The sequence below is a fragment of the Puma concolor genome, chromosome C2, assembly GCF_028749965.1.
Source record: "Puma concolor isolate L17-30 chromosome C2, mPumCon1.1.hap2, whole genome shotgun sequence".
Classification (NCBI taxonomy): domain Eukaryota; kingdom Metazoa; phylum Chordata; class Mammalia; order Carnivora; family Felidae; genus Puma; species Puma concolor.
The window spans coordinates 157,251,466-157,390,998 of record NC_141675.1 but is presented as its reverse complement, the minus strand read 5'-3'; the positions used below and the strand labels follow the sequence as shown (position 1 = coordinate 157,390,998).

Here is a 139,533-nt window from a genome sequence, read left to right as displayed (position 1 = left end):
TAGACTGAATGTTCGTGTCTCCCCCCCACCCCTGTCCCCCAAAAACCGTGTACGTTGAAGACCTGAACCCCACCGCGAGGGTATTAGGAGGTGACGGGACGCGTGCCCTCAGAAGAAGAGACACAAAACAGCGTGTTCCCTACCCGCCCCCCACCATGTGCAGGAAAAGAACTCCCACCAGGCCTGGGCCTTATCTTGGGCCTCCGGCCTCCAGAACTATGAGACGTAAATGCGTGTGGTTTGAGCCAGGGCCCCCTTCTTAAAGGAAACGACTTTTCTGACACTGGATCAAATGGGAAGAAAGGTTTCTTGTTTTTAATATTCAGTAATCTCTATGCCGAACATGGGGCTTGAACTCCCACTCGCCAGACCCCAAGATCAAGAGTCACTCTACCGACTGAGCCAGCCAGATGCCCTGGTAAGGAGGACTGTTCCTTCCAGACTCTTGCAGTGGGCATATTTCAGTAAGGAGAGAGTTGGGCCCGGTTGCAAATACAAGGACGGCTGGGGACTGACAGCCAGGGAACAGGGGGTGTCAGTGCTGGGGCATCAGGGCTGGGGAGATGCTTGCTGGAGGCAGACCAAGGACTTGCACGTGGGGGTCAGGGTGGGGGTGGCCGAGGCACCGGATCAAGTGCTGAGAGTGATTACCTGCGGGGAGGGGAGGTGTCTGTCTATAAACTGACTTAGCAGATTCCTGCTAAAACCTGCCTAGGCAGGCCCAAGCCAGGGGGCGGGGGGCTAGTGGAGAGGAGGCCCAGAGGAGCCTGACCAAAGGTTGGTCCCCCTAATGGCCTCATTTTTGCTTCGTCACCTTGTTAAAGACTACCTGCAAACACAGTTACGTTCTTAGGTATGGGGGTTGGGACCTCAGCAGAAGAATTTGGGGAGGGTACTGTTCAGCCTGCAAAAGGAGCCCCTGGAGAAATGTCCCATCCCAGGGCTGGGGCGAAGACTCATCATGGGCCCGAAACGCCTCGTGGGACAGAAAATAGAGGCGATGAAAGGCACAACGGGGAAACGACGAAAAGACACAGGGTCCAGCTTGATTCCTGATCTGGGGCCATTTCAGCATCAAAGCAATGATAGTGAAAGACGAATAGCTTGTGTGACAAGGCGAGGCTTCCCGAGTCCACCACCATTTCCTACCTCAGTAGCCACCCAGTCGGTGGCTCAACCTGGGGCTGCCAGGCGGGTGCCAGGGGAGCGGCAGCCAGGGAGGGGCACAGGGTCTCTCTGGAGTGACACAAATGTGAAAACTGAATTGTGGGGGCGGCTGTACGGCTCTGAACGCCAAATATTAGTGCTTGGGTACTAAAAACGATTGGCTGTGCACTTTCCGTGGTAGAATGGACGCTTAAAAAAAAAAAAAAGGGTCCGTGAATCCAAACTGGAACAAATACATGAACAGGCACATGATATGCCGTAGTGGAATGCCACACGACAGATGCAGGAAGAGTCAGGGGTTAGAATTGCCCCTTGGCAACCATTTTCATAGAAACCGATTCAGGCAGACTATGCAGGGAAGCTTAAATCGGAGAGTGCGAGTTTGAGAAGTTTACCGGGTGTTTCCAAAGTATCTACGCAGGGATTCTTACTAGTTGTGAAGGGGAAAAACCATTCGTTTAGAGTGGAGAATGCGAAGTGCATGTGGCCAGATGGGACACGCAGGCACCCACTCCGTCAGTCATGTCACTCACATCACTCGCTCTTGTCACTCCAGCGCCTTCCAGCAGGAGGCACCCCCCCCAACCCCACTGGGGCCAATCCTGAGGAAACAACGTCTCACGAACCAGGGACATTCTATAAAACGTCTGGCCTGCACACTTCAAAGACACCCACGTCTCAGTCCAACAAATGGCTGTAGGGCACGGCCACTGGGTGCGGCGAGGTCCGGGATTTTGCTGTGACAGGCAAACTGAGTGAGGTCTGTTGATCAGGTCATGGATTTGTATCAATGGTAAGTTTTTTTTTGGTTTTTGTTTTGTGGTTTTTGGTTGGTTGGTTGCTTTGGTTGTTTTTTAAAGACTTAATTTTTTTAGGGGTGCCTGGGTGGTTCAGTCGTCGGTTGAGCATCCAACTTCGGCTCAGGTCATGATCTTGCGGTTCGTGAGTTCAGGCCCCACCTCAGGCTTACTGCTGTCAGCACAGAGCCTGCTTCCTGCTTCCGATCCTCTGTCCCCCCCCCCCCCCGCCCCTCCCCTGCCTGCACTCTCTCTCTGAAAAATAAACATTTAAAAAAAACACTAACATTCTAAAAAGACAATTTTTTTAAAGCAGTTTTAGCTTAACGTCTTGATTTTGGCAGTTGTACTATGGTTATGGAAAACAGTTTTGTTTTTCAGAAATAGACACTGAAGTCGCCAGGGGTAACGGGAAACTGTCTGCAGCTTAATCGTAACCATTCAGAAAAACCAGACAGTTAGATGATAGATAAGTGGCACAGACTTAGATTCATATTAGAGAGAGACAGGGACAGAGACAGAAGTATGAAGAAAATACAATAAAAGTTTAATATTTGGGGGCACCCGACTGGCTCAGTTGGTAGAGCGGGCAACTCTTTTTTTTTTTTTTGTTAAGTTTATTTATTGGCGGGGGAGGGGCAGAGAGAGAGGAAGAGAGAGAATCCCAAGCAGACTCCCTGCCGTCAGCGCAGAGCCCGATGTAGGGCTCCACCTCACGAACCATGAGATCATGACCTGAGCCAAAATCAAGCCAGACTCTTAACCAACTCTTAATCTTGGGGTCGTGAGTTCAAGCCCCATGTTGGGTGTAGAGATTATTTAAAAATAAATTTTTTTTTAAAAAGTTAAAATTTTGAAAATCTGAATGAAGGGCATCTGGGAATATTCTTGCCACTTTTCTGACAGTCTAAAATTATGTTAAAATTAAAAAAATGTTTTCAATTAACTCTTTTTAATGTTTATTCTTTGAGAGAGAGAAAGAGAGAGAATGAGCAGGGAAGGGGCAGAGGGAGGGAGACATAGAATCCAAAGCAGGCTCCAGGCTCCAATCTGTCAGCACAGAGCCCGTCGCGGGGCTCAAACCCACGAAATGCAAGATCATGACCTGAGCTGAAGTCGGACTCTCAACCGACTGAGCCACCCAGAGGCCCAACCCCCAAAATTTTTAGTACTTGGACCTCATAGCAAATTACCACAAACTCAGATGGCTTAAAACAGCACAAATTTCTTGTCTCTCACTCCTGGAGGCTAGAAGTCTGAAATCAAGGTGCCCGAAAGCCCACGCTCTCTCTGCAGGCTCTGGGGGAGGGTCCTTCCTGCGGCCTTCAGCTCCTGGGGGCTGCGCAGTCCCTCATCTTGTGCCAGAATGACTTTAATCTCTGCCTCTGTCTTCACAGAGCCTTCTGTCTGTGAATGTGCCCAAATTTCTCTCCTTACAAGGACACGGGTCATATTGGATTTAGCACGGCCCCTTCTCCTTATCCAGTACAACCTCTTAAGTTGGTTATATACTCAGAGAGCCTATTTCCAAATAAGATCATAGTTACAGATTGCAGGCGTTAGTAAAAGTTGAATGTTTGGGAATCTGGGAATTCTTCTATTGTTGGCACTTTTATGACAGTCAGAAATTATGCCAAGATAAAATAATTCAGAGCATGATCAAAAACTCCCTAGTTTGAAACCTTCCGAGGGCCCTGCAGCACGAGGCAGTAAGTTCCAGCAGAAAGTTCCGTCCTGGCCGGCCTGCAAGCCCTGGGACTCCGCCTCCCCTTCCACCCTCTGGCCACTCCTGTCCCTCGCTCTGGCCACTGCCCTTTCCTCCAGTTTTTCTCACCCCTGACTTGTGCCTGCCCCAGGCATTTGCAGTGGTTGTTTTCAGCCCAGAACATTCCTCCTTGAGAATAAGATGTGGCTCCTCAGGTCAAATGTCACCTGTCCAGAGAGACTCGACCCCCTGACCTAATGCTAGCTCCTGTTCCCGTCTTTATCCGTCTTCACATTTGTTCTCACTAGTGGAAATCCTATCACAAAATGATGTCTCGTTGAGCCCCCTCCCCTAGAATAGAAACCCTCCAGGGACAGAGGCCCTACTGGAGTTTCCGGTTTTTTCCAGAGCCTGGCACGAAGGCCCGCCTGTGGCCGGGGACGGCCAAATCATTGCTGGATGAAGCGAACCCGCAAGGTGCTGGGCAGAGCCACTGATGGTTCCACATCTGTCCACACCTGGTAACACGGTTGCGACCTGTCAGTCACAGTCACTACAGGCGGGGAGAAGCACAAGGGTCTGCCCCAGGGTCCTCTAGGCTCTTTAAAAGCCAGGAGCACGCAAGTTTGAAATACTGATGACTGTGGCCCTCCCGGTGGCCCCAGGGTGCCCTGCTGGCCAGCAGCCTCCAGCTTCTGGATTTGGGGAGTGGGGGGAGTGGCCTGTGCAACACCTGTGTTTCTAAGCGGCTTTCGTGACTTCTGACCGAGTGTCAGGTCTCAGGCGAGCTGTGGTTCTTTCCCAGTCTTGTGGGAGCCGTGGCCAGGCTCCGCAGAGGGGGTCTGGGAAGGTGAGCACTGTGTCTAGGGGGCACCTGCACAATGGGGGGCAGGAAGTAAATCCCGGGAAACCCCGCCGTAGGGAACCCAGAGCCAGGGTACTGGGTGCATGCTAGGTCCCCTGACCTGAGGCGGTGGGGACCAGGGCTGGCATGGAGGTGGGGGTGGGGGAAGGCTGGCAGGTGGGATATTTGTGGAGGGTCATCGTCACTGTCCTACAAGCCCTTCCCCGCTCCAGAGGGCACACTGTACAAGTCATCAACAAATATTCACTACACTCCCGCAGGGCTAGCAGTTAACCAAGTAAAACAGAATCGGGACATCAAGCACAGCGCTTCCGCACCCCTGTAGTCCGCGATCCTGGTGGGGGGACCTTGGGGGGCAGGGGGAGAGGAGGGCAGAGGGCCAGCGGATGCATCAAAGGGGAGTGGGAGCTGGTCCCGGGCCCGCGCGGTAGGGCAGTGGGGGCCAGGAGTTGGGGGACACGGGAACCCAGACCTGAGGCCGGGGAGTTGGACGGAGTTGGGTGGGGAGTGGGGAGTGGGGGTGGGGGAGTTCGGGTGGGCGGGATCCGGGCGGGGCGTGGCGGGGTGCGGGGGAGGGGGGGGGGAGGGGGGAGGCCCTGACCTGAAGCCAGGCAGTGAGCGAGGAGTTGGGCGGTGAGTGGAGGTGGGGGTGGGGAGGATGGGGGGCGGGCAGCACGGGAGGTGCGGGGTCCCCAGCCCGCGCACGCCGGGACAGCTAGCGCGGGGTGGGGGTGGGGGGTGGAGTGGGGTGGACGGTGGAGTTGGGTGGGATGGGGGAGGGGCAGCGCGGCAGGTCCGGGGTCCCCAGCCCAAGCCAAGACAGCTAGCGCGGGGGTGGAGGGTGGAGGGTGGAGTGGGGGAGGGGCAGCGCGGGAGGTCCGGGGTCCACAGCCCAAGCCAAGACAGCTAGCGCGGGGGTGGAGGAGGGTGGAGGGTGGAGTGGGGGAGGGGCAGCGCGGGAGGAGGGCGTCCCCAGCCCGCGCCAGGGCAGCGAGCACGGAGGTGGGGACGGGTGGGATGGGGGCGGGGACAAGCGCGGCGGCGGGCGGCACTCGGGATTGGCCGGGCGCCGGCCCCCCGCCCCCGCCTCTCGGCCAATCGCCTGCGCGCACTGTCGGCCGCCGGGTCCCGCAGGCCCCGCAGCTCCAGGGTTGCGGCTCCGAGGAGCAGCTGTTGGGGTCGCAGGTCGCGGCGCCCGGACGCGCGCAGCCCGCCGCTCTTTCCCGCGTCTCCGTCCAGGTGAGCGCCCGCCGGGCCGGGAACCGCCCCACCCCTGGGCGGCGGGGTCGGGCTGTGGTCGACCGCCTCCGGCGGGCCCCGGGTCGCCCCCACCCCTCCGCCGGAGTTGCATCATCTGCACCTGCGCGCGGCGGAGCAGGGCCGGCGTCTCGCGCCCCCGGCGCGTCCAGAAGGTTTTGAGGCCGGGGATTCAGCGCCCACGTGGCCCCGGGCCTCCCCCCGCAGCCCCCGCGGCTGTGGAGCGGAGGGGGTGGGGGGGGGCGGGAGCCGGGGTGCGATCGTTGATTTTTCGCTGTATTTTGGAGGGGAAACGGCTGTTTCGCAGATTGCTCTTTTCCGTCAACTATATGAGGTGGGAGTAAATATTCATGTAGTTGCGCGGACGGCACGTGAGGTGGGTGCCCGTGGGGGGAGGGGCGCAGAGCACAGGGGGGTCGTGTCCTGGGCACATACTCGGATGCCCGGCGACCCCCACTTCCCCGGACCCTAGGGGAAGCGGATGGTTGAGCTGAGGGGTGCGGCGGGGGGGGGGAGGGTGGAGGGGCGGGAACGCAAAAGTTTTAGCTTCGCCAGGATTACTTGGGGGTGTTTGTCCCGAACTGCGCCTCCCGGCCGGCCTCCAAATCTACTGTAGAATCTCGATATGCCACCTGAAAACTCACACTTTAAAACAGGAGTTTACTACCATTCGCACCCTTGACCCTGACCATCCCCGCCCCCCACACTGGGGCCAACTGGGGCGTGTGTCTGCAGGGTGCACGATGCCCCTGGGGGCGTCGTGACCCCAGGAGGGTCTTGCGCTTTAAGATGGGGTTTCAGGCGGAGCGGGAACCGGCAGGGCGGCGCCAGGTGAGCCCGCCTGCCCGGGACGCACGTGCTTGGCCCGCGGGGCGCGAGCTGAGTCTCGCGAGTGGGAACCCGCGGGTTCGGACCGGTTGCCAAGCGAGCGCCTGGCCCAGTGCTTTTGGGGTCCGCGGAGACTCGGTCGGCTTCGATCTTTGTACCCAGCGGCTCCTTACCTCGCCGGAGGCTATGCCAGGCTAGGCAAGTCGCAGAGAAGGAGGCGCGGGGCTGCCCGCGTCCTTAGAGGCCGCTTCCGCGAACGGTCAGCGATTCTGGCCGGTCCTGCGGCGGGCGGCGTGCCTGCCCGGCCAGAGCGCTGCGGGGCTGCCTGCCTCCGATGGGGAGGAGGGTCTGTGACCCGGGCAGGGGGGGCGGTTCTTGCACGGTGGAAGAATTACCGCCTGAGCGAGAAAAGGTGCTGGTCTCCTTAGGGCCGGGGGCGGGGTGGGGGGGTTCCTAAAGTTAGAGAAGGGGAGGGGGGCATCCTCCAGTGGCCTCAGGGAAGACCTGAAGCTTCCAAAAGAAGCCGGTGATCCCAAGGCTCGAAAGAACCACCGCTCTAAGGCCGTTGGGCGGGACAGCTGGGAGGCTGGCTTCTCTGGAATGGGGCCAGCCCCACCGGCCTGGTGAATATCCAAAGGATGTGACTTGCAGAGTGTCCCCAGGTTTCTAACTCCCTGTTCGCAGGCTCCGGCCTGGGCGAATGTGGCCAGCCGCTGGGCACTGGGCTGCATCGGGCCACCTGCACTGGGGGAAATGGACCCAGCTGGGGCTGCCTCTGCCTTTGCTGATAACCAGCCTGGTTCTGCGTGCCCTGGAGGAGAAGGTCAGCAAGGGAACGCCCCGAAACTCTGGATTTACACCTCCGTGTGAGGAGCCCTTTACACCTTCGGCCCAGTCTGCTCGGCCACTCACCTTTTCACAGCAAAACTGCCTCAGGAAGGTCTTGGGGAGCACAGATATCTGTGGGCTCGATCCCACGACCCTGGGATTATGACCTAGACCGAAATCAGTCAGACGCTCAACTGACCGAGCCACCCAGGTGCCCCAGAGCACCCCCCCCCCTTTTTTTTTAAGAACTGTTTTAGTTTTAGGAAAAATTGGGAAGACAAGTTCCGTATGCCTGCTTCCTAACACTTTCCCTGAGTAGCCGAGCCTGTTGCATTAGTAGGTCTTTGTTACCGTTAGTGAACGCAGCTGTTAACTGAAGTCTCTGCTGAACTCAGGTTCCCTCAGTTTCCCCTAACCCCCTTGAGCTCTTCCGGGATTCCTTGGAGGATATGCCTCGTTTGTGCAATTGTACTGTCTCTTGTGGGCACTTGTTGGTCGTCAGTCTGTGGAGGGGTGGCCGTGTTGGAGGAGCCGGGCTCTGTCGTCCCGGTCGCTGTGGAGACGGGAGAAGGGGGCAGAAGACAGGCTGAGTTCAGTCCCAGTCTTTCCGAAGATGAGGGTGGTGCCTGTTGGTTGTCACCCCAAAGGGGCGAGGCAGGCGTACAGCTCAGTGAGGCCTCACCTCTGATTGAGCCGGTCCCCGTCTGTCCATCTGTCCTTCCTTCCGTCAACTTGTCTTAATCTGTTTTAAGGTTATGTGTGATTTATTTATTTTTTTAAACTTTTTAATTTTTAAGTTCATTTATTTATTTTGAGAGTGAGAGTGAGCACAAGCAGGGGAGGGGCAGAGAGAGAGAGAGAGAGAGAGAGAGAGAGAGAGAATCCCAAGCAGGCTCCACATTGTCAGCACAGAGCCCGAGGCTCGAACTCACAAACAGCGTGATCATGACCTGAGGCCAAGTCGGATACGTAACCCACTGAGCCACCGAGGTGCTTAAATTCATGATAAGGTTTTTGTGACATCCTCTTTATGGTTCTACACACTCACAAGGGCACAATTCCGTAGCATTAAGTACATTCACAGGTTGTGCAACCATCACCAGGATCTGTATGCAAAACGTTCATCAGGTCAAACCAAAACTCCTCCCCATTCACCAGCGACGCCTCATAACCTCTGTCCTACCTGATGAGTTTCCTCTGTGAATCTGCGGATCGTAGGCTCCTCTTTCCCACAGGTGTAGCCGTACGGGGTTTTCCCTTCGTGTGGTTTGTTCACAAAGCGCAGTGTGTCCGAGGCCCCCTCACCTCGTAGCATGTATCAAAACATCATTCCTTTTTTTTTTTTTTTTAAATTTTTTTTTTTCAACGTTTGTTTATTTTTGGGACAGAGAGAGACAGAGCATGAACGGGGGAGGGGCAGAGAGAGAGGGAGACACAGAATCAGAAACAGGCTCCAGGCTCCGAGCCATCAGCCCAGAGCCTGACATGGGGCTCGAACTCACGGAGCGCGAGATCGTGACCTGGCTGAAGTCGGACGCTTAACCGACTGCGCCACCCAGGCGCCCCATCATTCCTTTTTTTTTAGGGTAAATACATCATTATCTCCATTTCTGATATCCATCATATAAACGTAGTCTTTTCAAAACAACTTTGAGGTAACAAAAACCATATGTATAGTCGACCCTCGAGCAGTGTGGGGGTTAGGGGTGCCGACCCCACGCAGTCAAAAATCCATATGTCACTTTTGACTCCCCCCAAATTTAATAGCTCACTATTGCCCGGAAGCCTTACTGATAACGTAAATAAATGGTCAGTTAACACTTGTTTTGTATATAGCATGTATTTATGCTGTACTTTCACAATAAGCTGGAGAAAAGTGTGTTAGGAAAATCGTAAGGGAGAGAAAATCCATTTACAATACTGTGTTGTATTTGTCAGAAAAATTTTTATATAAAAAAAAATTTTTAACGTTTATTTATTATTGAGAAGTAGAGACAGAGCATGAGTGTGGGAGGGGCAGAGAGAGAGGGAGACACAGAATCCCAAGCAGGCTCCAGGCTCCGAGCTGTCGGCACAGAGCCCGACGCGGGGCTCGAACCCACGAACCATGAGATCATGAATGACCTGAGCCCTAGTCGGACGCTTAACCGACTGAGCCACCCAGGGGCCCCGTTTTTGTTTTTGTTTTTGTTTTTTAAATTTTTTTTTTCAACGTTTATTTATTTTTGGGACAGAGAGAGACAGAGCACGAACGGGGGAGGGGCAGAGAGAGAGGGAGACACAGAATCTGAAACAGGCTCCAGGCTCTGAGCCATCAGCCCAGAGCCTGACGCGGGGCTCGAACTCACGGACCGTGAGATCGCGACCTGGCTGAAGTCGGACGCCTAACCGACTGCGCCACCCAGGCGCCCCTTGTTTTTGTTTTTAATGGAGTTGTCCTTATGTGTGATACTCACAACAGAAGCCCTTTTTACACTTTGTTTTCATTTCACGTCTACGTCGTGCAAAGATTCCCCACTGTCAGATAAACAACATACCCGTCACCTCTGCGTGGGAACTTTTTTTTTTTGTACATGCTCACGTATTGAGAAAATTTGAAAACTTTATTACTTTTTTACGGCCAAGTAATATTCCGTCGTATGGCTGTGCTACGTTTTGTGTATCCCGCATCTGTGACAGGTGTCTGGTGTGTTTCCACGTTTTGCCTGTTGTGAGTCGTGTGGCTGTGAACGTGGTGCACAGATGTCTCCAACTCTTTGGATATATGCCTAGGAGTGCCATGCTGGCTCCCGTGGTGGTTCTGTTTAACCTTTTGAGGAACCGCCACACCGTGGCCACAGCAGCTGGCCCCGACATTTTTGTGCTTGCCCTTGTGCTGTTTGAATGTGTGGACGCCCCGCCCCCTGCCCTGCCGTGCCCCGCCCCTGCAGAGGGACCCTGTGAGCAGGATTGCCCAGGTCCCCAGCAGCAAAGCAGACTCCTGGGCAGGTGTTTAGAAATGGCCTGAACCAAGTCTCTCCCCCTCCCTTTGCCAGATCCCAGCATGCCTTCCGAGACACCCCAAGCAGAAACGGGGTCCGAAGGGTGCCCCCACCTCTCAGGGGCACACCTAGGGAAAGGGAGCCTGGAGAAGGGACCTCCGGGGGACAAGGAAGCCAAGGAGCGCCTGTGGATCCGTCCCGATGCCCCAAGCAAGTGTTCCTGGCAGCTGGGCAGGCCGGTCACTGACTCCCCTCATCACCACACTGTCTTGTGAGTGCCGGTTTATGATTTATTATTATTGTTATTATTATTATTATTATTATTATTATTTTAGGAGAGAGAGCATGTGTACAAGCTGGGGAGAGGGAGAAAGGGGCAGGGAGAGAGAGGGACGGAGAGAATCCCAAGCAGGTTTCTTGCTGTCAGCCTGGAGTCCGATGCGGGGCTCAATCCCACAAACCACGAGATCATGACCCGAGCCGCAATCAAGAGTCGGACGCTTAACCGGCTGAGCCACCCAGACACCCCTGATTATGGGATTTAAAATCAGAACTCAGGGGCGGTAGGGAGGTGCAGGCCTCACTGGGGCTGGCAGAAATGAAAAACTTACAAATCCAGAATCCCCAAGCATTAAATGTGTCTGAGCACCGAGAGCTCAGGAGGCGATGAGCCCTCACTGCCAAAACCCAGCCGAGCAGTGGGCGAAAAAAGGCCTGTGTGAGGCTGAGGCAGCCACGAGGGACCAGGTTCCTGCGGGCCCCTGAGCCCGTCACGCGGAAGGCCTGGGGCTTTTACCCCCCGCCAAGCTCTCCCTTCGCCCTGCCTGCTGTGAGCTGCCCCTGGCCTGGCTGGGGGCGTCCCTTCCGCTCCTTGGAAGGCTGCTGTTGGAGGCTGGATTCCAGCTTGTTCCAGCGGAGGCCTGTTTGGGCCCCCAGGGTGGACTGCAGCCTCCGGCCCCCCTGGGGAGCTGGGTGCGCTGGGCCTGAGGCCAGGAATCTGGTCTTGCCGGGTTCCTGGAGCAGAGGGCTCGCTAAAGTTTGGGAACCACGGAATGTAAATTAGAAATCCAAGGGTGTAGGGAGCTAAACCCAGGTCTGTGCTGCACACCCCCGGGCGGGTGTTTGGTGAGCACGTACTTGGCACGGACAGGAAGAAGGTATGCAGTTGGCATCGGGCCCTGAGGGTGAGGAGGGAACCGCCTGTGTCGTGGCTGACACACCATCAGGCTGTCCGCACCCGACTGTCACCTGTCACCAGGTCGGAGAACGGGGAGAGAAAGCCAGTCGCTAGAATGTGACGGGAGACAGCCAGTCGATGATGAGGAATCCCACACTGAGCCTGGACGTCCACCTGGGAGTTCATGGTGACCTTGACCCCAGGGGCACCGCTGACTCCCCAAGGTCTTTGTTTTGTTTCGAGTAGGGTGCTTCAGTCACCCGTGCCTGACATTTTCTGAGTGATGCCCGGTGGCCGGTGCACCCCTTGTGGCCGCTTTCCATCCCTGGTGGACAGCCAGGCAGCCTGAGGGGGCTCAGCTCTGGAGGAGCTTTTTTCATCAGGGAAAAGCTTTTTTCCTTTTTTCATCAAGGAAAAGAAAAGGACAAGGAATCCCAGGGGTCGGGTGCCGAGAGATGGAAGGAAGTGAAGGTCCGCAGAAAAGATTTTCTGAACGGATGCACCAGGCAGGAGCTGTTGTTGAAGTCGCGTTGTCTACTCCAGCTTCCGTACTTGGAAGTAATTTTTTTTTAACATTCACTCGTTTTTGAGAGAGAGAGCAAGCAGGGTAGGGCAGAGAGAGAGGGAGACACAGGATCCCAAGCAGGCTCCAGGCTCCAGGCTCCGAGCTGTCAGCCCAGAGCCCGACGCGGGGCTTGAACCCACGAACCGTGAGATCATGACCTGAGCCCAAGTCGGACGCTTAACTGAGCCACCCAGGCGCCCCTGTACTTGGAAATAATTTAACATAGAAAGTTGCAGAAATAATACAGAGGGGTCTCATGTCCCTTCCCCAAGCTGCCCTCTGACCCCGGCCCCTGTTGCCCAGGAAACGACCTTGATGCGGCTCACCGTTAGCTACACCACAGACGGGGTTTCTGCCATCGGCTCACCCACCGGTGTCCTCACGTGTCATGTGTGCACACGTGAGCAGGAATGTGCCTGTGGCCTTTTACCCTGCGAGTAGGTTTGTGTAATTAACCACTCGGATCCCTCACCCAAGCCAGTTCTTGGATTTGTTTCTTGGTTTATGTAAAACAGCGTGCTGGTCTGCCAAGTCTGAGTGATCGTGGACTTCCCTGTTTCAGGACCAAATCCCCCCAAATCTTGCCCGACATCCTGAAGAAAATCGGGGACACCCCCATGGTGAGAATCAATAAGATCGGAAAGAAATTTGGCCTCAAGTGCGAGCTCTGTGAGTACCTGGCCGCCTCCCTCTGTCCCGCGCCTGCCCCAGCAGCGGCTCGGTGGGCCTAGGGTTGTGGGCATAGACCCCTGGGGCCCTCTGGGGGGCAAGAGGGGCCAGGGAGTGAGCCGGCTAATGAATGTGCGGGACCCCATCGGGTAATAGCAGAAAGAAAGCACGGTAGGGGGACGTGCCGGGGTGGCGGGGCACAGCCGGCTGCTCTGGTCGGGGCCCGAATGAGGAGACAGAGTGTGGAGACCCGGGGAGCGTGTTCTGGGCCAACATGGAAGGCAGGACCCAACCAGGAAGGAGCTTGACCTTCCCCAGACCTGAGGAGGAGGAGACGTCACAACGGGGTCCGTCTTTGTGATGCGGGGTCTCGGGCGTGGGCTGGGCAGGAAGCGGTTGTCTCTGTGTTCAGCTGGTTCTGTGGGGATAGACCATCCGTTATGAGGCGGTGGGAATCGGGGGAGCCACGTCCGGCCTTGTCCTCGGTGAGCAGGGGGGCCACCCGCACGCAGAGCCCCGTGTCGCTGGGCGAGGGCCTCTCCCGGTGAGCAGGCTGATGGGAGGCAGGCGTGGAGCGCTGGGCAGGCCCCAGTTGGACGGGGCGGGCCGCCCTGCCTCACACCGGCCTCCTGCTGTGTGTCTGGCTCTTGGGCCCGTGCTGCCCCAAGGGGGGCTTTTCCTGGCCCACCCACCCAGCAGGGGGCTCCTCACTTCTCTCCTTCGCTCGGAGTTGCCACTCGGGCTGGACAGCAGGTGGCTGGGCAGGGGGGAGTTTCCCGGTGGGCGAGCACGCTGCTCCGGGCGCAGGTGGGGGCGAGAACAGAGGGGGGTGGTTTACGGTCCCCACGTTCTGGGCGTGTCGCATAATAGGAGGTCGTGGGGATCAGCCAGGGGGCGGGGGGGAGCCTCTTCCTGTCCTGATTCGTCCTTGGCTCCCAGTGGCCAAGTGTGAGTTCTTCAACGCGGGCGGGAGCGTGAAGGACCGTATCAGCCTGCGCATGATTGAGGACGCCGAGCGGGCCGGGACCCTGAAGCCCGGGGACACCATCATTGAGCCGACGTCCGGGAACACAGGTGGGTCCCGGGACGGGCCGGGAGGGTCCCCTGGCCTGTCCGGCTGGCCTCCTCCCTCGACTCGCTTGGGCAGCACGTAATGCGTGCATTTGGAGGGCGGTGCCCAGGGGAAGCCGGGGGCGCCGGGTTCCACGTTTTCCCGCCTGCGTTGCTTCTCAGGGGGTACATCCCCTTTGCATTTCTACCTCGGGCGTTCTCTGCCCCGACTCCCTCATTCGAGACAGAAGGGGGTGACCTCAGGCCTTTTTGGTATCTGAGTGCCCTCTCCCTGGGCCTTCCTGGCCGTGGGCACCCAGAGCGGGGTCTGTGGGGCGCCGGGGCCCCGTCTCACCCCGTGCACTGTCCCCAGGGATCGGGCTGGCCCTGGCTGCCGCCGTGAAGGGTTACCGCTGCGTCATCGTGATGCCGGAGAAGATGAGCACGGAGAAGGTGGGGGCAGGGGTTGTCCCGAGGGGCCCGGCCCCGTGCACCGGGCCCGGGGGTAGACGCGGGCCTCCGTGCTCCTCCATAGGTGGATGTGTTGCGGGCCCTGGGGGCCGAGATTGTGAGGACGCCCACCACGGCCAGATTTGACTCCCCGGAGTCCCACGTGGGGGTGGCCTGGAGGCTACGGAACGAGATCCCCAATTCTCACATCCTGGACCAGGTGAGGCCGGGGTCTGGGGGCGAGCGTGCGCTCGGGGGTGTGGACCCACATCGGGGGCGCCCTGGGGGGCGTCCGTCGGGGTCGGGGGCTGCAGAGGCGGCTGGCGCGCGGTCGCCGGCCTGCCCGGCTCTCCGGCAGGTGGCGGCCAGGTCCGCTGAGCCTTTGGCCACCCCCCCCCCCCCCCCCCCCCCGCCTCTGGAGGGCTGCGCTCAGCGCCTGGGCCGGAACGGTTTTGGCGGTGCACCCGGAAGCTGTTGTACAGGTGTAAAACACACGAAAACCTTTTCACCGGGGCTCTCGGCCTCCCCCGTCTCCCCTCTGGGTGAGTTCAGAAACCGCACCTCCCGGAGGGCTCGAGTCAACGTCTTGTGCTGGTCGAGCTTCCTAAAACCGCCCGTGCCGCCGGCCACTGGCTTGATCTGCCGGGATCCGCTCCGGCTCGCCCTGAGCCGTCGGCCTGACGCCCCGGGGCTTTGCCCGTTCGGCCTTCCTGACCCCACTCAGCCCCTCCGCCGTCTCTCCACACAGTACCGCAACGCCAGCAACCCCCTCGCTCACTACGACACCACCGCCGAGGAGATCCTGCAGCAGTGTGACGGTGAGTCCTTGCGTCCCGCCCCTCCGTCCGCCTTCGCTGCATCAATCCCTGCTTGCCTGGGAGTGCACGGGTCACTTACCCTCTCCTCGGTAAACTCCTGTCCGTCCTTCAAAACCCAGTCCAAGCGTCCCCTCTCCATGAAGTGCTTTCCAGCGCATTTCCCCAGAGGGGTGTCCTTTTTCGGGCTTTGCCTGTGCGTCGCCTGGAACACCAAACGTATCACGTGGTTCTGCTCGTGCGCCCAGCAGTAGGTCCTTCCAGACCTACTCCTGCGTGCGGGGAACGAAAGTGTGCCAGGCTGGTTGGTGCTGGAGCCCTCCCTGGGCTCCATGCCGTCGAAAGCCCTTGGCATCAGGCCCCGATCCGAGCGCTGAATCCAACACTTGGCTTTTCTCATCTCCTGAGCCGGATGGTGGTGCCGGGGGTTGGTTTACTTCCTGTACGGACATGAGTGTCCCTGGAGCCTTTGCACACGTTGAGAGCAAAGTCCGTGGGGGGGGGGGGGGGGGGTGTTTCCCTAAGAGGTTTCAGGGAGAAGGTGCCAGGCGATGGGCCTCGCCACTTGGAACCTGGTGCTGGCACCGGCCCACACGCGACCTCGTTCCAGGCCTAGGAGCCAGGCGGCAAGGGTCCAAGGGTGTGCTCACCCGGGTTTTACGTGTGAGAACTCTCTCCTTTGGCAAAAACAGCCCTCTGCCTCGGCACGGGTGTCCGCACTGACTTGTCTGCAGGATGCCTGGGCCGGCCATGCGGCAGGCGGAGAGCCCAGTGACTTTCGGGCCGAGCCTGAGGGATTTATTTATTTCCTTTATAATTCAGTTCACTTATTCCTACCTGAAGCTTGACACTGTAAGAGGGGCACGGCAAAGGGCCTCCCCGGGCCCCGTCCCTGCGGCAGCCACCGTGTGGCGGGTCCTGGCAGTGCATCCAGACGCCCTTCATGGCTTCGCACCAGATGGGGGCTGCAGTGGCCACGTGTCATCCAGCAAAGACTAAACAGAGCCCACTGGCTCGCTGTGGTTGCGGATGCTTCTTTAAAGCTCTAGAACTGTCATAAGAGGCTGTCGAAATGTGACAACAGCTTCCCTCTGAACTTCTTGAGAACCGGCCTGCGTTTTGGTTGCGTCTTTACTTACTGCTGAGCGTGGCGAGCCGGCTGAGCTGTGGCCGGAGGGTGGCCCCCTGACACAGCTTCTCCCATCAGGGAAGTTGGACATGTTGGTGGCTTCGGCGGGCACGGGTGGCACCATCACAGGCGTCGCCAGGAAGCTGAAGGAGAAATGCCCAGGGTGCAAAGTGAGTGAGCCAGGGGCTGCAGACGGGCGTCGGAGGCGGGTGGGCCCGGACGTGCGCGCCTCTCTCACCTGCGGCCCCATCTGCGGTTGGAGCGTGACCATTGAGCTTCTGGGCCCTGGGTCCCCAGGGTGGCCTCTGCTTTAGAGCTGCAAGTTCCCCGTCCTGACATTTCTGCTTATAGCTTGTCTTGTACCTTGTGTGTCTGCCTCTTCTTGGGAGTGATCCATGACCTAGGCGCCCCACTGCTCTGGGGGTGGGACAGTCGACTTGGATGGCCTCCAAGGATCGTTCCAGAAGCTCTAAGCTCTTAGGGTCATGTCCCGCATGTGCTGTGCTTGGCGGTGGGGGGGACATCTGGATTTGGAGTTAAGCGTGGACCTGGGGAGGGGCTTGTAGAAACTTCCAGCTGGGGGTCCCGAGCACTTTCCTCCTTCCGGCCATTTCTCTGCCATCCATCCCCAAAGGCTCCGGCTGCCCCCACAGGGGCAGTCAGGGCTTTCCTGGGGCGCCCTGCTCACCTGGTTCTCCCCTGGGAAGCTACCTTGTCCCCCCCGGCCACATGCTGTCCCCTTGGAGTACCCCAGGTGAATGTGTACCTTGTAATGTCCCCAGCACTTGGGGCCTGAGGCCTGGGGACACAGCCACACCCCAGGGCAGGTCTTCACCGGGTGCTTGCTAGGGTGGGATTGGCCACCCCCGTAAAAAGTCAGGCACGGCCAGATGAGACTGTTGCCCAACTCGGGCCCTCATGCCGCCCCCTCTAGATCATCGGGGTGGATCCCGAGGGTTCCATCCTCGCAGAGCCCGAGGAGCTGAACCAGTCGGAGCAGACGGTCTACGAGGTGGAAGGGATCGGCTACGACTTCATCCCCACGGTGCTGGACCGGACGGTAGGCAGGGCCAGGGCACTCCCAGGCACGGTTCCAGCCCTCTGGGTACGAACGCCCTTGACCTGTTTTCCGACGGAGGGGCCGCGGAATAGTGGGGGCTGCATGAGCAGGCGGGGAAAGCGTGGCCTCGCCGTCAAGGGTAGGTAACAGGTGGCACCGTATCGAGTGTGTGCCAGGGCCCTGGTGGGCGGAGACGCTGAGACGGCCGTGGGCACGGGCCCGGCCCCCGCAGAGGGAGAGGGCGCAGGTGCTGAGGGCAGGGAAGCAAAGTGAACGATAAGGACCCCAGCCAGACAGGGCTCTCTTTCGGGACCCTAGAGGGTAATTCTGTTGGTGGGGGGGGGGGGTTGTCTAGGGTGGACCTGTGGGGACAGAGCTGTGCGGCGGGGGCTGGCGGACAGTTTCGATGCCAGGGGCAGAATGTGTTGGACCAGGAGAGGTAGAAAGTTCTAGGGTTCTAGCCCTGAGAATCCGGTCGCAGATGTGGGGCCGGGCCACGTTCCAATGAGGGTCATGGCCTCTGGCGCACCTGTGAGGTTGCAGGCACGGGCTGTGGCCACACCCCCACCACGGAAGGGCCCGGGCCCCTCCAGAGCTTTCTGTGTGGGTCCTGTCTGCAGGTGGTGGACAAGTGGTTCAAGAGCAACGATGAGGAGGCCTTTGCCTTCGCCCGGATGCTGATTGCACAGGAGGGGCTGCTGTGCGGTGAGTGCCGGGCGGGCTCTGGGGTGCACTTGCCCCCTGCCCACCTCCAGGCCACGTGTAAAAGACACCTTCGTTCTGAAGCCGCGGGCCGCGCCTGTCAGGTGCCGTCCGTCCGTCTGCCCCTCGGCAGGGCCGTGCAGGGCCGTCATGCTCACAGCAGAGGTGCCCTTCCAGAACATGGCTGCAGCTCTGGGTCTGTGCTCCTGGGCCCCTGGGGTCCTTAGGCTTTGTCTCGCTGAGGACAGGCGTGGCCCGCAGATCCGAGAAGGGAAGGAGTGTGAGCTGTGAGGGGCCTGGGGACGTAGCAACTCCCCAGTAGCTCAACAGAGGAAGAAAACAGCCGCCATCTCTGCGCTCCCGGCGAAGTGGGCAGCGGGGTCCGGGTACGAGTGGGCGTCTGCCTCCTGCCGGCCCCACCTTGAGAGGCGTCCCGGTGATGCCGTCCGTGGTTTGGGGGTGAGGCCAAAGCTTTTAGGGCGCTTGGTTTTTTTTTGCTTTTTTCTTCTTTAATATTTATTTAAAAAAAAAATTTTTTTTTAACGTGTATTTATTTTTGAGACAGAGACAGAGCATGAACGGGGGAGGGGCAGAGAGAGGGAGACACAGAATCCGAAGCAGGCTCCAGGCTCTGAGCCGTCAGCCCAGAGCCCGACGCGGGGCTTGAACTCATGGACCGCGAGATCGTGACCTGAGCTGAAGTTGGACGCTCAACCGACTGAGCCACCCAGGCGCCCAAAATGTTCATTTATTTTTGAGTGCTAGACAGACAGAGCATGAGCAGGGGAGGGGCAGAGAGAGAGGGAGACACAGAATCGGAAGCAGGCTCCAGGCCCCGAGCTGTCAGCACACAGCCCGACATGGGGCTCAAACTCATGGACTGCGAGATCATGACCTGAGCCGAAGTCAGACACGCTTAACCGACTGAGCCACCCAGGCGCCCTGTGGACACTTGTTTTCAGCCAAGTCCAGCCCTCACCTGGGGTCTGGGGCTGGCACAGGGTGCCGGGAATGCCCTGGAGAGGCTGGGGGGCATGTGTGACACGGGCCTCCAGGGTCAGAAGGAGATGGGACCACGCTCCCCACCGGCTGTCTCCGCTCGGAGCCCCAAGGCCCCAGAGGGAAGCGCTGGATTTAGACCCCCAGGGACTGACGGCCGAGAGGACACGCGGCTCGCTGTGGGGTGTCTGTGCTTCCTCCGGGAGGGTTTGGTGACGAAGCCTGGGCGGACGTGGAGCTCGTGCTGCCAGAGCGGTGCGGGTGCAGTGAGAAGTGGTCCTCCCCCCAGAGCCAGGCCCTGCGGGTGGCTTCCCCGGCTCGCACGCAGGTGCTCACGCCACCCACCCCCCCCCCCCGTCCCCCAACAGGTGGCAGCGCCGGCAGCGCCATGTCGGTGGCCGTGAAGGCTGCCCGGGAGCTGCAGGAGGGCCAGCGCTGCGTGGTGATTCTGCCGGACTCGGTGCGCAACTACATGTAAGACGCGCCCTCCCCCGCCCGCGTCTCTGTCCTTCCGAGTCCCCCGCCCGCGTCTCTCTGTCCTTCTGAGCCCTGCACGCCCCGGGGGCTCTCGCTGACGGGCCGCCCCGGAGATCAGACAGCAAGGAGGAGGGAGGGTGGGGGTCTGCGGGACCCCTGTGAGCTCTGCCTGCGCCTGGCCCCGGGCTCCCCGTCGGGCTCCCCATTGTGTCTCAGCCTGTCTGGTCCCCGTCTTGGGGTCCTCTAGACACGCTTATGAGTCCGCGCACCTTCATGGCGGCCGGTGCGTCTGGCAGAGCGCCCCCTGGAGGGGGTTCCTTGCCCACTTCAGCCCCTCCTGCCCCCGTCGCCCCTCCCACGTGTCTCCTGTGAGCTGCCCTCCCCCACTCGGCCCCTTGCGGCCTCCACCCTCTGACTGAGGAGATCCCTGGCTGGGTTCAGACCGCCCTTCAGGACCTGCTGGGAAGTGTCTGGCCGGTGGCCCCCACGGCCCCTTCCGGCCCGATGGCACTGGGCGTTCGTGTGTGTTGTGGCCCAGCTCTGAGGGCCATAGGTCCAGCCGGTGGCCCCTGGGCCTACGGCTCTGCCTGTGCGCCAGGCTGCTCTGCAGCAGGCTTCTGAGGGACGGGGAGCTGAGGATCCCCCTGGCCCCTGCCCGCCAAATCCTCACGATTCCCTCCATTGCCTGGGTGCTGGGGGTGCCCCGAGTTGGCTTCCCAGGGGGCGCGGGGGTTCACAAGGGTTCTCACCGCCAAGTTGCCCTGAGTTGGGCTGCGTGCCTGCCCCAGTCAGTCAGGATGCCCGTCTCCCCGTGAGCTCTACAGGCCTGCTGTGTGGGCATGTGAGCGTGTGCACACTGGAGGGTGTGAGAAGCAGGGCGGGTCCGTGGGAGACGTGGCGGGTGGGTGAGGGAGACACGGAGCAGGGGTGCAGGTGAGAGGGCAGGTCCGCAGGGGGTAGAGAGGGTGGTGTGGTGGGGGGAGAGATGGGGTGGGGGAGGAGGGAAAGACAGGGCCAGTGGGGGGCGGGGGACAGGGTGGGGGTATGCGGGAGGTGGGGTGAACGGGAGGGAGACGGGGCGGGTGTTGGGGGGCAGAGAGATGAGGTAGCTGTGAGCGGTAGACGGAACCGGTCACGCGAAGGACCGAGCGTGTCCTCCCGCGTGTCTTGGTTACCGGGTGGCAGGTTGGGGCGGGTCCCAGACAGGCAGCCCCGAGCCGGGGCCAGTGTCCTCAGCCCCTGGGAGGGAGGCGCTCCCTCTGCTCCTCGGCCGGGAGGCCGCCCCGGAGCCGGGAGCGGGCTTGCCGGCTTGGGCTCCGGGACAGACGCTGTGCTCTGCGCCCCCCGCAGACGCAGGTCAGGCTCGTGGGTCGACCAGGTGCCCCCACGGCACTCCCTGCTGGGGTCTCCGAGGCCCGGCTCCCCGGCCTCACCCTGCAGTCCCCGCCGGCCGCTCGGGGTCTCGGCTGGAGCCACGGTGTCCCGCGAGTGGTGCTGGGCTCTCTCAGGACCGACCGGGCCCCAGTGGCTTCTTGATGCCCATAGGTCCAAATTCCTGAGTGACAAATGGATGATGCAGAAGGGCTTCCTGAAGGAGGACGACTTCACCGTGACAAAGCCGTGGTAAGGGTGTCTCTGAGCGGAGACCGTGCTCCCAAGTCCAGGCCCCTGTGCTCCGTCCCGCACCTGGCCGGCCATCATCCCTCTGCGCTGAGCAGTGAGTGTACTTGTCCTCCCCTCCCGCCGCCCGGTTCGTGGCCGGCCCGGCGCCCTCCCCCCAGGTGGTGGCACCTGCGAGTTCAGGAGCTGAGCCTGTCGGCCCCGCTGACGGTGCTGCCCACGGTCACCTGCGAGCACACCATCGAGATCCTCCGCGAGAAGGGCTTCGACCAGGTGCCCGTGGTCGACGAATCAGGGTCAGTGTCAGCCACCCCAACCCAGGGCTCTGCCCGGAGCCGCAGGGCCAGGGCCCCAAGCTCCCGGACAGGGCAGGGCAGCGGTCGGACGACTTGTCCGTGCACACCCGCCACGCTAGCTCTTACGGCCCAAGGGCCCCTCCTGCGACGTCCCTGCACTCTGGGCACGTGCGTGGGGGGCGGCGGGAGAGGACCGGCCGTGCCGTGGCTCGTGGCCAGCACTGGAAGGCCGTGGCCAGCCAGCAGTCTCCCGAGACCGTCCCAATTCTAGAACCGAGCCCACCACCTGGGACGCTGCCAGCTGTTTCCCCGCGATGCTGGTCAGAATGGAGGCGCCCGAGACTCGCTGGTTTGTGGTGTCCCTGCACTGGACAGGCAGCCCCCAGGGCCGGGTGTCGGTCACTCTATACCCACGCGTAGGCACCGCACTTCCTGGTTGAATTCTCAGATTCCACGTCTGGCCACGGAGCACAGCCTGAGCAGAGGGTGGCTGTGGGCGTGTTCTGTCCTTGAGAGGGAAGAGGGGTGCCCGCACTGACCCCTGACCCCTGTTTCCCAGGGTGATCCTGGGGATGGTGACCCTGGGGAACATGCTGTCGTCCCTGCTCGCTGGGAAGGTTCAGCCGTCAGACCAAGTTCGAAAAGTCCTCTATAAGCAGTTCAAACAGGTACGAGCTCTGTTTCGCTCGAGACCCGGGCCTGCCCTCGAAGGCGGGGCTCAGTGCTCCCGTGAGAGGGTGCCGGGGCCCCTGCTGCGCCCAAGCCCATAAACCCAAGGTTTTGCCCCTGTTCTGCAGGCGGCCCTCGCTGGTGGGGGCTCATCTGGGGGTCAGCATCCCGAGGCCGTCTCAGCCAAGCCGGGCGCCCGCCAGCACGGTCGTTCCGCAACGCTGGGCCTGTGCCTTCTCTGTGCACGTTTGTTAAGAATGCCCGGCAGGCCGAGAACATTCTGGGGAGTTGCCGGGGCTGGTTGGGGCCCGTGGGTGTCCTTACATGATCACGGCCCCTCGATGGGCCGGGCAGAGGCCCCAAGGTGGTGCGGTCGGGCGTCCCCTCTCCCTGGTCCCTGGCGCCGACTCCCCACCAGCTTGTCCTGCACTTGGTGAGGGAAGGCGGCCGCTGGCCGTGTTGGATTTGAGGGGCTGAGTCTAGAGCCGGGGAGGAATTTCCCACCACGCAGCTGACATGGCCCCAGAATCCGTGTTCCTTCCACTTTTGGCCATCACCTGTCTCATGGGCCCTGCAGGGCCCCTTCCGCTAGGCCCTCTGGGAGCCACTGCCCGGCCTGGACTGTCACCCCCTCCTCCTCGTCCCCTGTCCTTCCTCCAACCTCGACACTTCCCGCAGCTCGTGCCCCCGCCGCCCCCGCGCGATGCGCTCACCCTCTGTGCCCCAGGCCCTGTCACACCCCGGAGCACCGAGCGCACGAGCGTGTTTCTTGTGCGGAAGCTCCGTGAGGTGTCACTGAGCCCGGTGTCCCATGCAAGGGGCTGGCCAGCCGGGCCGAGCGTGGGCGCCCTTCCCGCCGGCTTCTCAGCTCTTCCCTCTACCGAGGCGTAACTGCCACACGGGGTCGTGTCCAACCTAGCCCATTCGATGGTTCTGACACGAATACGCACCCACGAAGCTGTCCCCGTGGTCACGAGCGCATGTATCCCTTACCCCGAAGGCTGCCCCCTCCCCTCTCGTTGCTGCAGGCGATATGTGCTCTGCAGACCCGTGCGCACAGCGTGTGCCACTCGTGTGCCTTTCCCACAGCGTAGTGTGGTGAGACCCATCCCCCGGGGCCGTGCACGCTGGTCCCTTCCCGCCCCGAGTGCCGCTGGCCTGCGCCGGGGCCTTCCACGAGCTGGCCTGGTCGGGGGAGCCTTCTCTCCGGTGGGGGCTCCGCTCCGTGGGTCTGTCTTCAAGCTGGCAGAGCCGGTGGCCGCCGCCTGGCGCCCGAGTCTGTATCTAGTTCCCTCCCTGAGAGGCCACGTCACACCTTCAGCCACGCCTCCGCCCCCAGAGTGCGGCCAGGCCCTCGGCCGGGACCCCTCTGGGTCTCAGCGCAGGGACTTCAGTTCCCGCCGCTGAGCTGCCGGGTGGGGCGGGAGGAGCCGACCACGTCGGGGGCCGCCGTGCACCTGCTCCCCTCTGCCCTGCGCTCCCAGGGGCGGGTGTGGGGGGAGGCAGGTGTCTTCCTTCAGCAGGGGCTCCAAGCCTCCGCGTTCCAGATCCTGTCTTGAGAGTGCAGGGGCCGCAGTAGACAGCCTGGGTGGGACCCGACATCTGGGCACAGCCGCCCTGCCGGGTGCTGGCCCTTCCTGCTGCCCCGTGGGGGCCTGGCCACCTGGGTGCACTGTGGCTCCCTTACCACCTGGTTCTTTGTGACCCCCCCCCGTGGTCTTTTGACCACATCCAGTGCGTGGCCTACAGAAAGTGTTTGGCGGAAGCTGGCTTCCGTGGACCGGCGCTGCTGTGAACACTTCATCGTGCACTGGCGCCCGGTGTGGACATGCTGGACCCCCCGGACCCACCCCCAGAGGCTCTTCCCCTGGTCTCCTGAGCCGTGAGCGCTGGTCTTTTCCCACGGAACCGCCCCCAGTACCAGAGTCCAAATAGGAAGGGCGCCGAGCTAGGTTCCGGTGTGGCTGACCAGGGCTTGTCCAGCTCACGTCTGATGAACACTCCCCTCACTGTGTCCCCAGAGAGGGTCAGCCAGCCCCTGTGATCCCTCCCGGGGCGCTGATGGCAGTGGAGGCCGGGGGGGGACAGAGGGCTCTCCGGGGTAGACTTTCCCGGGAGCGTAAAGAGATGGCCGAGTGCCGTGGCTTACACCAGGTGACCCCCGCGGCTGGGCTGCTGACGCCCCATCCGTAACTAAGCTGAGAACCTTGCGGTGTGAGTAGGTGGGAAGGAGGTCCCGAGGTAGAGCCCCAGCCCGTGTACATGCCGGCGGGGGCTGGGGGCTAGGCTCACTCCATTCTCCGAATGCCCCACCTCACCGTGTTCGCCTCTCCCTGCGGGTCATTTAAAACTAGGAAGATCTTTCAAATGGAAGTATGGCCTCGGGTGAGTTCAACTTGTAGAGACGTCACCTGCGTTTACCGCAAACTTGCGTTCCCAGTGCGGGGACGGGGGTCTGTTCTTGGGGAGTGCTAGGCATGAGGGTAACAGCTCCGAGGGCCGGGGAGGCTGAACTCATTGAACAGCATCCTCCGCTGATTTCCCAAAGAACATGGATACAAAGACAGGAGCCCTTTAGGCCTCTTGCTGACAGCAGACCTCTTCCCTCTGGACGTGTGGTCACCGTGACTTCCGGGTTCCAGGCGGTCAGCCAAGAGGGTGTTGGGGGTGTGCCCGAAGCCCATCTCCGGTCTTGGCTGAGATCCGAGCCGGGCGTTGGCGATGTTGGGGGCGAGGGAACATCTGGGCGCCGGGGCGGCGGGCGGCGAGCCACGGACTGAGCGGGGCGACAGGCCTGGTGGCCGGGGGGCCACCGGGGGCCAGCCTTGCTCCCGCACAAGGGCCAGGGTCTCTGATCATGACCGCTCCTCCAGCGCCCCCATCCTGATTTTCCCTCCTGGGTCTTCTGTCCATTTTGTGTCCCCCACACTCCCTTTCCCACCTGGTGGGAGCACACTTCTCGTGAGGCACAGGTGTCGATCCTCAGAAGGTGGACCCTGTTTTTACTGTAAGTTCTCACAGTTTGTCTTGAGCAGGTGGTGTGGGGCGAGCACCCCCGTCTGCCTTCTCCACACAGCTCGCCATTGTTAGCACGTCTTGCACTGGTGTTTGTTGGGGCAGGTGACCGATAAGTGCTAGTTTTCTCATAGGGGGTCTGTCTGTGCCTTCCACGGGCCCCGGGGTTGTGGCAAATGTAGCTGTTCCAGTATCCCACAGACTGGTACTGTGTGTAAACCCCTCTCCCCCTGTATCTCCCTGAGTTTTCTTTTTTTTTTTTTAATGTTTACCTTTGAGAGAGACATAGTGTGAGCGGGCGAGGGGCAGAGAGAGAGGGAGACAGAATCCGAAGCAGGCTCCAGGCTCTGAGCTGTCTGCACAGAGCCCGATGCGGGGCTCGAACTCATGAACTGCGAGATCATGACCTGAGCCGAAAGCCAAAGTTGGAGGCTTAACGGACTCAGCCACCCCGGCACCCCTCCCTGAGCTTCTCATTAGTTTTGCGTCTTCCAGAATGTCAGAGTTGGGGTCAGAGTGTGGGAAGCCTTTCTAAATGGCTGTGTCCTGTGTCTAAGGACTCATGGTTCATCTAAGCGTCTTATGTGCACTGTGTCGCCCTCTGCGTCCTGCATTCGGTTTCTGAATCGGCAAAAGACTAGAGGAGAATGTTCTGGAGCGATGCCCAGCCTTTGCTTTGCTCCTTTCACTGTCAGGCCTGGCAGGCAGTGGCCCTCAGGCTCCGCCAGCTTGAGGCCTGGCGGGACTGTCCTGGGAGCGCTGACCGACCGCACGTCCTCTTCCAGATCCGGCTGACGGACCCGCTGGGCAAGCTGTCGCACATCCTGGAAATGGACCACTTCGCCCTGGTGGTCCACGAGCAGATCCAGTGTGAGTGGGCCTGCTGTGGGCCGGGCTGGGCCGGGAGCTCCGCGGGGCAATGAGGCCCTCATCCCTCAGAGGGTGTCGGGGGGGGGGGGGGTAGGGGGTGCTGACCTCCAGCCCCCACCAGCCTGTGACTGTGGATCTCGGAGGGAGCCTTCTGTGGGCCCTGCCAGAGAGGCCACAGGGCTTTTGAACTGCCGCGCACAAAGCCCCTTCTGGGCCTCTTTGGCGGGTCCCCACAGGCCGGGGGATGCGTCCGGTCCTGGGCGGGGATGAGGGCTGGAGAAGCAAGGAGGATGGGAGGGGCCCAGAGTGCCCACCCTCCCGGCAGGGGCTGGTCTTGGGGCCCGGTCTGCCCCGACTCTAACGCCCGTCCCGTCCTTGGCTCCACAGCGCGGGACCTGGCCTTGACGGGCGTGGTGGGGGGGCCCTCAGGTATGTACGCCCCGCCGCCCTGCCGGAAATGGCTCTGTGGTCACAGTCGGAGCCTCCGAGGGCGGAGGAGGGCGGCTGGGGTCCTGGACCCCCAGGCTCGAGTGGGAGGGTTCTTCCTCCTAGGCTGTTGACTCACATTTGAACTTCTACCAGAAAAAGGCCAGAGTCCCAAGTTCAGAGTCCGCCTGGCAGCATTTCCCCCGGCCGCCTCCTGCGGTGCTGGCAGAGGCGAGCGGTCACGGCAGAGACCCCGTGGCCCTTTTTCCAGAAAGCCTGCACGCTGGGCTCTGGACGGGTTTCTCCTGGAGGGTCTGCAGGGCAGACTGGAGAGGCCGCTAGAGGCCGCCGTCCCCTGCGGAGGCGTGCGGCCGTCTGTCCGTCCTGGTACCTCTTCCTCTCCCGAGGTTCTCCGAGCATGCCAGCTGGGTCCCTGCCCCCCCCCCCCCCCCACTCGCCGGGACCTCTGCCCTCAAAGGCACGAGGGACAGCCAGCCATAGGTGTGGTGCTGGGAAAGGGGGGGCCTGGCCCTGTGTGCGTCCGTCACGGTTCTCGGGGGAAAGTGTCACCAGGATATGTGGATGTGGGGAAAGAGCTGTGGTATAAAGAGTTGGCTGACCAACCGGGTGACCAGGCCAGGTGACCAGGCCAGTGGGTCCCCTGCAGGGTGAGGGGGCAGTCTCAGGACCCAAGAGCCAGTGTTTCAGTCTGAATCCAAAGACAGGAACGATGTTCTCTCACTCAGAGTCAGCCTTTTTGTTCTCTTCGGGCCTTTGGCTGATTAGGTGAGGCCCACCACATTAGGGAGGATCCTCTCTCTCCTCCCTGTGCTCAAATATCACGTCTCACTCACAGACACCCAGAGTAATGTCTGACTAAATATCTGGGCACCCCGTGACTTTGTCAAGTGGACACATAAAATTAACCGTCTCAAAAACCCTCTCTGCGGTTTGCACAGCGCGGTGGGAAGGGGCTGGTGTTCATTTAGGCCTGAGAGAAAGGCAAGGGTTTGAAGACAGGCCGGGGGTGTAGTTCACGGGTGTGGGAGATGTTGGAACTTCTCGCCAAACTCAAGCATCGGGCGCCCAGGGGGACGCTCGGATTGCTTGCTTAGTGAAACCTGGGGCGTCCGGCCGGGCAGACACGGGGCGGAGAAGCCAGCTTCGCCCAGGCGTCTCGTGTCAGAAGACCGCACGTGGTGTTGGGCCCGCGTGGACCTCAGGCGGCTCCAGGGCAGGGCCTCCGGGGCGTGGCCGCCTCTCACGGACTCCGCGCGGAGACCCCTTTACACCTGCTGTCTTGTTCCTCCGCAGACCACAGCAACGGCAAGTCCAGTCAGAGGCAGACGGTGTTCGGGGTCGTCACTGCCATCGACTTGCTGAACTTCGTGGCCGCTCGGGAGCGCGACCGGAAGACCAAGTCAGGAAGCACCTCGGAGCCCAGACCTGCGGGGGCCACGGTACAGCTCTGACCGTGCCCACGCCTCGCCGGGGTCCGTGCTCTACCTTTTGTAAACACAGAATCCACACGCGTGATTTGTAACTGCCTGACGCTGGGCGTTGTTGTCAGGAGCGGGTAGCAAGCAGCGGGTGTAGGATGCTTAGCCCGGGGCCAGTGTGGACGCTAGCTTCCCTTTTACTAACACCTGGCCGCCTCGGTGAATCCGCTTACGGTTTATTGGAGTAGATGTGTGTTTCTTTCCCTTTCTTCTAAAACGGCTCAGCAAGAAAATCTTATCAAACAGGATACAGCCAGGTGGGTGAGCCCTCGTGGCAAATGACCAGAGCAGGGTGGATAAAAGTGGAGGAAAGTGCTCTTCTGGAGAAGAGCCTACGATGGGGAGCAGCAGAAAGGCGGCTAGGGAAGGATGGGCCTGTTTGGAGCCCTCACACGGAGGTGCTGTCTCCTGGGTACCGGGGCTGGTTACAGTGACTTCAGTGTTTGGGGGTTTCTTAATTGAGGTGAAATTCGCATAACCTTAAATGAACGATTTAAAAGTGTAAGTTTTTGGGGCGCCTGGGTGGCTCAGTCGGTTGAGCGTCCAACTTCGGCTCAGGTCACGATCTCACGGTTTGTGGGTTCGAGCCCCGCGTCGGGCTCTGTGCTGACAGCTCGGAGCCCGGAGCCTGCTTCGGATTCTGTGTCTCCCTCTCTCTCTCTGCCCCTCCCTTGCTTGTGCTCTCTCAAAAATAACATTAAAAAAAAAAACTTAAGTGTATGTTCTCAGTGTTGTGCAGCCACCGCCTCGTGTAGCCAAGTCCCATGCACTTCGCACCCCCCACATCTACCCCCTGGGTTTGTCTGTTGGGATGCGCCATATAAACAGAATCCTACAATCTGGCCTCTCGTCCGTCTGTGGCTTGTTTCGCTCAGCATCTGAAGTTCACCCACGCTGTAGCAGCTGTCAGTACATCATCCCTATTTATGACCAAATAACACCCCGTCGTGTGCACGGATCACGTTTTGTGTGTCCTTTCGACAGGTGGTGGACGTTTGGGTTGTTTCCACTTCTTAGCTGTTAGGAATTGTGCTGCCATGAACATGTGTGTCCAAGTATTTTGTTTAAAGGCCCGTTTTTAATTCTTTGGGTTATATGCACACGAGTGAAATTGCTGGGTCATGTGGTCATTCTGTTTCATTCTTTGAGGAGCCCCTAAACTGTTCCACAGCGGTTGTGCCGTTTCACATTCCCACCAGCTGTGCACAGAGACTCCGGTTTCTCCAGGTCCTTGTCCACACTGTTTTTCTCTGGGGCGGGGGGGGGGGGGGGGGGGGGGGAGGTGTGTGTGTGTGTGTGTCTGTTTTGCTTCATGATCATGGTGGGAGGAAGTGGTTTTGGTTTGCATTTCCCTGATGACAGTGATGTTGAGCATCTTTTTATGTGCTTTTTGGTCATTTGTGTGTCTTGTTTGGAGAAACGCCGATCCAAGTTCTTCGTCCATTTTTAAATTGGGTTGTCTTCTGTTGTCCAGTTGTAGGAGTTCTTCATATTTTCTAGATCCTTATCAGATACGTGATTTTTTTTCCCATTCTGTGGAGTATCTTTTCCCTTTCTTGCTAATGACTTTTAGTGCATATTTTAAGTTTTGATGAAGTTTATCTTTTTTTTTTTCTTTTCTTGTACCTTTGGTGGCACATAATAAGACCCCCATTACCAAATCCAAGATCATGAAGTTTTACCCCTATCTTTTCTCCTGAGACTTCTATTGGTTTTAGCTGTTATTCTGGTAAATGACATTCAATGATCCATTTGGAGTTTTCATACATGGTGTGAGGTAGGGATCCGGCGTCCTGTTTTTAAATGTGGATTGGATACCCCGTTTGTTGAAGAGACATGGTCTCCCATTGAATGGTCTTGGTGCTCTTGTTGAAGATCAGTTGTCCGTAGATGTAAGTATTCATTTCTGGACTCCGTATTACTGGTCTCTATATCTCTCCTTATGCCAGTACCACACTATTTTGATGATTATGGCTTTATAGTAAGTTTTGAAATCAGGAACTAACTGTGGAGCCCTCCAGCTTTGTTCTTTTTCAGTATTTTGGAAATCGTGGTATATCTTGATATAGTTTTCTTCATGGTTCTTGTGCTTGGAATTCATTGAGCTTCTTGGATTCCAGTATTTGATTAGAAATAGTTCCAGGGAACAGGGAAGGAAATCGCCAGTGAAACAATTCACAAAGCTGTCCCAGAACAAAAGGTTGAGAGGGTCCACCTGCAAGGGACAGGGAAAGACCCATACGGGACATCACTGTGCAATGCTAGATCACCAAGGAAAGGATCCAAAAGCAGCTTCGGGAGGTGGGTGGGGAAACCCAGGTTACCCAGAGCCTCGGGAATGAGAAAAGCGCCTGACTTGATCTCTAGCAGGTGGAGGCCGGGAGGCGAGGGGGCAGAGCCTGAAAACATCTGGAACGGGAAGGCAGGCAGGCCACGCTCTCCTGTAACAGCAAACTGGCCCCCTGGCCCCAGAAAGCACTAGAAGATGTGCTCCGCCCAACAGGATCCTGAAGGGCACCCCCAGAACGGTGGGAAGGCAGGTCCCTGGCAAAGGGCTGGGCAGCCATGGGATGCAGCAGGACAGAGGGCTCCCGGCGATGCTCAGAGGGGGAGGGGACGTCACAGGCCTATAAACACTCGAGTCCCAGGCCTGGTAGGTAGAAAGTGGGGTTACATTAGTACCTAGAAAACACCACAAAAAGACCGTGTGAACGAAGGCTGGACAGCTGACCCTTGAGCAGCACAGAGGTCAGGGATGCCAGCCCTTCTCCCCCTGCAGTAGAAATTCTGTCGCTTTTGTTCCTCAGAAACTTAACTGTGGGCAGCCTCCTACTGCCCAGTTGGTGCCCTCCTCCTGCATCACTTGCTGGTGATGCATTAAATACGCTGTATTCTTATGCATATTCTGTTGGGCACATAAATGCCATAAATACTGTATTCTTACAGCAGACTAAGCTAGAGGGAAGAAGACGCTGGAACAGCAGGAAGAGAAGATACATGTACGGTATTTACAGTACTAGACTGTGGAGAAACATCCACGCGTGAGTGGCTCTCCGCAGTTTAAGCCTGTGTCCACGGGTCGGCTGTGGAAGAAATTCAGTCACAGTGCAGGATGCAACTAAGCTAGGAGGGAAGGCGGCTTAATTAAGGTCATGAAAGCCTGAACATCAATCTGTCCAGAAGTTATAAACTACATAGGAAGGACAGTTGTACTGGGGGGCAGGGCACGTAAGCTTCACCTTCCGAGGTCACCAGTTAAATGAGCAGCACCATGAAGGCTTTGGAAATCCGTGGGCAGATCCCATGAGGAGCCGCTGGAGGCCCCGAACCTCTGGGTGGCCAGGCAGGCTCTGGGACCTGCTCTTTTCGTTCTAAGTCATCACCTAGAACTGTTTGACTCGTATCTGTGCATAACTGGTTAAAAAAAATAATCTTTTTACGCAAAGCTGGTAAATCCAGTTTCTGGACCAAAGGGAAAAATATCTTGGGCGTATTTCTGAAACTCAACAGTGGCCGTATTAGGCCTCTGTGGGCCAGTGAGCGGGAGAAGACAGCCCTGTCTGGTGGCCCGTTCTGAAGGATCACAAGATTCCCGGACGGGCCAGTTTACTTTCCCCCCAACAGTGCTGGTATTGAATGGTTTTTAACACAACCCTTTCACAGCCTGGTCCCCTACACCACGGAGTGGACCGTATGCCGATGCTCGGCGTGGAGCCCAGAGCCTCCCCTCCGCCGTCCGCCCCAGCCCGGGCCTGACTTGGGGTCTGCACCGGAAGGCTGGTGGGAATAAACGTCCCTGGGGGCCCCTCCACCTTGTCAGGAGCCCGCCCACCCCTGCTGCCTACTTGGTGGCAAAAGACTGTGGCCCCAAGGGGCCTGCTCCCTCCCTCCTTCCCAGCCCCAGGAGCAGACCCGGGGAGCAGTGCCCGTGGCCGCAGGCGGTGGTCTTGGGGTAACTTTATGAGCTTCCCAGCTGGGCGGGGCCGCGGTGTAAGCAGCAGGGGTGGGCTCAGGAGCTCCCGCCTGCATGTCCCTGGCCGTCCCCGCCGTCACCTTCAGATGCTGCTCCTCTGGGGCCGTCCCCCGTGGAGCAGCGGGCCTTCCACCACAAGCCTCCCGTTGGCTGGCATGCTTCCCCCCGCCCCCATCCCCACATCCTCTGGCACAGAGCAGCCCGGGTGCCGCTGGACACAGTTCCCTTGTCGTCCACACCTTGTCTCTAAGAGGAAGGCTCCTACCTGCAACCCTGGGCCTGGGCAGGGAGGGGCCATGCTCAGCGGGGCTGTGGCAGGAAGCCCCTCGCACCGGGCACGGCCGGCAGGGGTCAGCACAGGTGGCTGCCGTGCCGACTGGACCAGACTCGGGCACGGCCACGCCTAGCTGCAGGGAAGCTGGCGTATGGGGTCTGTAGTCGGCCTCGGGCCCAGCTTAAAATGGCAGTGGGGGCGGCTAGTCCTAAGGAGAAAGAAAAATCAAACATGAATGCTGACCGCCCCCCCGCCCCTCTTGAGGGCTCGCTTTCTGCTGGAACCCCCGAAGTGACAGACGTGCCTCGGACACTAGTGTCCCGGCGAGCGAGCCGATGGAGCTCCTCGGGCCCAAACCCGGAATCCGCCCCGCACGGCCAGCAGGCCCCTTCCTCCCACGGTCACTCCGGGCCGTGCCCAGCAGGCGTGGTTCGCCTGGTCTCTGGTGTCTCTCCCGGTGGGAGACAGAGGCCGCCTTCCGAGCTGCAGACCAGGAAGCACCGATCGCTCTCCTGTACCGCTTTGCAGCTACAGTGTGGGCACCTGACGAGCTTGGCGTCGGACGCACCACCCGGAGCCCCTGCAGGACCCGGGCCGGTGCGTGGGGTGGGGGCGGCCGAGTGCCTTCCGCCCCGTTCCTGGTGCGACCAGCTGTGGACTGGCAGCCAGCCTGAGCCGGGTCCTCTGGCTTCGGCACCGCCGGAGTCTGGGCTTCCTGGCAGTTTCCTTCTTGCCGAATGAGCCACGACTGCGTCTCTTCCAGCAAGAAGCCCGGAGAGGGGACGTTTCCCCCACGGCCGCCTGGGGGTGGCCGTATTCTCGGCCCTTCTGTCACAGCTGGGTGCACGCCGGATTCCCGGAGCCCAGCCTGTGGGAGGAGGGGCCGGCTGTCCTCCACGATGGCCCCGGCAGGTGCTGGAAGTAGCCTCTTCCTGGGTTTTGTCGCCTTGGCTTAAGATACCATCAGTGACACTTCACTCCCCGGGAGGCTGGCCTGACAGCTTGTTCTCAGGGACATAGGCCAAAAGCAAGCTTCTTCCTGATCTACTGGATTAGTGACGATCAGGGGGAGAAAAGGCCCACGGTGGGGAGTGCTGGCCACCGCTGACCCCTAAGTGGGCAGGTATCTCCCCCTGTCCCGGGCATGGGCCTCTGCCACTCCCGGCAGGGGGACATCGGAGCAGCCTTGGGGGGGGGGGAGGGGGCGGCCTGACAGCACAGAGACACTAACAGCTCGTTCTGCGCCCAGCAGACGTTACCAAGCACCCCTTCACACCAGACATGGCTCCAGGCCCTGGAATCACAAAGGCGTCCACACCGGACCGCCTGGTGGGTGGGATCAAGGACCGATTCCTGCCGAGAAATTGGCAGGTTAAACGAGTGCGGTCTATCCACGCGGCGGAATATTACCCAGCCTTAAGAGGGAAGGACCTTCTGACACACGACATGGGGACGAACCTTGAGGACACTGTGCTCCATGAAGTAAACCAGTCGCGGAAGTCACACTCACAGAGGCACCCAGAAGGGTCAGACCCATAAACACGAAAAGTAGAACGGGGGCCATCAGGGGCCAAGGGAGACGGATGGCGAGTGGGCGTATTTAATGGGGACTGAGTTTCAGTTTGGGAAAACGGAAAGTTCTGGAGATGGACGGTAGGGATGGGTTGCACGACAATGTGAACATACCTAATGCCACAGAACCGTATGCTTAAAAATTTAGTTAAGATGGTGTATTTACGTTATGTGTATTTTACTACAATGACAGAAAAGAAAAAGCAGGAAAAGGGTTGCAGAGAGCGGAGAAGCAGGTTGAGCTGATGCCCACCGAAAGGGGACATTTGAGACTAGAAAGTTGTATGAGGCTGCCTAGCAGCAGATGGCAAGTAAGAATCCTATTTAGGCTTCAGGCACGGCCAGTGCAAAGGCCCCAGGGCAGAAATGTGCCGACAAAGTCATGACAGGCCCGAGGGACCAGAATGAGCAGGGGAGAACGTTCCAGAGCCGAGCCAAGGAGCTGCCCCTCATTTTGGGCTTGGTGCCTGTCTGATGCAGGAGCGCTTTTGCCCGGTCACGGACAGACCGCCTCCCCAGAGCAGCGCCCTCACCAGAGGCCGGCTCTGGTTATTCGGGTCAGCTCGCTGGTCTGGAGGTCACGCGTGACAAGTCCCACCCACACACACGTGTGCGCTAATGCTCTGCACTGGGTGAGTCCCCGGCTTCCAAGGTCCCGGCGACCGTGTCCGGGCTGCTGGCTCTTACAGCAGAGGCCACGGGGTCAGGAGAACAGAGGAGCTTTACAAGCCAGCGGGCGCGGCCAGGGTGGCCTGCCGATCCCTCTTAACCCTTTACCGGAACCACCGGGAGAGTGGGGAGAGGAGGGAGGCCTGGCCCGCTGACCGGGCAGGGTGAGGCAGACGCCAGCAGGCGATGCCCCATCAGGGCGCCACCCACCCTGGCGCCCGCTGGGGTCCCCGAAAGCCGGCCTTAACGGCGGGAGGCCCGCTCTGGCTGCGCGGCGTGTCCCCCGGCTACCCGGGCAGGGTGCTCGTGGGCGCTCCGCCAGGGCACACGCTCACCGGTGAGCAGGGACCCTGCGTGCTGCCTGGTGGGCGAGCTCGGCGGGCAGTGTGTGTGCAAGCTGATGGCCTCAGGACCGTTTGAGCCGTCTAGATTTTTTAAATTTAAAATTAAGTGAGAGTTTAACGTACGGTAACAAATACATGCCAGGTATTTCTAATTTAGTGAATAAAATCAAAAGTTGCATTAAAAAATTTTTTTTAACATTTATTCATTTTTGAGAAAGAGACAGCATGAGTGGGGGAGGGGCAGAGAGAGAGGGAGACACAGAATCCGAAACCGGCTCCAGGCTCCGAGCTGTCAGCACAGAGCCCAACACCGGGCTCGAACCCACCATCAGTGAGATCCTGACCGGAGCCGAGGTCGGACACCTAACTGAGCCACCGAGGCGACCCAAAAGTTGCATTTTGAAACAGGTATTTACTCCACTAAAAGCTTACACCTTTAAGGAAAGGCAAAGGCAGATGAACCACGTGTGACGACCCTGAGAGACAGTCCAAGGCCACTGACAAGACGGGAGGACTGGGGGGCACAGGGACGGGAGGCTGCTGGAAACCGCGGAGGCCGCGGTCAGACACTCTGGGTGACCCAGTTCTGACGTCACGGCGGGAACAAGACCTGGCCCAGGCTCAGAAAGGTCTCACTCAACGGCCAAAGGCCCAGGAGAGCGCGCAGGGCTGGAAATACCGCCGAGGCCACTGGGGAAAACTAAGCAGCCACCAGGCCCTGACACTGCAGAAAACGAACACTCCCGGGCAAAGATTCAGGATCCAAACGGTTACAGGACGTCCACTCGACGGGCAGCGAACCGTGAGACAACCTCTGCAATCCCAAGTAAGGATGATTTGCAAGACGCGTTTTCCCCTTCCGGATCCCGGCGTTAACTGCTGGGCCTCCAGAGAGCTGGTGACGGACCGCACACGCGGGGTTTGGACAAGGTTTGGACAAGGCCCCGCGTCCCTGCGTCCCTCCACCCCGGGCACCCGGCTTGGGACGTCCGTGTCCTGACAGCCTGACAGAGCGGCGGGATGCACGGGCCTGCCTCTGCCTCCCTCCCCTCCCCTCCGACCTGTCTTCCAACCTCACTGTCCGTCCTGTTGCCACCCTGCTCCCACTCCAGGCGGAGAGGCCCCGAGAACGTCGGCCTGACAACACGGGCAGCGGGTAACCCAGTGCATCCTACGTCTCCTCGTGCTCAGAGCTGCGGCTGCGGGGCTACCCGGTGACTGGATCCAAAGAGGGACAAACCCCTTCGGGGCAGCCCCCCTTCAGCAGAGCACCGGGAGGGGAAAGACGACAGCCCGGACGTTAGGGGCCCTCCCGCCCCCCCCCCCCCCAAGAGGCCGTGTTCGCTCACAGGGGTGCTGGGGGGCAGGGCAGGGCCCGGGGAGACCCCCACCCGCCAGCCCGACCCTTCCCTCACAGGGAGCAAAGGCCCTAATCCACGAGGGGAGGAGCTGCCGCCGTCCCCTGAAGGCCCTACTTCTGGCCCGAGGCCCCCTGCCTCCCAAGACCGTTCCCCGACGGAAGGCAACCTGCCGCAGAGGCGCGAGCGGGCAGGGCTGAGAAGGGGGGCCCTGCGCCCCGGGACGTGCCCGCAGCACAGGCTGAACCCGGAGGGCCCGGGCCTCCACCTCCGGCCTCGCCCGGGCTGGTGCCGGGGGCAGGGGCAGGGCCTCGCCGGCTGGAGGGACGTGGAGGTAAAAGGCTGTCGCGGAACCGGACTCCCCCTGCCCTGCACGGACGACCTGACGGAGCGGGACGCCCATTCCCGGGCCCCGAGGACGACCCGCCCTGGTCCCCCTGCCCCTCCACCGCCACGCGGCCTTCCGTCCGAGTCAGGAGGCCCGACCCCGCCCCGTCAACCGAGCCAGACCCGAGAACACCTGCTTGCCACGCGCACCTGGCTCATCCGCCTACAGCCCTGCGCCCACCACCCCTCACCTCTCCCCGGCCCGGGCGCCCAGGATGTCTCCGCAGAGGCCCTCAGGGGACCCTGTCGCGGCCCCCCGGCTGGGCCTGTGGGACGGCGCACACCGGGAGGACCCCGCGACGGCGGTCCCGGTGAGGAGGGTCCTACCCCCAGGCCACAGGCCCCCATTTCCGAGACAAAGCAGCTTCAAGCCCTAGATCCCTGACTGTGGTGAGCCACCGGCGGGCCGGGCAGTGTTCACACTGGCCCTGCGGGGACCTGCCCACGACGTCCCCTGCCCCGCTCTGGGTTGCCAGGCCTCTTCGTTTTGACTTGCAGGACTCTCCCCTCAAACGTAAATGCGGACTCCCCGCTGGTTGTCGATGTTAGAAAAGAAAAACACTTCTCTCGGATTCCCACCTGCTCGGTGCACAGCGTCCTTCCCTGGCACGAATGCTTCCTCTGGATCCGGCCAAACCCACTGGGCCGTTTACGTGTCTGGGGTCTTAAAAGGCTTCCCACGAGGTGAGAAAGACGCCCCTCATCATGTCCCACTGACCCAGCGCCGTCCCCCCGCGGCCCCCGGACCGCTGGCGTCGGCCCTCCCCCCACTTCTCTCCACCTGCTCTGATCAGCGACCTCCTGGGGGCCCAGCCCATCGTCCTCCACACACTCAACTTCTCCTTCTAGAAACACTCTTTCCGTGGCTGCTCTGCCTCCAGCTCCAGCCGTGTCTAACAGAACTCTGGTTTCGAGAGCTCAGGTCTACACTGGCAGCGAGCGTAAACGGTTACAGGCCTCACCACTTCTTTCTGACACGACCGCTGTGTTAGTATCAGAGAAAACTGAGGTGACGTAAAGCAAAATATTTTAAAACGTACCTGATTTCTTTCTACACGCCATTCTCTAAAAACGCCTAAGCAACTAAAGCCATCGACATCTTTAAAACGTGCCTTTTCAACCACACTGCAACTTAAGAATTCCTCGTTCATATTAAAGTCACCACCGGCTTTTGCAGGCTGACGTCCTGGGTTCGTTTAAATGACGATGCGGGACACGGAACCACCTGTGCGAGATCTGCCTCCTAAATGCCGTCTGCGTGGAAAATACTGGTTAGTCCAGTAGGCCACCCCAGGCAGGCCTTAGCTGAGAGCAGGTGGGCCGCCTCCTTGGGCGGCTGGGCCTGGGCCTGGGGACACGGGGCGGGACCAGGCCGGTGGGCGCCCCGGAAGGCAGCCCCGGGCCCGCCGCCTGCCTGGGGTCCTCTGTCTCCTGGTCCCACGTGCCTCGACGCTCTGCTCTGCAGCTGTGCAAACTCGAGCGTAAAAACGGTTCGGAGATCTTAGGTCTTAGCGAAGACGGCAGGGCCTGTTGTGAAAGGGCAAAAATAATTGCCACTGAGAACTGCTTCTCAGAATGTCTAGAGCACAGCACTCGGGCCAAACACCAAATGCAGAACGTAATGACCTCCGCAGAGAATAACCGAATGCAAACATTGATCCAAACAGGTTTCTTATTTTCAGGGTTCGCCACGTCATCACTCATTTACTCATCTCTCCAGACAGACGGATAGGATTTTATTAGTTATAACATTTTCGACAGGAGGGGAGGTGGGTGGGGGGAGGAGCTAGATGGGTGACGGGCGTTAAGAAGGCACCTGTTGGCATGAGCACCGGGTTTCGTACGGAAGTGATGAACCACTGGGTTCTCTTCCTGAAGCCAAGACTGCGGAGAATGTTAACTAACTTGGATTTAAATAAAACCTCGGAAGAAAATAAATGTTAATTTTTCAGCTAGAATAAACCTTATACACCAATTTCTTCCTTTTACCAACAAAGCCCTTGAACCCTCAAGGCGTCAAGGACCGGGCCAAGGTCTCACCTGGTTAACAATTCATGTCCGCCTCTCACCTCTGACCTAGTGGAGCTGGAGAGAGCACACAGGGGCTCCATTTGCCATCAAATTGCTCAGAACGTTTCCTAAAACAACAGACTTCAGAGCCGGCTCGTCTAGTCACCCGCAAGGCTTGCAATTTCAGATGCACTTTTTAAAAATACTCGAGTCTGCTGACCTTAGCCTCTGAGCATAAACAGCGTGGGGGGAGTTCTAACACACTGGCCTACGAAGAAGAAACCTCGCTGAAAAGGCTTTAACGTGGCGCTCCGACGTGTCCGGGAGCGGCCGTGGGTCATTCCACAACACGCGCTATGATAGGCAATATGTCACCGACGAAGCATTTTCCCATTACTGTCAAAATAATTACATTTATGATAAACCACAACAAAAAACAAACAAAAGCTTTCCGATTCTTTCCCGGAATGCCAACAGCTAATGGAAGTGAGCAGCTGAAGAAGATTCCAGAAAATGCAAATGGACCTGAGTGCTCCAGTGCAATCCTCCTTTTCCAACAACGTGCAGGGGTCACTACGAGCCCCGCGTCCCCAGCGAAACCCGTCACCAATTTGAGTGTTTTCCTTAAAATGGAAAAACAGCTCACGGTGCCACCAGCTTTACAAAATGACACATCCACGAAGCATGTTTCTACTTTTAATTTTTTTGCTTTGATAAATCAATTGCTTCACAAAAATCCCCTTTCGAGACAACAATCCAAGAAAACATACCGTGACAGTATTCACATTTTAAAGATTGTCAGTTCGTAGACCGAACACAACTAAAACAAAGGCAGACTGCTGGGTCACTTCCGTCCCTGACCGCCAGAGGTGGCCTTGCCCACCGTCCAGGTAGGGTTGGGTCTGTCTGAAAGGCAAGGGCCCCGAGCCGGCTCAGACAGGTGAGGGCAGCACAGAAAAGGCCGCTGCGACCCGCGGGTGCGCTCTGGTACCAGCTGCCGCCCCGCCGTGCGTCCCGGACAGAGACTGAAACGGACGGCACTACCTGCAGCCAGAAAACGGAAGCCGGGGCCGGCGAAGCCGCGGGAGGGTAACGACGTTCTTACTCTGGGTCTGGGGACACATCCGGAGCGTCCTTCTGGCGGAAAGTCAGGATCGCATCTGCTCCGTGAAAATGAACGCTCGAGGGAGTCCCATTTTCAGAGGTTCTCTTGAAGGTCCGAGGGCCGGAAGATGGGGGTTTATAAAATGCAAACCGACGACAGGCACGCCGGGCAGCGGTTTTATGAGCCGAAACGGCTTGCCACGCCAAGGTTGTCTCCGAGCACCTCGGTTATTCGCGGGGAGAGTGGGGGGGGAAGCTGAGGCCTGTCCACGAACGCCCCGTCTCTGGACGGCTTATCCTAGTCCTCCGAACCCGGTAAGAACTTCGAGCCTAAGGAAACCGGCCTCGGCCGCAGGGGGCGCGGTGCGTCACCGGGCACGGAAGGCTGATCCCAGGCCAGCGAGGGCAGCGGGACCCCGCACGGCCCCCGTCTGTCTCCAAACGGGCAGTCTGTGCAGCCCTCGACTAACAGGCTACCGCAGCTCAGTGAACGTGACCCCTGGGGCGGGGGGGGGTGGGGGTGGGGGGCAGTGACCTGCCTGTGAGTCCACACGCACCCAAAGAGCGGGGCGACTGGAGGGACTGGGGAGGGAGGGAGGTGGCTGGCTGGTGTCCACAGCTCCTAGTTTCAAGAAGTCCAACCAAGTTAGGATTTAGGTCAAGTTAAAATGATCTACGAAACCGAAAATATTACAAATTGTTTATAAATAAGGAACGCAACTGTTGCTTAAAAATGTTGTTCTCGCTCCAAAAGAGTTTAGTCCACTTTTTCTTTTAAAGCTCCTGAAGTATTTTTCAAAGAAAATTCTATGTATTTCTTACCGCCTCCTAAGTTACCTAGGAAATAAGTCTTCTGTGATTAACTGTAATTAACCAATTTTGGGGGGGGAGGGGAATCAGTTCCAGAAAAAATCTGCCCCAGCTCCAGATATCCTGCAATGTAACCTTGGTCCGTAACTGATGACGGCTGCTGAATCTCCAGAACTGGTGACCTTCCCAAACACCAAACCACCTTTTAGAAACACGAACACTGGGCGTCCCCTTTAAGACGACACAAAGGCTTGATGAGACAAGGTGGCTTGTTTTCTGAGCAAAAGCCCCACTTGCAAATAAATGAAAACAAAGGCAACAAAACCCAGTCTACTCTTTTGGTCTGCCTTGTCACCGGGAAACGGAAGTCCTAAAATTACTCCAAACCTCATGTGATCAAGTCGGGGGTGGGGGTGGGAGGTGGGGGGTGGGGGGGGGAGGTGGTGGGGGCGGGGGCCGGGAATTCCAAAGTGATGACGTACGGGGAGAAAATACTGACCCCGGGACCGACGGCAGACGCGTGTGAGCTGAGGCCGGAGAGCCCGCCCGGGGAGCTGTGTCGCTTTGGGGACACGTTAATTGCGTAACAGCGCGGGTGCTGGTTACTGGGCCTCACTCTGAGCCAGTGGCACAGAGCACATCTTATATTAGTTTATAATAAACATTCTATGCATAACATAGGGCCGACTAAAAACTTCTAAAACAATACACAGCTAACTGGTGCAGTAACCATTTAACTGTAGTCGAGTTTAAATTAGACTGAAGTGTGTGGTCACAGCTTCTGACTACTGGTTACCACCTCACTTAACTCACCTAAGTCCTATTAGCAAACACCTTTAGATACAGGTTCAGATCAAGTGTGAAATGCAATCTGAGCTTTTACATAGAAACTGAAGTCCGAAGGTGTCAAAACTGCATTAGACGCTTGTTTCTTCTACGGTACTACATGTCAATCGCTCCCCCGGGACGGTGGAGAACCGTGGAATGCTAGCTACCTTTGGGCAGGTTCACTAAATTTGGTCAGTTCAGAACATTCCAAATTGAAATAGTAAGCACGTGTGTTTCTTCTCTAGAAATTTTATCCTCAATATAGTCATAATCCAATTCATAGCGAATTTATAAAAATAGCTTTTTATCCAATAATTCCAGCAAGGTAAAAATAGGAGTTTCTTTTCATATATAGCAAATGAAACAGGCTCACCAAGTCCGTGGGGACCTCGGCGTATGTCCACCAGAGCACGCTCACCACGGGCCACACGCACTTTGCTGCCGTGGGCGTCTACCTCGCACTGGCAGTTTTAAGGTGCAGAAGCTTCTCTCCAATCCGTGGGCAACACAAATAAACCAGCCCACTGGGACCTGCTTCAACCACAGAACGAAATTAAAACTGCATCATTTTCTAGAAAATGGCAGCACTATTCCTTAACTAATCAGGGGCTCACGGGGGTGTCTGTCATTCATCACACTTTTAGCGTTAAACCTTTAAAGAATCTCCTTAAAAACCGCGCACGCACACACGCACACACACGCACACCGGAAAGTCGCCGCGCCCGCGAGGGCGCTCTTGAAGCTCACTATGAAATACAAAAGTGCATTCTTCTCCATCTACGTATAAAACATGTCAGAAATAAAAGTGTGTAAAATGTTTGCTGTGCAAACTGTAAAAAGTCAGGCCCGCCCCGCGGTTCTGGGCTGTGCCGGCCCTACTGCAGGGAGTCACTGTTCTCCAGGACCAGCCCGCTGATGTGGGTGGGGGCGAGCGCGGCCCCGCTGTCCCCCGTGCTGTCCACAGACTCGTCCTCGCTCTGCTCCGCCATCATGACCTGCTGTACCGCCAGGGTGGCGCCGTCCGAGGACAGAGACTGCAGGCTGTCCACGTTCATGCTCACGGGCGTGGTGATCGTCACGACGGCTCCTGCGGCAGAACGTTCAGATTAGCGCCCACCCAGGGAGACACTTCGTGACCCAGCCGGGTGCCGTTCGCTCCTCCGACCTCGTGTTGGGACCCCCACGCGAGTCTCTGGGACGATCGCCAGGGGTTAGGAGACGTCAGACCCTCCTCCGCTAATACGCGGCGCAAGTTCCTGGTCTGCAGGCGGTCCGTAAGGGGCCATACAGACGCGGGCGTGCAGGGCAGAAGCAGGAGCCGCAAGGGAACAGGAGACTGGGACGCAGGACGAGATGAGGAGCAAGGAGACAAAGGCAAGGGGCCAGGTCGCAGTCGGGGAGACCGTGTGACAAGGGGAACAAGGAGGACCCTGGGACACGCTGGTCCCCAGCAGCCCAGGGGGCTCACACGCTCGTCCCTGAAGGTCTCCAGGAGCAGCGACAAGTGACGACGGCAGCGGGAGACAGTGTCGGGCGGTAGAATGTGGGAAACACCTTTAAAGAGATTCACTCATCCGTCCTTGCCCCCCACACGGTACATCACGTCACGTCACAGATGCGCTGGGAGCATGTACGGGAGACTGGTGATAAGGACAGTTTCTGGAGAAGACCAGAAGCCAAGACGCGGCAGAAACTTACTGGTCACTGGCAAGTCTTGTTTGAACTTCTCCCCCAATACACGGGCACTGCCTTTTCCAAGGCCGGAAGGAGGGAGAGAGACCTAATACTAATCCTAAGTAATTTGGACTAAAAGACAAAACGAGAACTGAAAATATAAATTATTTAAACTTAAGGCCACCGCATATCAAAACCCAAACGATGAAGCTTCAAATGCACACACCAGCCCTCAAGAAACAGAATGAAGCGTGATGCACAGCCCGCTGCAAGGGGCCCGTCCCAACCGCGAGGCCGGCACATCTGTGGGCAGCCCGGCTCGTCCGTTCGGTGGAGGGAGGTCTGCACGGGCGGCAGGAGACAATCAAGCCCCGGGGAAGAACCAGCTGAAAAGATCGGAAGACGATGCCCAGGCCAGGCGGGTGGAGGGGCGTGGGGGTGGGGTGCCATCCGAGGTCCGGCCTTGGTTGCGGGTGGTCTGCCCAGGACTGAGCACCGCTGGTCACCAAACAAGGGCCGATCACCGAGCAGGGCACGAGAGGGTCCCTTCAGGGCTGGAACAGAGCTCGGGAGCCTTGCCCCCGTGCAAAAGCACCCGCCCCCAGCAAGGTGGCATTCCCAAGGCCTGCCATCCAGTCCAGGATCACCAGGCAGGAAAACCACCCACAGTGAGCAGAAAACCGGGTCACCGGAAACCAGCCTGGGGCTGACAGATGTTAGAACCAGCAGAGGAGGCCATCAAAGCGGTTGTTGTGACTGTATGCTACGAAGGGGAGCCACGAGAGCCGCCAAAGACTATCCCGAACTTCCGGAAACGCGCACTATGATGTCCACCCTGAGACACGCCCGTGGTGGGACCGGTGGCAGCTTAACCACGGGAGAAAAGGTTAGCGAAGCCCCAACACAGACGTGGAAACTATCAAAACAGAAACGAGAGACAGAATCCCAAACCCTAGAAAGAACAGCGGGACAGATGGGGACCTGGGGGCCCGGAGGGGGCAGGGCGGGGGGGGGGGGGGGCGTCAGAAAGTGTTTGAAGACGTAAGGACCGCGGACTTTCCTCGGGAACAGCAAACTGCCGCGAAAACAGGAAGAACGAGACAGTGGGGACGGGCTGGGAACACCACCTACACACCGAGAACCACACACACCCAGACAGTCCACACCTGGGCAAGGCGTGCCCACGGAAAGGTGCTTATGGCGCATGCGGGGACGGGGGCCTGTGATGAGGGAGAGGGACACCGTCAGAGGGGACCAGCCGCGGGGGCTCACAGGGAAAAGGGGTGAGATGCCAGGTGGTGGGGCTGGCAGAGCTCCATCCTGAGCTCCGAGCTCCCAGGGAAAAGAAACACGAAAAGGGGGAAAAGGACAGAACGCACAGGACACCGGGCCTCCCAGACGCACCGCGCTCCGTACACGATGCCTCCCTCACGCGTCACGCGCGAAACACCGCAGCCGCCGCGACCCAAGGCTCACGGCTGCCGCCGCGGTCAAGGCCGTCCCTGCCCACACCCCTGCTGCCCCCAAGCAGCCAGGCCCTCCCCCAGACTCTGGGCCCCCCCCCCCACGCCCCCCCTCCCCTTCCCTGTCCCCACTGCCCCCCCAGTCCCTGCGAGGCCCACCTTCTGACATGGCCAGCTCGCTGGGCGGCGGCTGTGCAGCTCCCGAGGCGATGGAGTCGGGCCAAAACCTCTGGACCGGTCTGTTCTGAGCTGTCTTCTTCTTGGTTTTTGGAGTTTCTGAGCAACTAGAATCCAACATGGGCTGAAGAATCCGTCTTCTGGCGTTGATGAACCTGGGTGTGGAGGGCGACACCAGAAGCGGTCACTGGGACAGCAGACGTCCCTACAGGGGAGGCGTCAGAGCCAGCCTGGACCTCAGGTGGCCCGCGCACCTCTCCCCCGGCCCAGCACACGTGGATGGCAGGTGGGGCGCCGGTGTCCCCGGGGAGGGGGGCGGGGAGCGGCCACACTGCACACCCGGGGGTCCTGTCCCGCCCTGACCTCGTGGTCCCCTCCAAGCACGGCTCTGGGGCCAGACCTGCGACCCTGCACGCCGCTCACGACGGGCTAGTCCCAGAGGAACTAAGTTCCTAGGTCACTAACCACCCCCACCACGAGGCAGCTCAGAAGCGACTCACCACCCCCGCAGGGACCCGACCCCTGACCCCGCACGCGCACAACCACTGCTGCTGCGGGAGCCTGAGGTCGGCAGGGCAGGCGGCTTGTAAGTGCGTGGACGGAAAGCCTGCACCCCTGCCGGCAACTGTCTCCCCGCACCCCCCACCTGCTGTGACCGCAGCCTGCGGGACGCCCGTGGCCGCTGGCGAGCTCGGACTGCACGCTCCGACCAGGCCACAGCTGCACCAGCCCGGCCTCCTCCAGGAGGACAGCGACAGGGGCTCACCTCTCGCCGCAGCCCAGCCTGCTAACCCCCGCAGCGGGACCCTGACAGCAAGAGAAAGACGAGCACCAGCGGACACGCGGGCTCTACTTCTGTCCCGGTGCTGTGCCACCACACGCTGCTCTCGGTGCCCCCGACACAGAACAGAGCTGGGCCCGGACCAGTGACAAGGTCACTTCGCGTTAAAATCCTAACGGTCCCGGGTGCCTGGCTGGCCCGCTCGTGATCTCAGGTCGTGACTCTGAACCCCACGTTGGGGGTAGAGATTAGTCAAATACAGTTTAAAAAATATAACCCTCGCATTCAAAACTATCTACAATTGCAGGAAGATACGCCCTAAAAACAGAAACAAGCAGGAGTGCCTGGGTGGCTCAGTCGCTTGAGCGTCCGACTTCGGCTCCGGTCAGGATCCCACGGTTCGTGGGTTCGAGCCCCACGTCAGGCTCTGTGCTGACAGCTTGGAGCCTGGAGCCTGCTTCGGATTCTGTCTGTTTCTCTCTCTCTCTCTCTCTCTCTCTGCCCCTCCCCTGCTCGTGCTCTGTTTCTCTCTCAAAAACAAACATTAACCAAAATTAAAAAAAAAAAAAAAAAAAAGTTGAGGTCAAACCTTCTAGACAAGACAATTCTGCTAACAGAGCTCAAGGAAGTCAACCCTGAAGAAAAGTGGGAAGGCCGGGCAGCAGCAAAAGCGTCCCAATGCGCAAACAAGTGTCTCTAACATTCGCCCCCAACGAATCGACCACTGGTAGGACCGAACCGAGACAGGACGTGTCACGCGAGGGGACAGGAGGAAACGGAGCGTGTCCTAGGCCGTCACGAACGTCACAGCGACAACACATGTGAAACCTCCGTTTCTGCTAACGGCATTTCAAGATTCCACAGGAGACAGTTCAAGGAGTATGGTCTATCACCGGTTCCCGGAACCCAAACAATGGCCCACGGCAGGATACCGGAGATGTTTGGTGCGGTACCTGAGCACCCGTCCCGCACAGACGACTGCGTATGCCGGGAGACCCCGTCACGTACCCTGGAGCCCACCTGACCTTCAGGTGTAAGCTCTAACGGTATTTCCGACTGATGGGACGTGTGCTCTCTTCTCTTCTACACGGGCCCGTTCTGTAAGCTGGACTCGCGTCCACACGGGCGCACGTGAACACAAAGGACACAAGTGACAACCGCACAAAATGGAAGTGCGCCCCTGGACCCCAGCGCCATTACTGACGGGCGCAGCCCTGATTTCCGGGGCACGCGGTCAGGGTTCAGGCGTCCACGACAGTACGTGACACCGGAGTTAGAACAGGAGGATGTTGCATCCACGAAGTCAACCCTGTCCCAGGCGTGTCCCTCGTAGGGCCCCGAGGTCCCCATAGGACCCTGCTGTGGGTGGGACCACCACCTGGATCCCCACTCAGAGCTGAACAAAGTGGCACAAGGTTCCCAAAGGTGGGAGAGCCACGGGGGGTGCCCCCGAGGTCAGGATGCCTCATGGCGGCCGTCACCACCCGGAGAAGGTTACCCATGAAAACAGGCCATCGGACTTGAGCGTGGGGGCTCGGGGCTAGAAACACGGCGGAGACACGCAAGTCTAACTGCACAAGCAGTGTGTGGGCAGAGAGTCCACCGTGAGGGCCACTGATCCCCGAAAGCCGAAAGCGTGTGCTGATCTCTTCTCAAGCCTCCCGCCACCGATCCCAGTCCTGACGACAGTGCTGCTGGTTAAAAGAACTCAGGAATCTTCAGCCAAATTCCGCTATTGATTAGCGGCCGTGCTTTCAAGGGTTCTATCGCGCTGACTGGCACGACCTCGGGGAGCGGGCGCATCTTACCAGTTGTTAACTTGGAGTAGTGTCAAATTTGTCTGAGCAGCGATCTGTTTTTTCTCATCTTCTGTTGGGTAGGGATGCTACAAACAAGAAGAAAAGTTACCGTGAACCTCGGTGTTTACACAGGAACTCCGGCTTCTCTGGGTAGACGAGAAACCCGTGAACAGTCCTTAGTAAGAACCGCTAAGTAGTGGGGCGCCTGGGCGGGCGGGTCAGTGGGTTCAGCGTCCAACTTCCGATTTTGGCTCAGGTCGTGATCTCACGGTTTGTGAGCCTGAGCCCCGAGTCAGGCTGACGCTGTGGAGCCCACGTGCAATTCTCTCTCTGTCCCTCCCTCTCTGCCCCTCCCACTGTGTGCATGCTCTCTCTCTCTCTCTCTCTGAAAATAAATAAACATTAACAAAAAGACTGCTGAGCAGCGATAGTGTTCTGCCAAAACGCCTTCAGCCTCACAAACTTGTTTTAGAAACATCCCGCACAGAATGCAGCGTCTCCCGGAGCCGCTCAGCACCAACGCGGCAGTTGGGGCCCAGACAAAGGCGGGCTGCGACAGCCGGAGGCTCACAGACGGCACAAGTGGTGCCACAACCGCCAGGAGCTGCTGCCACCGCGGGGGTCACTGTCCCAACCACGTGATACGGCCGGTAATTTAGCGACCGCCCCATCGAGGGTATGTTAGGAGCACACGCTGTGCACAGAGGCTTGAGCTCTGACCCGGCCAGACGGCACGGACATCAGGCTGCACGTCCTACAGTGAACCGCTTTCCTCGGTCACTTCTGACATGGCGGTCATCCCCATTCTACAGATGAGGAAACTGAGGCAGGAGGGCACACGCACTCCCCATCCGACAGCTGGGTAAACGGGAGGGCGCGGGGAAGGGGCAGGGCAGGCTGTTCCAGGCCCGTCCCACGGGGTGACACGTTTCTGTCACGGGTATCGTGAGGAGACACCGACAAGGGGCCGCGTGGACGGCTTTTCGGGAGCCGCCCCGCTAGGTCAGCGTGCGCGGTCAGCGGACCGAACCACCGCTGGGGATGCGCGTGTCTGCTACGTCACTCCTTCCCTTGTGATTAGTACCTTTCACTTAAAAAAAAACAGCACTGGGGCGCCTGGGTGGCACAGTCGGTTGAGCGTCCGACTTCAGCCAGGTCACGATCTCACGGTCCGTGAGTTCGAGCCCCGCGTCAGGCTCTGGGCCGATGGCTCAGAGCCTGGAGCCTGTTTCCAATTCTGTGTCTCCCCCTCTCTCTGCCCCTCCCCCGTTCATGCTCTGTCTCTCTCTGTCCCAAAAATAAATAAACGTTGAAAAAAAAATTTTTTTTAAATAAATAAATAAATAAATAAACAGCATTAAACCAGAAGTACGTATCAAAAGTCACAGAAGTCCCAGAGGAAGATAATTCCCACCTACGGCATAAACGGTTTCTCCAAGACTGATTACCGTCCGCACGCAGAAACCGTCAAGACGTTTACTCTCAGACCTATGCGCACCCACGTCCCTGGTGGACGCCCCGGGGCCCCAGAGAGCACACGGGGGCAGAGGCTCCCGTGAGTATCACTCGGTGGGCGGGAGTCACGCCAGTGGGGCGCCACGCTCACCCCCACAGCGTGCCTGCTCCCTCAGACGACGGCGGTTCAATCGGTCTGCCCACAGCACATGGCCGGAGGTAGAGGCCGCGCAAATGCAAATACCGTGCTTGCGGGGCCCCTGGGGGGTTCGGTGAGTTAAAGGCCCGACTCTTGATTTCGGCCCGGGTCATGATCTCAGGGTTCGTGGGTTCGAGTCCCGCGTTGGGCTCTGAGCTGAAAGAGCAGAGCCTGCTTGGGACTGTCTCTCTCTCTCTCTCTCTCTCTCTCTGCCTTTCCCTCATTCATTCTCTCTCTCTCTCTCTCTGCCTTTCCTTCATTCTCTCTCTCTCTCAAAATAAATAAACTTAAAAAAATAATAAATAGAAGCTCATAAAATCAAAGGGGGCAGGAAACCTAAGTGCTTTCACCAAAAACAAAACAAAAAACAAAGAAAGCCATCATACAGCAGAAAACGCTATCCTAGCGTATTGGGAACACCACCGGAGAGGATGCGATTTCCGAGACATGAGGGCAAGAGAGACAGAGAATGCTTCATGGGGGGAAATAAAGGAACATTTTACTTCGACCTTGTCACAGGGTTTACTGTTTCACAAATCATTCCGGCGTTAAAGGAAACTTGAAAGAAAAATGCCGATCCTACCACCTGTCTGTAGCGTGACGACCACACATCGGCTGTGAGATCACAGTGGGCTCAGACGCGGGTACGTCCCGCCCTCAGTCCCTGCCACCTGCCCGAACCTTCCTGGCGCCCCAGCCCTCGCTGCCGAGTTGACCAGCTGTGTAACAGTCCGGCAGACGGGTGTGTCCTAAACCCCACGCCCAGTCTTGGCGTCGGGATACCCAACATCGCTGTGCCCGTCATCCATAAAACCTCTCCTCTTGACGTGAAACCTTTCGGGACACGTTTCCAGGTGTGGCCACGCCGCTCAGAGACGGCACCGTCCTCTCTGACCCGTGTTGCCGTGTCCTGCAGGCGGGGGTGGCTAGCGGAGAACAGGACAGCAGAGCAGGAGGGAAGCGGGGGCCCGGCTCCCTCAGAGCCTTCCCTCCAGGAAAGGGAGAGGGGTCCTGCCCCCCTCCCCACCCCGACTGCTCAGCGACGTCACATGCCGGTTCAAAGCCTCCAGCCGGCTGCTACTTTGGACCGTCAGCTCCCGGGTAGGGAGCCTGACGCCAGTCAGAGAACAGGGGGTGCCACCCGGCCGCGGCAAGGGCCAAACCCCAGAAGACGCGGGATGACCGAGATGGACGCTGGCCTCGTGGCTCACAGCCGGGGTGAGGACGGAGACCGGTCCCGGGAACAAACGCAGGCCGCGGGCCCAGGCAGCGGGCTTCCCGAACGGTGGATGCAGGGAAAGGGCGCGAGGAGCCCTGGGTCCCACAGGCACCTCGCGGACAAGCACGGCGCACTGGGATGCGGACGGGGAGCGCGGGGCAGGGAGGAAGAGGCCACGGCAGCCAAAGGCACGAGCAGGCACCCATGGCAGTGACGGAGAGGGGCAGAGCCAGACCACGGCCACGGCGATCGGGGGCGCTCCATGTGGTTGCGTGGAGGCTGGGGCCACAGGGGCAGGGGGCGCGTGCACCAGAGAAAACAAGCTGGGATGGAGGCACCCGGCCGCGAAGCTGGTTCCCGAGGCTTCCAGGCAGCTCCCTGCCGGACCTCCCGACCTCCTGTCCCTCCTCACTACACAAAGGCCCCTCCTTCTGCCGGACGCGGCTTAACGCAGCACGTGGCGTCCACTTTCCCACCTCGGTCTCGCCACACGCTCCCCCGAAAGCCAACCTGGTCACTCCTGGTCCCGGCCAGCAGGCTGGGCGGTCACTCCTGGAAGCTGCTCCGGGCCACACGCCTCCCGCAGGTTCAGGGGCACGCGGGCTGAGGGTGTCCCCCGCTGAACGGAGCAGCAAGTAAGTGCTTCCCGGGAGGGGACACCTTGCGGAGACGACGTGGCCGTGACCCAGGGGAGGAAACAGGTGCACACACACAACGTGGATGGGCTGGTGCTGCCTGTGGGCCCCACTCTGCGTCACGTGCTCCCCCCTCCGTCCACATCGCGATCTTCGACCTTCCCACCTCTTCCTTTCAAGTCCAATACGTGCGACATCGCGCTGTCTGCCCAGGCTTTGCCCCGACCCAGCCTCTGCCTGCCCGCCTCCCTAACTGACCTCACCCCACCTCACCCCGTCATCACTCACGGGGAGCTGGCTCTCACGCACGCACGGGATTGACGTGAGCTGGAAGTATTCCCTTTTCACCAGGGGTGCCCTCCTGTTTAAGTCACTTGAGGGGGTGGCCTCCGGGTTTTGGTAACCCTCCTTCGGCCCCGTACTCCACCCCGACGTTTAGACGGTCGACAAAAGACCGATACTTCCCGCCAGGCCTGCTCGCGCAGACCAGCACATCTTTCGCGGGAAGCGCGCCAGAAAGCAAGCAGCTCGGGGTGCGGCTAGCGGTGCGGTCACTTGCGTTCTTACCCCTATGTGCTGAAAGAGCCAAGATCTCATCACGTTGGTGGCATGCTTCGGCAAAACGCCCCTTTTGTTCTTAGCTGAGCCGTCATCTTGATGCAAGATGCTGAGATCTTGGTTTAACTGTAACTGGAGCTTTGAAACAATTGAAAAGAAAATGTTAGAAAGCACAGAAAATTATGACACATCCAAGTGGCTCAGGACTTCAGATGGAGACAATAACCAAAGATCTACGGATAAATGACTTGTCGATAGCAGGGGCACGTGCACTGGAGCGGGTGCAGGCTATTGGGGGCGGGAGGAGGATCCCGGGGCATCATCGCCACGGGCACGGCCGTCTCGCTGTCAGTGGCCCCTCATCTGGCGAGGCAGGTGACACGGGCACCGACAGCTCCCCGGGGTCACTCCCCTGTCGACATGCCAACCCCACGGCCCTCTCATCCACTGCCCGTTTGCGCCTTGCGTCCTCTGGCAAGGGACGTGATAAAACACCGCTCCCCCAGCCGAGAGAGCTGTCAGGCAATCAACAAGAACGGGCAGGAAGGCTTGAGGGCTGGAGACGGCCCGTGGGCTGAGCAGGGGGCAAAGGCACACACAGGAGCAGACAGAAGCATCACAGAGCAAGGGACGAGGGACCGCCGGTGGCCCAGACGCCTCCGCAGCCACGACAGATGCCCCCACCCCCTGCGGAGAGCAGGGAACACGCTCTGTCCGTTGCCTTTCAAAAGGAAGGACAGGCAGGGCACCGCGAATGTCCTGCACACAAACGAAAGAGAGATCTGAGGTCTGTAAGGATAGGCCTCAGGCCCCGGCAGGTCCCAGGCGCCGCACCTGATGCCCAGCACACCCGTGGGGACCGTGTCATCGGTGTTCACGACACGGGCAGGGGACGAAAGCGATCACCACTCACCAGGGCCTCACACACACACAGCAGAGACCTCTCTACTGTTTCACTCGAATTGAGAACTTATGTATGAAACGGACTCCACAAGAAAACGAACATCAACTTCAATATGATGCATTCACAGACACAGTTGATTTACCATGACCTGAGCCGAAGTTAGATGCTTAACTGACTGGGGCACCCAGGCGCCCCCATAGACACAGTTTAAAGGATTTGGAACTCGGGGCACCTGGGTGGCCCAGTCGGTTAAGCGTCCAACTTCGGCTCAAATCATGATCTCACTGTTCATGAGTTTAAGCCCCACGTCGGGCTCTGTGCTGACAGCTCAGAGCCGGGAGCCTGCTTTGCATTCTATGTCTCCCTCTCTCTCTGCTCCTGCTCTGCTCGTGCTCGCTCTCTCTCTCTCAAAAATAAATAAACATTAAAAATTTTTGAAAAAAAAAGAAAGGATTTGGAACTTTATTTTGGAGAGGTCACCGTATTATCTGTGCTTCCTCTGGATTTATATCACTTTGGATACATTCTTTAAAAGCCTCAACAATATCATCTAAACAGAATTAAAGGAGACGTTAAGACACTGACTGTACCTAAAATATTTTAAAACCAAAGATTATTATCCAGGCCATAAGAGTTTTCGGAAACGGGTTTCCTTGTCGGGGGCTGAAAGCGGGTGGTGTCGAGCGCCCTCTCCGTGCTCCTACGTGTGCACAGGGAAGAGTGGGAAATGAACTTCCAGTAGGAGTTCCCAGGCACCAGGGGCCAAACTTTAGCTTGTCTGCCTTATTTGTCTCAATTAACGTGTAATGTTCCTCACGAAGCTTGACATGGGCTCAGTGTCGCTTTTCTTGTGCAGGGCTGAAGCAACTGTGGGCTCAAAAAAGGCCAAGTGATGGCTGGCCGTGTGACTGGACCCCACGGATGGCGTCAACGGGGTCTGAGAGGGCCGGCGAGGCTGCGTGAGGAAGCAGACCGAGGGCCTCGGAACAGAGCAGCCGCTGGCCCTGCGGGGCTCCAGCAGGGCCAGGGACTAGACAGGAGGGGGTGAAAAGCCTAGGAAACTGGCCGGAAGTTTGCTCAAGAAGCAGAGACAGCCCCGGACCCTCCCCGTCATTCTCCGCAGATGACCCATCTGTCCCCCGGCCCGCGGGAGACGGAGGACGTGTTGAGCGCAGCTGGACGGTGGGAGTGAGGGGCAAGGAACGCCTCCACACGACACGGGAGACCCCAGCCCGTCCCCGCCCCTGCCGCCAGGCCTGTGCCCCGAGCGAGAAATCTGAGAGTCCTTCTCTGGAGTCACCGAGTGAAGAAGACGCTCCGAGGCCGGCCAACGGAGAGGCCCGCTTGCCGCGGCCCGCGCCCGACGTGCACCCAGTGGCTTCCTAGCGGCTCAGGTTCCGAGGACAGGCAACTGTCCCCAAATATCTGAAACCCTCCATCTCATGGAACTGGACAGGGCTGGGCTGACAAAATTAGTCGGGCAGAGGAAGACAGACATCGTATGACTCACCCGTATGAGGACTTTAAGAGACAAAACAGGTGAACCGAAGGGAAGCCAGAATAACATAAAAATAGGAAGGGGGACAAAACAGAAGAGACTCGTAAATACAGAGGACAAACAGAGGGCTGCCGCAGGGGCTGTGGGAGGGGCGATGGGCTAAATGGGGAGGGGCCATTAGGGAACCTCCTCCTGAAATCACCGCTGCACCACATGCTAACTAACTTGGACGTAAATTAAACATAAAATAACGTTGATAATCATTTTAAAAATAAATGAAAGTCTCCATCACAAGAAGCAGACACCAGCGGGAACGAACGTTGAGGCACAGAGGGAAGAGCGAGAACACAGAAGCTAAAGACCACTGCAGCCACCCTTGGGCCAAAAACGAGAGCTTCAACGCAAAGCAGAGGCCGAGGAGGGTCTGGAAAACCCCTGCTCTGCTGAACACTTTGAACTTCGAGGACGGGGCGGAAGGTGGTGGGGGGAGGGGGCGCGGAGAGAAAAGTCAGTCTCTGAGAACGAGACCATGGGAGCACAAACACACGGAAGTCCAGAGACTCTGTTCGGAGGGTCCGATGCTCAGTTAGCAAAGGCTCTACAAAGAGACTGTGCGGGCCGGGGAGGGGGCAGGGCCGTCTCGGGAGACTGCGAGCACACGTCCCCGACTCAAGGACACGAGGTTGTGGGACCGCGCTGCAGCAGCACGGAGGAGAGAAGCATCCGACGGGAGACAGAAGACGCTGGCCCCTTCCCCAGGCAATGTGGCCACGAGGGCACAGAGACGCCGTGGCCTCCAGCCCCGGTGACAGTCATCTGCATCCCGGAGCTGCACTTGGACACAGATTGCATCACGAGACCGAAATGACGTCATTCTCAGGTTTGCAAAGTCTCAACAAAATGTACCTCCCAGCATATTTCCTCTGGACGTTTGCAAAGTGGGGAATAAAGCTAAGAAAGCAGAGGGTACACGCTCCAAGAGAGGGGACTCCTGAAGGTGATGTCAAAGGAAAGTTCAAGAACATGCCCTGTGCCTGGCCCAGAGAGAGACGAGCCCCTGCGAGCAGGAGACGGAGAGCTTCTGGGGGCACACGGCTCCGATGTGCCTTCTGGAAGGCAGGGCGTAGGGGGATCAGCACGAGGGTGTCAGCCACGGCCCCATGAGCACTCGGCCAGGGGACTCAGCAAGGCAGCGGTTCACTCGGGCAGAAGCAAACACGTGACCCAGAAAAGTGCTGTGATCACAGTTACACACTCAGCTCGGCACAGACCCGTATTTACACAGTCAGGGTAACATTAACACCGAGCAGGGGTGTGGCCACAAGGCCAAACACACAGGGAAGATGGGGGAAAGCCAGAGCGAGCAGGGGCTCCTGCCACGACAGTGAGCCCAAAGCAGGTGTGTAAGGGGTGACTTAGTGTTTAGAAACGGGGAGGAAGCCAGCAGAAGGAACGACTGTAAGATCAGGAAGCAGGTGCCTGACACGAGAGGCGGGAACAGCGGGCGAGAAAGGTGGCGGTTTGCTCCAAGCCTCTCAGCACCCTTGACGCTGAGCTGGGCACGCAGCTCGATATAAACTTGATTTATATCAAAGCAAAGTGAGTTAAAGAGTAGAATGGAGCCAAAAAACCTTGTCACAGGCCAACCAATAGCAGAACCCTAAAATACACAAATAACGATCGTACAAATAGACTCTCCCAGGAAAGGAGAGGAGATCAATGAAATCCCCTGGTTTCTTCTCTTTTCTCAAAAAAATGTTTTTAGGGGCGCCTGGGTGGCTCAGTCGGTTAAGCATCCGACTTCGGCTCAGGTCATGATCTCGCGGTTCGTGGGTCGAGCCCCACGTCGGGCTCTGTGCTGACAGCTCGGAGCCTGGAGCCCGTTTCGGGTTCTGTGTCTCCCTCTCTCCCTGCTCCTCCCCTGTTCATACACTGTCTCTCTCTGTCTCTCAAAAACAAATAAATGTTAAAAAATTAAAAAAAAAACACTTTTAGAAGCATAAACACCTTTCCATAGAGACGCCCTACGAAGAGGGCAAATCCCACCTCCTGACGGGCATTAAGTCAGAATGCAGCCCATGGTGGTGGACTCTCTCCTGGGCGAGTGTGGCCGTGTTAAAATCCCCCGTGTGTGCACCCGAGACCCAGCCAGACACTGGGCAGGACGGGGCGGTAGGGGGCAGCACGGGCGCAAGCGTTACGAGGGCTCAGCCGTGACGGCCACCGCACTGCCGCTGAGATTCACCTGGGGGTCATACTGGCCAGAGCAACCACGTGAGCCGTGACAGTGACCGAACGGACCGTGACAGCTTCCGACACAAGAACAGACCCCGTCATCGGTAAGTTGTCACCCTGATTATCTGCAGCCCAGAAAGAACCAGCCCCACCCCCCAAAAAAGGAAAAAGAAAGGAGCCCAGAGCAGCCCAAATAGCTACAAAAAGAAAATCATATGCACCACCTCATCCAAAGCACCTGCACCAAGCCCTCGGTCAATCTGGTCGCTCTTCCGTCAGAAACCCGGGCAGCCCGTGTCTCTGGCCTCCCAGCCCTGCTGACCTAGAAGCCATACACGGAGGAGGGTGACGGGGAGGGGGCAGGTGCACGGTGGGCTGCAGGGCCACGAGGACCAGAGCAGAAACAGCTCACGGGCAGCAAGAAAGGGGGCTGCGTTCGCCAGCCCGCCTCATGGGGCTGGGGGGCGTCACAGGCGAGTCTGTGTGAGAAGGGGTTGCACCGAAACACACATTTGCTAGTTAAACTAGTCCTCGGTGTGTCTAAGAAAATTCAGTTAAGCAGCAACTTCCTCCTTAAGCATCGGGACAGATAAACCTCTTCTCCAGAAGGGAGGCAGCGGACTCTAAGGCGTCTTTCTCTAAGAGCGGTTCACGCTGGCACTGGGACGCGCTCTGCCGACCAGGCGCCGCCCGCGTTCACGGCTGTGGCACAAGGGGAGCTCCAGGGACAGCGGGCTGGATGGGGAGCCCAGGGACAATGCTGCTGGGGTCTAGCTCCTCCTCTACCCCTCGCGGGCCCAGATGACAAGGCCCCCAAGCCCAGCCCAGCTCTGCCCGTGAAGTGAGAGGCGATAAGTCCCGGATGGGCCGGGCCCAGGCCCTCTCGCATCTGCTACCTGAGTAAGGGAAACACGAACGTCCCCAAGGCTGGGCTGCCAGTTGTCAGTAAGGCTGCAGGAAACATCCGTGCTTCCAGGAAACAACGAATCTACGTTCTTAGTGTGAGCTGCTAACAGAAACGTGGTCTTTCTGATTTAAACTGAGCTGCGTGTAAATAACAAGGCTGTACGTGTACGTGTGTGTGTGTGTGCGCGTGTGTGTGTGTCTCCACAACTTAAAGGGGGTGGGCAGTCCACCGAGTTCAGCCTCCCCTACCACAAAGGCACGGAGGGCGTAGGTGGACTGCAAGGTCACAGCGCGTAACAGCATTTCCACCTGCTGCTTCTGCCCCTGAGGCGGCCTCCTGTGCTCTCGAAGCTGGTGTTCCCCAGGAGGCGGGGGGGGGGGGGGGGCAAGTGGGGGGTGGTGCCTCACTGGGCGCCTTGGAGCGCGGGAGGGGCAGCCCCGGCTCAGCTCTCCCCTCCGGTGGGTGGGTGGATGTGAAGCAGGCACCCTGGCCACCCCACCAGCCACCCGAGGGCGAGCCTGAAGCGGTGCTCTGGCCCATCAGGTGCTCAGCAGGAAGGCCTCCGCAGGGTCTGAAAGACCTGCCTGCTGGGTCCGCTGTGAACCTCCACGGGGGCGGGAAGAGGGCGTCTACACTGCCTCAAGTCTCCGGACCCAGAGACAACTACACCACCCGATGCTGAACTGGACAACGGGGTTGCTCCGCGAAAGGGGTTATGGAGGACCTTTCTGCCGCTCCTTCGGACTTTCTGGACTTTGCAACTTTCTTACGGTAAAGGAAACGGGGAATAAAACAAGAAACAAGGCTGACACTGAGCTGAACTGGGGACTGGCATGGTCTTCAGGCAGAGGAACACCCACGCCTGGCCCCCCCGTGCCCGCACGGCCCCGCTCGCCCCCAAGCCCGCCCCCAGGAATGGCACACGCACCTGGGAGTTCTGGATCCTGATGGTGCCGGGCGACAGGGCTTGTGTCACCACCTGGCCTTGAGGAGTGACAACCGTGACAGGCTGATACACCGTGCCACCTCAGGAAGGAAGAGATCAAAACGCTCTTGAGTCTCGGTGATAGAAAACCACATTCTCAATACACTCAACGTACATCGTGAAAGGAAAACAAATCTCTGGTCTGACGAGGTTTTTAAGCCATGTCGAATGATCAGTACCCCGCTGGCGGACTTGTCACTGTAAACCATTAAAACGACCCTCCCGGATGAGCCGCGCCCCGGGAGGGGGGCGGGGCGCCGGGCAAGGGGCAGCGAGGCGTCCCGTTGCCAGGGCGCCGCCAGCTGGGGTGGATGCTGCAATTCCCTTTCCTTTGCTCCATTTCCCCCACAAGCGGCACGTGTTTAAGGACTTGGCCGAGGGGGCTAAGTAGTTTTCATCGCAGTATTTTGTTGCTCGAACGCGCTTCCATCCTCCTTTGGAAGCTTCCCTTCGCACTATCGTGTGAGGGTTTCTCCCCGCCCCACGCGCCCCGATTCCGTCCCCACGATGGCTTTGTATCTGCGATGCTGGAGACGCACCAGGGACCTGCAGACTCTGTCCCCTTCCCGCGATGATTTCTGCCGTGCAAGTAACACCAAGGCTAAGAGGGAGTTTTGTTTGCTTATCAAACATTAAGGGCACGACTTAAGGTTTCCCAGATGCTGCCAAGAGTACAATTAAAAACTACGTTATCTGCAAATTACAACTCAGTTTTTGCTATATATTTTCAACTCCCATATAAAACCCTTCTTCCCCAAAGTTTTTGGTAGGGACGCACAACTTGCATAAAATATCTGTTACCGAGAATGAAAACAAGAGACGGGCCTTCAATTCTAAGAGGTGTAGTCTTGCCACCCCTGTCTCAGGAACTGGCGTTAATCAGCAATTGCACTGACGGGCTTCTCCGTTCTCATATAAAGGACTCTTGCACAAAAGCTCAAGGAAAGAGTGTCCTTTTCTCCGTCGGCATACCTGCCACTGTTGCCATGGTGACGTTCCCCTGCTGCAGCGCGGATGCGGGCACCACGATTCCTTGGGGGCTGAGGGTGCCTGAGATGGCACTCTGAATCTGCTGTGAGTCAAAAACACACGGTGAGCAGTGAGCGGAAACACAAAAGCCACGCTTAAAACTTTAAACCAAGTGGCATGGTGCCACCACCAGCGAAGGCCAGGTGCTCGAGACAGAGACGCAGAGGACAAGCCTTCCGGAAGGCGTGCCTTCCTTATCTGCAAACCAAGAGACCCCAGACCGACCCGCTATTAAATACGACCGTCAGCACCGAGATTCCAGCTTCGACCTGGCTCCCAAACGGTCATCTTTCGCCTCATCATATCAGACTCGCCTCCAAGCCCTGGAGGCGTGACGAGGAAGGCCGGGAGGACCTAAGGTCGCCGCACAGCCTTCCCACTCCGTTGGCTCACTCTAGAGCTTTCCAAGAACCAGAGTCCCCGTACGGAGGATGCCACAGGCTCAGGAGGCTCCACGTGGTGCCAGAGAGTCACCTGCGGCCGCGGCCAGCTCTGTCCCCTCACCAGAGCACGGAGCACGTTGGTGTCCCCCCTCCCCCCGCCCCCGCCCCCACCCCGGGCGTTCAGGTCCGTAGAGTGCTAGGTCTGGGCCTGGCCCCAGCCGGTTGCACAGAAAGGGCGTAAGACCACATCAAGATCCCAGCCATCCCAAGTCAGGTACAAATGGGCTGTGATGGCTGGGGCAGGTGGCCGGGAAGGGGGCTCTGTGCCGGGCGTCAAGGCACAGGGTCTGGCACACCACCAGCACGCAGGTATTTGAGCAATTAGATGGCATCAGTGCGAAAACCCGAAGACGATTACTCTGCAGGCTGCCGCACCGATCTGAGTGCGTGTCCGAGCTTTGGTAGGGACACACGGCATCTGCCACATGAACTTGGTTAGAATAAAAATTAATTCATCCAAATCAAATATCCAAGCTCCCACATGAAGGACCTAGAAGAAGAGGGACAAAATGAAACCAAAGCAAGCAGAAAGTAGGGAATAATAAAGATCGAAGCAGAAATCGATGAAACTGAAAACAGAAAAACAACAGAGAACAGCCAATGAAAAAAAGAGCTGGTTCCCTGAAAAGATCAATATACTGACAAACCTGCTAAGACAGGAAAAAAGGGAGGTGACAAGTTACCAGCACCAGGAAGGGGATGGGGGAGGGGGGTGGGGGTGGGGGCGCCACAGGGCCTGCAGACGCCGACGGCGGGAGGGGCTCTGGCAACAACTGGGCACAAACACATCTGACGTCTAGACGGAAGCCAACACGAAACACACCATCCCAACAGCCCGGTAACTGTTGCGGACGCGGAATTTGTAGCTCGAAAACTCAGAAAAGAAACCTCCAGGTCCAAGTACCGTCACTGGAGAATTCTATCAAACACGTAACGAAGAATTCACACCAATTCTACATAATCACTTCCAGAGAACAGAAAAGGAGGGAATACTCTTCATCTCATTTTGTAAAGTCGTATTATTCTGATACAAAACCTTGGCAAAGACTGTAACAAAAAAGAAACCACAATCAGTATGGACACACAAACGTCTCACAACATACAGCAAACAGAATTCGGGAACCTATATAAAAAGAATTAATGTGCTGCGACCAAGTGGTATTTATTCCAGGAATGTGAGGCTTGTTCAATATTCGAAAAATCAAGTAATGTGATCTACCTCCATGTTAACAGAAGAAAGGAGAAAAATCACATAATCACATCAATTCATGCAGGGAAAGCATTTGAAAAAATTCAACATAATAAAAAAAAAAAACTCTCCGGACAAAAAAAAAAACAGGAATAGAGGGGAACTTCCTCAACTTTATGAAAAGCATCGAGAAAAAAATCTTCCAGTAAAATTATAATTAACAGTGAAAGGCGGGGGCACCTGAGTGGCTCAGTCGGTTGAGTGTCTGACTTCAGCTCAGGTCATGATCTCATGGTTCGTGGGTTCAAGGCCCACATCAGGCTCTGTGCTGACAGCTCAGAGCCAGAGCCTGGAGCCTGCTTCAGAGTCTGTGTCTCCCTCTCTCTCTGCCCCTCCCTCACCCGCACTCTGTCTCTCAAAAATGAATAAATGTTAAAAAAAAAAACAAAAAAACAAAAAACAACAAAACAACATTGGAAGGCAGAATGCTTTCCCCCTAAGACTGGGAACAGGGCAGGACGTCCACTCCCACCAACTGTATTCAAGATAGCACTGGATGTTCTAGACAATGCAGCAAGGTAAGACAAGGAAATAAAAAGCATATAGATCAAGAAGGAAGGAACAGACTATTCCTATCTGCAGATGATACAACTTAACAAGAAGGAAATCCTAAGGAATCTATGAGAAGGACCTCCTAGAACTAACAAGTGAGTTCCGCAAGGTCGCAGGATACGAGACAGACACACAAAAATCAACTATATTTCTAAATACTAGCCGGGACACTGAAGTTCAAAGATAGAATACCATTTATGATTGCTCAAAAAAATACTCAGGTGTAATTCTAAAAACACACGTGTAGGACTTATAAGACAAACTTACAAAACGCTGATGAAAAAAATCACAGAAGAGTAAATAAATGGAGAGAAGTATCATGTCTGCGGACCAGAAGAGCCAACACAGGAAAGATGCCGATTTGCCCCGAAACGATACACGGGCGTAATGCCATTCCTGTCAAAATCTCAGTAACGTTGTTTTGTAGATACAGACAAGATCACTTCAAAATTTACACGGAGAGGAACTAGAATAACTAAAACCATTTTGAGAAAAAAGAATAAAGGGGGACAATACAGTCCACCCCGATCTGAGACTTACCAAATAGCTCCAGTAACCACGGCTACACGGTGGGAATACATCCAGCAGTGTGACAACAGAGGGGACAGAAACAGACAGACACAAACAGACTGGCATTGTGACAGTGTCACAAAAGCAACTCAACGGAGGAACTTCCGGAAGCAGCCTCCACCTAAACCCTCACACTTCGTACAAGAGTTAACTCAAAATGGGTCGTGGACCTGAGTGTGAAACACACAGCTTGCAGAAAAAGGACTGGAGAAAATCTTGGGGCTCCAGGGCTCGGCAGAGTTCTCAGACTCACCACCAGAAGCACAGCTCATCAAAGGAAGAGCTGGTACGTGGGACTCGATCAGAATTTAAAATGTTTGTTCTGCAAAAGACCCTGTGAAGAGGATGAAAAGATCAGCCACGGACTTGGGAGAAAATATTTACAAACCACATAGCCAATAAGAGACTCGTATCTAGAATACTCTCAAAACAACAGTTAAAAAAACCCTAGAAAACGGGCAAAAGACACGAGCAGACGTTCTACCAGAGAGGATCTCCAGATGGCAACTAAGCCCACGGAAAGATGTCGGCGCCGTCAGCCATCAGGGAAGTGCAGATTACGACCGCGCGGACCACCGCCTGCCACCAGAACGGCTCGAGGGCACCAGTGCTTCCCGTGGGTGGACCTTGAGGCCACTGCGCTCCGCAAAATACGCCAAACACAGAAGGACAAATACTGTAGGATTTCCCTTACGTCAGGTGCCCAGACGAATCAAATCCATAGACACAGAAAGTAGAATGGTGGGAGCCAGGGACTGCGGAGGGGAGAAGGGGGAGTTAGTAGTTAACAGGGACAGGCTTCCAGTTTGAGAACGTGGGAAGTTCTGGAGACGGAGGGCGGGGACGGTGGCACGACAGTGTGGACGTGCTTCAGCCACGGACCTGTGCACTTAAAAACGGTTACGATGAGGGGCACCTGGGGGGCTCGGCCGGTTGAGGGCCGACTTCGGCTCAGGTCGTGAGCTTACGGTTCACGAGTTCGAGCCCCGCGTCGGGCTCTGTGCTGACAGCTCGGAGCCTGGAGCCCGCTTGGGATTCTGGGTCTCCCTCTCTCTCTCTGCCCCTCCCCCACTCATACGCTGTCTCTGTCTCAAAAATAAATTAAAACGTTAAAACAAATTTTTAAATGGTTAAGATGGCACATTTACGACATGTGTACCTTACCACAATTTTAAGAAATAATGAACAAAAAACATATTTTAAAAAAGAAGGAAAGAAGTGAACGGTACTCTATCCCCCAGAAGGATGGGATCCGGGGCACGGTACACAGACCGAGGCCTCACTTCAGTGGCTGCGTGATGCCCGGAGGGACTGTCTTTCGGGCTTGAGGGAATTCACTGCCAGCCCAGGTCAGGCTCAGAGATGTAGAAACCTCTCTGGGCAGGACGGCCGTAGACAGCCCAGACGTTCTGAAAGGGCTGTCGGTCTCCGGACTGACAGTGACGAGCAGCCGTCCGTCCCCTTGCGGACAGGACGGTAACCGAGGAGCAGAGCGGGGCCCAAACGTACGTAAATACCTGGGACTGGACGGGGGAGTACGGGCTTCCAGGCTCCCCGCTCAGGAGGGTCTCACTGTTCATTTTCGTCTTTAGACAAGCAATATAGCGGCTGCAGAAGTCTTTGCAGAGCTCGTTAACCTTTTCCAGCTCAAGAAGATGAATGCGCAAAACCTGGATTGCTTTCACCATCTAGAAGCAGAGACAACGAAGGCTCTCAGACAAGCAGGCAGGAGCACAGCGGCCGTTGGTGTCACCAGCACAGGACCGCTCCGTGACTGGCCCGAGCCACGTCGCCACGACCGTCTGCACCGCCGGGGACACAAGGGGAGCGACGTCAGAAATCAGGCCAAACAGTAAGTCACCCCGGCGCCGCTGACCTTCCGTACTTCAGCTGCATCCGGTGTGTGGGGACCCAGATGGTCCCAGGGCCGCCCTCGGGGAGTCGCTGCAGCGGGAGACAGCAGGGCCTCGGCCCGGCCCCACGGCCGACCCGCATCACAGCCAGTGAGGTGCTTCCCTCCCGCTTCTTCGTCTGCAAACAGGGAGGAGTCCATGCCCACCGCATAGGCAGCTCTTCATTTGGACAAAACCCCAGTTAACCGACTCTGCCCTTTACGGATTGTGCTTTCGGTGTCGAGCCCGAGAACTCCCCGCCCGGTGCCAGATGCGGGCTTTTACGATTTTCCCAAAAGTTTTACAGTGACTGTGTCAAGTCACTAAGTTCTGGCGTCACCTGCCCCACAGCGGTAGACAGCGGCCTCAGATGGAAACCACCACTTGCCGGGAATCCACAACCCGGAGCCCAGCCCCTCCCCCTGTGACCTGGGTGGCAGTAATTCACATGTATTTGTGGACCGAGAGTGACCACGAACCAAACTCTGCCAGGCCCTGTGCTCGAACACCGGTCAGGAGAGCCCGGGGCCACTCTGGCTGTACCCGCGGCCCACGCACTGATGGCTGTATGACAGAGATTCAGAGGCGGAGAGAGCTTCTGAGTCTCACCCCAAGAGGGCGGGCGCTGCTAGTCCCATTTCAAAGATGAGGAGACTTACTCGAGGTCGGACAACTCATCACAAAATCCATTAGGCAGTGAGGGCTGAATGTATAATGAGAAACTTAAAGAGCAACAAAGCTGCGGGCAATTTATTCAGGGAAAACTTTTCTAAGGATGCTTTTCTGCTGCTAAGGGCCCTGACTAGGGCTCGGGGCTGGGCGTTAGCGTGCTCTAAGGAAACCCGGTGAAGGGACAGGCCCCCGGCCACAGGCTAACGGCTCTCCACCAGCACGGACGGGCCCCGCTCCCTCCGGGTCCGGCACTGACGTTCACTCCAACAAAGTGTCCGCTCCCTTGAGAAAGCACACACAGCCCTGAACCTCGGGGCCGGAGCTGGAAGGAGGGCGCCAAGGTGAGACCAACTGGCTCCGAGCAGAAAGGCCGAGGGAAGCAGCGGGGAGCCTGGGAGCCCTCTGGTAAGCCTGCCTCGCTCCGTTCACGGGCCTCCCCGAGCGCACGTACAGCCCTGCCTCCCGCCACAAATACCAGCCTCAAGACTGAGCATGAGGTCCGTCTGTCTCGGAGAAGAAGGTTGTGTGTCCGTGACCAGGGAGAGGCCAAGAACTGAAGCGGGGCCCAGACATGCTGCCCGAGCAGCCCAGCGCGTGAGCACGCCGACTCCGGGGGACGTTACAAATGTTGAGGAGAGAAGTGGGTCCCCGGCCCCTTGCGATGCAGGCTCAGGTCCTCTCCTCGGGTTCTTACACGAGGTCACTGGAGAAGCTGGACGACGTGGGGACACTGAGGTCACAGGTACAGGAAGCTATTGCACGAACTGTATGATGCTCCCCTTTAGCAGAACTACATCCTAAAGTTCTAATTGGAAGCTTAAAATTTATTGGTCAGATTTGAAACTGGGAAGCAATAAGACGTAAGAATAAAACGTTTCTTTTACTTACTAAATTGTCGGTTTCCGGGTCTTCGCAAAAGAAGGGTTTTCCTTCTTTCTCTTGCTTTCTTACAAAATTTTCAATATCTACATCAAAACTGGCAGAGGTCGTGCCTTCTGAGCCCTGGGTAGACTGTTCGCATTTTTCGAACAACAAAGCTAGTAGTGGAAACAGTGGATGCCTGGGGGGAGAAAAATTTTAAATGTACGTTCCACATTTTCGGGAGAATATTTTAGTATGTACGTATGCACTGGCTTATATAACAGCGCGGCTGAGAGACAGTTCCTGTACGAAACAACATCCACTCTAAAGCGGACAATTCAGTGGTGCTTACTATACTCACCACCAAGGCAATTTTATAACATTCTCATCGTCCCCCAAAGAAACCCTATCGTCATTAGCAGCCACTCTCCGTTTTCCCCCAAACCCCAGTCCCAAGCCGCTGCTAATCTACTGTCTGTCTCTACGGATTCGCCAGTTCTGGACACTTCGTATAAAAAGAATCACGGATGGGAATGCAAACTGGTGCAGCCACTCTGGAAAACAGTGTGGAGGTTCCTCAAAAAACTAAAAACAGAACTACCCTACGACCCAGCAGTTGCACTACTAGGCATTTATCCAAGGGATACAGGTGTGCTGTTTCGAAGGGGCACATGCATCCCCATGTTTACAGCAGCACTATCAACAACAGCCAAAGTATGGAAAGAGCCCAAATGTCCATCGATCGATGGATGAATGGATAAAGAAGATGTGGTATATATATATACACAATGGAGTATCACTCGGCAATCAAAAAAAGAATGAAATCTTGTCATTTGCAACTATGTGGATGGAACTGGAGGATATTATGCTAAGTGAAATTAGTCAGACAAAAATCACATGAGTTCACGCCTATGAGGACTTTTAAGAGACAAAACAGATGAACATAAGGGAAGGGAAGCAAAAATAATACAAAAACAGGGAGGGGGACAAAACAGAAGAGACTCATAAACATGGAGAACAAACTGAGGGTTGATGGAGGGGTTGTGGGAGGGGGGTGGGCTAAATGGGGGAGGGGGACTAAGGAATCTACTCCTGAAATCATTGCTGCACTATATGCTAGCTAATTTGGATGTAAACTTTAAAAAATAAAAAATTAAATAGACAGATAGATAGATAGATAAAAGGAATCACAGGATACGTGCCCTTTGGCCTCTAGCCTCCTTCACTTAGCGACACCGCTTTCAAGGGCCATCAGTGCTGTACCGCGTGTCGGTACGCCATTCCTTTTTATGGCTGCACGACACTCCACTGTGTGGAGAGACCAGTTCTCCAGTTGCAAGTTTTACACTGAGATCTATGCCCCATCTTGAGGCAACTTCTGTATAAAACGTGAGATGAGGTCAAGGGTCTTCTTCCAGCAGGTGAACGTCTAACTGTTCCAACACCGTTTGTGGGAGGGGCTACCTCCACTCCACCGAACTGTGCTGGCACCTTTGCGAAGGTCACATAAATCATGTTTTCGTACACCTACTTCTGGACTATCAGTGACGCTGATCCCAGCCCTTCACCAGCGTCACGACATTGTCATTACCGTAACACCCGAGTCAGCCTTGAAGCCCGACTGTAGTCTTCCTCTTCAACACTGTCTTAGCTGGTCTAGTTCCTTCATCTGCCATGTAAAATTTAGAACTGGCTTATCTATATGTACAAAAATATCCCGCTGAGACCTTAATCGCAATTGTGCTAACCCTGCAGCTGGATTTCAGGGGAAATGACATCTGTGCTGTGCCGACTCTTGCAATCCATGAGTATGGTATGCCCCACCACCTAGGTTCTCTCTGATTGCTTGCGTCAGCATTTACAGTTTCCAGCATCAAGGGTCTGTGTTTTGTTAGGTTTACACCTGATTTGGTGCCCTTGTAAACGGTATTGTCTTTCTAATTTCCGTTTCCAATTGTATATTACTGGTATAGAAATAGGATTTGTTTCTGTGTGTTGCCCTTGTAACCTGTGACCTTATTAAACTCAGTCCTGGACATTTTTTGGTGGAGTCTTTGGGATTTTTGATGTAGACGATCGTGTTGTTGGTGCACAAAGCCAGTTTTCTCTCTTCCTTTCTCAGCTGGTATGCCTTTTCTTTCTTTTTCTTGCCTTACTGCACTGGCTAGGACTTCCATTACAGTACTGAACAGGGGGAGGCCGAGTGGACATCTCTGCCTTATTCCCAATCTTACAGAAAACAGTCATTGGCCACTAAACATAATGAGAACTATAGATTTTTGGAGGTTGCCCTTCATCAGGTTAGGAAAGTTTCCCTCTATTACCACTTCGCTGACAGCTTTCAACCATAATTAGCTGTTGACTTTTCTGTGTCGACCGATACGAGCGTGTTGTGGGTCTCACTGGTTGAACTTTGACTAGTGAATCAGTCTTGAGTTCCTGGGATAAACTCTACTTGGTCACTGAATTTCATTTGTTAATGCCGGATTAACTATTTTTACGTGCAAGTTCGTGAGGCGCACTGGTGTGTACTTTTCCTTTCTGTATTGTCCGTGGCTTTAGTATCACAGTGATGCTCAATTCGTAAGCTGAGTTGGAAAGCCTCCCCTCTTCCTTTTTCTGGAAGAGACTGTGTAGACTTGCTGTTTTCTTCTTCTTTATTTTTGGTAGGATTCCCCAGTAGAACTGTCTGGGCTTGAAGATTTCTTCTTGCAGGGTTGACTAAAATACAGATTTAGATTCCAAAACTTTTTTTTTAAGGTAGTAGGAATAACATCTTAATTCGAGAAACTGCTCACCCTAGTGGTCATCACACCATACCCAATGCTCTGCCTAGCTGCCAGCTCCAGCATATTCCATTTACCAAGTTTCTCTGCTCCTCTTACCCCTACTAAAACCCACGCGCATCGCATCTCATCGCTACCTATAAATGGCCTGCTTGTCTGCGTCCATTGGCGTCTGGGAGCCCGCCGGGGGAGGGCTCACTCCTTCCACATCCGGTTCAGAGCAGTTGGGATCTTGCTCCGTTTTTAACTCTGTTACTACTTGCATCTGTGAAAGGAGGAGGAGAGTTTTTGTTACTAAACACAAAGTAAACTGCTACTAAGTATTCTCTTCTCAAGCAGAAACAAGAGGACTGGTAAAGTGGGAGACAGTTGGATGGCTGGCGAGAATCCATCAAAATTACCACCAACAAACCTCCTTTGAGTCTGACACGTTTTGCAAATGGCTAAAACAAAGGTTGAGTTTCCAAATCATCTTGAAAACTGAGGGCCGATATCTGTGAACTGCGTGTGATTTTCAAAAAATATGCCACCTCCAGAGTGCCGAGGGGATTAAGTCACCTTACTGTGTGTGTCTCTTCCTGCCCTAAACCCTCACACTGAGCAACATCACAGCTTGAGAGGTAGAAACAAACAGTCCAAACTCTTCCTATCTTGTCACGAAAACAAACGTAGTCATGGCAGGGCTGAAACTCTCCCCTATCTATTCTTAAATTTCAGGAATACGTCATCTATAAACATTTTGAAAAAAAAAAGTCACTGTATTTAGAAAGTAAAGACTGGCGGTGTTTAAAGAAATAGCATCTAGGTATTATCATTTAAATTGCTTTAAACTAAGGGGCGCCTGGGTGGCTCAACTGTTTGAGCCTCCAACTTTGGCTCAGGTCACCATCCCACGGTTTGTGAGTTCGAGCCCCGCGTCGGGCTCTGTGCTGATGGCTCAGAGCCTGGAGCCTGCTTTGGATTCTGTGTCTCCTTCTCTCTCTGCCTCTCCCCACTTGCACTGTCTCTTTCTGTCTCTCAAAAGTAAATAAATGTAAATTGCTTTAAACCAGCTATTTTGGTTTGTAACTTAGGTGAAAAGTCTTTAAATCCTTAAACATAAAGAATTCAGTTTACAGAAAAAAATTCCAACTTGCTGGGGGGCTCTGGGTGGTTCGGTCAGTTAAGCATCCGACTCCTGCTTTCGGCTCAGGTCATGATCTCAGTTGTTAGATGGAGTCCCAAGCACAAGTCTGTGCTGACAGCAAGAAGCCTGCTTAGGATTCTCTGCGTCTCTCTCCCTCTCTGCTCCTCCCCCGTCTCCCCCCCACCCCCACCCCATCTCCCCACCCCCACCCCCGCCACCCCGCACCATGCACTCACTTGCTCTCAAAATAAACATTTAAAAAAAACCCTAAATTGCTGCAGTAAACTTGTAATTATCCAGGAGCAGATTACCAGTGCCCTCAGCTGCTTCAGGACCGGAACCCACCTGCCCTGCCGCCAGCTGCCATGACTCCGGTGCCCCGGGGGAAGCAGCTGGGGGGGGGCACTCGGGCAAGGGGCTTGTCCCCAGGCAGGGAGAGAGCCATGCGACCCCCCTGACAGCCGGGGGTAGTCGCCCGCCCGGCGAGGGAGCCCCCCTCCTGCGGTGCAGGCTCTAGTCTCTCCGACAGCCCAGATGTGCAGGGAGACCTCCATCCCACTGCCTTCAGATGGCGCAGCGCGCCTGGGAAATTGTTTCTCTCTTGAAAACACGAAGCAGGAAAGCAACTAACAAGCCCAATAGAACACAACCTTTCTGGAGGGAGATCCGACAGTATCATAAACAAGTGTCAAAAGATGTATTTCAGGTCTTTGGGTTTGTTTGTTTCTTTCTTTAATGGTCTCGAAGGAAGGGAAAGCTCGCTGTCCAAGTGTGGAGGGGAGGCAGAGCCACACCGTGGGACAGTCAACGCGTAACATAACGTTCACGAGTTTTGCGTGTCGTGGGAAAGAGCTTGGCTGTTAAAAGCGAGGCTCTGTCCCTCCCCGTGCCTGGCACTGCACAGGACACGAACCCCATCAGGGCACCAGGACGCCCGCCTGCCCTGTGGGGGGAGGGGACTCCGAACAGGATCTGCCAGCAGGTGATCAGTGCCACAAAGGAGAACCAGGTGCAAGCAGGGAGGGAGCAGGGAGCAGGCTTGGTGGGGGGGGGGGTGCCGGGGGCGGGCAGGGGAGTCTTCCCAGGAAGGATTTGCGCAAAGACCTGCCAGACAGGAAGGCACTGGCCCCCCTGCTGCTTGAGGAAGAGCCAGGGCCAGGCCCAGGGCCACGGGGCAGGGATGCACGGGAAAGAGGGGCAGAGGTGAGTGCGAGGGCGATGCGGGGGTGTGAGGATGATGCAGGGTCACCCCCCCCCCCCCGGGCAGGGTTCAGCAGCGGGAGAGGAAGGGACAACCCCAGCTTGGCGTTTTAGAAACAAAATCACTTGGAAATATCGCGGGGCTTCCAGATGCAGAGAGCAGGCTGAAAGGGACCCCCCAACTCAATTCCTGTAAGAAGCTCAGACCCCGAGACGTTTTTTCAAAAGCCCACAAAAACCAAGTCTGTGCCACAGGAACCAAGCCAGGAAGGGCACGAGACCGGCCACCAAGGAGAGTCACGAGGGAGGCCGCCTCAGGTCCTGGGCGCCCACCTGGAGCCTCACTGAGGCAGGGCTGTGACCTCATCTGGGAGAGGCCACCGAGCCTGATCAGCTGGTCGGGCCCGCTAACTAGGATCTTCAAGTAGGGAGAAAAGAGAGCCTCTGGGCATCCCCGCACCGCCTCCTGAGCGCAGGAAGCAGGGGCAAAGGCAGGCTGGGAGGCCTTCGCTGCACGGAGCTCCAGGGCTCGAGGGAGACGGGGGTGGCCCCCACCCCCTCCTCCCGAACGCTTCGGGGCACACAGCACAAAACCCAGCCTTCCCGCAGCTGCAGCTGCGAAGGCAAGCCAAGGCCACGGACAGTGGGAGGGCGGTCAGGACTCCACCCACGCGGTGTCAGAGCCAGCCATCCGGGCACAGCCGTGCAACGTGAGCAGACGGCACGGCCTCCGCGCCACGCCGTCCATCGGGACGGTGCCCTCTGCCGCCCGCACCACGCCTCCCGCTGAGCTCAGCCACCTGGGGCCCGGCTTTTAGCAACGGCACCCCGCTTTTCTTTGAAGGCAACAAGCCTCGCTAATACAGACACTAACAGGGCAAACCCCCCGAGAAACCGTGACTCGGGGAGTCAAAAGCACTGGCGGCCTGCTGTCCCCAGGGGAAGCGACGCCAACAGCTCCATGGCTGGCCTCTCCGGGCAGCAACGCGTACGAAACGCAGGGCGCGCTTGAAACTGGACCTGCAGCTCGATGAAACTGAACGTAACTACACAAGGCGCCGGTCCCCTGGCGGCACTGAGAATGCAGAATAAAGCCCCAGCTCTCACTTGTTGCCCGTCTTGGTAGCTGTCTATGCTTAGTGTCTGTGTAGCCATCATGGTTCATGGGCCTCATAGGAAAGCATCAAATCATCTTGCGTCAAAAGCAAATGGCGTCTGGGGAAACAAAAGCAGAAGAGCGTCGGTCAGTAAGTGCAGAGCACTCCGGGCCCCCCCTTCCACGGCACCCGGGTACGTTTCAAGAACACGTACTTGCGCACGGAGAGGGAACGCCACCCTGGCGTTGCCGAGAGCCGACCCCCCTCAGCACCACCCCACTCACTTAGCGGTCACGTGTTTGTCCCTGCCCCGGGCCCTGACTGGCTTTCAGGTTTTAGCCACCTGGGTTCGTTCATCCACTCAGCCAACAAGCATCTAGTAACTGTCTACACACGCAGGACAGCGCTGTGGGCCCTGGGGCACCACAGCGAGTCGGTGAGGCTCAGCTTTCCTGGGGCAGCCAAGGCCGCAGGGGTGTGGGGCGGGGGGCAGTGGCCACAAATACAGGGAATGTCAGGGACCACACGTGCAGCGGGGGGCAGGATGCAGGGCCAGCTGTCCCAGCCGGGTGACGGGGCGCCCTTCTGGCCACGCGCCCCGGACACAGAGCCCAGCGACCGGGGCTCCGGAGACCGGACCTCAGACGGGAGCGGTGAAGGGCTCTCCCCTAACACAGGTGTGATACACAGGCAGAAAGACGGTTCATTTACTTGAGGACAACGTAAAGTGACTCGTTACAGCGGCGGGGGTGGGGGTGGGGGTGGGGGGCTAGGAGCACCTGCACTGTGGCATGGGAACCGATAACGTCCTGGGGCGGCCAGAGAGGCTCCGACAGCCCAGGCTGTGCCGACAAGGTCACGAGGTCAAGGGCATTATTCCGCTTGCTCTGCCCTAGCTCGGCCACTGAAGGTCACCAGGGGAAGCGACGCTCTGGGAGACTGTGCTCGCTGGAAAAAATCCAGTCGAAGACCAGCAAGCCGGGGGCGGAGTGAGAAGCACGTCCCGAGGCCCAGCCAGAAGGAGCAGGTGTCCAGCCCACGGCCCGCCCCGGGGGAGGCTCTCCCGGGGGGCCGTGCTACGCCAAGGAGCCCGAGTACCAGGGCCTCCCCCCCGCCCAGGGAGCCAGCATGAGGTGGGGGCTCCCGACGTGACCTCATGAAAAGCCAAGGGGCAAACGAGGTTCCCCTCCTTCCTTCAGCAAAGGCTCCTGTCTCAAGCCCTGTCCTGTGCACTGGCGGAGCGTGGGTCCGGGGCAGACAGGCACAAACCGGTCACCGTGCACACAGGTTCGGGTAGGGGAGCTGGGGGGGGGGCACACAAACCAGTCACCGTGCACACAGGTTGTGGGGGAGAAGGGGGAAGGCACAAACCGGTCACTGTGCACACAGGCATCAGGAGGTGATGAGGTGAGGGCGACCAGGCAGGGACACGGAATACTTGGGGGAGGACCACTACAAGTGCCCGTGGGAGACACCCAGAGGCAGGGGCACGGGAAGGAGCCGGGTGCAGTGTGTCTGGAGGACAGCTAGCGTGGCTGGGCGGCGTGACAAAGGAGAAGTGGAAGGCAGGGGAGCGGGAGGCACAGGACCAGGTCCCACACACCCTCATGGGCCACAGTCCCCCGTGTCAGGGGGGCAGGGACCCACGGGAGGGTCTGAGCAGCAGGGTGACAACACAGGGGCACAAGGACAGGTGTGCAGCCACAGACAGGCTGGGGGCCATGGGGATTCCCACCTGAGCACCTGGCCGAGCAGAGCCACATGTCCCGGACCCACCAGTTGGATCAGAGCAGGTTCTGTGGCCTGGGAGGAGAGAGCAAGAGTCGGGACATTTTAGGGTTGAGACGCTGCTCCTACAGGTTCTCAGTAAATGAGTCTGTGCCAGAAACGCAGACTTGGTGGGGCGCCTGGGGGGCTCGGTCGGTTAAGCGTCCGACTTCGGCTCAGGTCATGATCTCACAGTTCATGAGTTGGAGCCCCGCATCAGGCTGTGTGCTGACGGCTCGGAGCCTGGAGCCTGCTTCCGATTCTGTGTCTCCCTCTCTCTCTGCCCCTCCCCCCTCACGCTCTGTCTCTCTCTCTCAGAAATAAACATTAAAAAAAAAGAAAAAACAAAGAAGTGCAGACTTAGTGACCATCAAGCACGGCTGGTGCATGCAGGGGCTGAACAGCGTCCTCCAGGAGATGGCCAAATCCCAGCCCCGGGGCCCTGCGAATGGGACCTTCTCTAGGAAATAGGGTCCTTATGTATGGAATTATGTGAAGGATCTTCAGAGGAGATCATCCCGGATTTAGGGGAGCCCTAAATCCAGTGACTGTGCCCTTGAAGGGTGGGAGTGGGGAGAACAAGACCCAGGGCATACGGAGGGGACACCACGTGAAGACAGGGTGACACTGGAGGGACACGGCCACAAGCCAAGAATGCCTGGGGCCACCAGGAGCTGAAAGAGGCAGGAGGGACCCTCCCCTGGAGCCTTCAGATTGCAGGTTGATTTCAGAGCTGCAAGAAAATACGTTTCTGTGGCTTTCATCTACCCGGGTGGTGGGACTTTGTTTCGGCAGGACGCCGAGGCAGGCTGGAGAGCCCCCCAGATTGGGTGAGTCCGCCCAGGGTGGACGGGGTGGGAATGTGGGGCACCAGCCCAGAATGGGAGCCGCGGCCAGCGGGACAAGAGCAGAACCAAGGGGTGCGGCTGACATCGTGGAAGAGGTGGGTGGGGTAAGGGGCGTCGGCCCTGTCATCGCAGCTGAGCACCTGAGCACGGCCACCACCACCGGGACCTGCAGGGGTGTGTCCGTGGGCCGGGGAGGGCAGGAGAGAAGGGCGGGATGTGGCAAGCCCACGGCTAGACCAGGAACTCTTGTGGAGCTGCCGCTGAAGTTGCCCTCTGTGCCCCTGGCACCCCTGATCCTGAGACACGGGCACACCTGTCACTGAGCGCCTCCCAACCGTCTGTGCCTTGACCAAAGGCTGGCCCTCCTCCTGGACTCTCGCCTCCCCCTCCACCCCAGGCCGCTGGCCCCAACCTTGATCACCGGCAGGGCTCAGGTGAACCTCTGGCCTTCCCCCTCCTCCTCTCCAGAGTCCACCTTTCAGAAATGCAGTCCTGGTGAAAACCCCCCTGAAGGGCAAGTCCCTGGCCAGCCGTCCCCTACTCGGAGCTGTGTCCATGTCAGGGAGCACCTGCCTCGTCCTCAGGCCGCACGGTGCTCCCCCCGCGCACTTCTGCCCCGCGCTCCGGCCTCCTGGGGGCCTGGCCGGTGCCCGCACGCGCCCCGTCACCACGTCACCGTCCCCAGGCGGCCCTGCCAGTGCCTCGCCCTCGCCCTCGCCTGCCGTGCGCAGCTCTCCGGGGGCCCGCCGTCCACCCCGGGCTCGGCCCCGCGGCGCCTCGTGGTTGCTCCCACCACACGGTAAGGGCCGGCGAGGGCCCCGTCCTGCCGCGTCCCCCACGACCGGCACGGCGTCTGGCCCCGCCCCGAAGCGCTCACCGTTGACGGGGCGCGCGTTGGACACGCGAGTCACCCCAGCTCCGCGGGCCCCGACACCCACGTGTCCTCGCTGCGCTTTTGAGCCCTTTCTCCTGTCACCGTTACTTCCGTGGCCGCCGGAACGAGAGCAGCTCGCGGCTGCTCCGACGGAGGCTCAAAGAACAGCTCTGGGGGGGTCCACGTCCTCAGCGCACTTCCCGCCAGACAGACAGTCGACGCCAGAGCCACCCTCCCTAGGGAACACCTGCAGGACGGGGCAGACGTGGCGAGTAACCTCCTGGTCACACGGCTTCACCCTCCCGGCCGCGGAGACATCGGGTGAGGCCGTGCGGAAACGCGCGTCCGTGTCGGGGCCTCCTCCACGTCTGTGGTTTCACGCATCCCCACACGCACGCGGCGAGGGAGACTCGGCCGGCGGGTGTCGGGGCCAGCACGGCCCGGCCCGGGTCCCCGTCTTCTCGGAGCTGTGCAGCCACAGCGGGGAGGGAGGCAGCCCCCCCCAGCCGTCTGGACGTGTCTGACGCTATTCACTGTGGAGAAGGAGTGGTCCGCAAACCGTCCGTCTAAAGAATAGCTAACCTGAAAGCGACACCACCCTCCTCTCCGCGGACGCGTCGCCCCCCAGGCCGGCCGCGAGGCTGAGCCGGGAGCGGCCTCCGTCAAACGTCACCGAGGCACGTCCGCCAGGACGCGGTACGGCGCCCCACAGCCCTCCATCACAGTCCGAGGCCAGCCGTGTCGGGAGGCCTGCACGTACGCGTCCACGGGACGGCATCAGAACAGCCCCTGGCTTTTATGCAGGCACACCGTACTCCCAAAAGAGGGTGCGGGCCCCGCGTGGGCTCCCAGCTCCATCGGAGGGTCCTCCCTGGGCGAGCCCCGCCGCGCGTGCAGGTGAACACGGGGCCCTCGGTGCGCCGCCCACGGGGACTCGGGCACAGGAAGTGGCGCCGATCCGAGGCCCTGCGTCCCTGCGCCGCCCGCTCCTCTCGAACAGAAGGGACGAACAGAAGGGACGTTCAGCGGCGAGGACGCGGGGCGGCCCTGCTTCCACCCACGGCACTCCCCGCACAGGCCGGCGGCGCCCTGCCCTCAGCTCTGGAAGCGCCCTCCCTCACTGGGCCAGGAGGAGGCCGCCCCCCCTCGGGCACGGAGCCACGACACAGCGGATGGACGAGCCTCTTCCTGCAACACCCCACTGACTTCCTGACTTAAAAGGTACACTTCCTTGGGTTTGATAAACAGGCAGATGCTTCGTGAGACTGGGAAGACACACGAATACACGGGGAATAAGCACAGGACGGTCGGTGACAGAGAAGGGGCCCCAAACACAGACAGGGAACGGCTCGGGGGGACCCCGCCCTGCTGGAACGGAAGTGGAGCTGTCGGTGTGAGTTCCCGTGCGTTCAACACACACACACACACACACACACACACACACACACACACACACACACACGTGTGCACCTGCTTCAGCCCTGTCCCCCAAGAGGGTGGAGAAGCAGCGACACCCGGTACCACCCAGACCCTGGGTGATAAATGTCACTCCCCAGAACAAAGAATCGGGGCTCCAGAGAGCAGTGGCTGACGTGATCCCAGGGCTGGGGCAGGAAAGGCACAAGGTGACCCGGAGCCTGTGCTCAAAAATTACGGGGACACGCCAGAAGGAGTCAAAGCAGCTTGCAGAAGCTCTCACGGGTCAAACGTGTGACAACGGGCGACGGGGTATGACAGTACTCGGAGTAAAACAACCATCGGTGAGTCCAATGAGGTACTCAGGAATAAACCTAACCAAAGAGGCGAAAGGCCTGACTCTGAAAACTAGAGGAAGCTTTCACAGGAAATCGGAGGTGACTCAAAGAAGCAGGAAGACCTTCCGTGCTCACGCGCCCCAAGAACAAGCACTGTGAAAACGTCGACGCTGCCCAAAGCCGTCCGTGTTGATACGCGCACGTAAACGAAGGACAAAGTGGGGGAAGGCACAGCTCTGAATTATAGCGCGGTCCATCCAGTAGGTAGGGGCGGATGCAATGCCATCGCGCTGGCAACAGGCACAGTAACCCGAGCCTCAGGCGGGACTCCTCGGGGAGGCCCGTACGAGGCCCCGAAGAGGAAACGCACCTGATGTCAGCACACCTGCCCTAACGTACCACTGATTACGGGAAAACAGTAGCTTCGCAGTGAAGACACCCGGCAGACAACATGTAACCAGACGGTGAACATTCCGATGATCAGTAAGGAGACAAAGGAACATCACAGCCCTCCCGAGAAGGACACCTAAGACGTGGGAGGAGTCCTGCCCGATCGCGAGGCTGCGCTCACCATCCGAAACTGAGGGGCAATCTACGAAGTGACTGGCCCGTAAGCTTCCAAAGCGGGAACGTGCAAGAGGCCGATAGACTTCTCCAGTAAGTGAAGCGACAGGTGTGTGTGGTCCTCAACGGGGGCCTGGGCCCCCCAAATGCTCTTTCCTTTTTGCCGGTAGCGAGACAGTCGCTCATTCGTGAGACAGCCGGCCAAGTTTACACAAAGTCAGAGCAGGTAAGAGTATTTTACCAGTCACTTTCCTGATTTTGGTAACTGTGCTGTGGTTAATGAAGACAGCATCCTTGCTTTGGGATGCATATGGAAATACTGGGGGGCATCACATCTACAACTTACTCTCTCAAATGTACGCACACACATACGTGTGTATGTGTATATGCACACGTGTGCACGCACACACAGTGAAAGAGAGGTGGAGAGAGTGGGCATACGTTTGGTAAAATGTGAACACTGGGGAAGGCACGTGGCAAGTCGGTACAGTTTTTGCAACGTCTCTGCAAGACTGAGATTCAAAGTAAGAAGTTTTTTGTTTTTTGGTTTTTTTTTTCAACGTTTATTTATTTTTGGGACAGAGAGAGACAGAGCACGAACGGGGGAGGGGCAGAGAGAGAGGGAGACACAGAATCGGAAACAGGCTCCAGGCTCTGAGCCATCAGCCCAGAGCCCGACGCGGGGCTCGAACTCCCGGACCGCGAGATCGTGACCTGGCTGAAGTCGGACGCTTAACCGACTGCGCCACCCAGGCGCCCCTAAAGTAAGAAGTTTTTAAGTTTAACACTCGTAGGGGCGCCCGGGTGGCTCAGTGAGTTAAGCGTCCAACTTCAACTCAGGTCATGATCTCACAGTTTGTGGGTTTGGGCCCCGCGTCGGGCCCTGTGGGGACAGCTCGGAGCCTGGAGCCTGCTTCCGATTCTGTGTCTCCCTCTCTCTGCCCCTCCCCCGCTCTTGCTGTGTCTCTGTCTCGAAAATAAATAAACATTAAAAAAAATTTCGTCTTTCAGTTTAACACTTGTAGGGTTATAAAAAGGATGAGGGACTGTTCGAGGCTCAAAGAGACTGAGGAGCAACAACCAATTGAACACATGACGAAAGCCGTGAGAGGCGACGGAGGGGCTCTGGGGGGCCGCACGGGGCGGACGGGAGCCGACCCTGGAGACAGGGCTGCTGCCCACATGGCGGTGCTGCTCTTCCCAGGAAGCACCTGTCAGCAAGGGCTGCGATGCTTAGGGGTGTGGTCACGAGACCCACACCTCTGAATGGTCACCAGGCGCTCCCATGCGGCCAAACACGCTGTGGCCAGAGTCAACAACTGATGAATCCAGGTGGCGAGGGATCCCCCTGCCATTCGTTCAGCCCTTTGGTTTCAAAACAGGGGCACCGGGGCGGCTCAGTCGGTTAAGCGTCGGGAGTCTTGAGCTCAGCTCAGCTCTTGATCTCAGGGTCATCGAGTTCGAGCCCCGTGTCGGGCTCTGCGCTGGGTCTGGAGCCTAGTCAGTTAAGAAAATGAAAAAACGTCCATAACAAATACTGGGGGAAAGTCAGAATTTTATTTCAAAACCATCCAGATTTACAGTCCTTCTATCAGACCTTGTTAAGACTACAATGTCTGATATTAGTACAGCCAGTCTAAAGGGAAAATTGGGAATTTGTCCCAAAAGCTTTGAAAATACGTGCTCTACAGTAGAATACTATGCAAGGAACTTTTTTTAATTTCTTCATTTTGAGAGAGAAAGAGAGAGAGAAGGAGAGAGAGAGCAGGAACAAGCGAGGGAGGGGGCAGCGAGGGAGGGGGCAGAGAGAGAGGGGGAGAGAGAATCCCAAGCAGGCTGCATACTGTGCTCGAGGAGCCTGATGCAGGGCCCGAACCCACAAATCGTGAGATCCCGACCTGGGCCGAGATCATGATGGGACGCTTCACCGACTGAGCCCCCCAGGCGCCCCTATGCAAGGAATTGTTCACAAAGGGTCACTCTCTCCGACTGACACACTGCTGGGTGAAACCAGGGGCGGGGCAGAGTAGCAAGGTCACCCACAGGTCACCCACGGGACAGGACACCACAGGGTTGCAGGAAGGTGCCAGCAGGTGGCGCCATTTGCCCAAGAGGTTGCAAGCGGCCTCGGACGCGGGGCGGGAGCCTCGTGCCAACGTGTTGCTCATAATTTTCGGAGCCCCCTTCCAAATTCCACTCCCCAGCAAAATGCCCCACCACCCCCGGGCAGCGGGGCCGACTGGCACCTGCACGCGGGCAGGCCAACAGCCCCAGCAGACTTCAGGCCTCGGTGGTTCAGGAGGGGCCAGTCTGCTGGCTGCAAGCCGGCTCTGCGGCCGGCCGTGCCAGGCCCAGGACGGAGTCTGAGTGCCCAAGTGAAAGCTGTCATTACCCGCGAAATAACTAAAGCATCCAACCCCAGGACGGACAGTCAGCAAGGCTCCTTTTTATCAAAAGCTGGTTTTGCTAGGCATTTTGCAGAAACCAAGGCTAGCCGGAGATTTAGAAACAATCGACGAATCCCTATTTCTTCCCTCCATTACACAGAAAGGGAAGTTCCTATTAGGTTCACACTCAACACTGCCTTAACTCCTTAACGCACAGAGCTCCAAAATCCAAGTTGAAGAATGGCCAGCCCAACGTACGTATGATATCGTGGCGCTGAGCCGTTGGAATAGCTTTGCCTGGTCTATTTCTGGAAATTTCATCCCATAAAAAAAGGACACGTCACGTACTGAAGCTGTCACTTTGGTGCCCGCTCAAGAGATCTGGCCGGACTAAGACAAATGAGGAAAACACAGCCTTCTGATTCTCACGTACAGAAATATTACAACTCACTAGTCACGAAAGAGATACAATCTCTCAACGAATAATCCTTTTTCATCTAGCGATTTAAATTTAAAACAAGAGTGCTACACTATGTTGGCAAAGATGAATGAAACCCGGGGCCCAAAGGGGTCCTGAGCCTCCCGAGCCGTGTGACTGGTGTGCAGAGAAACCTGACCACGTGCACAGTTGGCCACAGAACACGGTACACTCTTCTCAACACGGTGTAAATGCTGCACAACACGCAACGTGGCCCAAATCCACAGGGAAGCATTTTCGTGTTTGCACACATTCCCATCCAGGCTGACGGGATGAAGGGGTTTAGTCTTTCAGAAAAGAACAGGTATAAACAGATTCGTTGAATCCCACCGAGTGTTGAAGTCCTCTGTGGATGGGTCTGGGAAGGGTCCTGCGGGCTGGGAGGTCTGCAGAGGCCAGAAGCGAAGACAGGGGGTGGGGGGTAGAGGGCAGGCCCTAACAGGGCTGTAGCCTGTCCCCTGGCATCCAAGCCACAACCCCCTCTTCCCCCCCCCCCACCCCCCGCCGATGTGGGTCCCACAGGGGAGCCCCTGCCAGGCTGGGAGACTCAGTTACTGCCAGGGAGGTGGCCGTGAGGCCTGTGGAAGATTTAGATTTGAATATTTTTATGTTAAGTCTCAGAATAAACTATGTATTTGACCTTTAGGGTGTTTGTAGTATTTAAGAAAATTTGGCAAATTAATGTTACATAGTAGCCAGGACTCCAATACAAATGTATAATTAAGCTTCTAATTTTAGACACAATTTTTCTTTTTTACTTTATTGAAAAGGTATAAAAGAGACATTTATAGGGATTATCAACATTCTTTAATATTTTTTACCATTTATTTTTGAAGGAGAGACTGAACAGGGGAGGGGCAGAGAGAGAGAGAGACACAGAATCCGAAGCAGGCTCCAGGCTCTGAGCTGTCATCACAGAGCCCGACGTGGGGCTCTAACTCACGACCTGCGAGATCATGACCTGAGCTGAAGTCGGACGCTCAACTGACTGAGCCACCCAGGCGCCCCGGGAACATTCTTGATCTACGCAAGCACATGGATTGCTGGGCACTCTTGTAGCCACTGGGAATACAGCAGGGAGCAAAGTCAAGTTCCTCACTCCACAAAGCTCACTTCCGGACAGCCAGGTTTGGAAAGAACTTGACATTCACTACATAGGTAACTTTAAATTATTAGACCTACTTGAAAAAGTTTTACTTGTTTGGTCAGATATTCCCTGTGCCTAAAATGACAATTAAATCCAGTACACTTAACACCACAGGGGCGCCTGGGAGGCTCGGTCGGTTGAGCACCCCTCGACTTCAGCTCCGATCATGATCTCAGGGTTTGTGGGATTGAGCCTTGCGTTGGGCTCCGCATTGGGTGTGGAGACTGCTTAAGAATCTCTCTCTCTCTCTGTCTCTCTCTCTCTCTCTCCCTCCCTCTGCCCCTCCCTTGCTTTCTTTCTCTCTCTCTCTCAAATAAATAAGCTTAAAAAAAAAAAAAAACAAGAATGAAAACGATGGCTCAGAACGTACAAGGGAAGTTAAAGGCTCAATCAGGTTAAGCATCCAACCTTGGCTCAGGTCATGATCTCGTGGTTCGTGAGTTCGAGCCTCTGTGCTGACAGTGCAGAGCCTGCTTGGGATTCTCCTCTCTCTCTGCCCCTCCCCTGCTCATGCTTTTTCACTTTCAAAATAAATAAATAAAAACTTTAAAAAATTAACCTCAAATAATCTTTTCAATGCTGAAAAGCCTCATTTCAAAGGGCATTCAAAACTTAGAGCAAGAAATGCTAGATGCTGACAATGTTTTTAAGCCACCTTAATAAAAAATGGAAACACTGGGAATGCAAGCTGGTGCAGCCACTCTGGGAAACGGTACAGAGGTGCCTCAAAAAACTAAAAACAGATCTACCCTACGACCCAGCAATTGCACTACTAGGCATTTATCCCCGGGATACAGGTGTGCTATTTCAAAGGGACACATGCACCCCCATGTTTATAGCAGCACTATCAACAATAGCCAGAGTATGGAAAGAGCCCAAATGTCCATTGATCGATGGATGAACGGATAAAGAAGATGTGGTATATATATTCAATGGAGTATTACTCGGCAATCAAAAAGAATGAGATCTTGCCATTTGCAACTACGTGGATGGAACTGGAGGGTATTATGCTAAGCGAAATTAGTCAGAGAAAGACAAATATCGTATGACTTCACTCATATGAGGACTTTAAGAGACAAAACAGGTGAATAGAAGGGAAGGGATACAAAAATAATATAAAAATAGGGAGGGGGACAAAACAGAAGAGACTCTTAAATACAGAGAACAAACTGAGGGTAGCTGGAAGGGCTGTGGGAGCGGGACGGGCTAAATGGGCAAGGGACATCAAGGAGGACACTTGGGATGAGCACTGGGTGTTATACGTAGGGGATGAACCACTGGAATCTACTCCTGAAATCATTGTTGCGCTAGATGCTGACTAACTTGGATGTAAATTTTAAAAAGTTAAAAATAAAATTAAAAACAAAAGATGGAAACAGAACCTTCATGTCCTCCCAAGGGATGGTGAAATCAACTACAGTCACCCATCATCGATCATCAACAGGATGGTTACATCCCAGAGCAGCCTGGAAAGGGCTCCCAGCAACCCGTCCGACGGGAAGGCAGGGCACACGTTTGCTGTGCACTTGACAGTGCCCTTCCTTCCGTCCGCAAATATTTCCCGGAGCTCTTCTCGGTGCCAGGCTCTGCTCTGAGTGCTGGGGGTGGAAGGTCCTGGCTGTCAAGAAACCACCTGACAACTGTGTCAAGCGGGTATCTACGGGTCAACGTGGGGAGAAGAGACGTCTCTCAAGCACCAGGTCACCCCATCCAGGAGCACATCTCTTATGATGTTTGACGGTCTCTGTGGAGGTCTTCTGGACTCTTGGGGAGGCTGACTCCTAAGTAGCTCACGTTTTCCCCTCGCGCTGCCCAAAGTACCTCACTGTCCTTGTGCCTCCTGGTGGGCCGCTGGACGGGAAGGAAGCACGCCCGGAGTGCGCAGGCTAACCTTGCAGCCGCCCACTTGGCCAGCGGCTTTCCTTCCAATAGCTCGCGGAGAGTCTGCTCACTGTTCTTGGAACACGTCGGTATCCCAGCCAAGATTCGCGGTGCCTTTCAGAAACTCAAGGGACCTGTTCTCACACGCGTGCAGAATGAAAGTCCGCGAGTAGCTGTACTACCCTTAAGAGGTCTGAGAAACACCAACTGTCGGAATACCCTACTCGGCCACAGCAACAGCAGAACGTGCAAACACACAGGCCAGCGGAACAGAAGCGGTAAGACATCAGACTTGCCGGGGCCGGAAGAAAAAGCACCCCCCAGAAGGCACAGAGCTTTGCGGCTTTGACGCTTTTACAAAAATCCCGGAACTCGCTCAAGTCCTGCAAGGTGCTGGTGAAAGGGGCCGCCGTCCAGGTGCCCGTGCACACGCACAGGGCGCACGCCAGCGGCACGCTCTCCCGTCCGGCCCCGGCACGTGGCCCCTTGGCGACCGAGCCGGTCGCCGCAGAAGCACCGAAAGAGCAACTCTGCACACGGCTGCAAGAACGGGGCTCGAGCCTCCGCGCGACGGTCCTACTCGTGCAGCCCGTGCCAGCGCACACACGCGCGGAGAACTCGTTCTCAGAAGCTCGCCACTCATTTTGTACCAAGACGACAAGGGAAACCGAGAGGAGAAACGTCATCTCGAGTCTGCTCTGTGTTGAGGCCTATGTGAGGCACTGTTTTATTTTTTAATGTTTGTTTATCTTTGAGGGAGAGACAGAATGTGAGCGGGGGAGGGGCAGAGAGAGAGGGAGACACAGAATCCCGAGCAGGCTCCAGGCTCGGAGCTGTCGGCACAGAGCCCGATGCGGGGCTCAAACCCACGGACCGTGAGATCGTGACCATGAGAGCCAAAGTTGGACACTTAACCAACTGAGCCACTGGAGCCCCTAGACCTATGTGAAGCACTTTTTTTTTTTAATGTTTATTTATTTTTTACAGAGAGACAGTGCGTGCAGGGGAGGGGTAGACAGAGAGGGAGACACAGAATCCAAAGCAGGCTCCAGCCTCCTGTCAGCACAGAGCCCGACACGGGGCTCAAACCCGTGAGCCGTGAGATCGTGACCTGAGCCGAAGTCTGATGCTTCACCGACCCAGCCACCCAGGTGCCCCTACGTGAGGCCCTTTTAAAACACATCCCCAAATTCACTGATTCCTCCCGATGAGTGTGGGGTTCTGTCCCCTGCTCTTGAATCTGGGCTGACCTTAGTGACTCACTTGGAACCCCGAGAAGGCAGTAGAAATGCTTTGAGGAAACTCCCCAAGACTCCAGCCCTCAGCCATCATGCCGCCACGGGCCTGGGTCGTCCTAGCTGAGGACCCCAACACTGTGGGACGGAGACAGGCCGTTTCCGCTGGACCCTTTCCAAATTCCCGACCCACGCAGCCGCGGGCATAAATAAATGGTTGTTTTGCCCCCACCGACAGGGCGATCGGCTTCACGCTGGTCGTTAAGCAGAACGCTCTTGCAGATCATTCGTAGCAGGGTCCTCAGAGGTTGCCTACTTCCCTGAGGTCGGTCTCTGTGGCTCTGAAGCCCCGCTGTGTCGTTGACATGTCATCTCTGGGAACACAGTGACCCTGTGTCTAACACAGATGTAGAACCCGCAGGGAAATCGGTACGGGAGCGGGCAATCTTACAAATTGGATGCAACAATGTGAATGTTAATTCGTTAATGCCGTGAATTCAACCTACGAATTATGGTGTCAGTCAAAATGGGAAACGCCGAGAGCGGATGAAGGCGGCGGTCCGTGGGCGAACAGGGGTGCCTTTCAGTGACAAGCAAGGATGTCACGCGGGATGCTGCCCACCCGTGTAGCTGTTCCGTGAACACGAACCAGAGCCAAAGCAGAGGAGAGCTCAGGTGCGGAAGCCACGTCTCCCACAGCCCGGGCTAGAGAGTCCGCCAGCCCCAAAATACCACAACGCCAATGGCTACAGAGGACAGAACTCCTAGCTCATGTTTCACCAACACATGGAAGAAATGCACAACATAGCAAATGCACGTGGATAGCATGGGAAGGATTCTGGGTACTACTCACGAGCACGTGAGGGTTAAACTGTGGGGTGACACAGACTCCAGCTGCAGCCATAAAGATTATTCTCCGGAATTTCACTTTGGAGAAGAATCATCTGGCGTGTATTCACCAAGTTGACAGAAACGATCACCTCACGGAAGAGGGGGCGAAGGACCCCCCTCGAGTCTCCCCTTCCTGACCTCCAGCCACGCCTCCAGATCTTCCTCCCAGGGCCACTCTTCCCAAGCCCCACGCCAAAGCCCACTCTCCTCACCGCAGCCCCGGTGATGGGCTTCCTTAAGGCTTGCTTCTTTCCCTCTGGTTGCCAATTTTCAGAATAACGTGCTGCTTCCCCGGTGGTTTCCACCGGTGACCGGGGAGGCTGTTTGCAGCACATGAGGACCTCGGTGGTTTGAACAGGGAGAGTAAGTACAACCTTACATAAACGCATCTATGTTTTGATGTTACAAATGGCCCCATCTTTGGCCAATGCAAGCCCCCTTAGTAACCTCCTAGAGCCCTTAACACACCCTACGAATTCCCGACAGCTCTTCTGCTTTCGGGTAAGACAAGCTACTCCAGGCTCATCTTGTCCATTTTCGGCACCAGACTCTGACTTTGCCGTTCATTCGAGGGGCTCTGATTCCTTTCGGTGAGAAATGATACGTAGAGACCACAATCCAGGTGCTCTGGGTGCCCACTGTGTCCAGGCCTCTGCAGGAGACACAGGAGAGGTTTTCCCATTAAAAATTTTTCAGGGGCGCCTGGGGGGCTCAGTTGTTTAAGCATCCAATTTTGGCTCAGGTCGTGATCTCACGGTTCGTGGGTTCGAGCCCCACATCAGGCTCCACACTGACAGCTCGGAGCCTGGAGCCTGCTTCAGCTTCTCTCAACTCGCTCTCTCTCTGCCTCTCCCCTGCTTGCACATATGTGCACACACTCTCCCTCCCTCTCTCTCAAAAATATACATTAAAAAAAAAAAAAAAAGAAAATCTTAAAAAAAATTTTTTTTTCAAAACAAGTTAACACTGATATCTACAATTCAAATCTGGGATTACAGGGTATTTACCTAACAGCTTTAATTTCATATTTGTGTATCTTTTATTTGCCCTGAAAACCTTGACCATGTGACATAATAACATACAAATTTTTGTTTCACCGATGGTTGCTACAATTTAAACACTAACTTTGATCTAACTCACACAATGGTTCCTAGTGCCTTTTAAACAGATACATCTTTGGCTACTTTCTCAACTTCATCTAAAGTTGCTAGTCTGTACAGGTTTTCTACCTCCAAGGTCAATTCTGGTCTCTTATACCTTCTTCATAGGCCATCCACAGTTCTTCAAACTTATTGCCATCAAATTGTACGCGGTGTATTCTTATTTAGAGATCTTCACACGTGCCGTTATATCCCTTTTGAAAGTACTGTGCTCTCATTTCTTTTTAATCAGATTTGCAAAACGCAGAAATAGATTTGCCTCTATTGTCTTTGACTTCTCTTATTCTCCTGGTTTCTTGAGTTGAAAGCTGAATTCATTTACTTCTCTTGTTCTCTAACACATTTAGGTCATACATTTTCTTTCTCCTGAGAACTGTTTTTCCTGATCCTAGGATTTTGGTATGCAGCCCTCTGCCATTCCCTTACACAGAGTCTGAGAGGAGTTTCTGATCTCCTCTTTAACCCAAGGGATACAATGAGGGGGCTCTTAACATTGCCGGGGAGACGTTCTTAGCTGCCCTTTCACTCTTAAGCTCTAACTAGGTTGCATTATGGTCTGAGAATCTGGCCTATAGGATTTACTTTTTGAACACTTGGGATTTTTCTTTGTGGCCTGTATGTAGCCAGTTTTGTTAAATGTTCCACATAAAGGAAGAAAATCTCTATTTTGGGGCACCTGGGTGGCTCAGTGGGTTGAGTGTCTGCCTCTTGATTTCGGCTCAGGTCCTGACTCTGGGGTCGTGGGACTGAGCCCCATGTTGGGCTCTACCGTGAGTGTGGAGCCTGCTTAAGATTCTCTCTTGGGGCGTCTGGGTGGCTCAGTTAGTTGTCTGACTCTTTATTTCGGCTCAGGTCACGATCTCACGGTTCGTGGGCTGGAGCCCCGTGTCGGGCTCTGTGCTGCTGGTGCGGAGCCTGCTTGGGATTCTCTCTCCCTCTCTCTCCGCTCTATCCCTGCTCGTGCTCTCGCTCTCTCACTCTCAAAAATAAACTTTATTTTTTAAATTTTTATTTATTTTTGAGAAAGAGCGGAGGAGGGGGCAGAGAGAGAGAGAGGGACAGAGGATCCAAAGTGGGCTCTGTGCTGACAGCAGACAGCCCGACGTGGGGCTCGAACTCACAAACCACGAGATCACGACCTGAGCCAAAGTCCGTTCATTGTTTAACCAACTGAGCCACCCAGGCTCCCCTCGACATTTTTTTTTTTTTTAATGTTTATTTTTTTTTGAGACAGAGAGAGACAGAGCATGAGCAGGGGAGGGGCAGAGAGAGAAAGGGAGACACAGAATCAGAAGCAGGCTCCAGGCTCTGAGCCATCAGCCCAGAGCCCGACGCGGGGCTCGAACTCACGGACCGCGAGATCGTGACCTGAGCTGAAGCCGGACACTTAACCGACTGAGCCACCCAGGCGCCCCAACATTTTGTTTTTAAAGATTGTCTCTCCCCCTCTACCACTAGCACACTCTGTCTCTAAAATAAAAAGGGAAAGAAAAAAGGAGAATCTATATTTTACGTTTGTTGGGTACAAATTCCTGTACACATCCGGCGACCACATCGTTTATATCCTTTGTAGCAGCGGCTCTCAACTGGGGATGCTTCGGGTCCCCAGGGACACTTGGCAAAGTCCAGAACTCTGGCTATCACAAGGAGGGGGATGGGTGGCCACTGGCGTCTAGTGAGTGCAGGCCACGGCTTCTGTGAAGTGCCCTACGGCGCACAGGTGGCAAAGAATGATCTGGCCCCAAACGTCACCGGGACCAGGTTAAGAGCCCCCTCCACACCCCTTCTTCTTCCTGGGTCCTTGGCTTGCAACTCGCAGTCCCTTTACAGCCTTCCCCTGTACACGTACAATGGTCCGCTTCTCCGGTTTTGGAGAGTATGACTCTGTTTCACTGGCACATTAAGTGTGTGATCATTAACCGTGCCTTGGAGTGACAAGACACGCTCAGAGCTCTGTAACTTGAGCCTAAGTATGTCTGGTTCAAAGTCACTAGACCTGCTTTCGTTCCGTTAGGACTCACATACATTCCCATCCCTGTTTGCTACCTTCTTGTGTTCTGGGTGTATCACTTACATACAGTATTTTTTTAATGTTTATTTTTGAGAGAGACAGAGCAGGGGAGAGGCAGAGAGGGGGAGACACAGAATCGGAAGCAGGCTCCAGGCTCCGAGCCGTCAGCACAGAGCCCGACGCGGGGCTCGAACTCACGGATCGTGAGATCACGACCGGAGCCGAAGTCAGACGCTTAATCGACTGAGCCCCCCAGGAGCCTTCACTTATATGCAGCATGTAGCTAGATTTCCACTTTTCTCCTACATCTGGAGTCATCATCACGTGGGAGGTCTAAACCCACTGACGTGACCTGCAGTTACTGACACGTTGCAGACTTCCTCACGCCAGCTCGGGTCAGTTGTTTCTCAACCAAGTAAGCTTCCTTGTCGTCTTCTTTTTCCCATGCTCCTGTCTAAGTACACCCAATGTGGGGCTCCAACTCACAACCCTGAGATCAAACATCACACGTTCCAGCAACTGAGCCGGCCAGGCGCCCCTCTTTCCTCTCCGTTGAGCGAAGCTCTCCCTCGGGCGCTTTGGGAATTACGTCCCTACCTCAGTCCTCCGCTTCCCCTCCCCCTTCCTCCGATCCGCACTAACCCACAGGCCCCGCTTCTCCAACAGCCCTCACTCCACCAAGGACGGAAGCGCCAGCTCCCCGGACTCCCACACCGGAATCTGCCCTCGGTACCGGCAGGGACTGTGGCTTTTTGTCCTTCGAGGCTCAGGGCTGGTTGCGCACACACAACAGTCTGGGAAGGCAAACACACCCAGGATCATCTTCCAGGGTTTAGCCCCTTAAAATGAATTCCAGGGCATTTAACGGTTAAACTTTATCGTGGCTGTGTTCCTCTGAGCCGTAAATGCTTCATTCCCAGTTAACGCCACAGAACCTGGATTACACCACGTTTACACTGACAGTTAGTACTCTGCACACTCATTAGTGCCACGATGCCCCCTTCTAATGAGGAACCACATCACACATCGCAGAGCACAGTTCATACCTACTTTTCAACACCTGATTATCCTGACTAGTCTAGACAGATTTCAGATCCTTTTAATGCCACCCTGTCAAGAATACACAAAGGGAAAATATTTAAATGTTTTATTTGTACCGTAATCATCACTTTTGGTAGTATCCCCTACACGGAAAAAAATCACATTAGGAAAACATTCTCTTAAGCTTGGAAGACAGATACTGGGAACGTTCCGCTATGTGCATTCCACTCCATGCAAATTCTATGAACTGAATTATCCACTTGGAGAACAGTTCACATAGAATAATTTTTTAGGGGCGCCCAGGTGGCCCAGTCGGCTGAGCGTCCGACTTCAGCTCAGGTCATGATCTCACAGTTCGTGGGTTCGAGCCCCACATCGGGCTCCGTGCCGACAGCTCGGAGCCTGGAGCCTGCTTCGGTTTCTGTGTCTCCCTCTCTCTCTGCCCCTCCCTTGCTCGCACTCTGCCTCTCTCTCAAAAATAAACATTAAAAAAATCTTTAAAAAAAAAAGAGTAACTTTTTAAAACAGGGAAGATAACAGACACAACGAGAGAGATTTTTAAAGTTCAAAACGGTTACGGGGAACGTGAGGACGTCCTGGGCTGACGCGACGACTGAAACAGAAACCCAACCTCGAAATAACAACAGGGCAGGTGTGTACCCTCAGGCAGGCTGACCTCAGGATATCCAGAGGGCCAAAGGGTCCAGGAGAAAAACAACCGTCTTAAAAGAGGTGGGGATCATTCAGTCCCTTTTCTTACTCCTTTTACGAAAGAAGCAGCCCTGAAAGAGATGCGAAGACAAAAAAGCAGGGGGGGACCCTAGGAGGAAAACAGGAGGCCCTACAGACCGAGGCGAGGGCGCCCGGCCCCGGCCCCCTCGCCCGGTGCCCCCTCGCCTGGTGCCCCCTCGCCCGGTGCCCCCTCGCCCGGTGCCCCTGAGCCCGGCGGGCCGTCGCCGGGAGCGCCGCCCCACCAGGGAACCTTCCTTGCTCCCCCGGGGGCATCAGGGGTCTCGGAACAAGCGCTCCTGGGCCAGGCGGCGGCCGGCAGGAGAGAGAATCCGACACCGTCTCCTGACTTCATCAGCGCCGCGAGGTTCCCCAGGGCTCAGATGCCAAGGAGAGAAAAACAAGGGAGCCCAGAAGCGACAGGAACTCGTCCTGAAAGCAGGCTTCTAGATTTAGCTTCCAGCGCGTGGTCACGTGGAGGCCTTCGCGATTCTAATTCTGGCCAGGGAGCTATTTACACAGGCCGGTTTTTCACAGGGTGACGTCGTCGCAGACCGGCCCCAGCAGGGCCCAGTCCCCCGCGGGGAGCGAGCCAGCCCCCTCCCTTTCCTCGCTCGTCTTTCCCCGACGGTTATGCAACCCGATCGCCTGCACCCAGACCGGCCTCCACGTGGTCTGGCCGTGAACTGAGGGAGGTCAGCAAACGTGTTCCGCGGGGGCCACGTGGTGCTCTCTCGGCTTTTCGGGCGACCCACCTTCTCTGTCACACAGTCTCCTTTCTTCTCGTGTGACCCTCAAAATGCAGAGCGCGCGGCCCCAGGGCCACTTGGCCAGCGGCCTGTCGTTTGCCAGCCCTGGCCTAAGGCCCAGCTGTCCGAAGAGACACATGTGACGCTTCAGAAATCGAGCTGTCCTCTTTGTGACCCGTCTAAAAGCGGCGAGCGCGGCCTGGGGGACATCCAGTGTTTTGCGTTTTCCGGTTAATCCGCAAACAGGCCTGTGGCAGGGGCCGCCACCGCCACCCCCCACCCCGGCTCCCACGCGTCCTACAGGGTCCACTCTCTCGGCGGGACAGGTGCGCCGCTGCAACTAACGACCACGAGGGACACGATCGAGTCCACCAACAGAGACCAGACGTTCTAGGGGGACCTTAGCTTTGTTGTCTCCGGGAGCGACGGTCACAAAGCCAGAGACACTCGCAAACTGCGAGTCCCTTTTGCTCGTTTTTCTGCTTACTACTATTTTCCAGAAACGTGTCACTGAGGATCCCCTTTCAAACCAAACCTATTTATTCAGAAAGCTCAGAAAGCTCTCAAGGAATCCGAGACAACTGTCAGATCTTTTCCCAGATCTCTTTCAGGAAACTAACTGTATGTCGCTCCAATTCAAGGCATCTTAATTTTGTGTGTGTGTGGGGGGGGGGGTCTTCAGGGACCGCGCGGCTCGGCCACCTGTCCATGTCCACGGTCTTCCACACTGGCTCACATCCCCCCCACCCCCACCCCCGGGAGGTATTCAGTCAATAACTCATTCTGAAGAAAACATCTGTGAAGAGATCACTTTATTTTTCACACAAGTTTTGGGGAGATACCTCTTTAACATTCAAATAAAATCAGGGGCGCCTGGGTGGCTCAGTCGGTTAAGTGTCCAACTTGAGCTCAGGTCGTGATCTCACAGTCCGTGAGTTCAAGCCCCGCGCCGGGCTCTGCACTGACAGCTCAGAGCCTGGAGCCTGCTTCAGACTCTGTGTCTCCCTCGCTCTCTGCCCCTCCCCTGCTCATGTTCTGTCTCTCTCTGTCTCAAAAATAAACAAAAACATTTAAAAAAATTTTTTTTAATCAGAGTAAATCCTGTTAAAACAAACTGTACAAAAACAAGACATTTCTAAGCCAAAGATCCACATAAGTCCATTAAAGTCACAGCAAAATTCTAATAATGAAGGTGTTTTAATGGGATCAGAATCTGTTTTAGCAAATTCTGAACTGCGATGTCTTAGTGGGCTGGTGGTAGAACTTTAAATCACACCATGGCTTTGCTTTTCAGACCGTGACTATCACTGGCATCATTAAAACCTCACACTCAAAACTTTCATGATGGACTTGTTATCAAGAATTAATGAGGGCGCCTGGGGGGCTCAGTCGGTCAAGCGTTCGACTTCGGCTCAGGTCATGGTCTTACGGTTTGTGGGTTCGAGCCCGGTCTTAGGCTCTGTGCTGACAGCTCAGAGCCTGGAGCCTGCTTCTGATTCTGTGTCTCCCTCTCTCTCTGTCCCTCCCCCGCTCGCTCTCTCAAAAATGAATGTTAAAAAAAAAAATTTTTTTTTTAAAGAGTTAATGTTTTATGAAAAACAAGAACCCCAACTGTTCATGGCCAGGACCCTTTCACATGGACAAGCCTTTTCCCGGGGGGGCACCGTATGCTCCAGGACAGAGCACCGCAGAAAGGGACCCAGGGGCGTTACCCCTCCTACTCAGTGCCCTGCCATCTGGCTAGCACTGAGCTTGGTAGGCCAGAGGATGATGGAGGAAACATAGAGGAAATATCAAAACCTAAATGCTCAAAGGCTCCACAACACCAGCCACAGCCATAAAGCAATACACGGGGGGGAAAAAAAAAAAAGAGAGAATTGGGGGCTCCTGGGTGGCTCAGTGGGTTAAGCGTCCCACCCAGGATTTTAAATCAGGTCATGATCTCACGGGTCATGAGTCCGAGCCCCAAGTCGGGTTCTATGCCGGCAGCCTGGAGCCTGCTTGGGATTCTCTCTCTCCCTCTCTCTTTGCCCCTCCCCTGCTATCAAAGTAAATAAACTTCAAAGAAAAAAACCAGAATCACAAAACTGTGTGAAGATGTTAGCTAAATATTTTAAGTGAAAAATATGTGAGTTATATAGGTAGATACATAATAATACCGACGAAAACTCAACCACAAAATAACTGACTAATACATGAAAATGGACACACAGCCCATTAAACTCAAGTTCCACAATATACATTTTGGGGAATGCCGTTTTAGATCAGTTCTCACCCAGGGGTGACTTCTGTCCATATTTGTGACTTTTGTGACATTGGCAATATCTGCAGACATTTTTGGTTGTCACAGCTGGGAGTGGGGGTCCCAGTGGCATCCAGTGTGTAGAGACCAGGAATGCTGCTGACAGCCTACAGTGCACAGGACAGCCTCCACGATACAGAAGTGTCCGGCCCCGAGGGTCAACGGTCCCGCAGTGTAACAGAAGTGTCTGTGCTTGTGCTGCAAGAAATTCTGCCAAAGTACATCCTGGGGGGTTGGGGGGAGGTATCCATAAACACACACTTTAGAAGAACACAAAGCTGGGCGCCTGGGGGTGGGGATCAGTCTGTTAAGCGTCCGACTTCGGCTCAGGTCATGATCTCCCGGGTTTGTGGGTTCAAGCCCCACATGGGGCTCTGTGCTGACAGCTCAGAGCCTGGAACCTGCTTCAGATTCTGGATCTCCCTCTCCACTCATACTCTGTCTCTCCCTTTTTCTCAAAAATAAATATTTAAAAAAATTTTTAAACATGCAAAGCTAAATTTGTAAATTTTTTAATGCAAAAAAAAAAAAAAAAAAAAACCTCGATCAACTATCTCAAACAACATAAAACAAGGTATATTGAGAACTTACCAAGCTCTCATTAAGGCAATTATTTTTGCAAAAGTCTGGCCAGACTGTTCTGGGTGGAATCTGCATCACAGCACCTACCAGTTCATGGTCCCTTTAGAGGGACCTGGCCCCACTGCAGTTGTGGGAAGGCAAGAGCCCAGCCCTCCCAAGGACGGGGTGGGGGGGGGGGGCAGCACCCAGCCCGTGGGGCAGCGCCTGCAAGGTGGCAGAGGGAAAGAGCTCGGTCACTCTCCCCATGTACCCTGGGGAACAGGAAGAGCAGGAGGCGGGCAGGCTGTGGGGAGAGAACTTGCAATCAACAGTGTGCAGGGCCGGCAGACAGTGGGGAGCGACAGTCTAGCTGAACCGAGAAAGGCCCAGACTCGCACCCAGAGTTCAAGCTGTACTTCTGTGAGCCCGAAAGCCCAGCACTAGCGCTTCCTGGGGTCCCGCCAGATTCCTCTTTTCCTTATTCCTGTGTAACCCCCTAAGCCCCCTGGGCTTGGGGGCAGCCCGGTCCCTGCCACCTGGGGACCCGACCAAAGCAGCCACTCATTCTGGATCAGTCACAGCTGGCAAACAATTACAGCACCTGCAGGGAGCGTGCCCTGCGGCCTCTCACCTGCACAGGGGTGCTCGTTCGGCCACGGAGGGCCCAGAGGGCACATGCCTGCCGGGTGACGGGGAATCACACCCTCCCCCCAGACGCACCAGCGCCCCGTGCTGAGCAGCTGACCGTGCAGGCAGAGAAGGCAGGGCAGGCCGTGGCGGCTGACCTGGCAGACGGCTGGGTCCTATCATTTAAAGGGAAGACTCGCAGCCCTAAGATGAGTGCAAAATTTTACTCCCAGACTCTCAGGCGTGCAACCTGGGAGCTCAGTTGCTTTCAAGATTTTTGAAAACACCGTAGAACCTTCTCCCTACAGAATCCACACAGAAGGAAGCTGTTGTGTCCCCTCAACGCCTGCCCCCGCCTCCCACAGAACCAACGAACTTTGGAGCCACTGGTTTCCAACTACCTTGTCAGACAGCACGTTTGCTGTGACACCACACAGCCTTCTGTGCACGAACTTTCCAGAAACAGCGGTGGGGCGGACACGCCACAAGGGGCGGCTGTTGCTATGGCAGGGGCGGCCTCAAGTTCCCGGCTTTGCAGCCAGGCCTTTCCAGCAAACGGCCAGGCTTCCCGGCCCTTCAGCGTTGATTCTAACAATTTCCAGGCTGAACTCTCCCTACACGGTGCTTCCACCGTCCGAGACAAAACGGTAACTTATCACAGTTGCGAGCCCGCACAACCCGTGTAGACGGCACTCCCCACGTGGCTGCTGCAGCTCCCGGCCCGTAGGATGCCCCCCCCCCCCGCCCCCAGACGGCTAAGCCTGGCGTCCCCTTCCCGCACCCTTACTTCCCCATCCCCTTTGCCAACAGTGCGGCCACTTCAGGAAGGAAAACAAGGACACGTACGTAGTCCTACTATGGGTGGGTCTAGGGTAAACTGACTTCTAGTGCACCGGTTCTGACCTTGGTCTGTGAACCTGAGTGAGAAAATGCATCACATCTTCGTTTGCAGTACCCCCCGGCTGAAATTTAGCCCCCGCTCAATTACGAAGAGAGACAAGAAATCCTGGGGTTTTAGCACCACCTGTGTCTTTTCCACCAACAGAAACGACAGATATGCTCACAAAGCACCAGAATTGCTACAGAAATGCCAGACTACTCCGAAAGTCACTAACGCCGGGGCCCCACCTGGTACTAAGTGAGGCAACGAAGGGCACATCAGCAAGTCAAGCATCAATTTGGTTCAATATCTTGGTAACTATTTCAATATGATATAGGGGCTCCTTTCTGGGTCCTCTTTTCTCTAGGAGGAGCCCGGGGGGGGGTGGGGGGGGGGAAGCCCAGAAAAGGCCCCAGGGCACATTCTCCCCCCCCTCCAGTGGCTTCAGGGTTTCTTCTCAACAGTTTCAAATGCTTCAACAATTTGCAACAAAAGTGAAAGTCACAGCTACAATGTTACTATTCAAATGCAGAGTTCTTATGTTGTTACTTTCGGGGAAAGTTACAATGTGCTACACAGAAATGCAAATGTGTGGAAACCAGTGGTCAAGATCCAACAAAATGTGTCCGTATTCCTATCCTTAACCACGCAACCCGCTGACACTGAAATCTTAAACGCTGAATGTTAATCTCTCAAGTCCGTTTTCACCCACACATCTCATCAATTCCAATTTCCACTTTTAAATCTCTGAAGCGGGAAGCATCCTACTTCTGCCTAAGAATGCACCCGGTTAAGTGACGTCCTGCAATGGTGCACTGTGGACTCAACCAAATATTCTAGATGATCCCCAGATCGCTCTCCACCTCAATAAACTAAAGACATGAAAGGCAGATTTGAGGCCGGCGGCCACCCTCCAAATAATATGCCCACAACTACCTTTGAGTGCATCACCGAACACTGCACTGGCAAACGGTTCCCTTTCGCTTCAATTCTCCCTGAGAATATTTAGAATGTACCATACAAAGCATTATATAATTTGCCAAAGAGGATGTGTTACATAAATGTATTAAATATTTCCTTTTTCAGAATACGCCAGAAAAAAATCATAAACTCACGCCCAAATAAAACTCAGGATTTTATTCACCCCGAAGTGGAACGTACTCCCTTCCTAAGGGGGAAAAAAAAACAAAACCCAGTTGCTGTTACAAAAAGCGAACTCTTACAGTGCAAGTAACTACTTTCCCCTTATCCACGCCGACCACCTCCCGGTGCTTTCGAGTCTGCGATCCAAGCCACAGACGCACGTGTGCTGGTGCACAGGTTTCCCCCCCCCCTCGCCCCCCAGCCACGCGGAGCCGGCTCCAGACGCGACAGCACGCACGCGGGCCGCACTGGTGGGGTCTGGGGACCACCGACAGAACGGGGCACTCCAACAGCCACGGCGATGAAATAAGGCAGACTCAACTTTTCCTAATTCCTCTCGAGTGACTCACGATCTCTGGCTGAAGGAATGTGAGCGCCAGCGAGCGGCCTCACCGTGCCCCGCACCTCCAGGCATCCACTTCCCCCCGTCCGACCACTACCAGCCACACATCTGGAGCACCCTGCCCTGGGGCAGGAGGGCGCCCGCCCCGGCCGCCCCCGACGTCCGCCTCCAGGGGGCTCCAGGGGGCTCCAGGGGGCTCCAGGGGGCTCGGCGCCCCCGCCCCTCGCACCCGGCGCCGCTCCCTGCGGGCGCCCCCACCGCCACCCCCGCCTGCCCCCGCCCGCCCCCGCCCCCAGCCCCGCCCAGCACCCCCGGTGGCCGCGGCACCGAGCGCGGGGCGCGCGCCCCCATCCCGACCCCGCGAGCGCGCCCCCCGGCCGCCCTCCCCCCCCCCAACCCCGCCCCGCGCGCGCCCCCGCGCCCCCCCCGCCGCCGGCCCCGCCCCCGCGCGCCCCCGCGCCCCCGCCCGCGCAGGGGCGCGCGCCGCGCTCCGAGAGGGACGGTTAGGAGCGCGCGCCTCGCAGCGGGCCCCGCGCGGCACCGGCGGCGCCTTCCAGAAATTTCCGCGTCCCTCAACCCACACCGAAAAACAAGCGGGGCGCGCCCCCGCGCCGGCCCGGCGGGCAGCGCCCCTCCCCGCGGCCTCGGCTCCCCTCCCCCACCCGCGCCCCCTCCCCGCCCCCTGCCCCGGGCGGCGGGTCCGGCGCGGCCCTCCCGGGCGGCGGCGGCCCGCGGAGACCCGGGCGGCGGCGGCGGGGCGGCGGCCGCGGCGCCTGCGGGCCGGCGTGATTGATAGGGACGGGGCGGCGGAGCGGCGGCGGCGGCGGAGCGGTTGAGTGACAGCTTACCTGGGTGCCAATCTTCATCACACTGACAAGCGGCTGCAGCAATCGGGACCCGCAGTGCCGCGCCCGCGTCCAACCGTCACGCCGACGCTGGGCCACGCGACACAGCCTCGCTCAATGGGAGGAGGGCGACGCCGACGCGCGCCGCATCAATATTCAGGGAGGGGGCGGGGCCTGCCGCACCCGGGCCCCGCCCCGCCCCAGCGCGGCGGCGGCGCGGGGCGGGGCCCGCGCACCGGGGGCGGGGAGCGAGGCGGGGGCGGGCGGCGGCCGGCCCCGCCCCCGCCTCGCGCCCGCGCCGGGCCCCGCCCCGCAGCAGGGCGCGCCGGCGAGCGAGGAGCGGCCCGCCCCGCCGCGCGGGCCCAGAGCGCCGCCTCATGACTATGCATCGAGGGGCGTGGCCTGGCGCGCGCGTACGCCACGCCCCCTCCGCCGGCCGTCGGGAGGGGCGAGGAGTGTGGAGCGGGCTGGGGTGGGCGGAACCATCCGCCGCAGTGCCGTGGGGAGGGCGGGCCGAACCATCGCGGGAGGAGGCGCGGGCCGCTCCGGGCGCGACCCGCGGCAGGTGGGCCCCCGCCGCCGGGCACCCTGCGCGCGCCCCTTTGTGTGCGGTGCCCGGGTGGACGCGGGCGCGGGCGCTGCCCCGGGGACGGGGCCCCCTTCTGCTCCCGCGTTCCGCCTTGGGTCCACCTGTTTCCCCGCCCCCCCCCCCCCCCCCGCCGCCCCTGGCGACCCGCGCAGGCCGGAGTGCGAGTGAAGTGGCCTCCCTTAGGGGGACACGAAAGTTGTGTGTGTTGGGGGTGGGCTTTCGGGGTCGGGTGCGGGGCGCCCGCAGACCCCGCGGGCGGAAGGGCAGCGCCTGCCCGCGTGCAGGCCGGGGGGTTCATTGTTGCGGAAACAGTCCCGGCGAGCGGGGAGCGCCGTGCCCACCCAGACCCGGCTCGGAGCAGGGCCGCGCACCGGCGCCCGCGCTGCCCGGGGAGCACGCCAGCCCCGGGCTGCGAACGTGTGGCTGGAGGGCGCCTGGGCCCGGGCCCCGCTAACGGCGCGCGGCCCCGGGCCAAATGCCGTGTGGCTCGGTGGGACCGCGTTTTACAGAGAGAGGGTTGTGGCCGGGCCCGCGCCGCAGGGCGGCCGGCGAGGGGACCCCGGACCAGCTAGGCAGTGTGCGGGGCCCAATGCAGAGCGGAAACGCAGGGTCCCTCGCCCAGCAGTCACCGAGGACTTGAGGACAGGGGCAGGAAGAACTTCACACCACGTGGGCCCGGCTGGGCGCAGGCCTGTGCGGCTGTGCCGGTCCCACCGGCCGCCAGACTACCCCTGGCCTCTCCCTTCCCCCTCCCCCTCGTCCTGGTCCCGGTCCCGGTCCCGGTCCGAAACTTTGTGTTCTCCTCGTAGTTTTGTTTTTAGTTACCCTGGAGTTTATTTAAACTAAGAAGGAAAGGTCATAATGTTTTCATGCCCTGCACATTTGGTTCTTTAAATAACAATCGTGACAAAGAAGGAATCATGGAAGGCTGCGCTTGTGGTCCCTACAAAACAGCAACATTTTGGATTGTATGTAATGTAAGGAAACGCCTCAAACACTGAAATGCTGTAGCCAATACCTAGGGGCATGCCTTAGGTGGGCCTAAGAAAGAAATACCACACTGGAGCTACCCAATTTCTTCAAAGCCACTGAGCAAGAAAAACGACATTGAACTCCCCTACGGATCTGACACAACTTCCGTACAGTATCTTGGCTTCAATCCAAGAGCACGGTAAAGTTAGATGACTCCCCCCACCCCCCCCACCCCCGAGTTTACCTGGGAGTGACCTTTTTAATTTTTAATTTAAAAGGCAAGTTTGGGGTGCCTGGTTCAGAGTTGTGCTGCCGGCTCAGCCTGGAGCCTCTTGCGATTCTGTCTTTCTCTCTCTCTGCCCCTCCCCCACTCATGCCTCTGTCTCTCTCTCAAAAAAAAAAAAAATGTAGGCAGGTTTGACACTTTTATCCTGATGTCACCAACGTTGGTATTTCTTGGGGTCTCGGGAAGACTCCTGTTCTGTGCGGCTGATACAGCACGGGCTGGAGCGCCCGCTGGCCAGAGTGCTGTGTGCTTCCCTCTAAGTCCCGGACATTGGTCTCCAATCCCATTCCCCCAGCCACCATTTCTGCAACGATATTGTGGACCTCGTGGCACCTGCGTGGCTTGGGGCACGTGGGTTAAGCAACCGACTCTTCGCTTCAGCCCAGGTCATGATCTCCCGGTTCTTGGGTTTGAGGCCCACATTGGGCTCCACGCGGCGATGGCACAAGGCCTGCCTGGGATCCACCCTCCCTCCGTCCCCGCCCCTCCCATGCGCGCTGTCTGTCTCTCAAAACAAATAATGAAAAGAATACTGTGAGCCTCGTCTACGTGGAAAATGAAATCCAACTCCCATTTTCAAAGCACTTGTCTAATGTTTCCACAGATATTTGAATAAGATCTAAAATGCCAAGTTCGCTTTCTGAAGAATCTACACAGAAAGAATACAGTGTTACATAATGTCTGTAAATCCGTTCGCTGTCAGATCCTCCAACTGACGTAGGGCGGGGGGGGCGGGACTTGGAGAGACGCGCCTCCCCTGGTTGGTGAAGGTGAGAGTCACCTTGATCCAGCGGAGGAGCCGGGTGCAACTGGTGGGCGCCCGGGGCCAGGGAGGGGCCGGCCTTTCTCCCCACCTGCCCCCACCCCCTGGCAGACAAGCTCAGCAGGGGTCCCGGGACCTGGAGGGAGGGGCTGGGTGTGTGGGGGTCACGTGAGAGCCCATACCAGTCACAACGTCCACGAGGCCCAGGCCAGGCCCACCCACCATCTGGCCTCTGTGCCCCGGCCTTTTCACCTGTACCCCCTTGATCTGCTGGCCTTTCCTCGTGTCACCCGCGCTATCTCCAGGGAAAATACGGCAAGAGCTGTGGCCTTGTGGTTCACACATTTGGGAATGGGAGAGGACTCTTCAGGCAGAATAAAATCAGGCCTGGGGCTCTGGGGGACAAGACTTCCTTCCTTCCCTTCGCCTCCACCCACGGCTTCCACCCTAATGTTGAGGGGCCAGGTGGTTTCCAAACGAACATTCGCAGGTAAGCGGCCATTCCGGCTATTTTTCCATTTTTTTTTCTTTTTAAGTTTTTAATTTATTATTTATTTTTGAGAAAGACCGAGAGTGCGAGCAGGAGAGGGGCAGAGAGAGAGGGAGAATCTCAAGCAGGTTCCACGTTGTCAGTACAGAGCCCAATGTGGGGCTCGAACTCGAGAAACCACGAGATCGTGACCTGAGCCAAAAACAAGAGTTGAAAGCTTAACCGACTGAGCCACCCAGGAGCCCCTCAACTTTTTTCTTTTTTTTTTTCTTAATGTTTTTTATTTATTTTTGAGAGAGAGAGAGAGTGCGAGTAGGGGAGGGGGAGAGAGAGAGAGGGAGACACAGAATCCGAAGGAGGCTCCAGGCTCCAAGCTGTCAGCACAGAGCCCGACGCGGGGCTCGAACTCACAGACCTTGAGATCATGACCTGAGCAAACATGAAGAGTTGGAATCTTCAGGAACTGAGCCACCCAGGTGCCCCTCCATTTTTTTTCTACAGGTTTGTTACCATTATTCAGTAACAGTAACAGATATTAGTAACAAATACTAACATTTGTTACTATTACCAAGGACCATGTTTAAGCGTGTGAAATGAAAAGCCACCTGTAATTGCTCGTGGAAGTAGTCACGTGACTGGGGCGCCTGGGTGGCTCAGTCGGTAGAGCGTCCGACTCGATTTTAGCTCAGATCACGACCTCGCAGCCTCGAGATCGAGCCCCGCTTCGAGCTCACCGCTGGATGTGGAGACTGCTTAAGATTCCCTCCCTCTCCCTCGGCACCTCCCTCTCCCTGCTCTCAAAGAAAGAGCGAAACCTGCAGGTGACAGCAGGTGCCGTCATACCGGGAGGCGGTGGGGAGCAGGACGCGGTAGGTGGGGGTGGTCAGGGGGGTGGAGCAGTGCTTTGAGAAAAGCCACACGGAGAGGCAGAAAGAACCGTGCCAAGGTGCCGGCCAGCCTGCCGAAGCGGTGTCCAGGCTCGGTGGGGACACGTAGGAGAGAGGCAAGACTCGGGCCCTGCCGGGCAGAACCCGTGGTCCGGTGTGCAAAGCAAACAGCAACGCTACGAGGGCACAGAGGTACCCGCTGCGTCGCATGGGGAAGGGTTTGAGGTTCAGGCTGGGGGGGGGGGGGGAGCAGGGCTTGAGCTGTCCTTACGGAAGGGCCGGGATCTGGAGACAATGGTAGGACACACGAGCTCCAAAGCCACTCAGAAACACGGGCAAGTCTCTTGGCTTATTAAGGCGGCCAGTGTGAGCTGTCTGAGCTGCCTGGGTTCGCATGGGCGGGCAGGGGCGGGAGGTCACCAGCGATGATGGGATGCGGCCATGGGGACGAGCCTTTATAAATCAGGGGCAGGCGCCTGGGGGGCCCAGTCGGTTAAGCGTCCGCCTCTTGGTTTTGGCTCAGGTCGTGATCTCACAGTAGGTGGGATTGAGCCCCGCGTCGGGCTCTGTGCTGACGGTTTGGAGCCTGCTTGGGATTCCTTCTCTCTCTCTCTCTCTCTCTCTCTCTCTCTCTCTCTCTCTCTCTCTCTGTCTCAAAATAAGTCAGATCACATCACTGCTCTGCCCCACCCCTCCAAGAGCTCCATCAGATCCAGAGTAAAAGCGAGTCCTTACAGGAGCCCAAGGGGGTCGACACAGTCCTCTCTCCCTGCACCTCTGACCTCAGCTCCCTTCACCCTCCCCTTCACCCCAGCTGTTCCTCTCACTCCCCGGCCTGATTCAGCCTCCGGGCATTTGGGCTGTTGCCTCCGCCCTAAGCTCTTTCCAAAGATATCTGCTTGGCTTTCTCCCTCACCTCCCTGAAGCATTTCTCAAAATCCCTTTCTCATGAGAAGCTTAACAGTGCGAACGCCCAGCTCCCTCCCTACCCACCCCGCCCGGCTTCCTTCTCCAGCACACTTGTGTAGCTACATGCAACGTACTGTGTAACTGTATTAACTATGCAACTCATTCACTGTGTCTACGGTTCAACACACACTCCACCCCACACGTATATACAAACTCTAGAAGGTATACTTCAGAAGAGCAAGAATTTTACTCTGTTTTGGTCACCGATGCGTGCTGAGCACCTAGACTGGTGCTTGGCAAATCGATATTGACGGAATGCTTGAAGGAATGTTTCTGGGACAAGATGTATTGGAAATCTGTTGTTTTGTAACAGATCGTCACAAAACTCAGTGGCTACAAACAGCACACATTTATTATCTCACAATCTCTGCGGGTCAGGAATCCAGACATGACTTGACTGGGCCCGCTAGGACTGCGGTCTCATTTGACGGCTCGACTGGGGACGGATCTGTTTCCTGGTTCACATGGTTGTTGTCGGGATTCAGTTCCTGGTGGGCAGATGGACTGAGGGTCTCGGCTCCTTGCTGGCTTTTGGCTGGAGGTCACCTTTGGTTTCTTGCCACTTGGACGTCTTCATGAAGGAAATCAGGACCCGGCAGCTTGGGTCATCAAAGCCAGCAAGGAATAGAGTCTGCTAGGAAGACAGAATTTGCATTCTTGGAGACAGTGATCCCAGAGGTGACATCCCATCACCTGTGCTGTAGGTTATTGGTTTGAAGCAAGTGGCAGGCCCTGCCCACACTCAGGGGGAGGAGATCACACCGAGAGATGAACAGAGGAGAGGATCCCTGGGGCGTGTGAGAGGCTGCTCAAAAGAGCCCAGGGCTCACAGCCCCAAGTCCAGGGTGGATAGCCTGGCTTTGCCACTTACCATGTGGATTCCAAGGAGGCTGTTTCATTCCCCGAGATCACTTACCTCCGTCTTCAGTGGGGACAGCAGTGCCTCTCAGAGGATCACACAGAGGAGGAGTCAAGGCTGCCTCCGGAAAGTGGGGTGCCCAAGCTGAGAGGAGCCCGTGAAGAGCTCAGGCCAGGATGCTGTGGGGGGGGGGGGGAACGGGACCCACAGACGTTTGTTCCTAAGCTTTGGTTTTTCTCAAGAGAACAATTCCAACGATGAGGTCCTAAAAGGTTAGGCGTCACTGTCCTCACCACCAACACGTCCCCCTCAAGGATCCCAGCAAAACGTCCCAGGGAAGTGGCAGCCACAGCCAGATTTGGGGCCGATCGGTGTTTTAAAAAATAAAAAAGTGATGTTGGCCGAAGAAGGAATCGTGAGTCTCACGCACACACGCCATCAGCATGTGCCAAACGCTTTACTGAACGAGGGAACTGGTGAGACAGGACAACCAGCTCACAGGAAGGCGTGAAGGACGGACACATTGATGGGTTAGGAATATCGGAGCGGGTCTGCAAATTGCGCAGAACTGCCTCGGGAGGGGAGCACGGGGTGAGGGTCGCCCCCACCACTCACCACTCCATCGCTTTCGCGTCCACGGGCAAAAGCCGTGTCCATTGCCGTCTACCCTCGGCAACTGGGACTGCAGAACAGCACAAAGGCAACGAAAAGCGAGGACAAGGGGACGTCTGGGTGGCTCAGTCGGTTAAGCATCTGACTCTTGATTTCAGCTCGGGTCATGATGTCACGGTTTCGTGACTTCAAGCCCCACGTGGGCTCTGCCCACAGCACGGAGCCCACGTGGGATTCTCTCCCCCCTATCTCTGCCCCTCCCCTGCTCACTCCCTCTGTCTCTCTCAAAATACATAAATATATTTTTAAAAAACAATTAAAAAAATAAAAGCTAGAAAGAGGGTGGGGGCGCATCTGGGTGGCTCAGTCGGTTAAGCATCTGCCTTCAGCTCAGGTCATGATCTTTCAGTTTGTGAGTTCGAGCCCATCGGGCTCTGTGCTGACAGCACAGACCCTGCGTGAGGCTTTCTGTCCTCTCTCTGCCCCTGCCCCATTCACACTCTCTCTCTCTTAAGAATAAGTAAATAAACTTAAAAAAAAAAATTATTGAAAAGAAAAGCTAGAAGCAGATAAGCCAGAGGCTGAGCTCCACAGGATGCAACCTCCCACCGGAGACACCCAGGGATCCTTCCTGCTTATTCCAAGTCTCCCTATGCCTGGCACAGGGCCTTGGGAGGGCAGCTGTGACGGACTGCCACAAACACGGCCGCTGAAACAACAGAAATGCATCCTCTGGTCGTTCTGCATGCCAGCCGCCCAAGATCAAGGTGTCAGGTCAGGAACTTCCAGTCTGCTCCCCGGGAAAATGTCTGCAGAGGACGCGCTCCAGACAGGAGCGGTGCTGGGCCCTGGCCTCCAGAGCTCACGTCTGGCAAGGCCTGCTCGCCCGTGGTGCCGGCCAGGCCAGTCCTCCCACACACCGCCCCGGGCCCCAGCCAGTGAAGGGCCTGTGTCCGTCCCTGCCACCTGCCCTGCAGCCATCCCGTCCACGTCCAGACGCCCCTCCCCTGTGTCTCCTATTTCACAACAGTTGTATCTTCCTGGTGGCCTCGGGGTCACGTCGCGGCGGCTGCCCAAACCTCAGAAAGCTGACGGCCTGGAGCCCGCTCCCGGGAGGGCTGGGCTTTTCTCCTCGGAGCCAGACTAGAGCTGGCCTGCTCATCCAGAGCAACCCTGATGCTTTCTTGCAACCAGTGCCTCCCTGAGACGGCTTCAATGCCCCCTACGCTTGGGCCGCTTTTTCTTTTCTTTTCTTTTTTTTTATGTTTATTCATTTTTGAGAAACAGACAGACAGATAGAGTGAGAGCAGGGGAGGGGCAGAGAGAGAGGGAGACCCAGAATCCGAAGCAGGCTCCAGGCTCTGAGCCGTCAGCAAAGAGCCCGACGCAGGGCTTGAACCCTGTGAGATCATGACCTGAGCTGTAGTCGGACACTTAACAGACTGAGCCACCCAGACGCCCCAGGGCCGCTTTCTAAATTAGGTTCATAGTCAAGGGGCATCGTCTGATGTCATTTTTGCAAAAATCTGCTTCTCGTTGAAATTACAAAACAAATAACACAAAAGCCTTCGTGGGGCCTGCAAAATGGAACCAAAAAGCAGAAAGGAGCTTCTCTTTGTTGTTTGTTATGAAGACTGATCCAACGTAGACATTTCTCGAAGGCCTCTGGCTTCTTCACTCAAGTTTCCTCCGAGTTCTAGCACGGGACAGGACAGCCTTCTTTAAAAAAATTTTTTTCTTTCAATGTTTATTTTTGAGACAGAGCATGAGCAGGGGAGGGGCAGAGAGAGAGGGAGACACAGAATCCGAAGCAGGTTCCAGGCTCGGAGCTGTCAGCACAGAGCCCAACGCGGGGCTCGAACTCACAGACTGCGAGATCGTGACCTGAGCTGAAATCGGACGCTTAACTGACTGAGCCACCCAGGCGCCCCAAATGTTCATTTATTTTTGAGTGCTAGACAGAGCATGAGCAGGGGAGGGTCAGAGAGAGAGGGAGATACAGGATCCGAAGCAGGCTCCAGGTTCCGAGCTGTCAGCACAGAGCCCGACGCGGGGCTGAAACTCACAGACCGCGAGATCACGACCTGAGCCAAAGTTGGACACTTAAGCGGCTGAGCCACCCAGGCACCCCTGCATTTCACTGATTATTAATGATGTCGAGCAACTTTTCATGTGTTTGTATGTCTTCTTTAGAAAAATGTTCAGATCATCTGTCCATTTTTTAACTAGATTGTGTGGGTTTTTTGTTTGTTTGTTTGTTTGTTTGTTATTGTGTCTTATGAGTTCTTTCTGTATTTTGGGGTGTTAACCCCTTATCAGATATATGACTTGCAAATATTTTCTCCCATTCAGTGGGTTGTCTTCTTATTTCGTTAATGGTTTCCTTTGCTGTGCAGAAGCTTTTGTAGTATGATATCGCCCGACCCGTTTATCCTTGCTTTTGCTTTTGGTGTGAGATCCAAATATTTATTGCCAAGACTGATGGCAAGTAGCTCACCACCTATGTTTTCTTCTAGGAGTTTCATGGCTTCAGGGATTGTATTCAAGTCTTTAGTTCGTTTTCAGTGAATTTTTGTGCAGGGTGTAAGATAGTGGTCTGGTTTCGTGTCCTTTTCTTTCTTTTTCCTTTCTTTCCTTCCTTCCTTCCGTCCTTCCTTCCTTCCTTCCTTTTTCTTTCTTTCTTTCTCTTTCTTCCTTCCTTCATTTCTTTCTTTCTCTCTCTCTTTCTTTCTTTCTTTCTTTCTTTCTTTCTTTCTCTCTCTCTTTCTTTCTTTCTTTCTTTCTTGCATGTGGCCATCCAGCTTTCCCAGCACCATTTATTGAAGACACTGTCTTTTCCCCGGTGTGTATCCTTGTCTCCTTTACCATACATTAATTGATCTCCTAGGCACGATCTTATTTCTAGGTTCTCTGTTCTGTTCTACTGATCTGTGTGTCTGTTTTTATGCTACTACCATTCTATTTTGATGAGTATAACATTGCAATAGTTTGAAATCAGACAGGATAATATCTTTCAGTTTGCTCTTTCTCAAGATTTCTTTGGCTATTCAAGACCATCTGTGGTTCCATACACATTTTAAGATTGTTCTCCAGGCGCCTGGGTGGCTCAGTCGGCTAAGGGTACGACTTCGGCTCAGGTCATGATCTCGCGGTTCGTGGGTTCAAGTCCCAGGTCGGGCTCTGTGCTGACAGCCCAGAGCCTGGAACCTGCTTTGATTCTGTGTCTCCCTCTCTCTCTCTTTCTCTCTCTCTGCCCCTCCCCTGCTCGTGCTCTGTCTCTGTCTCTCTCTCAAAAAAAAAAAAAATGGATAAAAATTAAAAACATAAAATAAAATAATTTGTTCAAAAAAAAGATTGTTCTCTTCCATGAAAAATATTATTGGGATATGGAGGGGCTTGCACCTGATGGGGCACGAATGTGTAGATTGCTTTGGGTAGTGTGGACACTTTAACAATACTAACTGCCAATCCACGAGCACAGTGTGTCTTTCTATATCTTTGTGGCTTCTACAATTTCTCTCATCCCTGACCTATAGTTTTCAGTATGGATTTCCTTCCTTTCTTCGGCTGAATAGTATTCCATCGTCTGGATATTCTATATTTTGCTTATTCCACGGACACTCGGGTTATCTTCACCCCTGACTATTGTGCATAATGTTGCCACGAACACGGGTGTACAAAAAAAATTTGTTTTTAATTTTAAGTTTTATTTATTTTATTTTGAAACAGAGAGAGAGTGCATGCACTCGAGAGCAGGGGAGGGGCAGAGAGAGAGGGAGATACAGGATCCGAAGCAGGCTCCAGGCTCCGAGCTGTCAGCACAGAGCCCGACGCAGGGCTGGATCTCACAAACTGTGAGATCATGACCTGAACCGGAACCAAGAGTCTGGTGCCCAGCCGACTGAGCCACCCAGGCACGCCAAGAGGTTAAGTTTATAACGTAAGAAATGTCCTAAATATGAGGAATTGGGAAATTCAGACTTGCGTTTCCCCAGAGCAGTTGGAATGAGTCCTGCCCTGTGCCAGACTGCCCTGTCACGCTTCCCAGCTGGTTTTCAGTTCGGGAAAGCGTATGGTATTAGAGAGTAAAACCAAAGATTTGCTTTTAAAAGGTTGTTTATTTAAAATTGCAGGGACACCTGGGTGGCTCAGTCAGTCAAGCATCCGGCTCTGGGTTTTGGCTCCGGTTGTGATCTCACAGTTCATGCGTCTGAGCCCCGACTGGGCTCTGCACTGACAGTGTGGAGCCTGCTTGGGATTCTCTCTCTCTCTCTCTCTCTCTCTCTCTCTCTCTGCCGCTCCCTGACTCGCTTGCACACTTTCTCTCTCAAAAGAAATTAACTAACTAAATAAATAGAATAAAATAAAATTGCATTAAGAGGGGCGCCTGGGTGGCTCAGTCAGTTGAGCATCTGACTCTTGATTTCAGCTCAGGTCATGATCCCAGAGTTGTGGGATCGAGCCCCACATTCAGCTCAGTGCTGCGGGTGGAGCCTGCTTAAGATTCTCTCTTCCTCTGCCCCGCTCTCCCACTCACACTCTTTCTCTTGAAAACAGAAACTAAAATAAAAAATAAATTAAAAAGAACGTCATAAAATTTGCATTAAGAAACCTATTCCAGGGGCCTTGAGTGGCTCAGTTGGTTAAGCGTCTGATTTCGGCTCAGGCCATGATCTGGTGGTTTATGGGTTCGGGCCCCGCGTGGGGCTCCGTGCTGACAGCTGGGAGCCTGGAGCCTGCTTCACGTTCTGTCTCTCTGCTGCTCCCCAACTCATGCTCTGTCTTTGTCTCCCCAAAATAAATAAACGTTAAAAAAAAAAAAGAAACCTATTGCATATTATTCTATGATCACACAAATAGTGTATTTTATCAAAAATAATTCTCAAAATTAGTCAGAAGAGTGAAATTGTTTCACACTTTTGCAAATCCCTTTCATGTGTAGCTTAAGAGAAGCGGGCTGGACTGTCATGTCTGTTTCTGTGCTCAGTCGGTCATGATACATTGTTTCAGTTGACCCCACCCAAGAAACTTTGGCCTCCGAGGCGGGGGCCTGAAGTTGGACTCGGGAGGAGTATTTACATAGATACTCCACTAAAACCCACTAAAACCACAGGTAGACATTTCTGAGAGGTCTGTGACCAAGGGGAGCCTGATGCCACATCGACGAACATTTTGTGCCGTTGGCCTGAAATCCATTGCTCTCTCTGGCGTTTCCAATGGATGTGTTGCCCACGCATGATCTTGTCACACGGCCACTGGGTCATCTGAAAAGTATTCATCCTCTGACATACACATACAAGTGTTGATACACCTCATAAGGCAGCGTAAGAAACCCACAGCTGTGAACGTCCCCACCCGCCTCACGGAAAAGTCCCCAAGGACTGGGACGGGATCACAGGTGATCACAGCGGGGAAGTCAGCTCAAACCATCAAAGTTTTCCCCCAGGTGATCACTGCATTGGGGCAGGGGACCCTGCCCCCAAAGGGACTTGGAGGGCACCCCCCCCTTCCTCACATGGATATTAAAGAATTTTTTTTTAACGTTTATTTTTGAGACAGAGAGAGACAGAGCATGAACAGGGGAGGGTCAGAGAGAGAGGAAGACACAGAATCTGAAACAGGCTCCAGGCTCTGAGCTGTCAGCACAGAGCCCGACACGGGGCTCGAACTCACGGACTGGGAGATCGTGACCTGAGCCGAAGTCGGACGCTTAACCGACTGAGCCACCCAGGCACCCCTCTCACACAGATATTAAAAGCTGCTTATTCGGTGGTCAAGACTTAATAAAATTAATCAATACATTCTGCCCCATCAAGGACACCTGTCCTGTTTTGACAGTGAGTGGGCCCGGGTACAGAGCGCGGTGACCAGCAGTGGGTTTTGGTGCCATGCCTGGATGCTCCGCGCTGACGAGGCGCATGTGACGGGGGAAAGGCAGGTGGCATCTCGGTGATGTTCTGATCACAGTTCTGACCACACTGACTCCCCCAAACGGCTCCTGGGGGCTCCTGGTTGGACTCTAATGTCACACAGGAGAGTCACGCTCTTTGAATTGATTTCCCATCGGTTATTCAGCAGGAGCTCTTTGTAGTTTTCTCTTCCTCAGGGACATCTCTCAACTTGCCCGTTGGTCTGTGATTGAAGGCCTCCGAGCTGCAGGGTCCCGAGCTGGGTGTTGCATGCTCGGGGCAATCTTGCCTGCTTTTTATTCTAATTGGAGCTCAGTTTTGATCCTCTCCTCCAGGGTCACACACACCACATCCAGGCACTGCTCAGATACCGCAATACTGTGTATGTTCCAGCAACTCTCCAAATGACTCGATTTCGATTCTATAATCTGACAGAAGCCGGTTCTTCCAAGAGAGCATTTCTTGATGGAATCAGTGAACAGTCGAAACGCGATCGACGGGAGGACAGACGAGGCCAGCGCGTGCGCTCAGATCTCGAGGGATTCAAGAGGATCTGAAGTCCTACGAAGCGTGTCCTCGCCCTGCAATGGAACTAAAGTACCAGTCAGTAATAGAAACATGACGAAAAATCCCCACGTTTGGGGGAACTACGTAACACGCTTGTGATAAAACACCCGTAACAGAAAGTTTGCCGTTTTGACGACTTGTAAGTGAGCGGCGACCTCGGGCGCTCACTGCTGTGCTCCGGTCCCACCGCTGTCCGCAAGGTGCTTCCATCTGGGGAAGCAGGGGCCCCGTGACCCCTGAGCAGTAGCCCCCGGGCCCGTGCCCCTGGTGCCCACAGCTCTCCTTGCTGTCTCTGACACCTTCCAGACTCCTCCCACGAGAGGAATCACACAGCCTTTGTGCCGGTGTGACCGGCTTATTTCAGTCGATGTGGTGTCCTCTGGGTTCATCCGTGTTGTGGCTCAGCTCAGAACTTCCTTCCCCTTTAAGGCTGAATCATATTCTACTGTATGTTTAGAAAGAGAGAAGTGGGACCGGGTCAATGATCCGTCAAAACGTAATCACCAGCAGCAGGCAAAAGCGGGCCAGCAGTGGATGAGGCCACACTACAGAACAGAACAGAACAGAAGCAGGCTGGGGTCACAGACGCACAGCGGACCACGCGGGGGCCAGATGCGTGTGCCCCCGCCTTAAGGGAGCCTGCTAGCATGCACCGACAGGTTGAAGGAAGCACAAGCAGCAGGAACCGTGAAATGTCCCGTGTGTGCAGCTGGCTCTGGGCATGGGCTCTAAACGCAGGCAGGATGATGAGTCCTGAGCTCTGGAACCCGTGATGGTCGGTTTTATATGTCAGCTCGGCTGGGCCGTGGTGTCCGGATGTGTGGCCAAACACCAGTCCGGAGGTGGCTGTGAAGGTATCTTTTAGATGGGATTAACATTTAAGTCAGTAGACTTTGAGTGGAGTAGATTACCCTGCAAGGTGTGGGTGGGCCTCATCTCATCAGGTGAAGGTCTTGAGAGCAAAGACAGGTCCCCCAGGAGGAAGGAATTCTACCAGCAGACGGACATTGGTCTCGGACTCAAGCTGCACCAACTCTTACCAGAGTTTCTAGCCTGCTGGCCTGCCCTGCGAGTTTCAGACTTGCCAGCCCTTGCAATGGCATAAGCCAACTGCTTAAAACCTGTCTACTTTATCTATCTATCTATCTATCTATCTATCTATCTATCTATCTACCTACCTCTCTATCATCTAAAAGCTCCATCTTATCAGCTCTGTTTCTCTGGAAAGCCCTAACTAACAGTGCCCCTTTTCATTTCTATTTAGGTCTTAACAATGGCACATTGAGGCCATCGGGAGAGACCTGCATTTATTTATTGCCCCGTGGCCGCCAAAGCTGCTGGGAGATGGGCCTGGAAGGCCTGTTAGCCATTCACCCCTGGTTCTTCCTGGAGGGATTATGTGGTTGAGACTCAGCTTCAGAAAATGTGCCTTCAGGGGCCCCTGGCTGGCTCGAGTCAGTAGAGCGTGTGACTCTTGATCTCAGGGTTGTGAGTTCAAGCCCCATGTAGGGTGTAGAGATTACTTACAAATAAAATCTTGAAGGAAAGAAACAAAGAAAGAAAGAGAGAAAGAAAGAAGGAAAGGAAATGTGTCTTCAAATCCTACCTCCTGCTTCCTGTCTGCCCACAGCGGGAAGGTTGCCCTCCCGCTTGTGGAAGTCCCCAGGACTTAGACGCTCCTGTCTGGAGGGGAGTGCGGGGCAGAGGGGGTGGCTGCAGCCGTCTCCTGCCTCCCTGCCCACCAGCTGGCCCACTGGCCCCTGCAGGAACCCAGATCTGCTCTCGCTCGTCTGGGTGGGGGCGGCTACAGATGGGTGTCCGGGGGGTGGAGCTGGCCCACCGCCCTCCTGTGCTCGGGGCGGCACAGAGTTAGCACAAAAAGACACATCATGCCAAAAAATGTTTCTTTTTCTTCTTGCCCCTCCTTCCTGGCTGTTTTCCTAATCTTGCCAAAATGATTACCATCTCTCGAGACATCAGGGAGCAGAGCTGCTGTTTCTGCAACATCTTCTCAATGAGGGGAAAAAGAGAACAAAGCCTGGGCCGGACCTTGTGGGCCGGGTCAACGGCATGCCTTCGTGGCGGCTGTGTGTCTGTCTTGCTTGCCACCGGTCACACGAGACACACTCTCTTCTTTCGTGGCCTCCACAACATTACAGGTCTGCAAACAAATGTACTTGGGTTCTGCGCAAATCCTAGCCGCGATGCACGGAGAGATTAGACAACAGACTTGTTTCTGGAAAACAGAATGTGCCTAATATGGGTCTTTGGAAGGTTGTTTAACAATGGGATGGAGGGGCGCCTGGGTGGCTCAGTCGGTTGAGCCGCTGACTTTGGCTCAGGTCATGATCTCGCGGCTCATGAGTTCGAGCCCCGCGTCGGGCTCTGGGCTGACAGCTCAGAGCCTGGAGCCTGCTTCACATTCTGTGTCTTTTTCTCTCTCTCTGCCCCTCCCCCGCTCACACTCTGTCTCTCAAAAATAAATAAACGTTAAAAAAAAAAAATTAAGGGGGCGCCTGGGTGGCTCACGTTGGTTAAGCGTCCGACTCTTGGTTTCAGCTCAGGTCACGATCTCAGTCTCCGTGCTGACAGTGTGGACCCTGCTCGGGATTCTTTCTCTCTCTCCGCCCCTCCCCCACACGCTCTCTTTCTCAAAATAAATAAACTTAAGACATTTTTTTAATTAAAAGTTTTTTTTAAGTTGAGGTCGAGCTGCAGAATAGTTTTGCATACATTTGCCTGCTAGTTTTAGCAAGACCCATATGGCCTTTCTTGGTGGCTGTCCTTTCTGGAAGCAGTTCCAGACCCCTGCTGAGCACATGTGTGCTGCCCCCCCCCCCCCCCCACCAACCCCGCAGGTCTTTGAGGAAGCCTTCTCTTCCTTCCAGGGGGTTTCACACCAGATAACTCTCTTTACACTATTCTAGAAAGCTCAGGGGGTTGTCAGAGGCCAACAGCAATGTCTTTGCAAGTATGGTCCTTCCACAGAGGGACACGTGTGTTCATCTCTACTCACGTGCAAACCTCAGCAGCCCGCTTTTCGTGGCTCTGTCTGCCACCCTGCACCTCAGATGCTCTCCTCCCATTCTCCACCTCGCGTTACGGGGGCCACGGCCTTTCTCATCGGCTCGCTAATTCCCCAAACTGGATAAACCACCACCTGGCGACGGGAGTCGCGTTGCTGGAAATTAACCAGCTTCTCCGGCAGCTTCTTTCCATTCGGTGTGTGCATCTGCCTCTGGGAACCGGTGATTTATAAATAAAAATTTATTATTTATCATTTATGAGCCTGGAAATGTGACACATATGGAGCTCCGGAAATAAATTGTCAGCTACTGGGCAACATATTTTTGATATATTGCGAATTTATTTCCTACATCACCGATCTGCCCAGATGGGCTTTCGGTTTGTCATACTCAGATGAGATCCTCCGTGCAGCCTCCGACACTTTGAAAGTTTTATCTTTGTGTTTCGTAGCCGGTCTTCCCATGGGCCCCAATCTATTTTCTGGCTCCCTGTCAACGATACCTCCAGGGGTGATACAATAATTTGAGGGCCACAGAGTAATAACTCAACGTGTTTATGTGGCATCCTTCTCCGAGAGGCAAAGGTACTCCGAGGACAGTGCTGAACGTTAAGGCGTTCCTGCGTGGCAGACACGGGCAGGTGTTATTGTTGTGGGTTTTTCTAACTTATTATTTTGGAGATTTTCACATGCACAAAAGCGGGGAGAAAAGTGTAACAAACCTCTGTGTGCCCATCGTTCAGCTGTCAAATCATTAACGTTTCCCACATCTCACTTCCTCTCCGTCTCGTTCTCTTTTCCCCCTTGAGTAGCTTAAAACAAATCCCAGATATGCCGTGCCACTGGTGCAGGAGAAAGTGTCATCGATCCCATTTTATGGCGAAGCAGGGGCACCATGAACTTAAGGATCTCACCGGAAACCTTACGCCGAGTCTACGGGGAAGACAGGCACCACGAGTAGGTCTCGGGGTGCCTGGGGGGCTCAGTGGGTTACGCGTCTGACTCTAGATTCGGCTCAGGTCACGATCTCGCGGTTTGTGGGTTCGAGCCCCGCGTCGGGCTCTGTGCTGACAGTTCGGAGCCTGGAGCCTGCTTCGGATTCGGTGTCTCCCTCTCTCTCTGCCCCTCCTCCACTGTCTCCCTCAAAATAAATAAACATTAAACTTTTTTTTTTTTTAATTTTTTTTTAACGTTTATTTATTATTGAGAGACAGAGAGACAGAGCATGACCAGGGGAGGGGCAAAGAGAGGAGGAGACACAGAATGCGAAGCAGGCTCCAGGCTCTGAGCTGTCAGCACAGAGCCCGACGCGGGGCTCGAACTCACAAACTGCGAGATCATGACCTGAGCCGAAGTTGGATGCTCAACTGACTGAGCCACCCAGGTGCCCCAAACATTAAACATTTAAAAAAAAAGTCAGTATATCAGATTGTGTATTCAAAATATTTAACGGGGGCACCTGGGCAGTTCAGTCGGTTAAGCGTCCGACTTCGGCTCAGGTCATGATCTCGCGGTTCAGGGTTCGAGCCCCGCGGAGCTGCTTCGGATTCTGTGTCTCCCTCTCTCCGCCCCTCCCCAGCTTGCACTCTGTCTCTGTCTCTCTCAAAAATAAATACACGTTAACACAGAAGTTTTTTTTTAATTAAACAAACAAACTAACAACAGAAGTAGGTCTCCCTGCATCCCGACACCGCACTCCTCAGAACAGAAGCAGGCTGTCCCTCACAGTGATGTGCTTGGTTACATAGGAAGCATCTACTACACGGTGTCAGCTGTGGCAAAGATGTTCGAACAGATTAAGAACACAGTCGGATTTATCTCAGTCCATAAATATTTAAATACTTTAGAAGAGTTTACTTCCTGAAACCATCAGAGTCCCTGTAAAGAATTAACGACAAGCTAAATCCCCCCAAGTTCATACACTTAGTCAGAGAGCCATTTGAAAACCCGGACATATGGAGTCGTAAGGAATAAACGTGTGACCTCTTGGTCACTCGCAGCTCAGAACATATTGCATGTGTCTCGTGCTGTTGCGTTGGCGAGGCCGAAGTGCCCACCAGGAGAGTTCACGGCAAACGCCATCTCCCGCGAGGGCATCTTAGATGTCTGGCTTCTCTCCTGGGCACCTGGGGCCATCAGGGGAGCCTTGCCAGACGCTTCGGCATCCTCTGGTTTCCCCCACAGGAGAGTGGCTTCCAGGTGGCTCCGTGGGTCCCCTGCTGTGCCACTGGGAAGCCTGAAGAATCTGGCAGGTTTTTGTGGCTGGTTCCTGGGAGGGGGGCCTCTAAACCGTCAGACCGCATCCAGGTGTAGGCCAGTGGGGTGGCTGATGGCCCCCACACAGCTTCGGGACGGGCGCCCTTCATGCCACAAAGGCCAACATGGGTTAGAGGGTTGGGGCTTTGGGTCAAGTGATATCAGGCTGAACTTTGGATCTCCAGGGAGGGGAGGGGGCTGGAGACAGAGCTCCTGGGCAGGGGCTTGGCGTGCCTGTGTCATAGCCCGTCACGGGAACTCCAGACCCAGATGCTCAGGTGAGCCTCCTGGCTGGGGACACAGGCATGTGCTGAGAAGACAGTGCACCCAACGGTGTGAGTCCCACCCGGACTTCACCTTGAGGTCTCTTGAGGCAGAGCCTGATCTGTACCCTTTATGGGAAATCTGGAACCATTATTGTAGTGCTTTCCTGAGCTCTGTGAGTCGTCCTAGCACATGATTGAACCAGAGCAGGTGGGAGGAGTTCCCGAGTTTGCAAACAGTTGGTCAGAAGCACGAGTGGCCTACGGGCGCCTGGGTGGCTCAGTCGGTTAAGCAGCCAACTTTGGCTCAGGTCATGATCTTGCTGTTCGTGGGTTCGAGCCCCGCGTCGGGCTCTGGGCTGACGGCTCGGAGCCTGGAGCCTGTTTCGGATTCTGTGTCTCCGTCTCGCTCTGCCCCTCCCCCCTCCCCTGCTCATGCTCCGTCTCTCTCTGTCTCCCAAAAATAAATAAACGTTAAAAAAATAAAAATATAAAAAACAAGCACGAGTGGCCTGGAACCCCCAAAGTGCTGCTGGCAGCTGGAGTGAGGGCAGTCTTGTGGGGCCTGCGGGGTCAGCACTAGCCCTGGGAGCTGGTGGCAGCCTCGTACCGCCTGTCCCAGTGCGATCACCCCGAGTGTGCACCTCGGGCTGGTCAGCGACCAGGCCCGCACCCAGCCCCTGACCTCAGCACCTGAGCCCCTGACCTCAGAGCCTGAGGGGCCCCGGCCAGGGCTGCAGGGTGGATTGGGGATGGGCCACCTGCATGCCTCCTCCCGGGCTCCCTCCTCTGGCTTCCCAGTGGGTTGGCCAATGAGAGAGTAGGAGGAGGAGAGGGGGGCAGGGCTCAGGCTAGGTCCCGGTGCGGGGTGGGGGGGGGGTCCCCTGCTTCACTGCCACACTTGCAGTATTCACCTGCCTCCTCCGCTTCTGGGAACCGCTCCCTCCCTCTGCCCTCTCTCCATGGGCTCCCAGCTCTCGAGAACCCCACGTTAGGGTGCTAGGGTCGAACACCGTGGCACCCTGTGCCCGCAGCTCGGAGCCAGCGCCTGGATGAAGTGTCTTCAGATCCCTCAGCTCGAGTGCCCTCTGTGTCCCGCGGGCCCAGCCAGCACAGGGAATGGGGAGGGGGTGGCAGAAAGCCGCCAGGGGAGAGGGGGGAGAGGCGGCTGGGGCCCTTCGGGAGCAGGGGCCACCTGCCCAGCACTCAGGGCTGTCACAGAGAGGCCCGGGGTGGTTCTGGTCAGACGACAGGCCAGGTGAGAGGACAGGTTGGCGAAGGCCACTGAGGAGAGAAGGCAGGGGCCAGACCCTCGGCTGGGCAGGCCGGGCCATCCTTGGACAGACTCTCCGTGCGATGGGTGCCCCTCATTCGTCGTGGGGAACGTATGGGCCTCAGGCCTCTGAAGTTTGAGACGTGGAAAATCAGCATCCATGAACAAACATAATAGCAAATGCTGCAGAGGGCTTGGGCGGCTGGCTACATCTCAGCATCTCGGTCACTGCGCGACAGGCAAAGGTGCGGGGTAACATGGCGCCTGCGTCCCTCCAACACCCCAGAGCAGAGTTTCTCAAAGATCCCAGATCTCAGACCTTCTCAAAGTCTGGGCATTTGTCACAATGCACATTTTTTTTTTTTCCCCAAGGAGGCTTCATGCTCCGTGCAGAGCCCAGCGTGGGGCTTGAACTCAGCACCCAGGTATCGAGACCTGGGCTGAGATCGAGTCCGACGCTTAACCGACTGAGCCACCCAGGCGTCCCCCGAAATGCAGATTATCGATGCTAACTACAGTGAGCTTCAGCTGATCCCCCAGAAAGCCGCGACCTTGAGAACCCCCGCTTCCCCTGCCTCTGCCTCAGGTAAGACTCCCTGTCGGGCCTTTCCCTCCCTCCCACGTGACCCACGAAGATGCCCGTTTATACACAGACTCTGCTATTTCCTGTCCTGTGTCTCGTCAGTGGTTGGCCAAGATTAGCCCTGCCCCCCCCACACCAGTTACAGCTGGACAGGGACACATTTCCACCCCGCGCACTGCGTGGGCCCTGGACCTCAGACCCACGAGTCCCACACCTGTAACTAGTGAGACCACCCTGCCCAGACTCTCCGTTCCTACACCGGGCCCCCTCCTTGTGGCGGCGGCCGCAGAACGTCAGCCTGCTTCCTTGTATGTTTCGTGCTGGCAGTGCGCTCCCCGGGCCCAGGAATCAGCATTTCCACATGCGCCTTTGGGTGCTTCCTACAGCATCACTCTTGAGCAGCTGGGCTCTGGAGCCCTGGGCACCCAGGGAGCACCGTGAGGGCGGCGTGGCCAGGCCCACACTCTCTGCATCGGCAGGTGAGGGTGCCGCGGGCACCACCCCGAGGGAATCAGCTGTCCACACTGCTGGCGGTTCTCCGGCCTCCATCCAGGGGCCACTTTGATTTGCCCCGGTGTGGGGGAGGGGGGAGAGGAAGAGCGGACTTTGTAAATGGAAAGAGACCAAAGTTAAGTCGATGGGAAGAATCTTGAAGTCAATAGTTGGTTTCTGAAAGCAGCTCACAGGCCGGGGTCCAGTGTCCTTTCTTAACCAGCAACTCCCGGCTCGGCGTTTTCTTGGTTTGTCATCGTCGCCCCTGCTGACAGTGAATGATTCCCTCCCTGGGAATATCACAAGAACTGTAGTGGCTGCCAGAACCCTTTGGCACAAAATTCTTCTGTGAGTCAGAGCCCGAGGCCATTAGTGAGGAAGGGACAGCTGCGGGCCGCACATCTGTGAGTCATTTGAAAATTTTATGAATAATAAATTTTATGAATAATAAGAACTATCCATTACACAGACTTATACATTATATATTAACCCGATACCTCCACGATTGCCCTATCAGCGGTCTCCTCTGGCACGCACGTTGTTTTCTAACGACACTCTAGCTCCAATAATAAATTCAAATATCTAGAACGTTGCTCTCCAGTAACACGACATAAAATTTCCCACTCTGCATTGTCAACACTCCAAGAACAATAATAAGAATAAATACGGCAGTCACTGAACAGAGAAGGGAGACATGGAAACCCCCCAGAATGCTACGAGCATGGAAAGAGAATTATGGTTTTAGGTTAAATAACCAGGAGGCTGAAAAATTAAAGAAATAAAAAATAAAAAAACCCCAGAGAACATCGAAAGATGCTGAGAAATAAGCCTTAAAGATAGTTGAACGGCCGGGAGCCCCGTAAGCTGCCCCCTGAGTGTAGGTGACCTTCGTTTGTGACTGTGTGTCTGGCGATATCATCAGGGTGCTTTAGAGGACCCAGCAGCACAGTGAAAGGACGGAGGGTGGGAACCGGAAGCCGCGGGAAAGAAAAGGAGCCCCTTTAAGTACCATTCAGGGCAGGCAGGGGCTCATTGTGTGTGGGGCGGTGGGGGGATCTCGCGGAGAGATCCCTCAGCCATGGGACCTGCTCGCGGGCCCTTCCGGTGTGCGGGTCTCCACCCCCCTCACCCCCGTGTCTGGGTCAGTTTTCAGGAATACCTTTTCCCCCATTTCTTTTTCTCATAAACTCTGTAGTTAACATTTTCTCCCTCGGAAAACAGCTTTTGGTGGTACAAAGCGTTGCCTATTTCCATGCATTAAACCTACATTTTTATTCTATACCAGAACATCCTTTCTTTTCTGCTTTCTCCCTCATTCCGGCGGCAGTGACTTGCCACATGTTCCAAAGAAGATGGTGTTTTATTTTGGTTTCCCCTGGCTGGCCCAGAGCTGAGGAGGATATATTTTAAGGCCCACACTTAAAAATAAAAGGCTTGGCAAGGCTTCTGATGAACTAAAAACATCAAGATATACTTGTAACTTGGGCCCTGATTAGTTTAGATTTCGTAAGATTTCAAAACCAGTGCTTAGAAGAAAGAACGAAAGGCTAGCGGGTGCCAGTGTGGAGGGATTGGTCCTGCTCCTGGGGGGCAGGGCTGGTGTCCCGGGACAGAGCGTGGCCCTCAGCCACTTGGTGCCCTTGCCAAGGGGATCCAGGTGCCGTCAGGCCTCGACTGCCAAGGACAGTGCAGAGAAGCTTGCCCCTTCGATGCATTTGCAAGCTGCTGGTTGCTTGTTTTAAACTTTTTTTTTTTTTCTTAAGTAAGCTCCAGGTCCAGCACAGAGCCCAATCGGGGCTCGAACTCAAGACCCCAAGATCAAGACCTGAGCTGAGATCAGGAGTCGGATGCTTAGCCGACTGAGCCACCCAGGAGTCCCAGCTGGTTGCCTGTTTTAGACGTAAGACTGGCATGGCTGTCCCTGGTTATGTTCTGTCCCCGGTCTCCCCCCCCAATTTGTCCCATCGGCTATGTCCCCGCTGGACTGGGGATCTAGCGGGTGGGGACAACAGAAGAGACATTTCAACCTCTTTGGGTAGGAAGAGCGGCTTCTTTGTGGAGCCCAAGAGCCCAGTTCTGGGCTGCCCATTCCACCCACAGTGGCCAAGGACGGCGGTTCATCGCCAACATTCCGGTTTCGTTCCCGGCCTAACTTCGGTGAATACTTGATTTGCAAGTGCCAAATCCCGTGTAAGTGATTTGAGAGGCTGCACGAGGCACACAGTACAGGTGGTTCGCAGGGGACGAGTCTGTGCCCCTCCTGCACAGTGATGTTCCCGAGGGCCCGCCGCTCTCTCCCCAGCAGCCTGCTCCCGCCGTGGGAGGCGGCCTTGACTTCTCACCCATCCGGAAGCCTACCTGGCTGTGTTGGCCCAGAGACGCACCATGCAAAGAAGCAGCTCACGATGTTGGAGGAAGCGTCTGTCATGAAGGCACCGTGACCCCGCGGGGGGAGCTCTGTCTTCCCTGGTCTTAGGTACGCATTTCTGTTAAGAATAGGATGTGGTGTTACACCCCTGCGTCGGGGTGCCGCGCATCTGGGGCCAGGGCAGTGAGAGGAGCCGTCAGAGGCGGCTGGGGCTCTGGCACCTCGCGTTAGGGAGAAGGAGGGGGTCCTCAGACAGCAGAGCAGACAAGGAAGAACCCCCGAGGCCGCGATGCCCTCGCGGCGCTGTCCGGCTATCACAGAACTCGACCAGTACTCGACATTTGCAGCAAGTGCGCTGGGAACGCCGGCCTCTTCTGCAAGTTTCACCACGAGGAAGCACGTGACGAGCGCACGCGCCGGCCGGGTCTCAGCTGCACGTTCTCTGGGGTTTCGCGGAGACGGGCTGAAGTCCACGCTGACTTCTGACGGGTCGAGGGAATATCCTCAAGTAAAGAAACATGCTGGAGACGACTGAACGTTTTGTGGGTTCTCCGGACTTGTGGGGAAAACACGGGCAGCGATTTTTGCCAACCGAGGACTGGATGCCATCAACCCACACTCGCTTTTTGGGTGGGCGATCTTGCCTGCTGTCACTCGTCAGTAGTGTCGCTCGCTCCTGCCTGCAGGTCCCAGTTAGACTTAGGTCAACGTCGTGGGGAAGTGCGGTGGCTTTTGGTGTGTCGACGCACTTGGCCACCGCGAAGGCCAATCACTAAGCGGGGACACTTAACTCCTGCCCAGTGTGGGGGAGCTCCTATGGGGCCACAGGGACAAGCTTCAGGCCCCTCCCTGGGGATCCAGGGCCAGGTGGGGATCCAGCTAGGAATCCCCACTTGTGGTCACAAGGTGTCAAATTTGCAAAAGTGAGACATTTGAATACAATAGCTTCAGACCACAGCCTCTTTCCACCCCAGCTCATCTCTCACAGGCGCTGGAGTGGCTGGGAGCACGTCAGGACCCGCCCCAGGGGTACGCTTAGTTTGGGTTTGGTGGGATGTGGTTGGGGGTTCACAGTGACTTCCCTGGTCGGTGCTGTCTGGTGTGGACCGGCTTCCGGGCACACTCCTGCTTTCCACCGAGCGGAATCGCCAGGCACTCTGATGTGCAGGTGGCGACAGAGGGGATCCCGTGGTATGGACACCATGAGATTGCGGACATTGTTGTGCTGATGTCACGTGGCCAGGAACGCGTGGCCTAGCTGTGAACATGCGGTGTGGCCACAAACACTAGTGACGCGGCCAGGTCCGGAGGGGTTTGGCACTGAGTAGCTGTGGGTGAGGGCGGGTTTTGAAGTGCATGGAACAGAAGCTACTCGGGGGGAAATCCTTTCTTTCTTTTATTTATTTTGAGACAGCGACAGAGAGAGCGAGCTGGGAAGACGCAGAGAGAGAGAGAAAGAGAGAGAGAGAGAGAATCCACTTGGGATTCTCTGCTGTCAGCGCAGATCCCGATGCGCGGCTCGACCCCATGAGCTGGGAGACCGTGACCTGTGCTGGGACCGGAGTCGGACGCTTAACCAACTGAGCCACCTGGTGCCCTAGAAAATCCTTTCAATCAGGAAAACTCCCATCAGAGGATTCAGTTTCCATCCGTAACGGGACAGATGGAATTCTGTCGAGAGCGTCCTCCTCGCGTAGCAGAAGCAGCTAAACATGGGCCTTACTTTCCCCTTTTTGATAGGAGCATGTGAAATAAAGTTTATCAGCATTCACTACAAACAGCAGAGACATCTGTGTGTGGTCACACGTCTATGCATCCAAACCACCAAAAAACCAAATTTCAACCAACCGCGCAGGAGGAAAGATGGCATTATCTTCATAGCCAGCAAAATAGTGCTATGAAATTGTCATAAGAAGCAATCAAACGTAGCAGCCAATGTTATTTTTCTATTAGCTGCCTGACACATAGAAGCGGGTCAAGTGGTTAATTAAAATATGTTATCTTTCTGGATTTTGTGAGGTTTATAGTATCCACCAACTTTTAAAATTTGTAAGCAATTTTTTTCATTCTCTATAATATCCACTTTCACGTTTGATTTTGAATTCTCTTAAAAAAAAGTTTTCTTAATGTTTATTTTTTTGAGAGAGAGAGAGAGAGAGAGAGTGTGTCTGTGTGTGTGGGGGGGGGGGAGGGGCAGAAAGAGGGGGACACAGAATCCGAAGCAGGCTCCAGGCTCCAAGCTGTCAGCACAGAGCCTGACACAGGGCTCAAACTCATGAACTGTGAGATCACGACCTGAGCCAAAGTCAAACGCTTTAACTGAGCCACCCAGGTGCCCCTTGATTTTGAATTAAGTCTACATTATTTTTATTAAAAGAAATTTGCCAAATTTCTTAGCTTCAGGCCCCACGAAACCTGAATCCGTCCTCAAAAATTGGTTTATACTTTCTTTCCTTTTTTTTTTTTCTGTTAATTTTCATTGAACCCCTTCTAGACTTAAATAATATTCATTCATGGATTTAGGAACTGAAAAAAAAAAATAGTTTCACTACACTTCACTAAGAAATCCATGTCCAGGGGCCCCTGGGTGGCTCAAAGTGTCCGACTTCAGCTCAGGTCATGATCTCTCGGTTTGTGAGTTCAAGCCCCGCGTCGGGCTCTGTGCTGACAACTCAGAGCCTGGAGCCTACTTTGCATTGTGTCTCCCTCTCTCTGTGTGCCCCTTCCCTGCTCACACTCTGTCTCTCAGAAATAAGCATTAAAAAAAACTTAGAAATGCATGTCCAATAAAATTTACTTTTTAAGTTTAGATGCGTTCATTAAGGGGTGCCTAGATGCCTCAGATGGTTAAGTGTGGGACTCCTGATTTTGGCTGAGGTCGTGATCTCACAGGTTTGTGAGATCAAGCCCCAAATTGGGCTCTATGCTCACAGCGCAGAACCTTCTTTGGATTCTTGCTCTCCCTCTCTCTGCCCTTCTCCTACTCATGCTCTCTCTCTAAATAAACTTTAAAACTTTTTGATTTTTTTTTTTTAATGTTTATTTTTGACAGAGAGAGCATGAGCCGGGGAGGGACCCTCAAGCTGGGGTTAGGGTCCTATTAAGAGACTCCAGAGAACGCGCTCGCCCCCTCTCTGCAGTGTGAGGACACAGCGAGAAGGTGGCCATCGGCAAGCCAGGAAGAACCTTACCCGCTGCATCAGCCAGTACCTTGATCTTGGACGTCCGCCTCCAGAACCGAGAGATGGACACTTCTGTTGTTTAAGCCCCCCCAGCTGTGGTGTTTTGTTATGGTGGCTGAGCTGCCTAACACAGAGCCCAAGCCCCATCCTCGCTACGCGTCCCCTCCCAAACCGTGACCTCCAGCGATGTCCTTGTCCGGGCCTTTGCATAGACCCACCCACCCTGACACCTCGAAGACCACGCCCAGGGTCTCCCCACCATTGCCCTGTGCACCTGGGGACTTCCTGGTCACCTGGCAATATCTGGGCTAAACATCTTGCCCCACGGAGCTCTCTCGGGTCAACACCCAGCCCCAAACAGCCCCTCTGCTACCAGACGTGGCACACCACCTTGCCAGGCCTTCCACGTGCCTCGTTCCCAAGGCTGGAAACTTGGGAGAGGTTGTCCGTCCCCACCGTCTCTGACCCCACGGCCCAGATGCAGGCCTGGCATACGGTGGGCATCTAGACCCGTGTTGACTATAGGCCCGCGAGAGTGACATTGCTCTGAAAGGAACGCCATTTTAACTGTTAACTTTTATACCCTAGTCTTTGTTTCAACTCCTTGCTGGAATAAAGGTAGGAGAGGAGGGCGGGAGGGGGTAGAACCGAGGGTGGTGAGCACCTGAAACAGCCCTTGTTACTTTTGTTATTTGAGAGACAGAGAGTGTGCGAGCAGCAGGGAGAGGGACAGAGACAGAGAGAGAGGGAATCTTCAGCAAATTCCACACTCAGTGCAGATCTGGACACAGGGCTCGATCCCATGACCACGGATCACGATCCGAGCCAAAATCAAAGAGTTGGACACTCAACTCACTGAGCCACCCAGGTGCCCCTAGCCAGCCTTTTTATTTTTGTTTTCAATTTTTTTTTTAACGTTTATTTATTTTTGAGATAGAGACACAGCATGAACGGGGGAGGGTCAGAGAGAGAGGGAGACACAGAATCTGAAACAGGCTCCAGGCTCTGAGTGGTCAGCACAGAGCCCGACGCGGGGCTCGAACCCACGGACCGTGAGATCATGACCTGAGCCGAAGTCGGACGCTTAACCGACTGAGCCACCCAGGCACCCCATCAGCCTTTTTATTAAAGCAACCCCTTCAATCTGGAGCCCCTCAGGAAACTCTGCTCTCTGCCATTGCATAAGGCCCACAGCCAAGAATAGGTTAAACATTTTTTCTTAATGTCTATTTACTTTTGAGAGACAGAGCATGAGTGGGGGAGGGGCAGAGAGAGAGGGAGACCCAGACTCCAAAGCAGGCTCCCAGCTCCGAGCTGTCAGCACAGAGCCTGACGTGGGGCTCGAACCCACAAACCACGGGATTGTGACCTGAGCTGAAGTCACACACTTCACTGACTGAGCCACCCAGGGACCCCCGGGTTTAACATTTTTTAAAGGGATGTAAAAGACAGAAAAAGCCTGTTCAACGCTGCATGTGGCAAACCCTGAAATATTTCCTATCTGGCCCTTCGCGGGGAGTGTGTTAATGCTGCTTTAACGGAAGAAATGGCTTTGTACTGTTTATGTGTCACACTTCATCCCCTAGGGCACAGGAAGTTCTGTGGTGCTGGTGAACTCTTTATAAACCTTCCATTGCTTCCTACGTGCAAGGTATGGGACGCTCCCAGAAGGCACTGGGTGCGAGTCCTGAGCCGAGGGGCACTTTCTTGGGTCTCGGATGCCAGTTGAGATGGGTGGGAGGACTCCGACTGTTAAAACTCAAAGCACATACTTGGAGGAAGAATCAGAAAGGCCACACCGTAATTTGCTGGGTTTCAGTTATTAACCAGCTGCCAGTAAACATTAGGACAAGAATTCACAAGGACTGGACTTCTGCTTTGTGTATAATGCCCTCCAGTCTGAGGGTGTTTATTTGTTAACAGGTGTAAGAGAACAAATGTCTAGAAAGATGCCAGGGTTCAGGTGACAGGGAAAATACAAAAGGAAATGGGATAATTGCTTTAACTTGAACCTATTAAACTGCTTTAAAAACCTTGTGGAAGCGGAAGCAATACCAACGTCTGTGAATCACGTGCGATTCATCAGACTGGTTTCTGGAAATCCATCTTAAGGAAACAATACAACACACGGCAGGAGTTACAGCCGCCCAGATGTTTCTGGCAGCGCTAGGAGAGAACACGGGGACGAGCTCAGGTCCCAAACCACACTCGGTGGGGAACCGCCCCCATCGGCTCGCGAGGGCTTTGGGGGTCAGAGAGAGAGGATAATTTAACAGGGCTGGTTCCCAGGGAAAAACTTCATGCAGATGAAATTTTTTTCATCCAGATCGTTCCGTCGGGAGAATCCCCAGCCCCTGCGGCACGTGCGGTCCGGGAAACGCACCGTGGTTGTGCCCCCCCCCCCCCCCCCCCCCCCCGCACAGGTTCTGCGGGCCACGGTTTGCAAAGCCAGGTATCACATGGGCACAGCCGGCAGGAGAGAGAACCGTCTGCATGTCGTGGGGCGACCTCTCTGAAGCCACCACCACCAGGGAGGTGTGTGACACATCAGTGACTGCGGGGCTGGCACCGTGGCCCTAGGGGTTTTCCATTTTCTCCCTTTTGGGTAATGTGGCTTTGGTACTTTTCTGATAAAACAATGCGATCAGGAGAAGCTCGCGGAGTCGCCAAGCGTCTCCCTCGGCGGTAATAAACTCGGAGGTGGATGATGACAATACTAGGGTGACAGACACGTGGGAACAGAATTCCATGCGCCACACTGTGTGCTGCAGACTCGAGGCCAGGGACCAGAATGCAAATGAAGGGAGGTGGTGCCCTGGGGTCCGGGCACAGGAACAAGGGCCATGTGAGAACAGAGCAAACCACGGCTGTGACACCAGCGGGTAGACAGACTTCTGCCCTGACAAACGGACGCATCTCCCACCTCCGCTCTCGTGGTGGGGCGTAACCTCACCTCCACTTGTCTCCAAGCAGACAGTTCACCTCGTCCCCGCAGGGTGTGAGTGCAAACACACAGCCTGACACACCCCGCTTACACCCCGAGGCGTGAGTAACGTTATCCCGAGCCCTGGCCGACCCAGAAACCCTTCGTAGCAGAGGGGTCCGGAGTCCGCCGCGGCCATCCGGGGGCGGAGCTGCTGATGGGCCCCACAAAACTTCAACCCCCCCCATCCCACCTGAGTTTACATCAAACACTGAATTCTGGTGAACGAAAAGAATTCCATTCCTTCTCTAACGATAAAGTGCTAGAACCTAATGTTTCAGTCTCTTTGCAGTACAGGAGATAAAATCAGTGAAACCCTGTCTTTGATGATCAGAAGCTAGGTCTACCAAATCAGAAGTCCTCAGCACACGTATGGACACCTGGCTGGAAAGCAGACGGACGTTAAACTGACCAGGGACTCGGCACAGCGGACACACGCTGATGGAAAGCCCCAACGGCTCTCTAATGCTACGATCTGTGCGGCGGACCCCAGCTTTACAATGAGAGGAAAACCCCTTGCGCACAGACGTTTCTGATGCCCGTTGAACCAATGGTCAGAGAGCAGGGTCGCTAGCTCAGCGTTCACCGTACGAGGGACACCGATCACACACGAGGCCTCACGACCGGGGCGGATTTTATTTCTGTAGCCCAGACAACGGGGAAGTTACTCTCTGAAGGCGGCGCTCAGTGGCGAGGGGACTCCCGTCCTGACGAGGGCTGGGGCATCCTGAACTTGGACAGGTCCAGGTTGAGGTCTAAGAAGGTGTACGGGGTATAGTCGTGGTGCTGCAGGTTCTTGTAGGTGGCGCTGTCCAGTGGCTCGGAGGCGCTGGCGGCGTGAGCGGACTCTGTGGGGGGAAACGCAAGGCCCGTGAGAACGTGGGACGGGCGGCGTTCCCGCGGGGCTCAGCTCTCAGAGACCGCGCGCCCCGCATCCTGAGATAAACTGTCTAACTAGGGAAGCCGGTGAAAGCTACAGGATCCTCAGACGCGAAATAAAGGAATTAGCGGAAGACGTACTCTAAACCTCGCAGCCGCCGCGGTGGGAGCCGCTGGTTCTTACGAGGCGTCTGAACAGCCTACTCTGTCCGCTCCCCGGCCCGTGCTGTGCAGAGCTGTGAAAACGCCTACGACAAGGATGCAGGGACTTTCAGGACTTGAGGGGAGCAAGAGAGACAAGTAGATCTACAGGAGTAGGAATGAACTATTTGCAGAAAAAAATGTTCAAAAGCAGAAGCCAGGTGAGCCCTCTAAGTCTCTGGATATACGAAACTAGACTCTGTCTGAACAACGTCACAAAGTTAAGGGGAACTGGAAGGGAGATGCAAAGTTTTCAACTTTTTTTGAAAAAGCTGCTGGCATACCTTCGATTCAGGCTAAAACGTACAAGCTAAGTTGTATTTCTTCACGTGGAAAAAGGACATTCGGTGATCTAGAACTCAAAGTGCACAGCTGAAGCAAAAGAACGCAGCTCTCCTGCCTTGGGACGTCCGCACAAGGGCACACGGCGCAGCCTGCGGGGAGGCCCCTGCACGGCTACCCAGGCTGCACAGGAAATCACCTAAGCACACTTTCCACCATTTGAATTCACACCCAGAGCTCTGTTTGTCACGTCTTCGGCTGTGTTACACAAAATCGAGGACTTATGCAGAGCTGACACCTTCCCGGTCTTGAGCAGAGAGACTGCCCATGTGGTGCAGGCACATTGGCGGATACAGGGAAGGTGTCAGCTGGAGGGAAACGTGGGTGCAGGAACCTCGGGGCAGGAACCCGAGCAGAGGACTGCTCAGCGACACCACACGGGGGTTGTGCTCCTGGGCGGCCTCCTTACCCCCCAAAGGGCAAAGGAGTACGAGAAAAACAACAATGGTTTGCTGTCATCATCCTAAGTTTTGGTTTTCGTCTCCAATTTGTAGCGTCAGGAACTGCATTCTCCAAGTCTGGACAAGGCTGGCACTTTGTGTATTAACGAAAGAGGGAGAAAACGGAAGGAAGAAAACACACAAATTCTGTCAACGGAAGGCAACCAATAACGATTAGCACATAATGGACGTCAGGCAAAGGCAGAGGCTTTAGGAAGGCTAAGGAGCAAATAGGAAGGGGCCGGGTTTGTTAGCAACGCAGCATTTTACAGACACTCTGCGGGGCCCGGCTCTGAACCCGGGGACGGCCCTGCCGGCTTCGCCACGACCTGCCCACAGCATGTGCCTTCATAAAGTTCGATGCGCAAGTCGGGAGCATAATAGGAATAAAACCCTAAAAATCTGTGATAGCAAATAGCCCTTCATAAAAATTCAATATGGAAAAACAAAGCAGCCCATTGTCTTTTTGGGTAAATCAGAGAAGGAAACGTCACCCAGCGGAAGGAAGACTAAAGCCGCCCCTGGCTGCCCCTGTGTCACTTACTGCGGGACTTCCCAAAATGGGGACTTCCCCTCCGGTCTAAGAAACCTAAAAGCAACACCCCTCGTATCCCCCCAAACCCCACACCAGGGGTAAGCACGGCTCTTCGCTGTGGGAGTGAATCAGGACCCCCTTCCCGCTGACCAGAGGCCCTGAAAGTTCACGGACACCTTCCAAAGCGAAGGGGGCCATGAAACCGCTAGAGTTGAAACATCACCCTGGCCGTGGGACAGCCAGGAGGACCAAGCGCACGCTGTTTCACCACAAAATAAACAGGAAATGCCCCAGGGATGCCGCGCACAAGGCGTGGGTCCCCAGGAGCCCGGCACAGTCCTCTGCCCGCCGGAGGCCGCGCTGCAGGTGCCTGACTACCTGGACCCCTCCTCGGGGCGCACAGGCCTCCGAAGGCCCACCACCCGCCCGGGAAAGCAGGGCTCTCGAGGGCGCAAGTGAAGGTATACCCTGGGTGCCGTCCGGCCCTCCTGGAGGGGCAGGGTCTTCCGCCATCCCGGCCCCGCCCTCAGGCTCTGGGCCCGCGGCCTTGTCCTGGAAATCGCTGCCTTCGCTAGGAGCAGGAACCGGCTTCAAACTTCGGACTGGCGCCTGACCTTCCAGAGTCTCTCCCGGGGCCTTCAGGGTTCCCTCTGTCACCTGCGCCCCCAAATTTTCTTTGCTGAACAGGGGGAAAGCCACCTCCCCACCACGCTCCGCTGCGTGTCGGCCCCGGTGTCTCTCGCTGGCCTCAGGAGCGGCTGGCGGCGGTCTTGCTGTTCCGGTTCTTTCCCTCCACTGAATGGGCGCTGGGCCGCCAGCCGGCTGTGTGGACAATCCTGACTCTGTATGAGCAGGCAGGACTTCTTCGGCTTTGGGCAGCTTTTGGCCTTCTTTATCGGTTTCACTTGATCTAAGAATTTTCTGGAATTGCTTTTCCTTGACGTTTTGCTTCATAAACTCTTTATCTGCTTGTGACTTGGGTGTTGTGGTTTTGCGTTTTGTGTCTTTTCTGTCCTCTGGCGGCTTGATGGTGCCCCCTTTCTTCTTGACCGGACGGGGCCTCTCGGGAGGGGGGACATCCGGCGGCGAGCGGGGCTTCTCTTTGGCGACTACTGCCATTCTGGGGGCTCCATCTTCGAGGGGGCGGGACGCCTGCGGTCTGGGAGGCCCTCCTCTGCCCCTGCTCGTCCCCTGGGGGTCAGCTGTGGAGCTCTCCCCCTCCCCCTCGGAGTCGGAATCGGAGGAGCTGGACGAAGAGGACGATGAAGATGAATCATCTCCCCTGCTCTCCCTAAGAGCTTTTGCATCCGTGCCCTGCTTCCTGAGTGGAGACGGAACTTTCTGAGGCGTCTCTACGACAGTCTTTCGCGACCGGAACTCTGGAGCCCCTTCGGCTGTGAACAGCATGCTGCCTTCGGGGCCGGAGCCGGGGCCGGGGCCAGCTACCAGCCCGCCCGGACTCACAACTGACGGGTGAGCACGGGGTGAAGACAAGTTTTTAGACAATTCAGCTGCTGTTGGGGTGGCTACGAGTTGGCCCCTCTCCTTTGGTTCCACTACATCTAGGAAATGGCATAAAGAGGAAGGTTATTCTCAATATTTTGTACATCAATCCAAATTCATAAGTCACAGACGGCTCGTTAAATAACAACTTGCTATTATATCTTCAATGTAATCATCCTAAGGAACGTTCCATGGGAACTCACTCTTAGGTCAAAGTCAAGCCGCCTGAGAGAGAACAGTAAGAAATGTAGGTCATTCCTTTGCAGCTGAAAAACTAACAAGCAGCTGTTTTTACCAACAGGAGTAACAAACTTGTCTCCACTGCTCACAATGCCAGATTCTTTGATGCTCATTTTTAAACGACTACTTCATCCAAAGCTCAAATCGTTAAACCACAAAGATATTTTCCAATGACTACTGCAAGCTTTACACATGTGTACTTTCTTAACTCTTTCAGAAAACTGATGCCTCTCGAATATTAAAAAAGTTATCCACGCTGGAGGAACCTGAACTTTCTGAAAACCCAGAAAACACAACTACAGACAAGAGCCTGGTTTGGGTTTGGGTCCGCACACACGCGTGTTTAAGTGCTGCAGGGTACCGGGAAGAGGATAACGTCGTTCACATCAACGTGCCCGAAGGAGAAGAGCCCTTCAAAATCAGAAGTCATTCGGGGATCTCCTCGGCCAAAGGAAAGCATTACACGACCAAAAGAAGCTAAAATAAACTGATAACGAGATACATATACATGAACAACAGGTTTTAAGCTGTAAAAAAAGGAAAAGGGCTAATATGAAACCTTTATATTTCATAGCATCGATTATTAAAAAAATAACACTGCACAGTAAGTTGATTGGAACTAACTTCATTCAGTTTTCTCAGGTGGTAAACCCTTTCTAACCCTGCAGATTTAAAGAAAAATATAAGACAAGCTTTTATAAATTAAAATTACTTTCCAAATCTAAAGCCGAAATCACACACATTACAGACACGCAAGTTCTAAATGCAGAGACTTCACTTTCAAGTCTAGGGGGTCTGTCTACTTTATACTGAAAAGATCTGAATCCTCCTTCTCTCAAGTGGGAAAAAAAACGTATTCCTAAGATCACCATCTTACCAGTATCCAAAAAGGGTTCTAATTGGTTTCTGAGCTCAGGGACCTACCCATGATAGATTGACAGAAAACGACCCAAGAAACCCGAGGAAACACCAAGAATCAGAAACGGGCCGGAGAGGAAACCCGGCGGTGCGAAAGGGTTGACGGGGCAGCCAGAGCAGAGGGGACTGTTTACATCCGTCACCTCCACCCCCTCCACCCCCTCCGTCAGCACCTTCACCCCTACCTCCTCCATGCCACGTCGGAAGCTGTGGCTACGTGCCAGCCCAGAATCTGCACTCCGCATGCTAGGCGGGTGCTGACCTAACTTCAGGACTCTCACAGAGCTCCAGGGTCACGAGAAACCTCAAAATGAGGCAAAGGAATGTATACACACTTGAACGCTCTGCTCTCTCTCTGTAAACCATACCTGAATCAGCTCAGCGGTTCGTAGCAGGCCCCGCACGCCGCTGTGCCCACTCACCTGGACCATGCACCCACGTTTACGTTGGGCATGAATGCTCCAAGTATGAAAAATTAACTAAAAACAAGGTGTATCTTACATGGGCTGTTTTGAATAGAAAAATTACAATTCCCGAATCTTCCAAAGTATGTGGTGGAGATTTAAAAACTGCAAATAAGTGATCGGAACTACGTTACAGGCTGAGTTATCACCCACTGACAATGGAAAGAAAACTTCATATGGGACTAACATTTAAAAATTCTCTTTGAAGAGGAAATTCCTATTATACGACATAAGAGCATTTTCATTATTCATGCTAAGTTACTGGGAGAATTGCAGGGAAAGGCCACCGGACCAAAACAAAAATGCACTTTCCTTTTATTGAGAGTCAATTTCTGGCCCAGTGCAGGACGGGCCCAGCAACCGCCCCCCCACCCCCGCGACCCCCCAAGGAAACTGCCACAATGGCTGGGAACCGCCACCGGTAGGTAGCTGCTGTTGCAGGGCTCAGGGCGCAGACCGAGTGTGGCCCCGCCGTGAGGTGCAGAATGACGTCACCTGGGAAACAGCACCGTCACCTAGAGGAACGAGGGCTCGCACGTTGACCTCGCCTGCTGGTTTTCACAAAGTCGCACACTTTTGGCCAGAGCAGGACGCCCACATACCGTTTTAGTTTGATACTGACCTCCCTCGAGAAACAAATCTATGAAAACACGAAACCACCTAGGGAAGGCTGGCCACGCAGGCACATCTCACAGCACAAGACGGCGACCTCCGGGGCTGTGTCTACTCTGCCGGAGGACGGATAAATGACCATGGCCTGTGCACGGTAAAGGCGCACAAACACTGCTAACCGTGCAGACGGAGAAGCTGTACTGCGTCTCCACCTCCTCTCCAACTGAACTTAGCTGTATTTCCCAGGTCTCTTTTCTGCTGGGGCGAAAAGTGAGGCCATGACCTACACGTTTCTGGTGGTCTCTGTCACACAGGCACAAATGACGATGGTGTTTGAAATGGATTAGCCACCTCAGTATTCTTCCAGATCTTGGGGCACCCGGGTGGCTCAGTCGGCTGGGCGTCTGACTGTGGCTCAGGTCATGATCTCATGGTTTATGGGTCCGAGCCCCATGTCAGGCTCTGTGCTGACAGCTGAGCCGAGATCCTGCTTCCGATTCTGTGTCTCCCTCTCTTTCTACCCCTCCCCTGCTCACACTCCGTGTCTCTCTCTCTCTGTCAAAAGTAAACATTTAAAAAAATTAAAAAAAAAAAAAAAATTCTGGGGTGCCTGGGTGGCTCAGTCGGTTAAGCATCCGACTTTGGCTCAGGTCACGATCTTGCAGTTTGTGAGTTCGAGCCCCGCGTCGGGCTCTGTGCTGACAGCTCAGAGCCTGCTTCCAATTCTGTGTCTCCCTCTCTCTCTGCCCCTTCTCTGTTCACGCTCTGTCTCTCAATAATAAATAAACGTTAAAAAAAAAAAAAATGTTAAAAAAAAATTCTTCCAGATCTCGTCACTGCGTCACAAAACCAATCTCGGAAACAAAGCACATTTCGACACAACACGAAGGAGCACGGTTACTCAAATTTTATGTGAACTAAAACTCTTTTCCATGTATAGGACTATAGAGTTGCTTGTCTGCTTGCTTGTCCGAGGACTGAGATTTTCTCAGAGGCAAGACAGCACGGAGAAGAAAACTACAGATGGTGGGGCCTTCCTGCCCGGGTTTACATCCGGCTCCACTCCTAACACACGTGTGGCCTTGGGCAGCTCACAGGCCTCTTCCCTCCTCCGCCCTCTCATCTAAGGCAGGGAGACGAGTACCGCCTGCTCACGGGTTGTGCGGACCAGACGGGACAATGTATGCCGGGCTCTGCTGGTTAGAAGTAAACACAACAAATCCCTATTTCCAGAGATTCCTCACCCTTCAGACTGAAATGAGGACTTGAAAGGAATCATTAACTGTGGCCTCTGGACAGACCCTTGAAAAGGCGGCACGGGAGTCGATGACTTAGTACCGATTGTTGCCATAGTGGCTGGACTGAGCGGACCGCCTGGAGGGGCACCTGTGAGGAGACCCTGGGCCCTGACATCTGCGTTGGTGGCTCTCCTTGGGAAGGAGGCAAGCACTACCAGAAGCTGGAGTCCCAGAAGGAATAGGGCAGAACGTCGTCTGGAACCCCGGGGTCCTGCCTCTGAGGCAGGCACCTTGCCTAGAGATGGGACCCCAAGGGTGAGCGCACAGGGCCAGATCTGCATGCGGGAAACTGCCGTTAAAGCTCCCAAAGCCAGTGAGGGCAGACAGGGCTTTAACCTGGGGCATTAACGGGCCACCAGCAGGCAGAAAGCATTTCCGCATTTTTCGCTTGACCAGTCTCATGAGCACTGACATCTCGGGCAAACACTGAGGCCTGTACATGTCGGTTTAGAAATTCCTTTTCTTCATACAGGGATTATAAGTACTTTTAGATTATACACAGATCTCACACGAATTAAAGACAGCGTAGTTCGCAATACTGTCTTCCCACCTAAAAGCACTCTACACTCAGTCGACACCGCACACATATATCCCCCTCACGGGGGCCTAGCACGGCCTGCGCGCTGACCCCACTCAGGCGGGAAAAACCTCATCCAGACTGATGACCAAACTACACAGGCCCAGGGCCAACTCCTAGGTCAATGTTCCCTGCTCATAACTGCGCCTAAAACTGTTACATAAACAAGCACCCTATTCTACTCACACATAGAAGCTTGTTTAAAAAAGGATCTTTGGGGACGCCTGGATGGCTCAGTTGGTAAAGCGTCCGACTTCAGCTCAGGTCATGATCTCACGGTCCGTGGGTTCAAGCCCTACATCGGGCTCTGTGCTGACAGCTCAGAGCCTGGAGGCTGCTTCGGATTCTGTGTCTCCCTCTCTCTGTGCCCCCCTCTCGCCCGCTCGAGCTGTCTCTCTCAAAAATATATAAACACTGGGGTGCCTGGGTGGCTCAGTCAGTTAAGCGTCCGACTTCAGCTCAGGTCATGATCTCACAGTTCATGGGTTCAAGCCCCACATCAGGCTCTGTGCTGACAGCTCGGAGCCTGCAGCCTGCTTCGGATTCTGTGTCTCCCTCTCTCTGTTCCTCCCCCACTCACACTGTCTCTCTCTCTCTCTCTCTCTCTCAAAAATAAAGATTAAAAAAATTAAAAAAATATATATATAAACATTAAAAAAAGGAGGGGAATCTTTGACTCTGCCACAATATTTTAAAATCCATTAAGTCAGCTTCAAAAACCTATGATGTAGGATTGCAGAAACAAGACTAAGAATCACCAAAGGCATCAATAACATTAGCAAGAGGTTCACTAATCATCAGTAAACATTGAAAGAATGTCAAAAATGTGCTATGTGTAATGCAGAATTTAACTGACATTCTGGCTGTTCGCATTAGTTTTTTAAATTATATTTATTTTTTGAGAAAGCATGTGTGAGAGAGAGAGAGAGAGAGAGAGTGCGCGCTGGGGAGGGTAAAGAGAAAGGGAGAGAGGAATCCCAGGAGAGAGGAACCCCAGGAGAGAGGAACCCCAGGAGAGAGGAATCCCAAGCGGGCTCCATTTCACCAGCGCAGAGCCCAACGTGGGGCTCAAACTCATGAATTGCGAGATCACGACCTGAGCTGAAACCAAGAGTGAGATACTTGACCAACTAAGCCCCCCAGCTGCCCCAGAAAAAAAAATTTTTTTTCGTGTTTATTTTTGAGAAAGTGAGAGAGAGAGTGAGTGAGAGAGAGAGAGAGAGAGAGAGAGAGAGAGAGAGAGGAAGACACAGAATCTGAAGCGGGCTCCAGGCTCCGAGCTGTCAGCACAGACCCCGACGTGGGGCTCGAACCCACGAACCGTGAGATCACGACCTGAGCCAAAGTCAGACGCTTAAGCAACTGAGCCACCCAGGCGCCCTAAGATTTTATTTTTAAATCAACTCTACACTCAACGCGGGACTTGAACTCACAATCTTGAGACAGAGTCCCAGGTTCCGCTGACTGAGCCAGCCAGGCGCCCCCTATGGTCAGTCGTTAATAACGAGCAGGGAGTAGAAAGTAAAATTCCCACAAGTATTTAAAATAGTGTCACACATTGTATTTCCCTTCCATGAGGATATGCTTCGTTGGTATTCAGGAAGGAGGAAAAAAAAAGTAAAATCCAGCAATAAAAGTCAAAATGACTCTGGACAAAGCCGGACAGAGATCACACATCGTGCTTCATCAAAGTGAGTGGTAATGGAAAACGGTTCCTGCTCTTAACTCCCTCCCCACGGTCATGAAAGGAGGCCCGCAGTCTGGACGGTGGCCCACGAAGCCTGGGAAGCCGATCTGTGTCTCTGAGACACTGAGAAGCGTCACAACTGGGGGAGAGAAAAGCAAGGTGGGGCTCAGGGCTGCCACAGGAGCACAGCATCTGTATCAGGGCCATCCAAACGTCCCCTTGCCACACATCAGAGCACAGCACTTAGAAAACACAGACAGAACTGGTTCAGGGCTAAATGCTGAGTCAAGGGCTGTTGCATTAGTGATGTGTTTGGTCTAAAATCTGCCACAGATCCGATGTCGGATTACAATCTGGACACGGCTGGAGATGAAGAATCGAATTATGTGGTTAGTAAAACTCTTCACGCCTGGAAAGCGGACTGATTTGTTTACTTTGCATTATTCTCCCCTTGGGACTATCATTAAAATCTTACTTTTTGGTGGACTTTGCTTCTTGGGATTTGGTGGCAGTCCCTTTTCGCTCTTCCCTGATTCCGCAGAGAGAGACACTGAGGGAGCAAGTCCTCGAAACACTCGTGCGTCTAGGAGCATAGTCTGACAGAAGGATGAACAAATATGGACATTTTAGAGTCATGCCATTTGGAAGCTATTACGACCTATAGACGTTATATATCATTACATGCATTACATGTACTATATAACGTGTTATAACATAGCATTCATGTCATATTTCTAACGCTTATTACAATTTTCATAACATACGGAAATTTTGGAAAATACAAAAAAAGTTGCAAGAAAGAAAACACATGACAGTCACTATGAACTATGTAACTCCAAGAAAAGTCAAAAACAGTTTCTCCTGTGCATACTTTTTGTAGCCCCCACCTACTATTTAACCTACCAAATACTCTGGTTCTTTTTGTTAATAAAGTGTTTTCCTATACTTAGAACGCCAACTAGAAGAAATACTACCTGGGAGCCTGGGTGGCTCAGTCAGTTAAGCATCTGACTTGGGCTCAGGTCATGATCTCACGGTTTGTGAGTTCAAGCCCTGTCGGGCTCTGTGCTGACGGCTCAGAGCCTGGAGCCTGCTTCGGATTCTGTGTCTCCCTCTCTATCTGCCGCTCCCCTGCTTGCTCTCTCTCTCTCTCTCTCTCTCTCAGAAATACACAAGCATTAAAAAAAAAATTAAAAAATAAAAAGAATAAATACTATCTGGCTGTTAGTAATGATGCAGGTGGATAACTGCTTCAAAACCACATACAATGTATCATAAATGGCAAACCTAAACTGATAATTCACTCAACATGTATTTACTAACAGCTGCTATGTGCTAGGCGCTTTTCTAGAAGCTGCATACAGAACAAAGGTGCCTCTCCTACATACACGAAGGTAAAATATATCTTTTTATGTTTATGACTATAAGTACGTGTGAAAGCTGAAAAAATTATTTGGAACCAGGTGTTTCAAGGACGAAACGGTGGACTCTCGGAAACAGATCTCCCCCCATCTGTACGCTCTATCTCGCAATGAATAGGAAGTGCTTTTGTAAGAGACTTTTGCAAATTTAAACGCAGGGCAATTATCTCACATTTTTTCTACACGTAAAAAGAAAGCCCTCTGTCTTCCTCTCTTTTCCCAGACAGGATCATGTAAGCGGGCATCTTAGTGGCTGCCAAGTAAGTTACCGGGTCACCCAGGTACCTTAGAGTCCCCTCCTCTCCCCTCCCGGCTACGTAAGAGGTCAAGACGCGGTCCTCAACGTCTCGGAGCGAGCGCGGCGGCGCAGGACACCTGGGAGCCCTCGCACCTGCCCGCGACCTTGGCACCGCACGCCGGGGGCTCCCCAGGAGATCGGGGTCAGTGTCCGTTCGCCGCGCCCCGCCCCACGGCCCGCGGCCACCTGCTCCGGCCCAGCGCCCTCTCTTCCACCCTGGAACCGCGTCATGGGCCCACCCGTACGGCTGGAGGTGCCCCTCGCCCCGGCCCTACGCGGGCTCCCGGCCGCCGGCCCGGCTCCCTTTACCTTCATTGCCCCCGACCGTCCTTGCCGCAGCAGAAGAGAGGCCGCCATGACTGTGACACGCGGGGGCGGGCCTGGCCAGGCAGAGGTCGCTCCAGGACTGACTCGACAGCTGCGCGCGCACCACCGGCTGACGGCCCGCCCCCTGGGCCGAAGGCACCAATCACAGGCAGGGACGGGAGTGGGCGGAGCGGGTCAGAGGCCGCCGGGCTGCGCGCGCCGAGGCCACGCCCCCGCGGAGCTGCCAATCACAGGCGGAGCTGTTCGCGCCGGTGCCGCCAGGGGCTGGACGCGCGCGTGGCCGCCGAAGAGGGTGTTGCCGTGTCCTTGTCTGCGGAGGGCGGGCGCGGCTTCTGCTCGCGTCTCTTTCCCAGGTGCACCGGCCTCAGATCGTACCCTGGACGTCCCTGGCCCTGACCCAGAGTCGTCTGTGTTTGATGGACTGGAAGCCCTTCGGCACGTGAGGTCCGCGGCCTCAGCGTGCCCACCTTGTGACGTCGGGTCGCACCCCATCCTCCGATGGGCGTGGCCACCCATGGTCTCCACCGTTCCTTGCTCATCCTGCAGGCGGCCGAGGGCACGCTTTGGGGCCATGAGGGCACCTGTACCAGAGCTATATGCAGATCAGGAATGCAAGCTTCATTTTACGCGAATGTTTATGGCTTGCGGTGCAAAGACTTCCCCCGAAGTAGGGCATGATTGTGGAGCAGGTGTAGTCAGTCGTTGGCCCCCTTCTTCCGCTATTGATCATGACTCCCTGCCTTGCCCTGTCCAGCACCCCTTGGAAGGTGAACCTGCCCACACCTCCGACCCCACCTGGACTAACTGGACATTCATTCAGGTGGCCGGATAAATGGGCAGAAACAGGTCTCCTCAGACACTTATCAAAGGGGACTTGAATCCAGCGAGTGCAATGCAACCAGCCATCTGTCACCCAGGGAGGCAGACAAGACAAGCTTAGGTCTTAGGGTAATAATGAGAAAGGATTCCTTTGTTTCCATAGGGAGAAAAACCTTGGTGAGAGAAGAATTAGCCTTTACTCAAAGCAAATTAACC

At 55.7% G+C, this 139,533-nt stretch overlaps 3 protein-coding genes and 1 long non-coding RNA gene across 11 annotated transcripts; 1 reads left to right on the top strand and 3 right to left on the bottom strand.

Moving 5' to 3' along the window:
- The first annotated feature begins 5,634 nt into the window (after positions 1-5,634).
- Positions 5,635-28,080, top strand: CBS (cystathionine beta-synthase). 4 transcript variants are annotated; one of them, XM_086676078.1, is made up of 18 exons: positions 5,635-5,773; positions 7,304-7,442; positions 10,483-10,699; positions 12,733-12,839; positions 13,779-13,913; positions 14,263-14,342; positions 14,425-14,559; positions 15,088-15,157; positions 16,362-16,453; positions 17,218-17,343; positions 17,964-18,048; positions 19,413-19,518; positions 21,067-21,144; positions 21,303-21,437; positions 21,997-22,105; positions 25,907-25,991; positions 26,379-26,420; positions 27,732-28,080. In XM_086676078.1, the coding sequence occupies exons 2-18, from the start codon at positions 7,373-7,375 to the stop codon at positions 27,887-27,889; spliced, it is 1,830 nt and encodes a 609-aa protein (XP_086532204.1). In that variant the 5' UTR covers positions 5,635-5,773; positions 7,304-7,372; the 3' UTR covers positions 27,890-28,080. The 4 variants fall into 4 exon arrangements, with proteins under 4 accessions (XP_086532204.1, XP_086532205.1, XP_086532206.1 ...); XM_086676080.1 differs by having other exon boundaries at positions 5,658-5,773; positions 7,304-7,485; XM_086676079.1 differs by lacking the exon at positions 26,379-26,420.
- A 12,213-nt stretch (positions 28,081-40,293) lies between these two features.
- PKNOX1 (PBX/knotted 1 homeobox 1) lies at positions 40,294-97,565 on the bottom strand. 4 transcript variants are annotated; one of them, XM_086676061.1, is made up of 12 exons: positions 97,432-97,549; positions 72,947-73,014; positions 71,222-71,329; positions 67,926-68,053; positions 65,030-65,201; positions 63,095-63,265; positions 58,707-58,806; positions 57,678-57,775; positions 51,215-51,343; positions 47,149-47,225; positions 44,542-44,714; positions 40,294-42,332 (listed from the first exon to the last, which is right to left on the bottom strand). In XM_086676061.1, the coding sequence occupies exons 3-12, from the start codon at positions 71,270-71,272 to the stop codon at positions 42,121-42,123; spliced, it is 1,311 nt and encodes a 436-aa protein (XP_086532187.1). In that variant the 5' UTR covers positions 71,273-71,329; positions 72,947-73,014; positions 97,432-97,549; the 3' UTR covers positions 40,294-42,120. The 4 variants fall into 4 exon arrangements, with proteins under 4 accessions (XP_086532187.1, XP_086532190.1, XP_086532188.1 ...); XM_086676064.1 differs by having other exon boundaries at positions 58,707-58,803; positions 97,432-97,548; XM_086676062.1 differs by lacking the exon at positions 97,432-97,549 and adding an exon at positions 74,704-75,071.
- LOC147577648 (uncharacterized) lies at positions 89,341-90,127 on the bottom strand. The gene is made up of 2 exons (XR_015240490.1): positions 89,926-90,127; positions 89,341-89,720 (listed from the first exon to the last, which is right to left on the bottom strand). It is a non-coding gene; the product is annotated as an uncharacterized LOC147577648 (long non-coding RNA).
- Positions 97,566-127,373: 29,808 nt separating the features above from the next.
- On the bottom strand, positions 127,374-138,638 carry NDUFV3 (NADH:ubiquinone oxidoreductase subunit V3). Of its 2 annotated transcripts, XM_025914098.2 has the most exons (4): positions 138,481-138,638; positions 136,928-137,048; positions 129,621-130,715; positions 127,374-127,604 (listed from the first exon to the last, which is right to left on the bottom strand). In XM_025914098.2, exons 1-4 carry the CDS (start codon positions 138,526-138,528, stop codon positions 127,441-127,443), a joined length of 1,428 nt encoding a protein of 475 aa, XP_025769883.1. In that variant the 5' UTR covers positions 138,529-138,638; the 3' UTR covers positions 127,374-127,440. The 2 variants fall into 2 exon arrangements, with proteins under 2 accessions (XP_025769883.1, XP_086532186.1); XM_086676060.1 differs by lacking the exon at positions 129,621-130,715 and having other exon boundaries at positions 138,481-138,636.
- Between the last annotated feature and the right edge of the window lie 895 nt (positions 138,639-139,533).

What these genes read in the sequence shown, in the direction of transcription:
- CBS (XM_086676080.1), top strand. Translation starts at nt 7,320, where the DNA reads ATGTGGCCAGCCGCTGGGCACTGGGCTGCATCGGGCCACCTGCACTGG. An exon ending in ATTCTCACATCCTGGACCAG is followed by an intron (nt 14,560 to 15,087) that starts GTGAGGCCGGGG and finishes CTCTCCACACAG; the next exon opens with TACCGCAACGCCAGCAACCC. An exon ending in GACTCGGTGCGCAACTACAT is followed by an intron (nt 19,519 to 21,066) that starts GTAAGACGCGCC and finishes TGATGCCCATAG; the next exon opens with GTCCAAATTCCTGAGTGACA.
- PKNOX1 (XM_086676063.1), bottom strand. Translation starts at nt 71,272, where the DNA reads ATGATGGCTACACAGACACTAAGCATAGACAGCTACCAAGACGGGCAA. An exon ending in GCTACCAAGACGGGCAACAA is followed by an intron (nt 68,054 to 71,221) that starts GTGAGAGCTGGG and finishes CTCCTTTCACAG; the next exon opens with ATGCAAGTAGTAACAGAGTT. An exon ending in CACCATGGCAACAGTGGCAG is followed by an intron (nt 57,776 to 58,706) that starts GTATGCCGACGG and finishes TTCCTTCCTGAG; the next exon opens with GTGGCACGGTGTATCAGCCT.
- NDUFV3 (XM_025914098.2), bottom strand. Translation starts at nt 138,528, where the DNA reads ATGGCGGCCTCTCTTCTGCTGCGGCAAGGACGGTCGGGGGCAATGAAG. An exon ending in GACGGTCGGGGGCAATGAAG is followed by an intron (nt 137,049 to 138,480) that starts GTAAAGGGAGCC and finishes TCCTTCTGTCAG; the next exon opens with ACTATGCTCCTAGACGCACG. An exon ending in AGGGCCGGACGGCACCCAGG is followed by an intron (nt 127,605 to 129,620) that starts GTATACCTTCAC and finishes TTCCCCCCACAG; the next exon opens with AGTCCGCTCACGCCGCCAGC.